The sequence below is a fragment of the Hemicordylus capensis genome, chromosome 1, assembly GCF_027244095.1.
Source record: "Hemicordylus capensis ecotype Gifberg chromosome 1, rHemCap1.1.pri, whole genome shotgun sequence".
NCBI lineage: Eukaryota > Metazoa > Chordata > Lepidosauria > Squamata > Cordylidae > Hemicordylus > Hemicordylus capensis.
Genome location: NC_069657.1, coordinates 188,759,696 through 188,882,020, shown reverse-complemented (window position 1 = coordinate 188,882,020; position 122,325 = coordinate 188,759,696). Strand labels below are relative to the sequence as shown.

General features: G+C 42.7%; 1 protein-coding gene across 6 annotated transcripts; it reads right to left on the bottom strand.

Moving 5' to 3' along the window:
- Nucleotides 1–6,506: 6,506 nt before the first annotated feature.
- On the bottom strand, nucleotides 6,507–103,514 carry PSMD14 (proteasome 26S subunit, non-ATPase 14). Of its 6 annotated transcripts, none has more exons than XM_053280248.1 (12): nucleotides 103,403–103,514; nucleotides 96,396–96,481; nucleotides 93,539–93,591; nucleotides 70,704–70,775; nucleotides 70,173–70,292; nucleotides 68,355–68,425; nucleotides 67,257–67,407; nucleotides 29,710–29,817; nucleotides 25,484–25,558; nucleotides 22,903–23,028; nucleotides 19,090–19,152; nucleotides 6,507–8,099 (listed from the first exon to the last, which is right to left on the bottom strand). In XM_053280248.1, the coding sequence occupies exons 3-12, from the start codon at nucleotides 93,584–93,586 to the stop codon at nucleotides 8,001–8,003; spliced, it is 933 nt and encodes a 310-aa protein (XP_053136223.1). In that variant the 5' UTR covers nucleotides 93,587–93,591; nucleotides 96,396–96,481; nucleotides 103,403–103,514; the 3' UTR covers nucleotides 6,507–8,000. The 6 variants fall into 6 exon arrangements, with proteins under 6 accessions (XP_053136223.1, XP_053136193.1, XP_053136239.1 ...); XM_053280218.1 differs by lacking the exon at nucleotides 103,403–103,514 and adding an exon at nucleotides 103,219–103,368; XM_053280264.1 differs by lacking the exon at nucleotides 103,403–103,514 and adding an exon at nucleotides 103,206–103,364.
- Nucleotides 103,515–122,325: the final 18,811 nt, after the last annotated feature.

Sequence of the window (122,325 nt, the reverse complement as noted above, 5' to 3'; positions counted from 1 at the left end):
AAGAATAATATTGGGGGGACAGAGAGAGAGAAAAGATGGGGAAAGAAAGAGATTGCGTTTGCCAGGCGTGCTCATTACTGTGTGACCTTTGGGGGAATGGAGGAGGCCTTCAAGAGACTCTGCTCTTTCTCTCTCTTTCTCGTTGGCAAGAAATCAAGGAGGAGAATACTTGGGCTCCCAGATGAGCAGGCCTCCTTCTAGCAGCCTCGGGATTTATAAGGCTGTCCCGCCTCTGGGTCGCATCCCCTTGCCTGCTGCACGCGCCTGGCTCTAAAATGTGTTTCGATGCGCGTCTTCAGCTCGGGAAAATGAGATTCCGCCGCCTCTAGGGCGAAGCAGTGGGGGAGGCAACAATACCCCAAGTTAAACACGGATTTACCACGAGGCGTATGCCAGCTGCACGTACAACACTGGAGCCTTTCCGAATCGGTCTATTCCCACCCTATGCGACTGCACTCCTTTCAGTAGAAACAAACATTTCTACTCTCCTGCATTTCTCATCCGCACCCCCCAAAACAAACCCACACAGCCTCTAGCATCACCTCCAACTGAGAGGTGGAGGAAGGAAAAACAGTTTCTTTCTCCATCCGTGTACGCCCAAGGTATTACTTCCTTTCAGTTCTGAAATAATCATAAGCTGAAGTGCCTTAATGTAGTTGCCTTGATGTTTACGGCTTCTTTGGTAAATAAATATTTCATCTGCGCGCCTGAATGCGGGGAAGATTTTCTATCAGAAAGAAGCAATGTAGGAGACATCCATCTAGCGAAAGCCAGACCTGCTCCCCCCCACCCCGGCTGCCTCTGTTATGTTTGTGTTCCTTCAGTGTTTTCAATAATTTCTCCCTCACGCGGAGATCTCCTCTGTGACAATACGAAAGTTATCACAAACAATTACCTGGGAATTAACATGCCGCTAGCATTAGAGAAAATACGTAGTGGATCTGCGTGTTTGTTTTTGTGTAGATATACATTTCAAATATGGATTAAAAAAAGCAAACAAACCCAGGCGTAATTACATGGTCTGAGGGCCCATTGGTTTCAATGGAAGAGCTTGACTTTGCCTTTCAATCAATGGGCCGTGTCGCGCGATCCTACACACGTTTACTTGGCTGGTGAATGTGCTTGGGGGCTTACAGCTTTAAAATTGCTTTATCTTCGCTGGATCGTGTCCGCAGATTTTAATTAAATAGGGGAAATTAAAAAGCCTTTTTTAAAAAAGGGTGGGGGGAGAGAAGAAGAAGAATCACAGGGCTCTGTATTTCACCAAGACAAAGTAGAGCAGACGACGCGAGCGAATCACGTCCGTTAAACAAGGAGCGCAGGAACAACTTCCTTTAGCATCCCAACATTTTGACTCCGCTTATGTTGGGGACACGAGGAGAGGCGCTGATTGGGTCGTGGCTGCACCAATCACAGGACGGCCACCTGGGCAGTATGAAAAGGGCTCCAACTCTGGGCTCTTTTGCTAAGTGGTCGGCCGCTTTCTTCCATCACTGTCTTTAAAGCTAAAATCAACGGCAGGAGAAGACTGGAATTATGTCTTTCCCCAGAAATATATTTTTCCCTTCGATTTTTATTTTAACGTATACATCCCGAGAAAGCCTATTATAAACAGGAAAGTTTGCATGCCACAATGTGAACCTGGATGGATTCGAACCGCATTATTATTTATTATACTGTCCCTATTCCTTAGAACAGAAGAATAGTATGACGGTTCTTCCAATTAAAGAAGCTCATTTCATCCCTGCCAGTAGTTTGTATAACTGCAGAGACAGTTAAACACTAAAACAAATTTTTTCTAGAAACCTCGATGTTAACAAACTCAGATATGTTATCACTGTCCACCTTCCCTATCTAATCTTATTCTAAATAAATTTAATTCCACATTACCACCACTAGTCTCCTTATATGCCACAATCATGATGAGAGAGCCAGAGCCACTTTAAACTGAAGAGGGGAATGAGGGCATTAAAAGCACAGCACCCTTGGGGCTAAAGTCCACCCAGTGGAAAGGAAAGCTTCCAAAAGACAGAGGGCTGCCTAGCAAATAATTCCAAGTCCAGGAGACTGTGCATTAAATGTCTTGACTGCACTCAGCATAGCCTTGGCCTCTTCTGCCCTTCACATGCACTGCATAGGGCAGTACCAAGAGAAGGAAATGGACACAAATGCGACAATGTTCCAAATTTGGTGTGTGCAGGAGTGGGGTGGGGTGCGGGGAGCCCTTCAGTCTTCCAAGATGTTATATTGTGACTTTAAATATCCCAACTTGCAACCAAGAAGATTCTGGTCAAAGTCCACACCCTGTTAAACTCCAGATCTAGTCATTTTGAATGACTTGGTTCCATATTCACATATGCAGCACACAGCTTAGAGTTATCATACTTCTACATCTGCTGAAGGTGTATGAGGCAGCCACTTGGCTGAAACTTAGCAGGTCTGAGCATGGATCATTGCCTGCCTGGGTATCATACTTAGGCCTTTTGGAGATGCATAGGATATCACTATAAATGAAACAAATACAATTCCGAATCTGGACTGATGGTGTGTTGTGGAAAAGGGTCACAGAAAATGGGGTTGTCAGCATTAAATAATTTCAGTGACTTGAAATATATCTATATGTTAAGTAATGGTTCTGTTTTCACAGGCAACCCTGGAACTGTAATTCCATTTGTGGAGGTATATATCAGGCTCTGCTCTTAATTATTTTTATTTGAGCCAGCATCCCTGCAGGTGTATGCAATCAAGTATTCCTAGATCACAACACACAGGCCAATGTCCAGCACATCTCAATGGGCCGTGCCCATCCACCAGCAGCTGAGGTCATAGCAAAATGCCAATGGTTTTGAACAGAAGTGCGAATGCTTCAAGTATTTTCGCCCAGAGACATATATGGTATGACTAATTGTTTGATTAAGTGCTGTCAAGTCAGTGTCGACTCTTAGCAACCACATAGATAGATCCTCTCCAGGATGATCTGTCTCCAACTGGGCCTTTAAGGTCTTTCAGTGGTGCATTCATTGCTGTCATAATCGAGTCCATCCACCTTGCTGCTGGTCGTCCTCTTCTTCTCTTGCCTTCAACTTTCCCCAGCATTATGGACTTCTCAAGGGAGCTGGGTCTTTGCATCATGTGTCCAAAGTATACAAATATAATAAACAAATAAACAAATACATAAAGTAGCATGCCTGCGCTCTGGAGGCACTAATTAGATCAGAAACATGTCACTTGACTTCAGTGACGTATTTTTGATTGAACTAGCCCTTCTGGAAGGTGAGCACCACATGCTACATGAAATTATTTGTCCTCTTGCACAAAAGCACAAGGCCACTAGTGCTTCACTACACACCCACAACAGCACCCACTACACACCCATAACAGCCCAGGAGAGAATAGTTTGCAGGGGGTCCTATGTTGAATAACTTTGTTGAACCCCACCAGGGCTGTTTCTAGCTTGTCTGATTATTCTGGAACTAAAAGAATCTTTGTGACTGTGCTGCAGTGCAGCGCCCCTGTAAGTGTGGGCTCTGGGCTGCCCCTCTAGCCTCCCCTTCAGTCAGTCCTGAATGTTGCACTTCAATTGGGAAAATGCAGCATCAAATTTTTGCTAATCTATGAGGCTTACTGGGCAATGTCAGGCCACTCATTCTCTCTGAGTCTACCCTGCCCCACAGGGTTGTTAGCAGGATAAAAGTAGGGGAGACAGGCAGAACCATGTATGATGCCTTGAGCTCCTTAGAAGTGCGAGACAGCTGTTGAAATAAATCAGACCCAGGAACAGTGCTTTCCTCTTTCCCCCACTTTTAGCCAGTCCCATCTCCAGTTTTCCTACAGATCGTTTCCAGCCATTAACTTTAGGGGCATAAAAGGTTTCTGCCACCCAGAAATAGAAAGCCTATTCCTGTTGGACATGGACAAACACAAAAAAAGGGGGTATATTTACCCTAGAGACTTCACTGTTAAAGTCAGTTACTGTTACTCTCTTCACAGGGAACTCTGGGTGTTGTAGTTTTCTGTGAGTCATATAGGAATCTCTAATGGGGAATTCTGGTGCAGTGGGGAAGCAGCTTGCCTAGAGTGCTGTTAGTTCAAATCCCCGCTGGTGTGCTTCCCAGACAGTGCCTAGTAAATATAATTGTAGTCACCTATATTGGGCAGCAGTGATATAGAAAGGTGCTGAAGGCTTCATCTCATACTGGTAAACCACTCCTGTAGTCTACCAAGAAAACCACATGGAATGTGATCGCTAGGAGTCAACACCAACTCAGCTGCACAATCCTCTCAACAATTATTCCCCGGATTTGTTGAGAGAAAGCAGTCACAGTTAAAAGTGGAACAAAACACTTCCTCAACGTGTTTTCAATGCAGATATGTCCTTATTAGAGGACAGGCCTAATGTGACGTGTGAGATACATTCTAACAGTAACCGTGGGTGCAAAATGGAAGCAATCTAAAGGGAAAGAAATTTGGATAAGTGGCTGACCACTCTGGCTCTGGCACTGCAGGAGGACCACAAAGCAAGGGTAATTCCTAAGGCACCAGAACGCCTGCTTCTGGGAAAGCATAGGTGGACATGTCCTTCATAACAGAGTATTTTTCTGACCTAAAGAAAATGCTCCATTTCATAAGACACGCTTGAAAGGATCTTGTGCAAACCATTTCCAGTGGACATTTACGCTTTAACAAGCAGACTAGTGCATTTTGAGTGTAAATTAGACAATCCCACTTAATCCACAGTGGAACTAAACTGCATCATTAAATGTGCTACAACCTTTTGTAGGATTTAGCCACACCCACTTTCCACTGGATTGTGCCCAAATTCCACAAATGATTAAAATATTGAACTGAACAAAAGAGATGATGCCTATAAATATATATGAAAATAATGCGCATATCAGCACTCTTAGAGAAAGCCATGTTTGGCACAGCCAAATTTAAGCACATTTAAGACTGAAATCCTTTTCACACTCAGTAGGACTTGCATCCGAGTAGACATGGAGAGGACTGTACTAGTCTCCTTTTTCCTCCAATAAATTGTAGCTGGGGCTGATGGGAGTTGTAGTTCAGCAATATTTGGAGGCTCCCAGTTTGGGAACCATTGGAGTAGACAATACTAGGGCAGATGAGTCAATGCTCTTTGAGGCAATTTCAAATGCAATCTCTCATCTCTCCTTTTCCTTTTTTCCAGGCTTGGTGCAGTTGACCAGCATAGGATACTCCACCAAAGCATTAGCAGCAACCGAGCAACACCAAAGCGTAAAAGAAAACTAACTGGCAGCTTGCAAGGTACACTTAAAGAAACAATTTTTAAGAGCTTACTTTTCTGCTTTAAGTCAAATCCATAATCATATCTATATTACTCAACATACACATGAACTGTGACAGAACCAGAAGAGTGTGGTTAAGCAGAACACATTCTGCCAAGGGTGGGAGGGTGGGATACAATAGAGGCCAGGCCTAAGGAGCTTTCATGCGAACACAGCCAACTGGTAACATTATTAAACAAATGTTTCATTAGCATCTGCTTCCTAATTAATGTATCTCATAATGTATTGGTCTTATTGTGTACTTGGTTATAGCTTATTGTGTGTTTGAAATATTTACTCATTACACTATTAGAGCTGATCATATAGGTGCTGAAGCCACAGTCTGTATTTGTTGTAAGGGTGTGTGAGCTGACCCTTTCGAATCTGGATTGGATTCAAACTGACCCAGCCTGATTCAGCCGGCTGAGCTGGCTCATGGGATATTCTTATAAATATCTAAGAATAAAGCAAGTAAAGGGGGTTTCCCTAGACTAAGAAGTGGGGGATGGCAAAAGGGGAATATTTACCTTTAATGTGATGACAGCAGAGGTGACCACCTCCCAAATGACAGGTGCATGTGCAAAGACCTGAATTTGGCCACAGCCAGCCTGGCCTGTCATTTGGGAGGCGTGTGCGGGGGTTGGAGGAGCCTGTTTCCACCTCCAATGTTGTTGTTGTTGCCAGAATGCTGTATGGCACTGTATAAACTACTGCATTCTTCCTAATGGAAGAATAACATAAAGTTGTCATTTCTAACTATGTGCAGGAAACAGTTGACAGCACTCATATGGTTAAAAGTAGGTTCTGGGATTTGTTTGGTTGTCAGTACACTTTATCCAAAGCAAAACTGGAAAATGATTTTCTGGAAGTTGGAAGTGGAGACTTGACAGCAACATTAACTACTAGAACCAGGAATATTTGTCAAGGGCATATTGCATGGGACATTAAATGGAAGTTGTGCACACAATGAATATTGCTAGCACTGACAATGCACCCTCTAGACTATTTGCCTAGTCTAAAAAGAGCAAAAAAAAACTTTGGAAGCGGGCCCAGGGAGGCACTGGAATGAAAACTGAGGTTCTTGAGATACTGCTTGCACTGTGTTGTAATGGAATAGCTTGGCAACTATGCTTGGAAGCTTGATCCAGTTCAAGACTAGCTTATCAGTTGTTCCACAAACCACAAGCTTTTTAACACAAATCAGTTGCTCAACACCACAACTTTTAATGGTTTGTAATGCTTCTTTCTTCAGACATAAATGTGTTGCAAGTAATTGCATTGTTTAGAACACTGGTTCCCAACCTGTAGTCCATGAGGGTACTGCAGGTGGTCCATGGAGGGGGAAGGTAGTATAACAATAGGGTGTTATCTTTCCCCCCCACTGGTAGGCCTATCGCAGGCACATGTACTGTGATGAGTGCAATATGCTTGAGAGAGAACATACTGAATTATTAGAAAGTCGCCTTTTTAATACCCCTTGAGATATGTTCGACTCCTGTCAGCCATAGGTTATGTTAAAAATGTTTAAAATAGCTTGCTTATGTGGTGGTCCACAAAAGCTTCTGATGAAAATGTAGTGGTCCACATAAAGGAAAAGGTTGGGAACCGTTGGTCTAGAATTATTATCCATAATTGCATTCCCATATCAAAATAACTTCAATTATCACTTTCAACTATCCATATTTTTGACTGTTGCATAGAAGAGACTGTTCATCAGAAGGTAATACGAAGCCCCAATGGATTCCAGTATTCTCCAAGTTGGATCAAGAGAACTGTGAGCGGTGTCCCACTTGTAGGAAGGCCTTTCTGTCCCCTTATGCAAGTGGAACAAGTGGAAGTGCCTTTTCTCTCCTGGAGGGCACCTCTGGACCTAACCCACTGCACTCAACTCATCTTGAATGTATTCATGTAGTCATTTTTGTTATGGTGAGGAGTCCTAATCTATGGCTAAAGAACAGATATACAGGCACCAGGGATCAAGCCTACTTGGAAACCCATCCCTCTGTCTTGAAAAGTCCCAGTCCCAGAGAGATAGAAACAAATCTAGTGTCAATATGTGCTTTGCACATACTCAAAAGGCATTCTAGCATTACTTCCAATGTTTCAAGGTTGGGCTCAGCTGTTAAAGGTTCTGGGGCTCAGCCATGACCCACACCAAATGATACTGTTGGTATTCAAGAATGCCAAGTTTGCTTCCCATAACCTGAACAGATCTCTGCAAAAATCACATCCATGCCACAGGTCACCAACTTCATTTGTGAAGCTGTGAAGTTCAATTTCATTGTGAAGTTCTTTGCTCATTGGTGTCTGATCAGTATTGTCAATCACACATACATACCTTCCCAATCTATGAACAAAACCACAGAGCACCAATCAGGTTACAGATTTTTTTTTTAAATTTCATAGCAATAGTCAATATATATGTACTGCCAATTTCCTCAAAATATTAAAATGTAAATGAACATCCTCCCCCACCCCCCGCACTCAGGTATTGAATTGGCCTGGGATCTGTACAGACCCCGACATAAAAAAAAGGTACCCCAAGTAATTGCTCAACAGAGATGAAAAGGTATAAGAGTGCTGCTCTCAAATTTCAAATGATGCTAGATGCCTCTGACATCCAAATATATCTTAGTCTTAAAACTTGAAACAATGGATGATGATAAACAGGAAACAGCATCTGTGAGCAAGTCATTATTTAAATACAACAGTATCCAACATAGCTGCTAAACACTGGACAATATTGCAAGTCATCAGCACATCCACGTGTTCTTCTAAATGACGTTTGGGATCCTAAAATACAAGTAGAAAGTGTTATTTATAGGAATTATTGGAATGTCACATTTGCAAACAGTTCTGCTTGATGACCAAACCGATGCCACTGGCAAGCAATTAAGTCTCAAGATCCATTTATGCCAGAGAAAAGTTGTAGTTTCTAATAAAGTTCTAAGTGAAATTATTAATGGTTGATGGAGGCTGTGCAGCATTTATACAAAATGAATAATGTTCAAGTTACTAACATACATGTCGTGCTCTGAGCAAAATGAAGGATCTAACCATGAAAAACACTGATCACAAACCCCACAAGTTGGGTGGGGAATTCTTGTGGCCATGTGTGAGGGGGTATAGAGGGCCTCTCACAGGCCCTCCACTTGCAATGGAGTCCCCATTTGCTTCAGTGGCAAGGGCAGTTACGCATGCGCAAAGAAATCCAAGTGAATGGGGAAACTTGCATTGAGCTCTGCTAGCACACTGGAATGTATCCAGGATTCTGGATCAGGATGAATGTGTAAAACCCTCCTAAAGCCTGAACAATCACTGTCCACAGCTGTTCATTCACACATCTTAAAAATATAATATTGTGCCATTTGCACAGCGCAGGGCAAAATTAAAGGGCACCAATTCAAGGATTCCCAAACACATTGGCTGACATCCAGATGAACGGTGCACTAGCACAAAGTTGCACGCACACAAAACGGTTGTGTCACTGCATGAAATTGTGGGGATGCCCAAAGTTGCAGTTGTACAATAACAATAGTGGAACTGGATGTGGGATTACAATAGTGGAACTATCTCTGTGCCTTCTTGTGCAGGTGCACCATTGCACTAGGAATGCTAACTTGTGATTTAGTGTGTCTGGCTAGTGCAACATATTGGCTCAAGTGCAGCATTATTCTGGAGCTCAGTCAGTTATTCATCCACCCCACACAGTGCCTTAGAACATTAGCATTAAATTACAGATGATGGGCCGGGGTGGGGGAAGTTACGCCAAGCACCAGTCAGCATAATAGTACCATGCCTCGATTGCAATTTTAGACTGTGCCACCCATGCGGATCCTGCTAGCCCCTAGTCTGCAGTTTGGACTATTATTATTATTATTTATTATTATTATTAATAATAATAATAATAATAATAATAATTTGATTTCTATACTGCCCTTCCAAAAATGGCTCAGGGCGGTTTACACAGAGAAATAATAAAGAAATAAGATGGCTCCCTGTCCCCAAACAGCTCACAATCTAAAAGAAACATAGACAGACACCAGCAACAGTCACTGGAGGTACTGTGCTGGGGTGGATAGGAATCAGGAAGAGGATTGTCACAGACCAAGCAGCTTGTAAGCTGGTGTTGTGGTAGCAAGCATGACTTGTCCCCTTAGCTAAGCAGGGTCTGCCCTGGTTGCATATGAATGGGAGACCACATGTGAGCACTGTAAGATATTCCCCGCAGGAGATGGAGCCGCTCCGGGAAGAGCATCTAGGTTCCAAGTTCCCTCCATGGCATCTCCAAGATACAGCTGAGAGAGACTCCTGCCTGCAACCTTGGAAAAGCTACTGCCAGTCTGTGTAGACAATACTGAGCTAGATAGACCAATGATCTGATTCAGTATATGGCCAGCGCCTATGTTCCTAAGTCAGGGTTGCACAACTTAAGCCCTTCAGCTGTTGTTGGGTTACAACTCCCGTCCTCCTCAGCCACAGTGGGGATAATGGGAGCTGTAGTCCAACAACCATTCAAGGGCTGAACTTGTGCAGCCCTGTTCTAAGTGTGTGCTGCATGGGAGGGGAGCCCAATCTCTCAACATACTCATGACTAGAATCAGTCCTGATACAAAGCGGAATGATTTAGCTGAGCACTTTCCTTCCCAACCAAGGCAAAGCAGCTTGTAGGCTCTTAAAGCTAGGCCAAATTACACATAAGGTAAGAAGGTACACATAAGGTGCCCAGGCCAGGGGAGAGCATAAGATCGGCCCCTATAGAGACCAGCTCTGGCCTGTGAGGGCTCTTGGGTCAGCCCCTCCCCCACCTTTCCAGGAGTACGGAAAGACCAGTGTGCCCTGAGAGGAAGGCAAGCAAGGAGGAGTCCAGGCCAGGGAGCTCTTGTCCTCAGCTCCGGAAAAGACCGACAGCCTGAGACAACTTTTAAAAAAATCTTCTGTAATTGGCTTCTTTTAATATTGTAAACCGCATTGGGTGCCTTTCTCAAGGCAGAAAGGCAGTATGAAAATGTAGTAAATAAATAAATAATAAATAATAAGGAGTGATTCTTTCCCCCACAAACACCACCATAGTCTCAAAGGCTGCCACTGAGTTCCCACTAGGGAAGAATGGATCACTTAAGATTCCTGTGGATTGTCCACTAAGAATCACATTTGCAAGATGCTTTCCCACACAGAGGGAAAGAGATGCTCACTCTCCCCTACATTTCCTGTTCCCCAACTGAATGTCAGGATTTTCTGTTCATTCTCATTCTCTCTCTCTGCAAACAAACTCTTGGGAGCAAGAATCACACAATTGTGTGTCATGTATTATGGCCCTTATATAACAATCAGCAATGAAAAACCTACTTTAATAATAATCTCATTGTAACACTCCCTTTTTCTTATTCATTTACCAAGTTCATTAATGAAATCTGGGCTCCATTGAAATCAATGGGAGCTTTGCCATTTGCTTCCAATGGAACTGGGACTTCATCCCATGTTATTTTAAGATATCCTCACTCAAAACAAAAGCGCTTTCCAATTAAATAAATGAAAACAAAATTATGAAATACAGATAGGAAACACAGTGAAGCAGAAAACCCCCCTGAAATGATGCTAACTGGCTGTTTTTAGAAAATGAGTAACTTGCAAGCAAAAGTAGTGAATCCATATGTGCTTATGAATTACATTTATCTTGGTCCAGCTTTGGACTATTTGATGTGGCTCAATTGAAGAGTTGCACAGTTTAGGATGATTTTCTCTCTCTCTTTCAAATTTAGGTTTGTGCTCTAATATGAAACGGGTAAATTAAAAACAACAACAAAAAAACCACCACAACACTTATGAGCCATAAACACACATTAGGCTTCTTCTTCTCTGTAACCTCTCATCTCACATAATCCAAACAAGCTTACTTTTTCTTCCCAGTCCCTACCTTCTTGTCTTAGATAGGGATGTACAGAACGTTTTGACGTGAAATGGGCTATTTCGAATGTTTTGAGCTTGAAACAAAACACCCTTTACATGAAGGACTTGTTTTGAGCTCGAAACCGTTTCAATCAAAACGTTTCAAGCACCATTTTGGAGGTCTGTTTTCTCCTTGCTGGTTGGTTTTCTGGCACTGGCTTGCGATTGGCTTGTGCTCTCCTTGCTTTTTGGTTGGCTTATCATACAAATCAAGTATTATCATGGGCAACTGTGCCCCCATTGGTGGGGGGGGGAGAGAGAAAGCAAGCTTTATTGGGGGGAGGTTGGTTGGCGGGGAGTGCACAACAATGTGGTAAGTCTAAGGCAAAGGAAACAGGTTTACTGCAGTCTCCTAACTCATCCCTCCTTCCCTACAGTCCTACCTAGTACCTAACCCCTTCCGCAAACTAGGCCCTATTTAAAGAACTCTAACCTAACTGGGCAGGGGGCTTACCTTCTGGCATCTTGTGCTGGAATCTGACCAGGTATTGCTCTGAGGCACTCATGCTGAGCAGACACTGGGACTCAACAGCTTGGGGTAGGGCAGGTAGGCACCATAAAGGCCCAAAAAAAATCAAAAGAGAAAAGGCGGGGGTGGGCACCAGGAAACAAAGAGCCTGGCAGGCTGGGCACCAGGCAGAAGTCACAGCACACACCAGCCTACAAAAGCAAAAATGAACTCCAATCCAGGCACACAGCAGCAGCAAAGGTGCAGTTTGCGGCTACAAATGCGTGTGTATGTGTGTGTCAGCACAGCACCCCAGTTATTAAAGCCACTGGGGGCTGCATACAAGAAGAAGAAATAATCCACAGTAGAACTCTGTTCAAGCCACTGGGGATGCCAGTGCAATTTTTTTTTTTAAAGGGATGGGGTGGGGAAGCAGATGGTTGTCACTGCAAAAAGGAAGGGGGAGGGGGAGAGACAGATAAGCTAGAAGGCGCACTCTGTCTCTCTCTCCACTGGGCCCACCACACTTCAAGAGAAACAGACTATAAGGGCTCTCTCTATCTCCCAGTTCCTTTTAAATACATTTTGAAACTCCCTCATTTGGCTTCCCTCTTCTTTATTTGGGCTGTGTTTGTGTTAATTTTTCTAGCTTCTATGTGTGCACTACAGTTCTATAGACAGCACTGTGTGTATTACATACAGCATAAATAGACCACCCCAACCCACACCCTCTTTTTAAAATTCCCATCCTAAAGGTGCTTATTTTCTCTCCCCGCCCCCATCAGAGTTAGGGCTTGAATTAAAAACAAAATAAAAAACCAAGATGTCCAGGACGGTGCAAGGCAGAGGCAGGAGCAGAGTGGCAGTCAGAGGGAGGGGTGATGCTGGTCATGGTGATGGTGGGTGACGGCAAGGGGGCCCTACTCCCTGACCCGTCCCTATCGCTGTGGTTGTGCGCAGGCTCACCTTTCCACATAAGGGTGGTCCTGTAGTGCAGCTTCCAGTGGTGGCTGTGCTAGAATTATGGGGGAGGTCTTGCCCCATCAAGGAAGAACCTCTTTCTGTGTCAGCTGCTAGCCCAGCTAGAGAAGTCTCACCATCCTCCCCAATCCCCCTGGGCAGTGTGACTCCCAGTCTGAGACAGAGGAGCAGTAGGAAGTCATTCCGCTTCTTGGACCTTCTCAACCTTCTGAGGATGGTGGTGCTGGTGGCGGCCTCCAGAAGTAACCAGCAGCCACAGTACCACCACCACCACCACCACCACCACCACCACCACCACCACCACCACCACCACATAAATGGGGCCAGACTGGCTCTGATGGCAGCATGGTGTGGGACCACTTTGAGCTCTGCCCTGGTGACTCAACCCATTCTAGGGCACAGGTCAGTGGGGGAAGGGGGGAGAACTATGCATCTTCCAATGTCAGGGATGCTGAAGCACCTGCAACGGCATCACCCAAGGGCTCCTGCTGGCAGCAAAAGACCTGGTGTGCTCTCAATTAACAGCAAGGCACCTGCTCCTGCTCTCAAGCAGTGGAAGTTGCCAGCATGGTGGGTGCAGTCAGTAGGCAAGCAGTCTGATCGCCCAAAGCCTCATCTGATCACCCAGGCCACTGCCGATAGCTTTGGATGACCAGCCATTCCCGGTGGTGGAGAATGCCAGCTTCTGCCAGCTGCTCCTACTGCTTGCTCCCAACTATAAAATCCCATCATGCACCACCTTCAGCAGGCGGGTGGTGCCCCCGCTGTACTGGGCATGCATGGGAGGCCATGTTGGGGCTGCTGCATGCAGCTGTGCCCAACACTAGTGAGCACTTCGCTGCTGATCTGTGGACCAGTGGAGGTGGGCTGCATACTTCTTTCCTGTCCCACACTGGTGGGGCAGGAGAGTGAGGGAACATCTGCTGTTGGTGGCGTGGACAGCCCTTCATGTGCAGCAAAGCACAGGTGGGCTCTGCTGCATGTGGAACTGCTGGACACTAAACACATGGAAGATGAGCTGTAGGTGGCCATGGATAGCCAGGTGAAGGGATGGCTGTCTGCACAGCAAAACCTTCCTTGAAGGTTCATGGTGACTGGCAATGGCAGCCGAGCGGCTTCAGTTTGTGTCCATCCTTTGTATGGCACACACTCTAAATCTGGACATGCAAGATACGATTGGCCTTTCTGAGGCTAGGGTCAGGCAAAACATCTCCACTAAAGGCGCTGATTGCCAGTCTGCTGCTGCCATGGCTGCTCTTGTGGACGGGTGCCACAGGATAGCAGCTTACTTCCACCGAAGGAAAAAGGGTAGGCGGATGCTCAAGGAGAGGCAGCTTAAGCTTGGCTTCCCTAACACCTGATCCTGCATGATGACCTCTGACCAGGAGGAATGCCACCTCTCCTTTGTTTTGGCTCCTGCAGGAGCAAGAGTTGGCCATCCATGGCCTAGCAAGGAGGTGTGGGTTGGAAGTGTGCAAGCTATCCACCCAGGACTGGGCACTCATTTCTGAGGTTGTCTTGGCACTCGAACCCTGTTGCCATAAACAGCTTGTGTGCTGAGCCAGCAATGCTGAGCCAGAATTTGCTCGCTGTTGTTCTCCTTGAGAAGACGATGGGTCAGTTCCAGTCTATACTGTACACTGAGAAAGCAATTGCCTTGGCAGGCTGACTGAGGGCTGGAGTGGTGGATTGGCTCAGGACACCCTTGGGTGTTTTGTCCTGCCTATGTGACCCAAGGGTGAAGAGCAAAGGTGTCACCCCTAACCCTAGCCTAGGTGAGCTAGGTGAAGAGGTTAGGTAAGTCCAGGAGAGGAGGCTGCGGGGGGGGGGGGACCAGGAGGAGTGTGCTGGAGCACCTACTATGAGTGTGCAGTCTACCTCTAGAAGCAGCATCACCACTACCACTTCCCAGTCCAGCAGCGTGGTGTCCCTGCCAGGGCCAAGGGAGCTAGCAGTTATGCTTCAGCATTCCACTTGGTGGTTCACAGGTGCTTCCTTGGCACCTTGTTAGAGGTACAGGAAGATACTACAAAGCCCTGCAGCAGAGCTGAGCAATGTGTCCTGCAGCACCTGCAGGTGCTAGTGGGAGGCCAGAAGATGGAGCTGATTCAGTGTTGGGAAATGCACTGCCAAGTATGGCCAGACTTGGCAAAGATTGACAGACAGTTCCTCTCAGACCCGCCAAGCAGTGTCTAGAGCAAGAGGGTGTTCTCCATGGCTGGGGACGTGGTAATACCCCATTGCTTACTCTTGGAGGCTGACTTGGTGGAGCGGCAGGTCTTTCTGAAGGCCAACCTCCCCTGGCTGGGCTATCTAGAGCTCACCATGGAGGGTGAGTGACTCATGGTCATACCTTGCCCCCCTCCCCAGCCAGCCCCCAAACCAGACTCCAACTGTCTGCCTGTTAGTGCTGCTGACTCACACAGCAAATGCAAGCATGCCACCACCATGATCCGTGATGAGATGGACTGGTACCCTAACCCATGTGTCAGGTTGTCAGTTGGGGCCCAGCAACAATCTGAGGCCACGGTGTTATCCAGACACAGGCAGGCACCAGTGTCATGGGATATACGCTGGAGAAAAAGAGTAGAAAGAAGAGTTCTTCTTATGGTAAGAGTCTAGAAGATTTGTTTCTCTTCATTGGTCCATCTAGCTCAGTATTGTCTACAGTACTCAGAGTCAGAATTCTCCCAGGTTACAGGCAGGAGTCTCTCCCTCAGCTCTGCATCTGTAGATGCCATGGAGGGAACCTGGAATCTTCTGCACACACCCAAGCAAGCAGATGCTCTTCCCAGAGCGGTCCCATCCATCAGGGGGAATATCTTAAGCGTGCTGCTAGTGCTCACATTTCTTCTAGAGATGTGCAAAACATTCCGCTGTCGGAACATTCTGACACCAAATGCAGTATTTCGAGTGCTCCAAGCTTGGAACAGAATGACCTTCAAATGAAGGGCCTGTTCCAAGCTCGGAATGGAACAGCCCGTTTCAAGTCACAATTTTCCTAGGGTCATTTTGGAATCCAAAATGGCACTCGGAACAGGAATGTTCTGTCAGATCTAGCATTTTGTTCAGAGCTCGGAACCGAACACTAAATCAGTTTCTGGTACATCCCTAATTTCTTCCTACTCCTTCCATCCTATTCAGAGTCTTCGGACAGCTGATTTCAGAGCTGAGTTGCCCAGGACATGACTTCTTTGTCCTCCTGTCTGTGGCAGGCAGGATGCAATGAAGGAAGATCTGATTGTGAGTCTCAGTATAATATGCTGTGCTATTGCTTCTATAACTATCCGATTTTGCTGGATCTCAGATGGATAAAGACAGAACTTTGGTGCCTACCTTCCTTGAGTTGTAGTTTGTTTTGTTTGTGAGATAGTGCTGTGGCGAGAAATGGACAGTGGCAGCTGTGTGTGTAAATGCAAGTAATATTTATTGGTGATTGATGTGATGAGCTCCATGTCTGGCCTTGAAACTAACTTGTGCTTTATTCACTGCTTGTCTGCTCTGGTACAGTCAGTCAAAATGTGGCTGAATTTGCTCTAATTGAGCTTATGGCTACACTTGCTGCTGCTGTTGCAGTTGTTGCAATGATAGGAACCTAAGGAGTCATAATTGTGTGTGAGAGCAACTTGTGCCAATGATGTTACTGAAGAGCAGACACTGTGGCTGGCAGTGGATTCTGGGTTAGTGATTCATTTTGGCCATTTTTGGACAGTGTTTGAAATGTGTGTTCTGTGTAGGGAGGGGCAGATTCCCTTTTACTATATGCTTCTGCAGTGTTTTTCAAGGCAGGGATCCAAAATGTATTGCAAAATGTGTGTGCAGTGCACTCAGTGCAGCTTGTTCCAGCCATAGGGACTCTAAACAGCTCATTGTTCCCCATGGGTAGCTCCTAGGGACACCAAAGTGGGTTGGGTGGTAGGGCATGATGGGTGCTACCTATCGCCCAACCCACAGAAGAAAAAGGCAAGCGAGCAATTTTAAACAAATTTTTAACCTTTCCCCAAAACTGCCATAGGATCCTATGGAAGTTTGGGGGAAAGTTTAAACATTTGTTTAAAATCACCAGCTTGCCTTTTTCTTCTGTGGGTTGGGCGATAGGTAGCACCCATCATGCCCTACTACCCAACCCACTTTGGTGTCCCTAGGAGCTACCCATGGGGAACAATTGGGTGTTTAGAGTTTCCCCATTGCTCCTTATAGATGAAGCACTCAAAATTTCAATGAAATGTTTCAGCCACCTGTGTTTTATTTTGAGCTCGAAACAAAAATGCAAAATTTGTTTTGTGCACATCTCTAGTCTTAGGTGTCATGAAACACCCAGGGGAAGTTCAAATACAGTCCAAACAGCTCAACTAAATGGAAGATAGTAAGGGGACCTTTGCCAGTTCTTCTTCATTTGTTCTCATGATACACAGGGTCCTACCTTGCATGTCTGGCATTTTAATGGGAGGGTGGATTTCCCCTTAATATGACACCAGACAGTTAAAGCTGACACTGAAGATCAAAAGCAATTCTGCAACTTCTCTTCTATACTCATACTCTTAGCAGCTTCCCAATTTATATTGTCCTTAGCTGTTTCTTAATTGATATAATAAGAGTCAATTTTAAGTCCTCCTTGTCAATTTTAATAATCCAGCAGGGCAATTTGTTAAGGGAGAAACTAAGATATATTCAAAGTATCTTATATTTGAGCTTTCGACTTTATCAGCAGACAGGCATTCCAATCCAAAAAGGAAATAAAATTATTGACAATAAAACTCATCTCCAAGTAACCATGTCTGAAATCTGAGGGAGTCATGGAACTACGTATTTATGTAGTACTCTGAACAAACTAAAGAGAACAGTCCCCAGAAAGTAGGCCAGTATTATTAACCCCAAGTGGTAGCTTTAGGAGCAGGAGGCTGATGCTGAGGTACTGTTGCTTGTCTAAAGTCACTTAGTGAATTCACAAAAGAGGTGAGATTTGAGCTGGGCTGTGTGTGGTGGGGAATGCTATTCTATTTGTTGCTTTTTTGAAGGAGGAATGAAAATGATGGTCAAAAAAGTGGTCAAAAAAGGAAGGCCCATGGAGTGCACAGGGTTTCCTCACTTCATGAGGGTAGGGGCTAGAGTTGTATAATGCTCTAGATGCTTCCGAAAGCTACACTACTTAGGTATGGATATGTCTCCCATGTGTTTGACTGCAGAGAGAGCACACAAAAAAGAAACTTATTTTCCAGGTTACAACTTGATAACCCTACTTTCAAATAAATGCATTTGAAATCGCCAAGGAAGCCTTTGCTGTTGCTGAAGCATAGCTACTTACTAGGACCACCATTCAGTGAACTACTTTAGGAATGTCTATGCTTACACGTACCCAGGGACACTGAAATGTGGTGTGTCATGTCATTTGGTTTAAATGCATGTTGGGAGATATTCTTAAAGTTCAAAGCACCACCGAGTAGGGATGTGCATGGAACTGGTTCGAACAGTGTCTGGTTTCGCCAGCAGGTGTGCGAACAGCTTCATGGGCGGGGGGAGGATGCACCCCCCCCCCAGCTGGCGCTCGGTTCCGGCAGCATACCTCCCTGCCACCCCCTTTGCTACCTTTACCGGAAGTATCCAGAACTAGTGATGTGCCTGTGTGTGGGGGATGTGCATCGTCCCCCGCCCTTAAAGTTGTGCACACATACCCCGCTGTTGAACTGGCACCCACCAGTTCCATGCACATCCCTACCACTGAATGGCCAAAGAGTCACTCTCTTTGGTTTTCTGTATTATAGCTTAGGACCAAGAATGCCCAGTGGTTTTTTGTTTGTTTTAAACATTTCTCCTTTGAACGAGAAGCTACCTCCTATTACATCACAAGCTCATTCTCAATCTCCCTTCAGTTTCAAAGGAGAGTTTGAAAGTGGCATGGGGGATTGTTTAAGGAACAAGGGTCAAACTCATTTGGGAACATGCAGCTAGTCACATGTTCTTTGGATTAAGAGCTATGTCCTTATTACTGTTGTAATGATCCCAAAATTGTTGCCACATGACCAAAGGAAAATCAGGTTGTTTAAGGGCTTGGTATATTGATAACTAGTTTCACTGTTGTTGCGGACAGAATTATAGAAATGTATTCTGGTTCTGCTAGCTTCTCAGCCTAAGAACAAAAATAATAGAAAAAACTTAATGTGTTTAAAGGCTGAGATGCTGGATAGTTTATTTAGGTGCAAAAATGTGCCATATAAAACAGGGGCAGGTGCCAAAGGACAATTTTAAGTGTACCGATTAGACTACCTTAAGTCAAAATAATCTGTTTCAGTGGAAATAAATGCACTATTTGTAAAGAAGGTAGAAAAAGAAAAATCATCAGCATGTGACTAAACAAAAATATACAAAGCATGTTATTTCACGTCAGTATAATTCATTACACCTCACCTGCTTGCCAACATTTTTTATTGCCAGCTGTTCAGGTGTCATCTTATCTTCTTCTTCCACAGCCTGTGAAGGAAATGCAGAAAAGGTTAGAATTTGTGACCAGATTAATTTAAAAGCCCCCCAACTTTAAATATCCTTTTGTAATGTTGAAGCTGAAGCTATAACATCATTTAAACTATTTATCCAATCACAAAGGAAGCCAACTTAAACAAGGTACAATGGCATCAAGCAACAGTAAAGGTTCAACTACATTACTCATTTGTTGCATAGAATGCAGTCCTATTTCCTTGAGTTGATGCTTTTGTTTGTGGGGAATACTGGATTTTCCAGCACAATGCATGCAACCTTTTCTTACTAGGAAAGCCATGGTAGTGTTCCTATGGCTATTGCAAGTGCTCTGTGGAATGTGGGTTTTACTTATATAGTGTTATTAATGTACAAGGCACTTTAGAGAATGACTTAAAAGCCCTGAGGAGCCTATAATCAAACTTCAGTTGAGGAGGATAGCAATGAGAGAGCAATGCACAACAAGATACATCTAAGTGTCATTGGCTCCTACTGAATAGTGCTTCTGACGCCAGGGATGAGTGCCCAAGTCTTTCCCCACTCTTTATTTTATTGTTAAATTTATATACTGCCTTTCATTAAAGCAATCCCAAGGTGGTTTACAGCAAAAAATTTAAGCACAAGATGGTAAAAAAGACACAATTAAAATATTACGTGAAAAAAATATTAAACAAATCTGACTAAAAATTTAAAACAAAAGCATAAAAGCAATACAGACTATAAAGAGCAGCAGCAGAGAATCAAATAAATGCCTGAGCAAAAAGCCAGGATTTTACACTTTTTCTAAAAGCTGTGATGGAGACAGAGGAGTGAATAGCCACCGGGAGAGCATTCCAGAGTCTGGGGGCAGCAACAGAGAAGGCCCTGTCCCGCGTGCACGACAGCCAAGCCTCCCTCATTGTCAGCACCCGGAGCAGAGCCCCCTCTGATGACCTCATCAAGCGGGCAGCAACCCTTGGAAGCAGGCAGTCCCTCAGGTATCCCGGGCCCAAACCATTAAGGGCATCAAAGGTCAAAACCAGCACTTTGAATTGGACCCGGAAACAAACTGGTAGCCAGTGCAGCTCTTTCAAAATTGGTGTGAAGTGCTCCCACCGGGCAGCTCCAGATAAAACCCTAGCTGCCGCATTTTGCACTAGCTGCAGTTTCCGGATATTCTTCAAGGGCAGCCCCACATAGAGCGCGTTACAGTAATCCAGCCGTGACGTGACTAAGGTATGGGTAACTGTGGCCAGATCTGCTTTCTTTAGAAAGGGTCGGCTGGCGCACTAGCTGAAGCCGTGCAAAGGTACCTCTGGCCACTGCCTTCACCTGAGCTTCCAAAAGCAGAGCCAGGTCCAGTAATACCCCCAAGCAGCGTACTTGCTCCTTCAAGGAGAGTGCAACCCCATCCAGAACTGATAAAATCTCCTCATCCCGATTGGCTCTCCTACTGACCAACATTACCTCCGTCTTGTCCAGATTCAATTTCAGTTTATTAGCCCACATCCAACCCATCACGGCCTCCAGCCCCCGATTCAGGACATCCACTGCCTCCCTAGGATCAGGTGACAAGGAGAGATAGAGCTGAGTGTCATCCACATATTGCTGACAACTCAGTCCAAGTCCCCGGATGACCTCTCCTAGTGGTTTCATGTAGATGTTAAACAGCATGGGGGACAAGATCGAACCCTGCGGGACCCCACAGGCCAATGGCCACGGAGCTGAGCAGTAGTCCCCCAGTACCACCTTATGGACCCTCCCTCCAAGAAAGGACCGGAACCACTGCAACGCAGTACCTCCGATTCCCATACTCGAGAGGCGGCCCAGAAGGATACCATGGTCGATGGTATTGAAAGCCACCGAGAGGTCCAGCAGAACCAACAGGGACGCACTCCCCCTGTCTAGTTCCTGGCATAGGTCATCCACTAGAGCAACCAAGGCAGTCTCAGTCCCATATCCGGGGCGGAAGCCAGATTGAAAAGGGTCCAGATAATCTGTATCATCCAAGATCCTCTGCAGCTGGGACGCCACCACACGCTCTATCACCTTGCCCAAAAAGGGCAGGTTAGAGACCGGTCTATAGTTGTCCAGGTTGGAGGAATCAAGGGAGGGCTTTTTAAATAATGGTCATACCATCGCCTCCTTGAGGCATGATGGCATCTTGCCCTCCCTTAATGAGGCATTGATAATCACCTCCAACCATCTACCTGCCCCCTACCTGGCAGCTTTTATTAGGCATAAAGGGCAAGAGTCAAGAGCACACGATGTCACCCGCACACTGCCCAGGATCTTGTCCACATCCTCAGGCTGCACCAACTGAAAAGAATCCAACACAATAGGACCAGATGGTACTGGAGGCACGTCTGCCAGAACTGCCAAAACGCTGGAGTCCAAATCAGCATGGATGCGAGCGACTTTATCCGCAAAGTGACACGCAAACTGATCACAGCGGGTTGTAGATGGTTCCTCCCCCATTACCTGGGGGGATGTGTGCAGCAATGTCTTAGCTACACGAAACAGTTCCGCCAGTCTGCACTGAGAAGCAATGGAAGCGGAGAAAAAGCATTTCTTCGCCGCCCCCACTGCCACGGAGTAGTCCCTAAAATGGGCTCTAGCCCGTGTTCGGTTGGATTCATCACAACTCTTCCTCTAGTGTCGTTCCAGCTGTTACCCGAGTTGTTTCATCACCCTAAGCTCCGAGGAAAACTAAGGAACCAAACGGGCTCCACCAAGCCGGAGAGGGCGTTTAGGAGCAACCGTGTCAACAGCCCGGGCCATCTCTCCATTCCAGAGATCAACCAGGGCCTCGACAGGGTCACCAGCTCTGGACACTGGAAACTCCCCGAGGGCCTTCTGGAATCCAAGCGGATCCATAAGCCTCTGGGGGCGGACCATTCTAATCGGTCCACCACCCCTGCAGAGGGCAGACGGAGCAGTCAGACTAAACCCCACCAGATGATGATCTGTCCATGACAAGGGAGTTATCTCAAACTCCCCCACCTCCAGATCATTTATTCCCCAGTCGGCAAAAACCAGATCCAGAGTATGTCCTGCCATGTGGGTAGGGCCCGATACCAACTGAGACAGGCCCATGGTTGCCATGGAGGCCATGAAATCCTGAGCCGCACCCACTAGTGGGGCCTCAGCGTGGACATTGAAATCCCCCAAGACAATAAACTTGGGGGAACCCAAGGCCACCTCCGAGATCACCCCCGCCAGCTCAGGTAGGGAGACTGAAGTGCAGCGGGGTGGTCGGTACACCAACAGAATCCCCAGCATATCTAGGAGGCCCACCCTCAAGGACAAACACTCGAAATTCTGAGATTGCCTGACCGGGCACCTGGAAATGGGGAGGGTCTCTTGCTCTCTTTAAGCTTACACTACCTTCTTACTGTTATAAAGGCTGCATGTTTCTTTGCTGTGCCCTCCAGTATGAGAGCACTCATGTCGCTCTTTTTTCCTTTTTTTTAAAAAGTGGCAAGTACAAGCAAAGTTAGCCTTTCTCTCAAGCAAAGCACAACTATTTCTTAAGCACAAGACTTTACCAGTCTGAAAGATTAGTTCTTTTGAAGGATGCATGCTTCCCACCTGCAGGGCACAGCTACCTTGATTGAAGAACAGCTACCCCATCCAAATGGATTACTGTAGATTTTGTAAATCCCGATTCAGAATTTACAAAAAGTTAACATGGGTTTGGGGCACACTTTGATCCCTGGATATTTCTCATATCAGGAAAATTGCTCTGTCAACAACTTAACATGGTACCTTGTTATAGTTCTTTGCTAATTCCAGCATTTCCTTCACGACTGTTTCATTGAGCTTGCAGTGTTCACTGTAGTCCTGAAGGGTTAAGCCTTCCATCCAACTCTTCTTATGTAAATTGAGCAACATCTTAAAAAAAGGGGAAGAAAATAAAAGACAGAACAGAGGACTCAACCAATAAAAGTATTAAGGCTGCAGAGGAGTTTGCTGTGGTTAAGAGGTAGGTAGTCAAGTATGAGCAGCTGAGGCCTATACAGAAGACTATGCAATAAGATCTGAACTACTAAGGACAGTAGAAGAACAGATGAGAAATCATGCAGACATTTCATGTCAATCAGGATTTGTAGGAATAAATGCCAAGAGAAAGAAAAGTTTCCAGTGATGGCAAGTATTTAGAACACTGCTATTATGTCTGAATTATATGGGACTAACACATATGACTTTCTGTTACATAGAATGACTCTTCACCTGTCTTGAGCATTCATTCCCTTGGAGATCATCTGATGAGATAGAAATTGTTTGCTAGGTAAGATAATTGTGAAACTTGAACCCACCCTCACAGTGGGATTTGTAAAGATCTGATTGAGTGCTAAAAATGGTTTGTGATCATGTGGTTTCAGGCCTTCTGCCAGACTATCAGCTTCCAGTACATAATTGGTGTCAGAATTATAGAGGTCCCCTTCTCAGTCACGAGAATGAAGTCATGAATGTGTAGAGGAACACATCAGACAGAAAGGATGCCAGCACACTAGGTGGAGACCGCATGTTAATGGAAATAGCCTTGAATCCTAAAATCCTCCCTCTCACATGCTTGGCAATTATGCTTATCGCCTTTGCAAAAGTATTTGCAGTGCAATGAACAAAAGGTAACACTTATTTTGGTTAATTCCAAGGTTCAGTCTCTGGAACACAAAACAAAGAGGAGAAAGTAAGTGTTGCTGTAGGAACGGAGATAATGAAGGAACTATTTAAAACCAATGTTCCTTCATGTCTTGAAAGCACAGGTCTACTACACACAGCACCTGTGCTAGCACAGCAGTCACGCTTCATCAGATCTGCCCCCTGTACCTATCACAGCTCCCCCCCCCTTTTTTTTTAAAGTGGCAAAAAAATTCACTTGATTCTTGCAAGCCACAAGAATGAATTCACTCTGAGTAAGAAGGCTGGATTCTCTTTGGACTTATCTTCAGAAAAAAACATTAATGTATTTATTTATTATTTATTTTATTTATTTATCAAATTTGTATAGCACCCCAAACTGTATTGACAGTTGTGATCCAATACTGTCTTTCAATAATTTCCATATAATCCCAAAGAGAACCAGCATGGTCGGGTGTTGGAACAGAGGTAGCATTTGGCTGTCTATTAAGAACTTCCTGATGATGATGAACCAACTAGGTGGAATCCACTGTGGGTATCAAACCCTACAATGAGTTTGTGCACTGGGGAAAGATTAGCCGATTTGGCTAGTTAGAAAAGAATTTTGCTAGGGAGGTGGAAAAATTCACTTGTGGAATCTGATAATGATATTTTTACCATGTTACCTGAAATATAGATCGATTTCCAAAGAGTTGTTATGCAATGAACATGAAAGTACTTGTACCGATATTATTTGTTGTTATTTTGTTTTATATTGTTGTAAGCCTCTTTGTGAGTTCTCAGAAAGGCAAGATATACATATTTCAACATAAATATTTTGCTGCTGTGTTGTCTTGGTTGCAGGTGATTTGTGGTCATTCTCTTTATTTAGCAGGGGAGAGTAACTGGCCCTATCCACCCCAAGCACAGTACTTCCAGTGACTGTTGCTGGTGTCTATCATGTTTCTGTTTAGACTGTGAGCCCTTTGGGGACAGGGAGCCATCTTATTTATTTATTATTTCTCCATGTAAACCACTTTGGAAACTTTTGTTGAAAAGTGGTATAAAAATATTATTTGTTGTTTTTGTTTTGTTTTATATTGTTGTAAGCCACTTTGTGAGTTCTCAGAAAGGCAGGATATACATATTTCAACATAAATATTTTGCTCCTGTGTTGTCTTGGTTGCAGAGGGTCAACTGTAGTTGAGTTCTGGGATAATTTAGTTTTATTCCAATCTTGTAAATTGCTTTGAATTAAGCAATTGAACAGAGTTCAGTATACACTTTTAAAAATAAATGTAAGAAAATTAACAGGTTCATTGTAATAGCATCACAGAAACAGAAAAATCACTTTCAAAAATATGTGGCTTTAAAAACAGAATAGCCACTTTTTGTCACAATTTAAACAAAGATGTTCGTAAATTGTTTAAATAAGACTGATTTTCACCAACATATTTAACATTCACTAGTTATGCATGCTGATGCCTTCTGGAGGAGATGTCGTTTTCTACAAGAGGGTTCAGACTGAGGTTCATTTGGTGCAGCAATGCATCCGTTATATGACGTAAAAGAAAGAAGCAATAGAAAATGACAAGGAAATATCAGAAGTTATATTTCAAATCACAGCATTGCAGCATGCTTCAAGCATGTTTAAACCATTTGCAATGACTTTTTTTTAATACCCCAAACAAGTGATTGAAAATACTGTAAGAAAAAAATAACTTACCTTCTGTTCTAGTTCATTCTTCCTGTAATTAATAGTAATGGAGTAGTAATGTCTGTTCAGTCCATGAATTAAAGCCTAGGAAGAAAACATTCAAAAGGAACATAAAAAGCTGATCAAAAATCTGAACCAGAGACACAGAAGTCAGATTAAAGCATAGAAATGCTGGACTTCACTATATCCAAGTAGCCTTGACAACTATGTCCGACTTTCTCATCAGTTTATGTGGTTTAAATAATGTTTTTTCTCCCTGATGAAGCAATTATGCAAACGAACAATACTTAGTACTGCATTTCATGCAGTGTGTCTCACTCCTTATGGCACAATAGAACACCCCACTCCAACCCCCACCCCCTGGCAAGCTTTTTCTTTGAAATCCAGAGGTCAGGAGCTTCCCTTCCCTATAAGAGTGTCAAAAGCACTTCACATTATCCTTGTAATCCTTATAATAATCCTGTAAAGAAGGCCAGCATTATCGTCATGTCACATTGAGGCTATGAACTGTTGCTTGCCTAAAACCACAGTGTGCCCACAACTGTGGCCAGAGTTGAATCAAGGACCTCCAAACACAGACGGCAATTATCCATATGCATGCAGAAAACTCAACTGGAACCAATAATTTAGATTTTTTTATTTCAGCTTTTGGTGAACCATAACAGCATTCCACTACTGTGAGCAACTGCAACATGACAATACAACTGGACATTTAAAACCCATGTTTGACTTTCCCCCCAGTTGCTGCGTTTAGAGAGCGAATACTGCCAAAAGTTATTTGAACAACTTTTCTGAAAGGAGTCGGGTTTCTACATCAAAAGCTGCACAAGTGGACAACAGTCAGTTACACACTACCTTTACGCAGGCTTTACATCCTGTTGGGTTGCTGCAACCCCATTGAAACACTTATCCAAAAAGTGCAAGAAAATGCACCACGGCAGGTGGGTAAATATGCAGTTGGTTAGAGTTTCAATTTTTTTTTTTTTTAGTATGCCAGTACAGGATATGATTAATTCTCATCATAACTGATTTGTCAAACTTGTCACCCAGAATTTTAATTTTTGAGCAATTATGCAAAATAGATTTTTCGAGGGAAAGCAGACTAGACTGAGTTATGTTCCTATTACAATACTAATTTGAATGCACCTCATACGTCTCAACACAAAATGAAAGTTAAATAAATGTGCTTAACTACTTCTGGCCAGGATCCAAAGAAATATCACTTAGGCACAAGAGAAAACCACACCTTCAACTGGGGCTTTGCTTGTTTCCAACAACTGAGTTTTTTCTTGTCATGCTGCAGGAGTTTTCAGTTGCTGAGGAAAAGATAAGTCACTTCTGAAGTCAAACAGCAGCATGTCTCTTTGGCAATAGGAGCTTCAGCCACAAAATCCCATGCTACAATAGCTGTTATTTCTCAATGTGTGCATATTTCTTTGAATTCTGACCTCTGTTTTCTAGCAAATGGAACATAATAATCTGTGCTAAATGAAATAAAATGTTGGAATATGTAGTAGGACGATGTTGGCTTGGAATCAGTCCTGCAGAAATAGGCTATGCTTTTTAATGGCTGATTTGAGATGAAGAGATTACTTAATCTTGCTTCTCAAAGCAAAAACAAAACAATGAAGCAGTATGACACTGTTGGGGTTTGCATGAGAGGTCATTACATGCTGCCTTAAAAAGCCAAGTAATATATTCTCTAGAAACATACAAGCACAGGCTTGCCTGTACCCAATCAAAAACATTAGTAGGTTTCTTGCAATACTCATTATACTTTGCAGTTTGCACAGACTCAAATAAAGAACATACTCCAATTTATTAAACAAATTATTTTGCCTGCATGAGTTATTCTGTTAAACTACTCTTAGACAGAGAATCTGTGAATAATCAATCACACTACCAATATGTTTTGAAGTCGAAGGGGTTTAACTATGACCAGACCAAGTCTCCAAGGCAAGAGCAGAAGCTGGAGTCTCCGATTCCAGTGTGGCAGTGGTACTATGCTGTTTTCAGATGAGAATGCAGTGTTTACAGCATATGTTGCTATTAATGCTCCTGTAATTAATCTTCAGAGGAATAATTAGGCTTCTTGGTTGCAACTATCCGGGCCTTTTAAAATTCATTTTAAAAGAAAAATAATATGTTTTTGGCAGTATTATCATTAGTGCATGAAAATGATAACGACAAAGCATTAATCATTCATGAGGGAATGCTTGTTTAAGAAACAAGATGCTTTCTGCATGGAGGTTTGTTTCCACCCAGCCCTAATAATGGAAAACTGGAATCCAAATGCCAGATTAAATCTTTTACAAGATCAAATTTTAACGTGGCCTGCCTGCAACATTAAAGACATTCCATTCATGTCCAAGACATTGCATTCAGCAAATTTAGTATGTTGTTTGAAAAGGCTTCTTTTAATTCCTCCTCTCCCCACAATTTATAGCAGCAATTATGTCTTGTATGTATATACAAGTTTAAAAGACAGAGACTGACATTTTCTAAGGGCCTGTGCAAATGTAACAGACTGATCTCCTACCCACAGTTAAGAGATCAGGTGCAGGCAGCAGGATAGTATGGTCCCTCTGCAGGCCCTCTTGAGTATATTCCCCTGATCTTGGCTGAACCATAGAGTGGGGATATATTAGTATTGATCTTAACTTAAGTTAACATCAGCTAGGCACCTCCTTAACTAGAGTTCAAATCCTGGTTGATGGGGGAACCTGGTGAGTGTTAACTCTGATTAAGATTAGTACTGAAATATCCCTTAACTGCATTTAAGGCAGGAGGGAGAAATTTACTTCACAGAAGAGACATATGGAGAGGATGTCTACTCCTGTGGCTGGCTGATAATTCCTAACTACTGTTAAGAGTTAGGAATGTTAAATCTACACTGACCCTAAGTAGGACACATTTTGTTCATTTAGATAGAAATCCTGAAGAAAGCAGATTCTGTCAGTTCCATTGTATTCATTTATTTTATTCCCCATCCTTCAGGACCAATTCCTCCCAAGGGGCTGATAACAATATTCTACATTTTAAATATATATATAAAGCAACTGTGAAAACAGCAGTCAAATTGGCAGTTTCATTGTCTCAAATATAAGTCAGCAGTTTCTTCTTAAAAACACAAAAACAACAGGGATCTGTTAACTATCCTGTATCAATGGAATTTACTTCCATATGAACATAACTGGTGAACTCCTAAGGTTCCAATTCACCTTTGAAAACTTTTTATTTAGAAAACATTAAAGATCAATATTGTGTGTGTGCACATGTACATGTACATGTGCTGACGGGTGCGCGCATGCGCGCGCACACACTCCCCTGTTAAATAAATAAATAAGACTTCTTTCCAAGTAAATGTGATTAGGACTGAATATTGTAGTAAACTGCAATCCTAAGCATATTTACTTGCAAGTGAATTCCACCAACAAAAAACTATATTTATGGGTTATTTTGGCCCCAGGATTCTATTCAGCAGAAGATTATGTCCAGCCCTTCAGATCCTTTAACCACAAGTAGAAGTTAAGCAGTAAACTGTGAGATAATCTGGATCTCCCAATTTATCCTTTATCTTCTGTCCAGGGTCAGGTGGGAGTGGAAGGAAGCAGAGTCCAGGGACTGCTTTCAATCTTACCTCAAGTAAAATCTCAAAACGTAAGGAAACAGCTGAACAGTACATTTTCTCTGGTGTTTGACTACAGTCCTAAAGGCAGGGGAATATAATCCTCAAACTACACACTTGTGGAGCAGATGCACTGAAATCAAAAGTTGACTTTAGAAGTAATTCAATGATTCAACTTAATCACCTTTATGATCTCAGTACACATTAAGACTAACAAAAACAATGATTTCTCAAAACTAGAAATAAGTGATATTTAACATACATATTTAACACAGCATGTAGTAGTTAACAAAGGCAAAGTAATAGTAAAAAATAAGTAAACCCAGTATGAACATCTTCATTTCTTATGAACCCTCTAACAACTTTGGCAGTAGTCACTGTATATCTGTAGTAAGGCTAAATGTTTTTAAAAACCTAATGGTTTAACAAGTTAGACTGAACTGATTTAGATTAAATTTTGAATACATACTGAAAAATAGTGTATGTATGTACTTACTGTATGTATGTAGTTGAGACTACTGTATATATATCATTGAATGGTCATTGATCTTATTTTAAGCTACACATATCTCAAAATGAACACACTAATACCAAACACTGAATTTACCTGAATAGATGGCTTGTTTAAGTGACCCAGATTTGAAGTTGTTTGTCTTGGTTCATGTCCCAAGACCATCATATTAGCATTGATCAATCTGAAGGCATCGATAACAACCTGTAAAAACAAGACACCAAAGTCAATTCTTCATAGAAAATGCAAGCAATTGCACCAAGTAACAGTGGACAAGTCACGATCAACTCACATCTGTTTTTTGGCCTTTTTCCAGAAAATTATTTAATTATAATATTAATAAAAAAACCCTCCTGCTGCCTCTGCCATCAGTACACCAAGTCAGTATTGTATTGTTAGGCAACACCAATTACTACATGTTTCAAGGAGTTGAGAGAAAATAAATTAAGTTTTATATACTCTTACTTTGGTGGCTATCTATACATATATACAAACACTTAAGCTATGCAACTTTAAAGACATGTATATATTTGTCACCTACATCTTACCTAGTCAAGTTGAATGACAGAGAGACTAAAACTGAAAGTGAGCACAAGCTAAGGGACTATGTTTAAAGCCCAGTCCTGTCACATCAATTATACCACTGGAATACTTGATATGACAACAAAATTATAGTCAGCAAGGAACTTGCCCCATGTATTCCCTTCTAGTCAGATGCTTTTACTCCCTTCAAGTAGGAAAAAGGCTATAAACTGTCGGATGGATTATGACGACCTTGTCAGTGTCATGGCCAGGAGTAAAACAACCCCACTCACTACCAAAAGGAAGAAGAATAAGAAGTGGGAGCGGGGTGGAAAGGGAGGAAATCAAGGTCATGTATGACAGTACAGTAAGCAACTTTCAGAATTTTTTATTTTACTTATTTGTGTTTGTTCCTATGGAGCTCACAATATATCCTCTATTAGTTTTGCCCAAGGGACCTTCAGAAAGTGTTCTATGTTTGCAAAACAGATTACCTGACAAAATCTGAATAGAGAAACAAATGCTAAAGATCACAATACTATGTATAAAATTGTATCTATTTTATTTATTTTTAAATTTATATCCCACTGTTCCTCCAATGAACTCAGGATGGGATACATGGTTATGTTTATCCTCACAACTACACTGTGAGGTACGTTAGGCTGAGAGCTAAGCGACTGGCCTAGAGTCACCCAGTGAGCTTCAGGGCTGAATGGTGATTTGAACTTGGGTCCAGTGGTCTTTCTAATTTTTTTCATCTCTGTGCAGAATGATTTTTGTTCTGGGCAGTAGTATCAAGGTAGTGTGTGCACACATGCATTCAGAGTGGGACCTTCCTAATTCAACCTGAGCAAGATCTAAAATTAACTGAGCAGACATCAGAAAACTTGTGAGTACGTGCACGTGTGCATGCCTTAGAGGGAACAGTGCTTGGGTCTCCCTGGTCCTAGCTCAACACTCTTAACCATTGCACCACACTGGCTCTCAGAACCAAGCCATTTCTCCCAACTTCAAAATTAATTGCTGAATCCTTCAGGCTATCCCTTGTTCTCCAAACAGAGAAAGCAAATGCACTATAGTGGGTAGGACTGGGAGATGAGAGTCCAGAAGTCTCAAGTTCACATCTCAGTTCAACTATAAACTCACCAAGTGGCCTTAGACAATCTACTATCCCTTGGCTCTCCATCTATAATATGGAGATAATGACACTGACCTACCTTAAAGTAGTGTTTAGATTACTGTGTAAATCCTTTGAACTCTTTAAAGGAGAGGAAAGACGTGCAACCACATGATTCTCAAAAGAAAGGTTCAAGGGGAAATGCATTATACCATAAGCAATACCATCAGGTCCACTGGAGAAGTACCAGGGGCAACACTCTCCACAAACACTATCTCCTTGACTTGCAGCCTCAAACATTGCACTGTTTCCTACACAGAATACACCTGAAGCCATGAAAATAGCTTCATAGGAACATAGGAAACTGCCATATACTGAGTCAGACCATTGGTCTATCTAGCTCAGTATTGTCTTCACAGACTGGCAGCGGCTTCTCCAATGCAATCATACAACTGAATTGCACTGTAGCCCTCTTCAGATGTTCGGCGCTAATGCTTATGAAGAGAACAATGCCCAATGAAGAGAAGCCCTGTTCCGGAACTATAGCACTCCCTCCAGCTGGCTGCTCACAGTTTCAGCTCAATTTGTCTGAAGGAAGAAGGGCCCTAAGAAGATGATGACACTTCTGTGAGCGGCAGCCACGGGTGATCCAGTTTGCTACACAAGGAAGCACTTGCTGTCACGGTTACTGGGCTTCCCCCTTCATACAAACGGAGCTGTAACCATGAGTAGTTGGCTAGAGGGGATGAGTGACAGCACTAGACAGGACTATAAGAATGAGCACCAAAAGTCTGAATATGGCTTGCACATACACAGACTTCACTGCAGTCAATCACGGCTTTCTAGCACACATATATGCAGTTAAATACAAGTGCGCATTTACCATACATGAGGAACTACCCACAGTTTTTATGCTCCCGTCTTTCTTTCTTTCTTTTTCTTTCTACACCGCCCTTCCAAAAATGACACAGTGCGGTTTACACGGAGAAATAACAAATAAATAAGTTGGATCTCTGTCCCCAAAGGGCTCACAATCTAAAAAGAAACACAAGATAGACACCAGCAACAGTCACTGGAGGTACTGTGCTGGAGTTGGATAGGGCCAATTACTCTCCTCCTGCTAAATAAAGAGAATCACCACGTTAAAAAGGTGCCTCTTTGCATGAAGTCATGCAAGTGACTTCAGTGCAGAAGCAGATTTGGATGAAGGCTTGTACTGTGAAGGCAGGGAAGAGCACAAGAGAGGCATCTGGGGCCCATTCCCCAGAGCCCTCATGGTTATGACATCTCTCTTTATGCCTACATGGCAGCAGGGAGGGGGTAACTAATGTACGTGTCAGCTTTATTGGCATATTTTATTCACTCATTCATTCAATTTATTATGCAGTGCAAATCATTCTTCACATGAAACACTGGTATAAAGACAACCAGTAACAAAGACAATGTATTAATTTTCCTTGGGCATGATATGCATTGTATAACTTCCTAATGTTCAGTAAATTAGAGGAATTAATATTGTAGTCTTTCACCCAAGGTTTCCTTTAAGGACTTGGAAATATATTACTGAATTTTAACAGACTCATTGATGAACAAGCATTCTCACCATTTTGAAGCTGGAGAAAAAGAGAAGATGGTGGGTCCTGCTTCCACATTTTAGCAAACCTAGCGCTCAGTTTACACTGCCCAACATAGCTACCGAAGGACTTACTAATGGTGGCTACAAGAGCAGACACACATGGGATATGAACAGACATGATGAAGCAGGTTCTAAAACAGATTCCTTTGCAGGAACAAAGCTTCAAACTCAGACCAAGTTTATGAAGGATATATTCCTCTACCTGGAGTGACAAAAATTCAAGAATTGGTAGGTGAACTGCAACCAACTCATGCTTCTCTCCTGCCTTTTAAACTGGTTAGCATTCTCTCTCTCCTCCCCAGGTCAGACTGGCTCTATCTAGCATGGGCACCTTCCATTACTCTAAAGCAACAAGGTACACGAAAATCCTGTTGCTTGCTGCTGGCAGGGAAGGGTGCTACATGCCTGTAGCACTATGAGTACATGATATAATATATAAGATACAGTACAGAGTTTTAAAAATCTAAAACAGTAGTTTATTTACATTTTTCCCCTTCAAAAAAGTTTGCTTAGAATCACTGGCAGCAAAACCCAGCTCTGTGTGCACTGAATTTAATCTTACAAGGCACCAGCTTCTTAAGGATAGAGATTGGCATTTGTAATAAGGTGGCTCAATCTCTTGAATTATCTTGCTGGGAAAACCACAAGTGTATCACAAAATTTTTGCATTGGTGGACGATTGCCTCATGGCTGTTATTTCTCAGATATTAATTCTTGTGTTGTGTACTCGAGGATCTCCACAATGAACAGCTCACCAGTACTATCAGGATTAGCTTCACAAGTTTTGATCATATGTGTAGCAGCTTGGAAACAAACTTCACCAAGAGTGGGGTGGGCAAGCCTGGCCATACAGCTGTTGTTGAACGTCAACTCCCATTCTCCCCAGCCACAATAAACTGTGGCTGGGCGTTGTGGGGTTTTTAGTTCAACAACAGCTGAAGAGTCAAGTTTGCCCACATCTGACCAAGTGTTGCATGATGGTATTTTATAATTCAACAACAACTCAAAGCCACAGCGCTACTACACCCCACCACACCCCCAGCCTTGTGCATGCAAGGGGAATCTAAAAACAATCCATGGAAGGAAGGATGTTTTCTTGAATAGATTTCCCCTGCTATCCCAGGGCAACTGCCTGACAGAGTTATAACTGAACAAGCTTCAGTATTTTTGAGACGTGTGCCAGCATTTAAGTTTCAGTTTTAAATGTAGCATTTTTAAAAATATAACACTGGTTCTAAATCAGTTCCCCAAACTCTTGAAACAGCATTTGAACCAGATGTTCTAATTTATGAACACCTGCAAATGCCCAACCACAGCAAAGAGGGAGGATAAATAAAAAGTAAGCAAAAACAAAACTAAATATTCTACACTGTAGTTCTCTAGAGGTTTAGTTGATAGGAAATGACACAAAGAATTTACTCTGAGGAGAAAGATACAATTACTTGGCAGGGTATCAGAATCACAAGGTGCTTCATCATATTTTACAGTACTAACACTTATACTCCTAGAATGGATTCTAACTGACTGCTCCACTAGAAAACATGGAACCCATCCAAGATTGCAATGGCTTTTTCTAACAAAATTGCTTGTATTCGCATTTGAGCTCCATATGTACTTTTCAAGATAGCTGACTGCAAAGGATGCTAAATAAATGGCCAAATGTAAGGTTTTGCAACTCTGCTATGATTATAACAGTCTGTTTTACAAGGTCATGTTTGGACAATCTTCTTGGTAAAATGTCTTCAGCCATCTAGTGGTCTGCTGTGGAACTACATGAGGTACAAACCAATTTGGAACCCTGAATACCCAGTGGCCTTGAAGTTTTAAATCACATCTACACTGCTGCTTCTTTGAATAAAGGCTCACAGTTCTATGCCTAAAATATCAACACCAGTGGGCTTGCTTATTCCATTGTGCTTTTGATCAGCTCTCAGATACACTAGACGAGGAAATTAAACTCACTGTTAAGCCTGTGGACTGCAAGAAACTGTAATATCTTATTAAACACATAATTGCACCTTCTTCTGAACTGAGTACTCAACTTTCTTGTAAACTACTGGACAAAAACATGACTTGAGTGATATTTTGCTTCTACTTAGCAGCAGCATTACAACCAATGAGAAAAAAAGAATAGTTTTAACTACACCAAGATTAAAGGAATTCACTGCAATCACTATAGCAACTGTCTTAAGGAAAACTAACATGCTCAACAACCTGCAACCTAAAATTAGATCTGGGACGCAATAAAAGCATAAATGGAGAAACACACCCTACATTTTGATTTCTATGCAATCTCATAATTGCTTTTTTTGCACAGCAAGAACAAACGAGTTCTCTCTTTAGAGAATCGTATCAAAATAAATAGGCTCATTAATGTCCAGTACACTAATGAGCAATGGATGAAGGAGGTGTTAATTATGCTACAATAAGATTCAAGGATAAAGCCCTGGGAAGCACTTGGATATATGTAGGAACTCTAGTCTTCTGCAGGTTTGTGTACTTTGAAGAGCATGACAGCAACATGGTCACCTTCTATTTAGCAGTGGAAACTTTACGGACACAATAGCTGGAACACAGATCTTACAAGAGTCATTTTCAAGAGAAAACAGATGGATGCTATTTCCATTTTTGCCAGTGCTCAAGTGTTTTTTTAGAGCTCTTAGTATGCTTTGACCACGATGGCTTGTAACTGCATTAAAATGCAGCCTAAAGGCTTAATGCAAAATTACTTCTTCCTGAGAAGTAAAATCAAGAGCTCCATGTAACACTGCATAACAAGGGGTGGGGGGGGGGGGAGAGAAGGTGTATAGATTAAGGTGGCTTTTTTTTTTTAATTAAACGCTTTCCCATACTGCAGTTCTTTCACCAACTGGACGATTTAATTCTGCCTGGTGCAAGTGCCTTGAGACTTTGCAGAGGTCACTTCAACAGGAGACAGCTTATAACAAAACCATTAGCGGTTTGGCTAGCTTAAGGAAACCTCTTCCTTTCCTTTTTTTGTTTATTATCACTGCATGAATCTGCAGCATATGATAGTTTATAATTTCTCAGGCTTGTTAAATTCATGTTAAAGGTCTGTTTTCTTGTTGAATAAATTTTGTTCATATAATGCTGCCTATTTCATACAGTGAGTCTTTAATAGCACCTTTGGTCTATGCGCAACTCACAGATCAAAACAGAGGACTAAAATAGGGGTTGATGATGCTATTTACATGTGTGATTCCTGCTGTCTTCTTGTTAGTAGCTTTAATATAATAGAAGACCTTGTCTGTTTTGTAATTAACACATCTTTACTGGAGAGATATTTGGAAGTGATTGCTGTGAATATACTGGTTAGTAAAATAAACACAATCACACACCACTTTCTGTTATCAGACAAATTTGTGAATTGTACACATTATACTCCAGATCAACAAACTGTGATATAACAGCCAAGTGGAAGACACATTTATATAACCTTATATTTTTCTGAAAATGTGTATTCATTCTGACCTTGCAAATATAATTAGTTTGTGGGATGCATGGATTTCATATCATGGATGCTTTAGTAATTGCAATGCCTGGAAAAAGATACTAAACATTTGGAAGCTGCCAATACAAAATAAAAACTGCATTTTTATGTACATCTGTGTTTGCTTAAAAAAAAAATCAATGTATGAAAAATAGCTCCATTCCATATTTGTTTCAACTACTGCCCTCAGAGTAATGATCCACAATGTTTGCATTTTGTCAAAAGCTAGATTCAAATGGTTTTCCAAATAACATCCTTTATACGTTTTACCCAAATCATGCAGGAATCTATTAAAAGATTAGCCTACAAATCAACTGGTTAATTCTAGACAATTAAAGGGAACATTTTTACAATAATATTTTATTAAACAAAACAGCCTGTTTTCTAAAGTGTTGCTCTGTTTTTTAGAACTCTAGAACTTTCTAGTGAGATTACAGTTCTTACAAGTGTCCATATACTTCAAGATCTGTACATTCTAGAAGTCTGCATAAATCAGATCTAACACTTCTAGGAAAAAGATATCTATTACACACACACACACACAACATAGGTATGATGTTTAAGCTGATGAAATGCAGTCAGTTAACTCATCTCTTTTACTCAGAATTGAAGCTCCTTTTGCCATAAATACATTTGCTGCAAAAAATAAATCTTCTGACCCTTACACAAACACTGCTTTTAAAAATGCATTGTGTTGCTTTGCAAGTCGGCAGCCAGCAATTGTTTATGCCATATGTTTATGAAGCAACATAGGGCATACGAAATGCTGTGCAAAGGATATAAATGTAACTATGCCAGGTGTGGAAGGAGAAGTAATGTCCCATCTAAAATCTCTCTTATCACCTGCAACTGACCTGTTATCAACTGCTTAGTTGGTTTCTAGATTCTTTAAAAATTAAATAAAACACATGACCCTCAAAGTGCAGCTGAGGTTTATGACCACTTCTCCAGTTGTGGTTGTCTAAGCGTGCATGACAGCATAAATAACGAACATCTTCGGTCCCCTGTAAGCCCACAGCATAAAAAATTCAGAGAAATCTTACTTTTTATGCTATTTCCAATGAAAAGCACTAAGAACAGAAACTGACTCATGCCAAATGCATATCACTGAATTGCTGTGATTGTGAGTTTGAAGTCTGCTACATGGAAATTATTTATAAAAATGTCAATTTTAGCTCTGGAAAAGAGATTCCTAGGAGTATGTACATTTTCTCTCTTTATCCTTGGAGAATTTGCTTGCTTTGCTCAGGTCTACCATACAACTTGAATACCCATACTGGGAGGTAAGACAGCTACAGAATAATACATTTATCTTGACAAGCGAAGGCATGCATCCATAACCCACAAGCAGCAAAACCACAAGTTTCAAAGCTATATGCCTTAATGAAGATAGATGGATTATTCTACATCTACCATGGTAAAAGGCATTTAAATTTTAATACTTTTAAACAAAAAGTCTTCTTGGAACTTTTTGGTTTAGTGAGGAGAAATAAACTGAAATAACCCTTGCAGTTTAACAAGCAAGCACTTACTATCTGATCTAAAGCACAGCATAATTGAGTGTTGTTGCATTAAAGAAAAAAAGTTTAGCAACTACTTATTAAATAAGTATTCCATCTTCTACTTTTACTGAAATACGTAACTTACCTCCACATAATACAAGATGAAATAAAAAAGCTAATCAAAATGAATTATGCAATTATATATACATTAATATTAATAGGGAAGATAAGATAGCTAGACCTTAAATACGGTTTGAATGCACTTCAGCCAGTAATGGTAAATCACAATGGCTCAAATGCATATGATCCTCTAATATGATCAAATGCATATGATCCTCTATGGTTTGAAGGATCAGGAATGAACTACAACATTGGGTACTCCCTACTCATGCACAGATTCCAACTCTGTAACTTGCAACATAATTTGCCATGATATCTAAATTGGCAGACTATGGCACTTGCTTTCCATACCAGAATTAAAAGCCTACCTCAGCAATTATTTCTGAATGTAATTTGGAGGGCAAACCCTAACCATAAGTTGCCAATTCAGACATAAAGGCCTACACTACAGTCTTATGTTGGGGCACATGTACCCCAACCTCAACCCAGAGGTACCAACCCAGAAGTATATGGAATTCAGGCCTGTGTCTGGTTCCATTTTATTAAGACAGGAATTAATGCCTGGACTCAGGGTGAACTGACACCCAGATCTGCTTGGGTAATGCCTGGTAAATGATTTGTAAAGGCAGGGGTAATCTAGCATTGTTTATCAGTGTTTGTGGAACTCACAACAGACTCAATGGGTCAGGCTTAATTACCAGTCTCACACTGCTGAAATTATCCTTTTTCCTCACTGACAGGATGCTTCTGCCTCAGTCAAATGTATTGATTAACTCGTCTCACACATGTACCCCTTTTTATGTTACTTTAAATATTCTCTTGTTATAATTACACACTAGATAGAGGTACACAAGAAATAATGTACTTGCTGTCTCACACAAATAGAACTAATTCTCTCTTACTAACTCCTGACTTTTAACACCTTTTGGGACCAGGCTAGCAAATCTAGAAGGGGCCCATTTGCAACTCAGAGATGCAGATTTGCTTTGGGCAATGTCCCCTCCTCAAGATAGCAGCTAACAGAAGATGAGATTGAGATCTCTCTGGACTGGCTGAATAATTAAAAGATGATATCCAGGAGGTAACAGCAAGTTGTCACCTTTTTGGGGACCCAGGAAAAGATGAGGAGATTTCAAATAGACTCTATGAGAGATCAAAGGAAAATACAACTATAAAGAATGAAGCTTACTGGACAGAGGACTAGCAGTCTTGTGCCTACAAGCAGTCTTTCGCCTACAAGCAAGATCTGCTCGAGAGCCATCCCAGAGTTTGCTGCTAAGCTGCGGGGCAACAAGCAGGAACTCTGTCCATGAACTGGAACTCTGTGACTTCTGCTGCGCAGTGAGAAGTCAAGACTTCCCCCAACCATGGTGCTCTGACTCTCAGCCTTGCTCTGAGCAAACTGCATGCTTGATGATCGCTCTAAAGACTCCTGTCCCCAGCTGCCTCGCTCCTTCAGCTGAAAGATCCACCGTTCTCAAGCCTCTGATCCTGGTAATATGCTGCCTCTACAAGCCTTGGATCCCTCCATCCTTTCCCCTCCTTCTCCTCCCCCCCCTTCCCTCTACTAATTCCTGATCTCCCCAAACCATGCCAGCCCTCAGCCTTCCTTACCCCTGCTTTCCCGTCTATATCTGAATTGTATTAGGCTCTAGGAAGATTTAATACACACACATATGTTCGTTAGGAACACTGGATGAATATTGGTGCTGGCTAGGGTTGAAATACTGTTAGTAATACTGATAGAAGGTTCTGCTTTCTGCTTAGTTAGATTGATGTTGTTATTCTTTTATACTCAGTAAAGCCCATTGAATCATTTAGGATTGGTCTGATCTCCTTTCTTCCTTGCGCCAAGATCCTACATGGTCACTATATAAAAGAACTTGGTCACTTGGTGACTATGAGACAGGCCTAATTTTGTATGCTAGCTAATGAGCATATTTAGTATATAATTCAGGCCTGGACCACAACACTTTCCATACCAGAATTAAAAGCCTACCTCAGCAATGATTTCTGAATGTAATTTGGAGGGCAAACCCTAACCATAAGTTGCCAATTCAGACATAAAGGCCTACACTACAGTTTGTGCTAAACAGGAAACAGAGAAAAGCAACATGCTTTGGTGGGGAGGAACTAATGTGCAAGTCCCTGACTGGTTCAAAATTCTCCAAAGCTAGTAGAATAACCTGAATTGGGCAATGGTAGTTCTGCATAATGTGCAAATGCTAGAATACCATTTTGGCCCCACTTAAATCCCTCATCAACGAGTTTGCATCTCCCACAGATACAAGCAGCAGCTACTATAGGCCTTATTCAGACATTGTTAATGGAGACTGTACTTGCGTACAATCTCTGAAAACGAGGCAGAAGTCCCACCCTCCATATCCATCACTCTCCCCTGTTGTGCGGGTCAGTCATGCTTACAGCCTTCATCTGAGGAAGCAAAGGCTATAAGCATGATTGCACGCCTTTCCATGATCAGGAGACTGGGGTGTTAATAACGTCTGAATGAGGCTTTAGTTTCCCAGCGTGGTGTAGTGGCTAGTGCGCTGGACTCGGACCGGGGAGATCTGAGTCCAAATCCCCATTCAGCCATGAAACTAGCTGGGTGACTCTGGGCCAGTTACTTCTCTCTCAGACTAACCTACTTCACAAGGTTGTTGTGAAAGACAAACTCAAGTATGTAGTACACCGCTCTGGGCTCCTTGGAGGAAGAGCGGGATATAAATGTAAAAATAATAATAATAATTTGTCTACTCAGTCATTAATCTCTCCTTTCCAAGTAAGACTTTGGACCAATCACGTGTGTGTGTGTGTAATGTAAATACTACCGAAGGGGAAGCTGGCCCATAGCCAACCTAAATGTTTGGAGGGTGCCAAAAAAGCAAGGGGTGGGGGAGCTGTTCTTTCTAAGTCCATATGGCGGGGTGGGGGGTGGGGGAAGAGCAGCAAAAACCCCTACTTGTTTCCCAAAGCATTCTGACATTAAGAGGACCCACATCTTGAGCAATCTTCCTCCTGCTTACCTACATGCACTGAAAAAGAGATATGGGGTGGGGAGGAAATATACTGAAGTTCACCAGTATCCCTAAAGCAGGGCTGCAGAACTTTGCCCCTCCAGCTGCTTTTTAAAAAATAATTTTATTTTATTTTCAACAAATACATCACATGTGTAAAAACTGTGCAGCAATGGAAAAGAGTAAAAACTCAAATATAAGCCAGAAAACAATAAAAACTCGAATACAAGCCAGAAATTAAGAGCCATTTGAGGTTATGCACAAGTCCAGTGTTAAGAAGAGATTGTCGGCTGCTGAGAAAGCAGATAGAACTTGATAGGAGACAACTGAAAACAAAATTCAAGAAAGATTATCATTCCAAAATTTGATAGGAGTGGATGGAGGATTATGAACTGACCATCCCTTGTTGACATACTCAATAAATGGAAACCATATCTCCAAAAACTTGTCTTGCTTTGTTACTCCTCCAGCTAACCTGATTTGATAGGTTAGCTTTTTGGATAATGCAATCTTCCAGACCTTATTAAACCAATTTTCAATGCATAGACCCTTTGAGGATTTCCAGTGTTTAGCTACCTCTATCTTGGCTGCTGCTAGCAGCAGAGTTATTAGATCTTTATGATGTATACCTTTGTGAATACTTTTTGTAAACTGATAAAAGTGCTAAGACTGGATCAGGCTGAAGGTAGAGTTACACTATTTCAGAGATTATATGAAAAATTTGCTGCCAATAGCCTTTTATGTATGGGCAACCCCACCATAAATGAAGAAGAGTACCTCTGTTTATACATCCCCAACAAAACAGGGAAGATGTTTTGGTGATATAGTGCATCTTGATTGGAGTAAGATGCCATCTATGTATAACTTTTAATGTTGCCTCTCTTATCTGGGCAGATGTGGTTCTAAGCAGTTGTTTCAGCCAAATTGCTTCCCATTCATTATCTTCAAGAGAGGTTCCTAAATCAGTTTCCCATGTTGCTTTTAGCCCTCCTGAGGAACCACAGGATTTGGAGATGAGGATATTGTATATAAGCGAGGCTATCCCCCTTGTTTTGTTAGTTGGTGAGACACACAAGTTTTCATAGATAGTCAAAGATCTAGGAGTCTCTCCTTTCTGTAGCAACTTGAATGCAAAGGACCGGATTTGAATTTTCTGCATCCAAGTAGCCTGGTTGCCAATCAGCATAGTATCAAGTTTAGCTTCTAATATTGGTTTTCCTTTTTCCCTCAGTCTGTAAACCCCTTTTGACTCCCACTTCTCATATTGTTATATTAGCTTGCAATATGATATTTGTTTGCATCTGCAAATGCAGGGTGACCTAAAATAGAGAAGAGTGGTGCAGTGGGTGGTGCCAAATTCTTAGCCCAGGGACACCAGATTCTCAATGTGGTGGCCAAGAAGGGGTTACTCAAACCTGATGATTTAGCTTCAGTGACCTGTTTAAAGGGGAGAGCTCAAATACTTTGAGTTTCTGAGGAGAGCTTAATAGAAACCCATGGGATCACTTGATCATTTCAAATGATATGAATGAGTTGGTTCAGTTGGAAGACATCGAAATAAAGCTTAAGTTTGGGCCCCCCGAATCCACCCTTATTAGGGTGCCTGCACAGTGACCTTTTGTTTACTCTTGCTTTCTTATAACTATTGCAAAAAGCTTCAAGTGTTCCCTGCCACTTTTTAAAGTGTTTGGGATGAATCCAAATTGGTAATGTTTGAAAAAGAAATTTGGGCAGTGCTACCATTTTTATGGCTGATATTCTTCCTAACCAGGAGAGATTCAGTTGAGTCCAACTTTTAATATCTTTTTTGATTTGTTGAAAAAGAGGGTCTATGTTTCTTTTCCTTAATTGATTTAGATCGTTTGGAATAATCACCCCTAGATATCTGAAGCTTGAATATTGTAAGCTTAAATTAGACATTTGCTGCAATTTTCTTTGTTCTTCTATACAGATGTTGATGCATATAAGTTCTGACTTCTGATAATTTATTTCTAGACTAGCTGTTTGTTTGTAAAGTGTTGTTATTTCCTTGACTGCTGGTATTGCTTTCCATGGATTAGATAAAAATAATATGTCATCTGCAAATAAGTTGATTGTGTGGTTTTTATCATGATTTGGATTCCATTAATTTGTGTGTCATTTTTAATTAAGTCAGCTAACACTTCAACTGCAATGGTCAAAAGCACTGGGGAAAGGCGGCAGCCCTGCTTCGTGCCCCAATGTAGCTTGATTGGTTTTGAATCCAGATCATTTGTGTCTATAATTGCCCCTGATTTGGCATATAATTGTTTAATGACTTAAGAATATACCCCCAAAATTGAGTTTATTCAATAGCTTAACTAAAGATGGCCATTCCAAGATGTCAAATGCTTTAAAAGTATCTAGAGACATCAGAGTAATAGGTGTTTTGCTATTGTTTCCATAATGAATTACATTGAGCATTTGTCTAACTGCATCAGCTATTTATTGGTTAGGCATGAAGCCTGTTTGGTCCTCAGAAATATACTCAGTGATGAAAAGGTTGATCCTATTAGCCAAGATAGCTGTCAAAATTTTCAGGTCCTGGCTCAATAATGCTATGGGGTGATAAGATCCCAGGGATGAGGGGTCTTTGGCTTGCTTAGGTATAACAACTATTCTAGATTGCTTCCTAGTCCCTGTGATCTCAATTCACTCCATAATGCTGTTGAACAGAGATTTCAAATGAGGGATTAGAATTTCAGCAAAAGTTCTGTAAAAAACCAACAACCCCAAAGCCATCTATCCCAGGTGCTTTGCCTCTTTTTAGCTTATCTGTTGCAGCTTTGATTTCTGCTTCTGAGATAGGCATTTTAAGAGATTATGTTCATTAGTAAGTGGTTTCATGGTTATTTTTCCTAATAAGGCTTCAATGTGGTTCAAGTTTGGATTAGTGTAAGTATATAATGCTTTAAAAAAAAAAGTGAATGCTGCATTAATATCTTTAGCATGCCAAAAGGTTTCTCTGTGCGTATTTATTATTTTGGGTATGAAATTCTGCTGGCTTTTCTCTCTCTCCAAGGCATTGGCTAAAAGTTTAGAGCTTTTATTGCCAAATTCATAAAATTGATTTAAATATACTAGGGATGTTTGTATTTCATCTACTTCTGATGCACCAGGGAGTCTCTCCCTGGTGTCCCAGGTTGAGACAATAGCCAGAGGTGCCTTCTGTCAGCTTCGGCTGATACACCAGCTGCATCAGTTTCTTGAGATGGATGACCTCAAAACAGTGGTACATCTGCTGGTAACCTTCAGACTGGATTACTGTAATGCGCTCTATGTGGGGTAGGGGTGTGCACGGAACCGCCAAACTGCGGTTCGGCACTGGGGTGGGGCGTGGCTTTAAGACCGGGGGGAGGGCTTACTTACCCCTCCCGCCGCTTTCCTGCTCTGGCGCTGTAATTTCAGAAGTAATTGGGGCGGCAGGATACCTCCCTGCCGCCCCTTCCCTCCTGTCGCTATGAAAAACTCCCGGGAGTCCTTTGCTTCACGTCTGTGGTATCCTGCCACCCCAATTACTTCTGAAATTACGGCGCCAGAGCGGGAAAGCGGCGGGAGGAGTAAGTAAACCCTCCCCCCGCTCTTAAAGCCACCCCCCCACCCGAACCGGACCGCCCAGGTCCGGACCGGTCAGGGCCCATCTCTAATGTGGGGCTGCCCTTGTACGTAGTCCAGAAACTACAGCTGGTCCAGAATGCGGCAGCCAGGCTGGTCTCTGGGTCATCTAGGAGAAACCATATTACTCCCGTATTGACGGAGTTACACTGGCTGCCGATATGTTTCCGGGCAAAATACAAGGTGTTGGTTATAACCTATAAAGCCATAAACAGCTTGGGCCCTGGGTATTTAAGAGAACGTCTTTAAAGAAAGAAAGAGAGAGAGAGAGAGAGAGAGAATGCCTTCTTAGTCATGAACCCCACCGCCCATTGAGAGAGAAGTCCGTCTGCATTTGCCACCGGCTCGTCTGGTGGCTACTCAGGGACAGACCTTCTCCGTTGCTGCCCCAAGGCTTTGGAATGCGCTCCCTAGTGAAATAGGAGCCTCCCCATCTCTGACAGCTTTTAAACATTCCTTAAAGATGCATCTGTTCACCCAGTCTTTTAATTGATATTGTTTTGATTGTTTTTAATGTTTTAGAATATGGTTTAAAAAAAATTTAATGGTAGTGTTTTTAAATTTCTTGTTTCTGTTTATATAAACAGGTTGCTCACCTGTAACTGATGATCTTGTAGAGATCTGTTGATATCCATTAGAATGGGTTCTGCGCCTGCGCGGAAGCCTCTTGGTCGGGTTTTCACAGCTCCTTTTCGGGGCCAGCGCCCCGCCCCACATGACCACATGGCTATTTAAGGCGGGAGGAAGCACAGGCATCTCGGTTCCTTGGATACCGCTGAAGCAGTCGAATAGATGGTAAGTTCTACTGGATAGATCCACGGTCCACTGCAGAGGGGAGGTAGGGAGGGTCTAATGGATATCAACGGATCTCTACCAGATCATCAGTTACAGGTGAGCAACCTGTTTATCTGGTACGGGATCCGTTGAATCCATTAGAATGGGTGTTTAGTAAGCTCCAACAGGAGGAGGGAGCAGTGGATCATTGTAACACCCTTTTAAGAACACCTCTCCCAAAGTTCGCCTTCGCTGCAGAGCACAGGTCTATAGCGTAGTGCTTCACAAACGGTTGTTCTGAAGACCAGGTAGCAGCCTTACAAATATCAGGGAAGGAGATGCCTGACAGGAAGGCCACAGAAGTGCCAAACACCCTCGTTGAATGTGCTTTGATGGATTTTGGGGCTGGTATCTTCTGTATTGAGTAGGCCAGGTGAATAATCCCTACTAGCCAATGAGATAGGCGCTGTCTGGACAGTGCTTGACCCATAGTAGAGCCTTTATATGACACCAGGAGTTTCTTCGTCTTTCTAAATGCTTTAGTCCTCAAGAGATAATATAGCAATGCCCTGCGAACATCCAATGAATGCAGAGCCTTCTCCAAAGGTGTGGAGGGGGATTTGAAGAAGGTAGGTAAAACTATGTCTTGGTTGACATGGAAATCTGAAACTATTCTAGGTACAAAGGTGATGTCCGGACGCAGGAGGACCTTGTCTGGGTAGACCGTGTGTATGGCACGTCCATACGGAGTGCACCCTGCGAGCCGTGGTGATAGCCACTAAAAAGGCTGTTTTCAAGGACACATGTTTAAGTGTTGCCGAATTCATTGGCTCAAATGGTGGTTCTGTTAGAGCGGAGAGGACCAGAGAGATGCTCCAAGGCTCTATAGGTTTGCGTACAGGAGGATAGAGGTTCGTAAGACCTCTCAAGAAGTTTTTACAGAAGGGGTGGGAGAACAGTGTTTTGCCATCGCAGCCCGGATGTCGTGAAGAGAGAGCCGCAAGGTGTACCCGTATGGATACGTTAGATAATTGGGATGTCTTAAGGCTTGTCAAGTAAAGCAAAACCTCCCGTATGGAGGCCTGCCTGGGATGGAACCTGTGAGTCTCTGCGTAAACAGCAAATCGTTTCCACTTGCTGGCATAGTTTGGTCTCGTAGACCACTTACGTTCGTTCAGTAGGATCTTTTTTAACAGTTGATCCGCCACGCCGTCAGTTGCAGAATGAGAACCTCGGGATGTAACACTCTGCCTCCCTCTTGAATTAATAGATCTGGGCAGTTTGGAAGTCTCTGGTACATGTGTGAAGTCAGTTTGAGTGGATGTGGAAACTACGCTTGGTGTGGCCACCACGGTGTGATCAGGATGCATTTTGCTGGAACGCTCAAGAGTTGAGCAACTACTCTGCTCACCAGTGGCAAGGGGGGGGGGGAGAACATGTACGCATGGTGGCGTGACCAGTCCAGTTGGAACGCATCACCCAGTGAATGTGGATCATGCCCTGCCCTGGAGCAGAACAGTTTGCACTTCGTATTCTGAGCTGTAGCGAACAAGTCTATCTGAGGATGACCCCAGAGGTCGAAGATTTTCTGGAGATAAAGGTAGTTCAGTTCCCATTTGTGGCGGTCCATAGAGAACGAGCGGCTGAGATCGTCTGTTAGGACATTTTCTGATGCCTTGGATGTGCATTGCCACCCGCGTTATACTGTTCTTGATGCACCAATGCCAGATCTGAATGCTCAGTGCACAGAGTGATCTGGAGACAGTGCCCCCTTGCCTGTTCAGGTAAGCAATGGCAGTGATGTTGTCCAACTGCAACTGAACCACTCGGCCTCGTAGCATAGGAAGGAAGGCCTTCATGGTTTGAAAGACCGCTAACAATTCCAGAAAGTTTATGTGCAGTAGACATTGATTGCGGGTCCAGAGACCCTGAGTCATGGCAGCATTGCAATGTCCTCCCCACCCTAGAAGGGAGGCATCCGTTGTTACCCAAACCGATGGGGGTTGAGGTTGAAACGACACTCCTCTGAGCAGGTTGGAGGTCTGCGTCCACCAAGAAAGTGATTGAAGGATTGGTGCCAGCACCAGTAGGAGTTTGTGGGGCTGTCCCATCGTAGATTGAAGGCGGACAGGAACCACAGTTGTAGTTTTCTCATTTTCAAACGTATGTTCCGCAGAGTTGACCTTCTGGGAGAAAAGCTCTCCCCTTCGAGGCATTGAGCACAGCTCCTATGAACGATATGGTCGGTACCGGAGTCAGGGTGGACTTTTTCCAATTCACCTGTATTCCTAGGTCTTGGAGAAGGCGTAACATGTACTGTATTTGCGAAAGTAACTCCTCTTTGTCTGTTGAGGACAGCAGCCAGTCGTCTAGGTACGGGTCATCTAGGACCTCCGAAAAGTATACAGTGTACTGTGCTTGATTGGCCAGCAAACCCGCCTGACCTGACCCCATAAAGAATCTATGGGGCATTGCCAAGAGAAGGATGAGAGACATGAGACCAAACAATGCAGAAGAGCTGAAGGCCGCTAATGAAGCATCCTGGTCTTCCATAACACCTCATCAGTGCCACAGGCTGATAGCATCCATGCCACGCTGCATTGAGGCAGTAATTGCTGCAAAAGGGGCCCAAACCAAGTACTGAATACATATGCATGCTTATACTTTTCAGAGGTCCAATATTGTTCTATTCTACAATCCTTGTCTTCTTGGTTCCATGTAATATTCTAATTTTCTGGGATTGTGGATTTGGGGTTTTCATGAGCTGTATGCCATGATCATCACAATTATAACAAATTAAGGCTTGACTTATCTCGCTTTGCATGTAATACGTCTGTCTCATATATCAGTTTCACCTTTTAAATTGCATTACTGAAATTAATGGACTTTTGCATGATATTCTAATTTTCCGAGTTTCACCTGTAGGGGCATGGTCAGAGACAGAGATAACAAAAAATTGTAGGACGTGGCTCTGCTTCTCTTAAGAGTTAGTGAAGCCAAAATAGGGCCATGGTCAGAGACAGAGATAATACCTATTTCAATGTACTGGAATTTAGGTAATATTTCAGCTGAAGAAAGTAAAAGATCTATTCTAGCATATATTTTGTGTCTATTAGAGTAAACAGAGTAGTTTCCTGTGTTGTACTCCCTCCAAATATCATATGTATTCTTCTTAAGCGTCTCCTTTAAAGAGGCACATATTTTGTTCGAGAGGTTGGAGCATCTACTTTTATCTAGTGTAGGGTCTAGAGAATGGTTTAAATCCCCTCCAAGAATCACTGACCCATGTTTAAAGCCTTCTAATTTGACTAAGAAGTCCATGAGAAATGGTTGCTGTTTGTTAGGGCAATAGAAACACCCCAAAGTTAGCGGATAATTCCCTAGATTGCCAGGACATATCTGCCCCGTGGGTTGCTGAGTACATCCTGCATCATTGAAAGGACTTTTTTTTGCTACTATCACAGCAACCCCATATGACTTAGATGAGCCAGCTGAAGAAGATTGTTCTCCAAATCCAGCATATTTTAGGACTCCGCAACCAGATACTCTCTGGTGCATTTCTTGTAGAAAGATCAGATCAGGATGTTCTTTTTTCAACACTGCTTTAACCCAGGCTCTTTTAACTGTGCACCCTAACCCATTCACATTGTCAGAAACTATTTTAAGTTTATCCAGAGTCCCATATAGGTATTATAGCAGAACTACCATTGTTAGAAATTGGACTAACTTTAGATACTCTACATATACTTGGATTACAATACAGTTTCTGGGATATAACAGATAACACAAATTACTTGGAACTGAACAAAACCACCCACAGGAGTAAATCTCTCAAAATGAGCTTCACACAATCAAACCGAACAGCTCTACTTGGCCTGGGGCAGGTTTGGAAACAGGGCAAAGCCATGTACCTTAGGAGATAAAGTGTCATTACTTGGATCATCACAAGGCCAAGGTGAAATGGGCTATGCATGGCTTCTGTTAAACTGGTGTGTGTGTGGGGGGGGGGGGGACACACACAGTCATGAATAAAGGTTAGTCTTCATCCCCTAGAAGTAGATAACTTGGTGGAAAGTATTTTAGGAAGTTGTCTCTATATGGGTCTGGTTTCTGCTTCTTTTTTACATGCTTGTGTTGCCATTCCAGGGATGGTAAATATGTTTTGTTTCTCTTTCTTTAACACCTGTCAATTGCAGGATCACAATGTCTAGAGCTTCAAATATTTCAATCACTTGATCTCTTCTTGCTGCCACAGAGGTTCTTCCATTGTGCATTATGAGCTTAAATGGGAAGCCCCATCTATTAGTTAATTCCAGCTTTTCTGAGCTGCTCTATAAATGGCTTGAGCAATTTGCACCTATGGAGAGTCTCTGGACACGTCTTGAAATACTTGGATTTTATTGCCTTTGCATTCCAGCAGATGCAAGGTGCTTAATGCTCTAAGAATTTTTTCTTTGTGAGCGTATCTTGTGAAACAGATTATGACGTCCTTTGGCTGTGAAGGGTTTTTAGAGCCTGGGGCACGATAAGCTCTTTCAAGTCACTCAGGGAGACCTCCAGAGAGGGGGAAACTTCATTTAGCCATATGACTAAGACTTTTTTCCATATATTCCCCATCAGCATATTCCTCCAGGCCCCTAATATAGATATTCATCCAGTGACTCCTGTCCTGTAGGTTTTCCAGTTTAATCTGGCATTCTCTGGTTATGGCAGTGAGTCCCTTCAATCTTTTCCTGGTGCTTCAAGCTTAAGTTCATTGCTGAGTAAGCTGTTTCCACTATATGCAACAGCTTCTCTGACATTTCACTGAGTTTAGTTTCAATGGGCTGGAGCGCACCAGCCCAATCTTCTGATAAATCAAATCTTAATTGCCTAATCAGCGTAGTTAGCTCACTCTCTGAAGAACTGCTCTCAGCCATTTCGATAATTTTGGAGTTCTTTCCAGGGCAGGGGTGTAGCAAGGTAGGAGTGGGCCCAGAGACAAGATTTTAAAATGGGCCCCTCCTGATACCGTGTTTCCCCGAAAATAAGACAGCGTCTTATATTAATTTTAGCCCCAAAAAATGTACTAGGGCAATTAGCGGTACATCAGAAATTACTGCTAGGTCTTACTTTCGGGGTAGGTCTTACTTTCGGGGAAACAGGGAATACACACACAAACACACTTCACAATATATTGTGCACTCACACTCACATCCCCATTATGAATACGCTGAATATCTAGTTCACATTGAATCTAGTTTTTTTACTCTCTGCTCCTGCCGATCTCCAAGAGACTCAACATAATTCATAGGGGGTGCAACATGTATGGGTGGGGAGTCATGTGATGTGCCTCTGGGGGGCCGCTCGAAACTGTGGGGCCCCAAGATGACTGCTTCCCCTTGCCTAATGGTAGTTATGCCCCTGTTCCAGGGCCCCGGGTCATATTGCAACCATCTCCCCATTCTGAGGCTTCTAAAAAGCTCAGTGGACTTTGCATAGAAAAGTATGATTTAAGACTCCGTTCCCACTTCAGTGAGTGACCCAAACTCATTCCCACATATTTTGTAAACCTTTTGGAGACTATTTTGTCATGTTTACCGCTAGTTTTTAGATGACAGGCCCTGATGAGACCCAGAGCTTGCAGCTTAGGGAGACATCTTGCTTGGCAGCAAGCCACACCAGCCCTCCAGCTGTTTTTGAACTTCAACTCCGATGATCCCCCAGCCACCATGGCCAATAGTCAGGGATTATGGAAGTCACAGGCCTACATATGCAGGAGGGCTGGGTTTATTTTATTTATATATTGTTAGCTTTTTATACCACCTTTCATTAAAACAATCTCAAGGCAGTTCACAAAACATTTAACACAATATAAAACTATAAAATAGTTACACAATTAAAATATTAAACTGGAATATAAACATACAAAAAAGGTTTAAAAAACCATATACAATGGGACCATAAAATACAGAGCAGCAGCAACAAATACAAAACTCATAAAAACCTGGGTAAAAAGTCAAGATTTCACTTGCTTTCTAAAAATTGTGATGGAGACTGAGGAGTGTATGCCCACCGGGAGAGCATCCCAAAGTCTGGGGGCAATAACTGAGAAGGCCCTGTCCCATGTGCACGACAGCCGAGTCTCTCTCATGGTCGGTAGAAACCCTTGGGAACAGGCCGTCACTCAGATAATCCAGGGCTCAAACTGTCAAGGGCTTTAAAGGTCGAGACAAGCACCTTGAACAGGACCTGGAAACTTGTGTTGTCTCTAATTTTGTACATCTGTGTGCGGAATAAGTTTTGTTCTGGGTGGCAGTATCAGGGCAGTGTGTGTGTGTGTGTGTGTGTGTGTGTGCGCGCACAAGCATTCAGAGTAGGGCCTTCCTGATTCAACCTGAGCAGGATCTAAAATTAACTGAGTGGACATAAAAAAAACTTGTGAGCGTGCATACATGTGCATGCCTTAGAGGGAACACTGCCAGAAACAAATGGGCAGTCAATGTAGCTCTTTCAAAATGGGTGTAATATGATCCCAGCTGGCAGCTACAGAATCCTAGCTGCCACATTTTGCACTAGCTGCCTGAATATTCTTCAAGGACAGCCCCACATAGAGCGTGTTATAGTGATCCAGTCGTGACATGACTAAGTCATGAGTAACTGTGACCAGATCTGCCTTCTCTAGAAAGGGATCCAGCTGGTATACTAGCTGAAGCTATGCAAAGGCACCTCTAGCCACCACCTCCACCTGAGCTTCCAAAAGCTGAGCAGGGCCCAGCAATACCCCCAAACTGTGCACCTGCTTTTTCAAGGGGAGTGCAAACTTATCCAGAACCTGTTGAATCCCCTCATCCCAATTGGCTCTCCTTCTGACCAACAACACTTCTATCCTGCCTGGATTCAATCTCAGTTTATTAGCCCAAATCCAACCCATTACTGCCTCCAGCCCCTGACTCAGTGCAACCCTAGGATCAAGCAATAAGGAGAGATATAGTGGAGTGTCATCTTCATATTGCTGACAACTCAGTCCAAGTCCCCAGATGACTTCTCTCAGCAGTTTTGTGTAGATGCATAGGGGCAGCATAGGGGACAAAACCAAACCCTGTGGGACCCCACAGGCCAATGGTCAAAGAGCTGCGCAGTAGTCCCCCAGCAGCAGCTTCTGGACCCTTCCCCTGAGAAAAGACTGAAGTCACTCCAAGGCAGTACTTCCAATCCCTACACTCAAGAGGTGATCCAGAAAGATACCATGGTTGGTGATATTGAATGCCACTGAGAAGTCCAGCAGAACCGCCCTGAGCCATTTTGGAAGGGCAGTATATAAATCAATCAAACAAACAGGAACACACTCCCTGATCAAGCTCCTAGTGTAGATCATCCACTAGAATGACCAAGGCAGTTCCAGTCCTATTTACAGGACAGAACCCCGACTGAAAGGGGTCTAGGTAATCCTTATCATCCAAGACCCTCTGCAGCTGTAACGCCACCACAGGCTCTATCACTTTGCCCCTTAAAGGGAAGGTTAGAAAAAGGTCTATAGTTGTCCATGTTGGAGGATTCAAGGAGGCTTTTTAAAATAATGGTCTTACCATCACCTCCTTCAGGAATTGTGGTATCTTGCCCTCCCTTAATGAAGCATTGATTATAACCTCCAACCATCTGCCTGTACCCTCCTTGGCAGATTTTATTAGCCATGAAGGGCAAGGGTGAAGAGTGCACAATGTTGCCTGCACACTGCCCAGAATCTTGTCCACAACCCCAGGCTGCACAAACTGAAAAGAATCCAACACAAGAGGACCAGATGGTACCTGAGGAACATCCACTTGAACTGCCAAAACCCTGGAGACCTAATCAGCACGGATGCAAGTGACTTTATATGCAAAGTGACATGCAAACTGATCACAATTGGCTGTAGATATTCCTACCCCATCACCTGTGGGGGGATGTGTGGAGCAATGCCTTTGCTACATAGAACAGCTCCACTGCTCTGCGCTGAGCAGATGCAATGGAGGCGGGGGAAACATATTTCTTCACTGCCCCCACTGCCACCGTGTAGCCCCTAAAATGGGGTCTAGTCTGTGTTTGGCCAGATTCATAATGACTCTTCCTCCAGCATTGTTCCAGCTGTCATCCAAGTTGTTTCATTGCCCTAAGCTAAAAACAAAACAAAACGTAAGGAGCAGAATGGGCTCAGCTAAGCTGGAGAGGGCATTTAGGAGCAACCATGTCCACAGCCCGGGTTGTCTCCGTATCCCAGAGATTCACCAGGGCCTTGATAGGGTTGCCAGCTCGGGACACTGGAAACTCCCCACGGGCTGTCTGGAAACCGAGCGGATCCAAAAACCTCTGGGGATGGACCATTCTAATTGGTCCACCATGCCTGCAGAGCGTAGATGGAACAAACTAAACCCCATCAGATGATGATCTATCCATGACAAGGGAGTTATTTATTCCCTGGTCAGTAAAAACCAGTTCCAGGGTATGTCCTACCACATGGGTAGCACCCAATACCAACTAAGATAGGCCCAAGGTTGCCATTGAGGCCATGAAATCCTGAGCCGCTCCTACAAGGAGGGCCTCAGCGTGGATGTTCAAGTCCCCCAAAACAATATGTTTTGGGGAATCCACAGCCACCTCTGAGACCACCCCTGCCAGGTCATGAAGGGAGACTGAAGTGCAGTGGGGTGGTTGGAACAGAACTCCCAGCCTACCTCAAGGACAAAGACTCAAAACTGTGAGATTGCCTAATTGGGCACTTGGAAAGGGGAAAGGTCTCAAGATAAATGGCTGCAATGCCCCCTCCCCAACCCTCAAGGGAGGGCTGCTGAAGGACAGAGCTGAGAGACCAATCCCACTCAGATTATCTACTCTGCCACACATGCCAGGTCGGCATACTCATCCGCAATGAAATCATGGATGAGAGATGTTTTAGCATTTACTGACCTGGCATTCAACAGCAGCACCCTAATCCTAGAGGAAGTGTTTCCAGAACTCCCTGGGGCTGCAGGGTTGGAAGAAGAGCTGGGAAAAGGAACAGAACTCAATTACCTGGATCGTTTCCCCCTGTAATGACCTGCCCAACTCCCACCACATCTTCCTCTGCCCAGCACCTGTGAAATCACTGCCCCCAGACCATCCCCACTCTTCTGATCTCTCAGACACACCTCCCCTAGCCAAACATCTCCAACGCCTATGTTTCAGTAACCCCAGGCCCACAACCTCCTCAGTCATGTGCACAAGAGCTCTGTGTTGCACTTGCTAACTCTTTGTTGAAAGGAAGGGATGTTCCATTTGTTCTTTCTATTTCTGAAGCCCCAGTCTGCTCACCTCAGGGCTGAGAGCTGGAAGGAGTTGTGCAGCCCTGGTCTAAAAGAAAAGCTTACTAGAGAGAGAGTAAGGTTTCAGTTTCAGATTGTCAACAAAGCCGAAGCTGCCTTTTGAAAAATCCAGAGATCTATGCTAAAGTAATCTTCTTGCATTACAGAAGATCTGAATGTCAGTCACATAGTCTGTAGTAATGTAGGGGCAAGAGAATCAGAGTTTTCTTGATCTCACTGGCATCTCTTTTAACCATTTCCTTCTATTCTTAGTACTTGCTCAGTCAGCTAGACTAAAGACAAGGAAGAATAAATGCTTAGGAAAGGGCACTGTCTAGATGAATAGGTTGCATATAAATCCTGCTAAGCTGTGAAGCAATATAAATAATGAAAAGCGCTGTGGCTGAAACAACCCAACTAAAGCAAATAACCGCTTTGAGCAGTTGTGTTGAAAACTGGTATAACATGTGGCTCGCCTACAGAGTTACAATATAAATAATGAAAAGCGCTGTGGCTGAAACAACCCAACTAAAGCAAATAACCGCTTTGAGCAGTTGTGTTGAAAACTGGTATAACATGTGGCTCGCCTACAGAATTACGCTCCATGGAATGCAGACTCCTCACAACTGCCATCTCCTCCCTGGGCAGCCATCTGAGCTTCCTGAAAAGCCCTTGCCAAGGGACCCTCGGCAATGCCATGGGGTTGCAGAGGAAGGGAGAGAGAGCTGGGCAAACACCTGCTCAGGTAGTGGAGCTCCACTCTATTTTTGGGGTCTCCTCCCTCCTGCTACAGCCACTTGTGCCAGTTCATGATGTAGCCAAAGGTCCCTTGACACACAGGAAGGGTTCTTCAGTAAGCTCAAGGGTTGCATGGGGAGGAGACAAAAGTTGCACAGATTCTGCATTCTGGTGGCATTGCTCTGCATGTGAGTCAATAATCATACATCACTGCTGCAGTCCAGAATACAGCAGACATGGCAGTAAACATATACATATCCCACAAGTATTCCTAAATGTCTTTGAATGAAATGGGAACCTTTGAGCAAGCACAGTGAAACATGAAGGGAAAGCATGACTTGGCAACATTAGAGAAAGCAATGTGGGTTAGAAACATGGGAAGCTGCCTTATCCCGAGTGAGACCATTGGTCCATCTAGCTCATTACTGTCTACACAGACTGCTAGCATCTTCTGTAAAGGTAGGAGTCTTTCCCACCCCTACCTGGAGATGCCAGGGATCGAACCTAGGACCTTCTGCATGCAAAGCAGACATTCTGCCACTGAACTGCAGCCCCATCCCATGGGTTAAGGAAGAGACAGGCCTGTGGGGTTTGAGAAGAGAAAGAAAGAGAAACATTTCTTGTAGGGGTGAGAGGCAATGGTGAGAGTGCACCAAAAAGACCAAGCACCACTGATGGTGAAGAAAGGGCGGGAGGAATCTGCTACAAGGTGCACTAAAGGCAACGAGGAAAAGGAAGGAACACTGGACTAGTTGGGGAGTGTCACAGTGAAGGGTAGCAACTAGTGATGCTTTCAAGCAAAGCTGCCTGCAGCACCCCAGCTCTGTGTGTCAACTGTGGCACAGGCTCTATCTATGGAAAGGCTACTTATCTAAACTCACAGAAGCTTCTTGTCAAACACACACACCCTGGGGTAGTTTGCTGCCCTGGGATAAACAGTCACAACACAGAGTTCTGCTATGTGTAGTAATACTTCCTAAAGTTAGTTATAAGGAGTCACTATAAAAGTGTTGTGCCTAAATATGTAAATGTGACCAGTTTAAGTCAGAGCCTTTGGAATGGGAAGGTTACAGTGTAAAAGCATAGGAACGACCATCAGTGGTCCCTGACTTTCTGATGACCACTCCCAGCCACCAAAAGCCAACCCAAACAAAAAGTCTTCGCTGCTTCTGCGTAATGCTCAGACACTGGATTATGGCAAGCTTCCAAGGGAAGAGATTAAGGAACAGACAACAGGAACGCGATCTGCACACCCTTGTGACTGGAACCTGACACACAGGAATATAGGAAGCTGCCTTATACTAAGTCAGACCATTGGTCCATCTAGCTCAGTACTGTCTTTGCAGACTGGCAGCAGCTTCTCCAAGGCTGCAGGCAAGAGTCTCTCCCAGCCCTATCTGGAGATGCCAGAGAGGGAACTTGGAACCTTCTGCATGTAAGCATACAGCTAGCCTTCCCAGAGCAGCCCCATCCCCTAAGGGGAATATCTTACAGAGTTCACACATGTAGTCTCCCATTCAAATGCAAACCAGGGTGGACCCTGCTGAGCAAAGGAGGCAATTCATGCTTGCTACCTCAAAACCAAGTCACCTTAAGTGGGACAGTGGGGAAATGCCTGACTAACAAGCAGAAGGCTGCCAGTTCAAATCCCTACTGGTACGTTTCTCAGACTATGGGAAACACCTATATCAGGCAGCAATGATATAGGAAGATGCTGAAAGGCATCATCTCATACTGCGTGGGAGGAGGCAATGGAAAAGCCCTCCTGTATTCTACCAGAGACAACCACAGGGCACTGTGGGCGAAATCGACTTGACGACACACTTTACCTTTTACCACAAGACCAGCTCTCCTCCAGATGGCAATCTCTTCCAGAAGGCTTTTACTTCCATTGGTGATTTACTTCCAATGGTGATCTCAGGAAGTAAAAAAGGTATACTGGGAAGCTCGTTGCCTAAATTGCCAAACAACAGATTTGCAACAAAATCTGCACTTTGAGTTTTATCCAGAAGACATCAGGAAGCTAGTGCAGATTTTTGGGACAACATTAGTGTAAAGTGCACCCGGCAACCTCTCCCAGCAGGATGTATGCTGCCACATCTGTACTAAGTGAAGACAGTCTTTAAAGAATAGTCTTTAAGGAATAGCTCCACAGGGCATTAAAATATTATTAAGCAGCGTAACCACAATGTGAGGAATGCGTAAATTATGGTCAACAATTTCTATTTGACACAAAGGAATGCAGTCTTTTTCCTAGGCAAGCCTGGTAGCAGGTGTGCCTGGCGTAGCTGCAGACCCAAAAATCAGTCTACAACTGTACACAGATTACATCTGTGGTGCGAGTCCAAGCCTCCCCACAGGTTACAGGACATGCTAACTCCAGATATTTCTGAATTTCAGAATTCCACTTCAGATGGCTCACTCATATTCAGTCTTCAACTATGGTCAGCATGTCAGGACTTGGTTGGGGGTGGGGGGCAGAGGGGAGTATAATTTCACATTAGAATAGTAGTGACATCTAACAGGGTTTATCTATAGGTTGCCACCAACTGGCCTTTTCTATTTTAAAATAAAATAGAGAGGACAGATCCCTGCAGGTTATTAAAAATAATGCCCCTAACACAACCATGAACAGCTGTTGCTTGTCACCCTCTGGGACCTCCATACTAAGTATGGGTTGAATCAGGTTGCTGTATTACAGCTTAATTACCAGTACTCATGATCAAGGACATCAAATTTCTCAAAGAGCTAGCAAGATCAATATGGTGCAGTTAGAGGCCCACATGTTGAATGGCACTACAAGGGTGGAAGAAGTGACTGGAGAACAGCTGCACTGAAGGTATCTTTTGCAGCCCAGCATGGAAGGCGTGGGAAGTGATTTTTGCTTCTCTCATATCTCCCCAAAAGCCCTTTTTTGCTTCCAGGAATATGTCCCCGAGGGCTGTGCTACCCTCAGAGGCACACTCCTGGAAGCAAAAAGAGCTTTAGTAAGGGGGGAACAGAAGTGAAAAAATCATTTCCTTGTTCCCCCACACTGGACTGTGGAAGAAGCTTTCAACACAGCTGTTCCGTTTCTTTGGGGAGTGTGCTACCTTTTCTTATGCCCTTGTAATGCTATGGAAGATGTGGGCCACAATCTTGAAGTGAAGATTCCTGAGCAAAAACACAAGAGTCAATTTTGTTCTATATAAGTCTTAGTTTACATGAAACAGCTGCCCAGCGGAGGCTACTTTAAATCATATTTGCATATTGGTGGCCCACAAGGCAAGCCATTCATGGGCAATGGCTCATGACATGGAGTGCTCCACGCTGCAATAAAACATTCCTGTTGCAGAAATCAGGAGAAAGCTGCATAGCAGCTCTTCCATGTCACAACTGTATGAGACTCTAAACTTATTGAGTTTGTATAATCAATGTGGTTGATGGTAGTGGAGCACCCTCCACAGCACTGCAATCTATATATCTATATATCTATATATCTATATATCTATATATCTATATATCTATATATCTATATATCTATTTCTCTACTATGTATATATTTCTCTAAGGTGTACCTGTTGCTAATCCCTTGTGTGGCAGCTCTCGCGAGAATTCGTGAAAGAGCTGCCGGCAGAGGGAGAGGAAAACGGTGCCACCACCGGCAGAGGTGAGAAACAAAGGGCAGTTGGGAGGGGCGGGGGAAGAAAACGGTGGCAGGCAGGTGGGGGAACTAGAGGCACAGATACTCTGCGCCTGGCCCAGCTAGTGTCAAACATAATTCTTGAGGTGGTGGTGTATCCATCACAAGGATCAACTTCAAGTAGTGTCCATGTGGCAGCAGTTTTGTGTAACATGAACTTATATGTTAAGCAGATAGTATAGTAGTAGTAGTACATAATTACTCTTCAGTAGCCTGGCAATTCCAATGCAAGAAATGAAGTTTGCATTAACAAAATACTTTTTGGCATATACTCAACATGTGAAGAAAAACAAAAGATGTCTTTCTAAATTTTGATACGGTATTAGTATACAAGTTTAGATGCGGTACTAACTGAAGGGTCAGTTCTCTCCTCAATATTTTTGTTCATGAAACTAGTTCCAAAAGCCCAAGGGGTTTTTACACTTGTGTGTCTCTCTAACATCTCAACTCCAATGCTACACAGCAAACTGCTTTTGAAATTTTTGAAGCTGCTTGCTATATGACAAGGGAGGCAGCTGTTCCAGAAAGGGGGAAGTCATATTCCGCTGAACTTACAAAAGCCCTTCAAACGAGTCTAAGCATTACTTTGGATCCAGGGCTTTTTAGAATACTTCCATTCTGCCAGGCACTTGGGGACTGCTAGGTGTGTGCACTAAGCAGTCTGACACCATTTAAGATGTTGTCGAAATCTTGCCCCCATAAGTAACACACTTCTAAAAAACAACTCTCCCTGCCATGAAACAATGACTATGACAGGGGGAAGTAACACTGGCTATGATGGGGAAAGGAGTGGGCGAAGGAAATAAAAATGCAAAAAATTAAAAAGAGAGACTAAGAAAATACAGAAAAGTTAATCAAATAATACAAGCCAAAGACAGATAAGCAGGTTGCTCACCAGAACTTGTTCTGGTAGAGATCCGTCGATATCCATAAGAATGGATATTGCCTGTGCAGGACTCATGCAGTAGCATGCTGTAGCTCGTCAAGACGACTAAGCCCCGCCTACACACCTTCAGCGTGCTATTTAAAGGTGGGCTGAACGCCATGTTCTTCAGTTCTTGGACAACCGCTGTGGAGGATGATCATCTGGAATCAAGTGAGTTTATCAGAGAATAGCTTGCACACTCAACTCACACATAGCGTAGCACTACTGCAGAGGAGTGGTCCGGGAGGGTCTTATGGATAATGACGGATCTCTACCAGATCAAAATTTACATTTGAGCAGCCTGTTTATCTGTTTCGAGATCCGTTGAGATCCGTAAGAATGGGTGTTTAGCTAGCTCCCCCTGGAGCAGGGTGCAGTAGTAGCTATTGCAACAACCTCTTTAAAAACACTTCTCCCAAAGCTCGCTTCAGCAGCAGAGCGCACATCTATGGCGTAATGCTTGATGAAAGGTAACTCGGACCAAGTTGCTGCTTTGCAAATGTCTGAAGGTTACCCCCAACAGGTGTGCAGCTGAAGGAGCGTAGGCATGGGTAGAGTGGGCCTTGATTGCTTCTGGTGGTTGAACATTCTGTGTCTTGTGTGCTAGCAGGATGAGTTCCACTAGCAATCTAGACATTCTATGTCTAGAAATACAGGAGCCTTTTACAGAGCCCTTGTATGCAACAAATAGGTACTTGGTGGACCTGAAGTGCTTAGTGCGATCCAAGTAGTACAACAGTGCCCTACACACATCTAAGGAGTACATCACCCATTCTAACGGAGTTGATGAGTCTTTGAAGAACATAGAGAGAACAATGTCCTGGCTGAGGTGGAAGTTGGACACTACTTTAGGAAGCAAGTCTGGGTCCATTCACATTAGTACTTTATCAGGACAGAACCTAGTGCACGGCAAGTCTATCCACAAGGCTAATTCAATTACAAGTTTAGCTGTGGTTAGTGCTAGCAGAAAAGCAGTTTTCAAAGTCACCAGTTTGCTAGAGGCAGAACTTATAGGTTCAAACAGGGTCTCTGTCAGTGTTGAAACAACTAAGGATATGCTCCATGGCTTAACAGGTTTAAAAGGCCTTTTAGGAGAGCCTTACTCTTTGGATGTGAGAAGAGTCTTCCTGTCAGAGCCTGGATGTCTGGAGAAAAGTGCAGCTAAATGCACTTTGAGATATACATTGGCTAAAACTTGAGATTTTAGTTCTGTTAGATAGAGAAGCACATCTCTTATTGTGGCTTGATCAGGTTGAAAACCCTGTTTCTTGGCATAAAATTTAAAACAAAGCCCTTTGCTCCTGTAATTGTGTCTGGTAGAAGATTTTCTCTGGTTAAGGAAGATCTTATTCAGGAGACAATTCTCCATGCTGTTAGGTGGAGCGTGAGAACATCTGGATGTAGTACATTGCCTTTGTCCAGAGTTAAGAGATCCACTATTTGCGGTAGTCTTTGGTAGTGGTTCCTTGAAAGTTTGAGTACCTGTGGAAACCATGGTTGGCTTGGGCACCATGGAGTCAGCAGGATACAGGATGTAGGAGCGGCCAGAAGATGGGCAACTACTCAGCTGGTCAATGGACATGGAAGAAACATAAGGGGTCTCCTTCTGCCAGTTCAGTTGGAAAGCATCCCCCTGTGATCGTGGGTCGTGTCCTGCCCAGGAGCAGAAGCAATTGCATTTTGTGTTTATGAAGTAGCAAACAGATCTATGGTTGGTTGCATTCAGCTTAAAAAAACGAGGTGTGATGCAATCCGTTTTGATGTTCCACCCATGATGCTGCTGCTGCTGCTGCTGTTGTTGTTGTTGGAAAATCCGACTCAAGTCGTCTGCCAAGATGTTGTCTAGTCCCTTTATGTGTATGGCTAAAGAATAGACTTGATGTCGCATGCACGAATGCCACAGTTGTAGGCTGAGTGCACAGAGACTCCGAGATACAGTCCCACCGTAGCAGGTGGGTGTAGGCCAGGGCTGTAGTATTGTCCAACTGCACTTGCATCACTTTTCCTTGTAGAAGAGGGAGGGAGGCTTTTATTGCTTTTAGGACAGCCAAAATTTCCAGAAAATTGATATGTAATTGTTTTTGTTGAACGGTCTACTTGCCCTGTATCTGATGAGTTCCACAGTGGGCTCCCAGCCCAGTAGAAAGGCATCTGTTAGCCAGATAGAAAGAGACATCATTTGAAGAGGAACTCCTTCCAGCAGATTCCTGTTCATTGACCACCAGGTAAGTGAGTGTAGGATTTGATCTAGGATCAGTAGACGTAGGCCCTGTCAATCCACATTCGGGCGGAAGATCAACAGAAACCACAGCTGCAACTTGTACATCTTTAACCAGGCATATTGCACCACTGTGTTGCACGATGCCTTCAGACCTAAGAGGGCCTTCAGACCTAAGAGTTGGGCCAGTTGAGATGGATGTTGCTGGATATGGAGGACCAAGTCCCTGATGCACTGGAAGTGTCCATGAGGAAGGTATACGTTTCTGGTTCTTGTGTCTAGAACTGCTCCATTGTAGCTGATTGCATGAACTGGTTCTAGTTTGGACTTTTTCCAATTGACCTAGATCCCCAAGTCTTGGAGGAGAGATAGCACATATTTCATTTCTGAATGTAACTCTTCTTTGTCTTTGGAAGTAGAAGCCAGTCGTCCAGGTAAGGACACACCGATATACCCTGTGTCCGAACGTAAGCTATCACTGCCACCATACATTTAATAAATAATCTGGGGGCGGTGGCAAGACCGAAGGGTAAGACTGTGTACTGGTACACTTGACTTCCTATTGCAAATCTGAGATATTTTCTGTGTTGTTCCCTGATGCCAATGTGGAAATGTGTGTCCTTGAGATACAGCGTCATCAGCCAGTTCTCTTGATATAGAAGAGGTAGGATTTCTTGTAACGCTATCATGCAGAATTATCTCACATGGATGAACTTGTTCAAGTGGTGCAGATCCATAATAGGCCATATGCTGCGATCTCTCTTTGGGTTCAAGAAATACCAGGAGTAGAAATCCTCCTGTCTTGCACCCACTGTAACAGGGCAATAGCTCCTTTGGCTAGGAGTTCATTCACTTCTTCCAATAATGCTTGAGAGGGTTGCGTGAACCTTATCCCTGTAAGTTTTGGGGTTGTTCTGAACTCTATTGTGTAGCCCGCATATACAATTTTCAGGACCCAGCGGTCCGATGTTATGTGGTGCCATGCAGGGGCATGGTGCGCCAACTTGATGTTGGTTGTTGGCAGGAGGATAGAGTTTGTGAGAGAGATGTTGTTGCTCACTTGCCAAGGTGTTGTGGCCCCCGATGGCAGAAAAAGAGAGGAGTCTAGCAGGGACAATGGGTGGTTCTGACCCTCAAAAGGTGCTTCTGAGGTTCAGGTTGTTTAGTGCGCTGAGACTGATTTTGCTTTCCCTTGCCAGGGAAAGGACGTTTGGAGGCCTCATACTGACTTCTAAAATTATGGCGTTCTTGTTAAGGTTTGAATGTGGATTTTTGTCTTGAATACTGGCGGTATCTGGAGCCATAGGAGAAGGCAGGTGTTGAGATGGTAAAAGTCTTAGCTGCAATTTTTGATTTTTTCATCTTCTTCATGGTGGAATCAGTATTTTCACTGAATAAGCCTTTCCCATCGAAAGGTAACCCTTCGGTTCTCTCTTTCATATCTCCATGCAGATTTGTCGAAGCCACACGTGTCTGCGTAGGGAGATTTCTGCCATCAAAGTGCAGGACTCCGACTCAGCCAAGTGTTTGGTTGTACTTAACTGTTGTCTGGTAAGTGCAGCTGACTTATTCAGAATTTCCTGGAATTTTTTCTTTTACATTCCTCAGGGGAGACGACATCCATAGAGTTCTGTAACTCCTCCCATAGGATTTTATCCTGCCCGTTGGGATCATATTACAATCATTCTGAAAAAGCTGCACTGGCTACCAATTTGTTTCTGGGTCCAATTCAAGGTGCTGGTTTTGACCTTTTAAGCCCTCAATGGTTTGAGCCCTGGATATCTGAAGGGCCACCTGCTCCCAAAGGTTTCTGCCTGCTTAACGAGTCACCAGAGGGGGCTCTGCACCACGTGCAGACAGCAAGAGAAGCTCGAATGTCGAGCACTTGGGACAGGGCCTTTTCAGTCATTGCCCCCAGGCTTAGGCATGGATTTTAATTGTGAATTGTCTTAATTATATTGTAAACCACTTTGGGATTATTATTTTTTAATTAAATTTTTATTAATTTTAACAATAATCTTAACATTAACATTAACAACAAACAGATATGGACTTCCCGCTCACACCTCCTCGTGAATCATCAGTTATAAAGTTAACCCTAGCTATAATAATAATTCAAAGCATAAATTTAAACCTTACAAGCACGATTTTAATCTACCCAACCTGCACTTATTACTAAATTTCAAACCCTGTTGTAAAATCAATAGTAGGAACACTTTGGGATTATTTTAATGAAAAGCAGCAGAGAAATAAAATAAATAAATAAATAAAATTATGGGGCAGCAGAGGAGTGGCAAGCAGCCCTGTATGGTATTTTATGTTCATGTTATTTTGTCACCATGTTACATCATAGGTAGGTGCAGTTACTCTCTGGCAGACAGTGCTTACTTCAGGCAAATTATATCCATTAGTCACTGTTTAGGGGTAAACACAGCAGTTACTATGGAGGAGATTAAAAAAGAAGCTCTCTTTCTATCGATCTCTTCCACACATTCAAGCGAATCAGCAGAGAAAAGAAAAGCATTCAAAAGTACTGATCTGAAGCCAGAGTCCATTTTAATGTGGTGAAATCAATGAGAGTTCATTTCTCCCCATATTCACCTCCCATAGTGGATTCTGACCTGTTCAACTAGTTCAGTGGGAAACTCAGACACAACCAGAATGATATAATCTGGTTCAATCTTGTTTAAGAAGATCTACTAGTTAATTGCAAAATAATTTGCTCAACTGACCAAAGGGAGCAAACAGGGAAGAGAGCTGAGACAAGCACTAATCTTTCATGGTAGAGATTTCATACATGCCGCTATTCTAGTGCTTCTGGTATACCAGGGGAACTCCCTAAGAAGTCTGGAGCAAGAGTACCCGTGAGCCAATTCCCCAGTTTGCCAAGCAATCCAATCTTCTGGGCAGAGTGCAGAGCCTCTGCCCCACCATCTGTTTCTCTTTGGGAATCCCTTAAGCTGAAGCATTAGGTCACATCACCTTTCTTGCCCAGTACAGTTCATGGATCAGCAGGTAACAAGCTCTCATCTCTGTACTGTGCTTCATAAAATGTTTATACAACTAAGCACCAAGAATGCAAGATTACTGTAAAACAGGAATTAAACTATTAGGAGACAAACAACACTGGTGTATTGTGTGTCCTTCAGTTTAAAAGGCTGAACAGCAGGTGCAGTGGTTACAGACACTAGATGAGAGGCAGGAAGGCTTTCCATGGAGAAAAGACCAACTCTCATCCTACTTCAACTTCAAGCCCTTCTCCCCACCTCCAAAGCTCTGCTCCTTCCTTTTTTCACCCCAGTGCAGGTGCAAGAGGGGGTAAGAAACAGGGCTTAACCAGAAATGGGACACACTAACACAGGCCCTTGACGATGAGAATGGATAATAAGAAACAGCTGGGAATACCATTGAGAGGCTTCATGGTGCCCAAATCACATCTCGTTGCAGCTGGGATAGCTTCCCTTATGAGACGAGGGGATTTATTTTTATTAATATTAAGAAAAGCTACTTCCTCCTCTCCCACACATTCCAAAAGGTACTAATGAAACCTGTGACAAATAGTACTAAGTAGCTCCTACAGAACAATTTTTGGAAATGACTAAAATAAGAATACACACATGAAGTCATAGATTTTGTGAAACAGTACCAAAAATCATGGTAAAATACTTCAGGAAATCCCAAAGGCAAACAAAAACCTAGTAACGCCTTCAGAGATGTTGAATAGCAGCTCAAAAAGCACCTTCTGATGCAGAGATTATTTCTGTGCTGATTATGCCTAGTAGCTTTTTCTACTCAGACGCTTAGTGCCTGGGTTAGAGTCTTCATTTTTGTGTGTTTTTACTTTTTTAAAATGAACACATACAGAAGCATTCTTTGCTTCTAAAGATGAAATTAAGAGTCCATTTGGGCTTATATTCTTGCTATCACTCTCATGTTAAGTTACAATTTCATTATATTGTAAACATAGCAGTATGGTTGGTTACCTGCTTTAATATCACAGAGCTGTTAACACAAAAACTTAAATACTTAAAATATTTATAAAATGGCATAAATGCCATACATATTAATTTAATGACTATTCTACAATACGAGAGCATGCTCAAACACAACACCTCAGCAGTATTTTAAAGCAGCAACCACCTAGCCAATTTCTGTATGTTCTGTAGTTTTTCTAATCCACTCTCCCTGTGGCTGAGCAAAATCGAATTGCCTCTCACATTTGCAGACAGCTCTGTGAAGGTGATAATAGAGCTGCTCCCTGCTGTCATGAGGCAGGAAATAGGAAAATGGCATATGGGGCTAGAAAGAAATAAAAAAAAGAACCAAACAAGAACAAAAGAGATTTCAACAAAGGACAAACTATAACCCAATATGCTTTGCAAGTTAATCTCTTTTCATAATGATTTCACATAATCATTCATCTGCAAACTTACCCTAAAATGTGAATGGCTGCAGAGTCTATGGGGAAAGTTTTTTTAAATTCTGAAACATTTAGAACACACAAAATTTCACGTTCCAGCTCTATAAAATAGATGCGTTATTTTTACCCATGGACGGACTAAATCCAGCCCAATTTGCTAGGATTTCATTTTAATGAACTCACTCAGTTTTATCTAAAGCACAGAAGACTTTGGTTACCAGTCTTGGAACCTGAATATGGTTTGCTCTGGTAAGCTGTACAGAATTCACAAAAGAAGATTACAGAAAAAAATGTTATGCATAAGCAACAAAAAGCTCTTCGAAAGCAAAAGGACGATATACAATGTGTCTGTATCTTAACCCCTCTTTGTGATATTTAGTTCACTGTCTGAACTTTACATTTCATATTTTGAAGTGACAATGCAATTTTTAAATGTGTTTCATATGAGAATCCAGAATGACTCCATAGGTTTTTAATTAAAAACCCATGAAAAAGGATAAGGTTTTCCTCCTTAATAGAAACCAACACATACCTTTCCTTTTACACTCTGAATGGGATCGACTACTACAGCAACAGCTCTTTCTGACAGGGCTTCAAAACTCTGTTGAGTATTGATATCCACACCAGACAACCAACAGCCAAAGCCAGGGTGACTGTGATACCAGCCAACAACCATCTCAGGTCTGAAAAAAAGAAGATATTCAGAGTTTCCCAACACCACTTACAATGTAAAATATGAAGTTTAACAATGAAAAAATAAGCTATTCAGTAGGCCAAGAAAACAGAAAGGGGAGAAAATGCACCATTAGAAACATTTAAATTGCTGCTCACCAGATTATGGTGAAAACATGAAAATGTGACAAAGGACTGCTATCATTAAGGAATACATATTAGCACTGGTAGGTCAGGATCTCAGTTTTTCACCCTGTTACCACACCTTCCAATCCAGTTTTTACCCTTTCAGCACTTCACTAAATATGTACTCTAACTCAATAGTGCCAAAAGTTGCTTTTTAATGGCAAAATGTCCATTTCAGACATGGACAACAGGAACAAACGGTGGGAAAAGATTAAATATCAATTAAACCAGCAGTAGAATAAGGAACTCGGTAGGAAAGCAATTTCCACTGTTCTACTCAGCTATTGAGTCTTTTGTTCACATTAATTTCGAATTTTTCCTACACTATAAGAATTTGAGTAAGCAGATGACAACTGTTGAAACAGAGAAAGTGAAGAAACAAAAGTTGCTCAAACGTTTTTATCAGGCAACCTTTTTATCAGGTAACCTTTTGGGTGGTGTACAGGGGCACCCTGGCTAAAAATACAGATTTTGTGTGGTAATAGTGTCTTTTGTACTATCTTAATACAGAAGTATAAACTGTCAGTTGAAGATTGCCTTAGGATAGGCAACAGTTCCAGCCACAAATGGAGTCTGAAGGCCCTTAGTTGGACGCAGTCTACTGCATCTTCTGCCAATATATCAAGCCCATGATTAGATTGTGTGACTAAATAACAGGTCACATAAGGCTGAACCAACTATTTCTGCTGCAAGACAAATAAACAACCCAGTAGGAAAGCAGGACTTGACTATATTACTACATTACAAAAATGGCCCTTAAGAAGTTCCTTACCTTCCTGTCTGCTTTAGCATATCCAACATTTTGGCTTGAAATACAGGATCAACAGCCTCCACACTGACTCCCTGGATTTGGAAGAAGAAAAAGAATAGCATTTTCAAAATAAATGATCTAGCATACAGTCACATATCAAGAGACTTTTATTTATTTATCAAATTTGTACACCACCATGAACCTTAGTCTGTGGGTGGTTTACAGTGACATAAAACAGCTTAACACACGGGGGTGGGGGGGTGGCTTTAACACAATTTAAAACCAGAGTCAGATTAAGAAGCTGGGGTGTTTTTCTTGTCAAAGATATTTTAACCTTGTTTATATAGACCTTCTGTTTGAAACCACTGCCACTATTCATTAAGTAAAGTAAAGTGTGCTGCCAAGTCTATGTCAACTCCTGGCAACCACAGAGTCTGGTGGTTGTCTTCGATAGAATACAGGAGGGGTTTACCATTGCCTCCTCCCACGCAGTATGAGATGATGCCTTTCAGTATCTTCCTATATCGCTGCTGCCTGATATAAGAGTTTCCCATAGTCTGGGAAACATACCAGCAGGGATTCGAACTGGCAACCTCTGGCTTGCTAGTCAAGTCATTTCCCCACTGTGCCATTAGGTGGCTCACTACTCAATAGTCAATACTTATTTTCCTTGTAAAAAAGGAGTACTATTGAGTACCACTGACCATTGCTTACTACCAAGTCAAGTTCAGTTTTGCTGCTGGAGGTAAAACACTCTCTAAGTTCTGGAGCAGGGCTACACAAATTTGGCCCTCCAGCTGTTTGACTCCAACTCCCATCATCCCCAGCCACAGTGGCCAATAGGGATGATGGGAGCTGCAGTCCAACATCTGCAGGAGGGCCAAAGTTGTGCAGCCTGGGAGGGTGTACAGCCACAAGAAACAGTCCAGTAAAGCAAATGCTAATTTACAAATAAATCCATTATAACAGTAAACAACTCAATTATGAAATCTGTTTGCTTCAAGACCTTAAGGTTTTGTAGTATTCACTAACATAAGGAGAGTCAATGTGTAGTTCATGGTCCCCCGCTTCCCGCATCCAACCCTACACTAATCCACACATTGTGACCCATGCAGCTCCCACTTATAATATCAGCAAAGGTTTTTTCCTTCTTCCCAGAAGTACTGACATTTGCCAAATGAATGAAATAAAGACTAACTCCAACCTCTTTTGCAACTATAGAAGGGCTACATGGCATCCAATAGGCAAAGTGGGATGAGACTGCCATAAAATTTGGGCACATACCCATTTAGCTTGTAAACTAGTGAAAGGTAATCTATACCTACTTGGGTCCTATCTCTATTAGTCATGCATTCAGAAATTATATACTGAAACCTCACCTAAACAGAATAAATTACTCTCACACACATTTGTGTTGATGGTAGAAATTGAATACTATCAAGTTAAAAAGCTACCTCTGACAGAAGTGTCTAAAACACAGGTTGTGCCCCACTCACGAGATTCTAAGAAACAGGTTCAGCTGTGCCATTTAAAAAATCCTGATAGTTTTGATCCAAGTTTTTTTTAGTGCTGTAAACAGATCTTGGTATTTTCATAAATATGGACATTTAATACAAATAAAACTACAACATTGTGTAATCTATACCACTAGGGAGCCCAACTGTGTAAGATATTAAATACATCAACTGAGATTGTTAAAAGGCAGCACAGATCATAGACTTAGACCTAGATATAAGCATTCAAGCTTTTCTGCAACTATTAAATGTGTGGGGGAGGAAAAATCTTGATGTACAGTTATATAGTGTGGCAAAACACATTTACTCACTGAAGAGTACTCACCGTTCCTGACTGTGGCATAGCAAATACATCAATCACTCTGACAGTATAGTCATCAACAAATTCTCCAAGCATCAGCCCCATAACTTCCATAGGAACACCAGCACGACCATGTTTCAACATCTGGAAAGAAGATAAAGGTTCAAGTGATATGTTGATCAAGAGTATGCTATAGAAGGGATAATGGTTTGATGCTCTAGTGTTTATATATTCCCAAGTGGCATTTTCTAGGGTCAACCAGAATCAACTTTCCCATATCTTTAAAACCACTGTGATATCCTAGGACACCTTGATGTATGCCAAGTGTAACAAAGGAGGATTCAAGGTTTTTAATACAAAAACAACAGGGTGGTCAGACTGGTTCATGTCTGAGATGGGGATGGGGGTAGGTGCTACAAAAAAACAACCTCCCAAAGAACTAAAAAAAGAACAAACTCATAATGATGTTCCAAGTCTAAAGAAGTTTCTCATTTTACCAATATTTTGGGCAGAAGAAACCCCCTGTACTACACTATGACCCAACAAAACACATACCTTCAAAAGCGCAAGGGAAGAGATGTAAACTTGTTCAGCTGTGTCAACTGCAGGAGCATCAGTAGGAGGACCCTAGGCAAAAAGGTAACATGAGACTATCTTTCTGAGCTCAGTTATTTTATAGATGAAACAGGCATTTTTAAAGGAAAAAATAGCACTTATGTATTTTGTCCTACCAGTTGCAGCATTTGATAACCAATGCCAATCCCATACCTGGTATCTGCGCATCCATGGGGGCTTTTCAGCTTCCTCTTCTGGTCCCAGCCCCTAGCCCATCCCTACATGCTCTGAAAAAGACCTGCTTGATGGTCAGCAGCAGCACTTTTGAGGTACAATGGCTACTGTTAGAAGGAAAAGAGTTAGCCATCACCCCCGAGTGTGCAGAAGTGTAGCGGTTCAGAGTGTGTGCTATGAATCACAAGTCCCAAATCTTGCCTCTGCCATGACTCACTATGTGGCCTAATCAAGCCATTCTCACTCAGCTTCAGCTCTAAATCTGCAATATAGTGACAACATTCAGTTACCTTACCGGGTTGTTGTCTGGATGACAAACACAATAATAAGTGAAGCACACCTTGAAGTGCTATATGAAGTATAGGTACTATTATTAGTGCACATCCAAGGGGCATCTTTGGATCCTAACAAGACCTGCTATTGAGTATTTCTTCTATGTAAACTACCTTTTCAGTCTGATTGAGGGCAAAAGAATTTGACTGCTGCATCCTCTATCTAATCAAAGTCAATTTTAAAACACTACAAATACTGTCCTGGGAGAAATCCTATTACAAATGATATAGGCTCAGATCCCAAAGTTCTATTAGTGAGTTAAGTCTTGCTGGAATACTAGCTAACCTACCTCAGCTTCAATACTACATATACCTCCAATTCACCAATTAACTACATGTTTCTTACAATGGTGTGAATATAAATGCTGCTGGGCTAGCATGATTAACTGGCACCAACACAAACAATTTCCCTTTGCTTTGTCAGTTTTCAGTTGAAGAGGACTTGAAGAAAAAGGCTACGGGAGCACTTTGCAGATCCACTGGTGCAGTGAGAGAAAAATGGACCTCCAATCCCTAGGCGGAAAAGCTGTGAACAAAATACTCTGCTCTTTGCTTCATGAGTAGCTAATAAAAAATTAGCACAATTGTCCCAGGTGTGAATGACGACCGAGGCCAGTACTGTGTACTGTTCAAGTGCAGAATGCCAACTATATTACGACTTTCCTGGGAATGGTGACAAAATGGTACAAAAGCCTTTTTCTAAAAAAAGTTACTTTTAAGTGTATAGCTCCAGAGGAAATACCAGTGCATATGGATCAAAGATGAAGCACACAATGAGCATTCTTATTTTAAATAGTTGTATCCTGCTTTTATTTTAATTAAATTCAAAGCATCTATCAACATTAAAACCAAAATGCATGTATTTCCAACACGAAAATGAATTAGCATTTCTGGTAAACTATATCAAATTGTAAGTGTTGCATTAACAGCCTTGTTTTTTTTTTATATCAGGAAAGTTTTTGTATGCCTTCTAATAATAGTGAAGTGTATCTACAGTCCTCCCTTGGGAAAAGAACCGGGGCCATCATGAAGAAGCCCCTGCTCCTAGCCCCTGTCAGAGGACATAACTGTAGGTGCTGGAATTTAGAGCAGAAGACAAGCAACTTTGTGTGGGGAGAGGTTTCTTGGCAGCATTATTTTCAATCTGTGGGGAAATGTGGGGTAATGTAACTCAGTGAAAGCCATTATCTTGTGTATGGAGATTCTGGAGAAGAAACCCCAGCAAAGTGAGATTTCACAGAACACCCTGTTAAAGGAGTGAAATCTAAAATAATATAACCAGTGGACAGTAGCGCTGATGCTTGTGCAAGTTACCTTTTGATATAATCTACTGTTAACAACCTAAACAAACCACTATCTATGGCTCCCTAGCATTGTCCTAAAAAGGGTTTGATGTGTCTAATGAGTAGTACATTGGGAATCTCGGGATACAGATCAACTGTATCCATTATTTCCATAGCCTTCTGAAATGGTTCAAGATTTCCACCAATTATTCTGACTGAGGAACTGATTCAACCACCACTTACATTCCTGTAGAACTATTGAAGTCAATGGCACACATTCCCAGAGTGATTTCAGGTACCATTTTTTAAAAGTCTGTTTTAATGCCTGGTTACTCATAACCCCATTATAGCAGGTAACCTTGAAATTGCTCAAATTGTATTCTTGCCTAAAGAGGAATGACACTTTCTGCCCTCTAGGCCTTTACACATTGTCCTCACTGGTATTCACAATGTCTCTTAATTTATCAGTAGGTTGCTAATATGCGAACAGACTACTACTTCTTCCAGTTTATTAAAAATGCTAAGAATGTCCCTGAGGTACTTCATACAGCAGAGATCACTATATTCAACCAGTTGACATCCTGACTCAATAAGCCCTACTCCCAAATATTCTAATTAACAGTAAGTTACTATATATCAAATGCTTTTCTCAAATTTGCCTAGTGCAATGACTTTTGCTGCAAGCATGGTTACTGCAACCATGCAGATAAATTTTTACCTTTATTTTAGAAATATATTCTATTGTATGTGTATATATGATCGCAATTCCAAGTCCATGTAAGCAAAACCCCTTAATTACCTAAAAATAAATGGTGTCATAACTACAACAAAAGTTCTTTTTTTGTTTGTTTTGGCAATCTAAACAGATCCCTTCTGAACAAGCATTTAAAATCCAATTTTAAAATCAGCTGAACTTAAACATAAAATTCTCTCATAATACCTAGTCTAAAACAATGGTCTCAAGCGGAAGAGTGAATCACTGGAGCAATACAACAAATTCCCTTCAGACATGAAAATTACCAGAAAGTCACTCAAAGAAGCCAATCTTCTAAATGATACCCAAGAATGGTGTACAGTAAACGTACACTTACAAGCTGCAAGACATGTTGGCGTTCTTGTGACCAATTCCTTTGCACTCCTCCATGCATATCTCTAAGTCTGTGAATATGTACCACAGTGCATTTGTTACTGTGAGAAAAGGCCCTGTGCTCTCCCCACATTTTTTCCCAACCTAGCAATGTTAATGGTATATTAAGTCTGAACACAAATTATTAGGTTATATATCAAACCTAATCTTAATCTCCCAGGCATTTTCTACCCCAACCAATAATCTACAAAAGGTGACAAAAAGTAAATTATACTTGCCCCTTTTAAACCAGATGCATCAAATTTCCTCTCTTTCCAGAGAATTCCCTGAAGAATGGCTGTGATAACACTACTACCACCACCAGACTGAAACCTAAGCAAGCCCTTAATTTTCTCCTTTATAACCAAAACATACCATTAATTTTTTTAAAAAATTTTTTTGACGTTCTTTTGTATCCAGTACATAGAAGCGGGGGGGGGGAATCAATCCTGGTTATACTTTTAAGAGAAGAAACAGATGCTTCTTCCTGACTAAACTGTCTGCCAAGTGTTAGTCAGTGAACTGACCTGCCTGCAGGGCAATCATATCAACCGTAAGCCGTATCAATCATTTCATTTAAGCCATCACTTATTAGTGCCTGCAAGATTTAAGGTAGACTTGCACTATTAAAAGGCAATTCTTTTATCAACATTTAGTAAGGTAAAATGTTTCCAAAACTCTGAAGAAGAAAAAACCAAAGATCAAATAATCAGCTCATAAACCAAATGCGGTTGAAACGAGCTGCTACTCTCCCTTCAGGAGCATTCAGATATGATCCAGTTATAAAAGCTGTGACTTTTACTTGGGCAGCCCTTGTTGACTAAGTGTTAAAAAAAAGGCATTTGCCATTATAACGGCATAAAAACTAACGCCTCAAAGTGTTATCTACTCATGCCTTTTAGCAAATTTGTTAACACTTTTAGGTATATTACTCCACCTTTCTCTTAGTGTGAACTGGTATCAATTATTTAGCCAGTTTTATTATGTTATTAGAATACCTGCTGATTAATCACGAATCAAAGTGTCAGTTTCGAGTACTGCCCTTCACTTGCTCTGTGCATTTCTTCTTTAAATGTAAATGCTGCAAGAGTAAACAACTTACAAAAAATGAAACCACTGACCCAGAGATAAATATTTGAGCGAGTCTGAATACTTCTCTTCCTTCCTCCCATCTCCAATGACAGTAACTCAAAAAGGTGTTTTTAATAAAATTCAAAATGTGAAAAAATGGTTATTTTTTCCCCACACACACCAACGTCAACATCATTTATTTGAGTGTAAATGAGATCTCTGCAACCCTACTAAATACTTATGCAAGAGGGTTAGATCTGATACCAACTCCAACCTTTTTCTCAATTAAAACCCATTTAAAATATAAACACCACAAAACAGGCGTAAGCAAATGTACAACTATCCAACACTGTCATGTTTATTCTTACCCAGCAAAGTAAAAAGGAACCTTTTAATACTTAATTTTGTGAGTATTAAACAACTACTGTGAAAAACAAGATGCATGTAAACTATTTCTACTGCCTTTGCTTCAATGACTAGCTGAGACAACCTGTTATAGGAGGTGTTAATTGGCAATAGGAGTGCAAGTCAGAAGCATGTTCCCCATCGTCCTAACCCAGTAAGGCTAGGTCATTAAAGTGGAAATGAATTCTTTCATGCTGACTTAACTCTTGGAGTGCAGATTTTCAGCTGTTACACCTAGAGACAATTGAGAGAATTTTAAAGTGTGTGTTACTTTATATGGTAGAAAAACCATTTGCCTCCAAACCCACCCACCCTCATGCTGTATTTGTAAAGTCTATTTTATTATCTGCTGTATATTAGAAATAATTTTTAAAAAGATGTTTAAAGGGTTAACACACGCTTCTCTACTGCATACTTTCAGCTAATGCAATATACATATATTTTAGGAGATATGACACTCTGTATACTTGCAAGAGAAGAGAATGAGACAACTGGTTTTCTTAAATAATAGTAAATATGGCAGTACCCAATTTAAATGTGTGCTTAGTTCCACAGACAGCTTTACTTACTATTAAAAATCATTTGGATGTGCTTATAGCTACACTTTCTCTACAGCAAGGCAGGCAGAATTTTGGTGCTGTTCAGGGATAATACATCTAAACACTACCATTTTTGGAACTTGATATTGTACAATAAGGTTATTTCCTAAAACTGAACTGATTGTTAAACATACTTGTAGCCACCACTCATATATGGAACTAAGAAGATATGCTAAGGCACCCTTTCACAGCAGGTACTTTATACTTTGTACAGTCTCAGAAATTTTTTTTTGGAAAAACAAAACTAGTTTATTTTTGTAGTGAGCCATCCCTATCTTGCTAGGAAACTTTCTTTTTTGTTTCCCTACCAATCCAGTGACATCTACACTGACACACAAGGGGTAGCCAACACACCATACTGAAATGCAGCAGACAGGAAGTCATGCCTTCTATACCAAAGGAGTCTTGAGAAGGGACAATGCTCCAAGGGCTTTAGAGCATCAAAAATGCATTAAGCACTAAGCAAAACACTAAAAATGCAGAGTAGTCCCACAGTTTAGGCTCAGTGGGAAGAATGGAAAGAAGAAGTTAAATGCATTCCTATTTTTTTCCCAGGGACAACAGAACACATCTGTAGAAGAGAATTCACTAAGACAACATTCATGAGATGTGCTGAGAAGTTTTGTGGCAGACTAAAAACATCTGGTCAATAATCACTACTGAAAGACTTTAGAAAGAGAAAACAAAGAGTGTATAGCATCAGGATGGCTTATTTCACCAATACCACTGGGTTTTTTTTAGTCTCCAGTATTTTAAAGGCAATTGTGTTACACTGAACTAGAATAGAATGTCAATACAGGGGACTGTTACAATGCTTAAGTTTATTGAACAGCTAAGGCAGAGATCTTGAAATACGGGTCAACATACTGAGGGAAATGACACAGAGTAGTCCCACTAAAACTGAAGCTGGGCAATGCCTAATTTCAATAGGACTACTTTGAGTAATTTTCCTCAGTATGTCAGCTACAGACTGCCTGTGTGCATGTTCTGGACAATCAGCTTTTAGCACTTGACAAGGCTAAAAATATAATAATAATATAATACTCCAGGAGAAATACTGGTGAGAGAATTAGGGCAAGTGCAACTACATAGGGGAAAAGAAGAGATAGGAGAAGGAATGTAAATAGCTTGATACAGGGGCCTCCTGTGAGCATTAAGTCACTATAAACTCACTAAATGTGCTTGGAAGAAGAAAGCTGCCAGCAGTTTTCTTCACTTTAAAATAGCTGCTAGGAGCCATACGCTCCTGACTCCATTGGTTTAAACAAAGATTTAAAAAACACACACCACACACCTTGTACTGTATACTTCATTGTTTAGATCATTAAACTTTATAGAGGCTTTTATAGTCTTCACTTTGGGAGACACTGCCAATGCTCACCACGTCCCACGTCCCCCACAACATTTACAGAGAGATCAGGTACAGACAAGTTAAATTAAAATGACAAGTGTCATGAGCGGCAGCCACCCAGGCCACAACCCACTCTATTCCAAGCAGAATGGGAACTATCCATGAAGAAGGGTGCAGACATAAGAACAACCCTGCTGGGTCAGGTCCAAGCACCTGTTTCGCACAGTGGCCCACCAGATGTCTCCAAGAAGCCCACAGGGAAGAGGTGAGGGTACACCTTCTCTCCTGCTGTTGCTCCCCTGCAACTGGTATTCAGAGGCATCTCTCCGCTGAGGTTGGAGGTGGCCTATAGCCACGAAACTAGTAGTCATTGATAGACCTGTCCTCCATGAAGTTGTCCAAGCCCCATTTAATGCCAGTGGCCCTCACACCACATCCTGTGGCAGAGAATTCCATAGATGAATTATAAGCAGTGTGAAAAAGTACTTCCTTATATTGGTCCTAAATTTCCTGGCCTTCAGTTTCAAGGGATGATCCCTGGTTCTAGCATTGTAAGAGAGGAAGAAAAATGTATCTCTGTCAACTCTCTCTATTCCATGCATCATTTTATACACCTCTATCATGTCTCCCTGTAGTCGCCTCTTTTCCAGACTAAAAAGCCCCAGATGCTGTAGCCATGCCTCATAAGCAAGGTGATCCAGGCCCGATCACCTTGGTTAACCTCTTCTGAACCTCTTCCAGGTCTACAGTGTCTTTCTTAAGTCATATGGTGACCAGAACTGTATGCATTACTCCAAATGTGGCTGCACCATAGATTTGTATAAGGACATTATAATATTAGCAGTTTTATTTTCAGCCTCCTTCCTAATGATCTCTAACATGGAATTAGCCTTTTTCATAGCTGCTGCACACTGAGGGGAAACTTTCAACGAGCTGTCTACCACGACCTCTCTCCTGGTCAGTCACTGACAGCTCAGATTCCATCAGTGCATATGCAAAGCTGATTTGCCCCAATATGCATCACATTACACTTATATTGAACCACATTTGCCATTTTGTCTCCCACTCAACCAGTTTGGAGAGATCCTTTTGGAGCGCCTCACAATCTCTTTTGGATTTCACTACCCTAGATAGTTTGGTGTCATCTGCAAATTTGGCCACTTCACTGTTTACCCTAACTTCTAGATCATTTATGAACTAGTACTGGTTTCAATACAGAACCCTGGGAGACCCCACTTCTTACTTTCCTCCATTTAGAGAACTGTCCATTTATTCCTACCATCCATTTCCTGTCCTTCAACCAGTTACTGATCCACACATGAACCTGTCCCCTTATCCCATGACTGCTAAGTTTACTCAAGAGTATTTGATGGGGGACTTTGTCAAAAGCTTTTTCAAAGTCTAAGTATACTATGTCAACTGGATCACCTTGATCCACACGCCAGTTGACACTCTCAAAGAATTCCAAAGGGTTAGTGAGGTAAGACTTGCCCTTGTAGAAGCCATGCTGGCTCTCCAACAAGGCCTGTTTTCTAGAAGTTTAACTATTTTGTCATCAAGTATGCTTTCCATCAATTCACCAGGCAAAAAAGTTAAGCTTACCAGCCTGTAGTTCCCTGGATCTCATTTTGCAAGTCGGAGTTACATTAGCTAATTTCCAATCCTCTGGTATAGAGCCTGACTGTAGGGACAAGTTACATGTTTTTGCTAGATCAGTAATTTCACATTTAAGTTTCTTCAGAATTCTTGGGTAGATGCCATCTGGCCCTGGCAATTTGTTATTTTTTAGTTTTTCAGGACAGTTTAGAACAGGCCTGCTCGACTATGCCCCTCCCCCGCCAGCTGTTTTTACAACTCCCATACCACAGTGGCCAATAGCCAGGGATTATGGGAATTGTAAGCCAACATCTGCAGGAGGGCCAATACCACAGTGGCCAATAGCCAGGGATTATGGGAATTGTAAGCCAACATCTGCAGGAGGGCCAAGGCTGAGCAGGCCTGATTTAGCATATCCTCCCTCACCTCAAATTGGCCCAGTTCTTCAGCCTCCAAGCCTGAGCAGCTCAGTTTTGGAGTGGGTATATGGCCATTATCCTCCGCCATGAAAACAGATGCAAAGAACTCATTCAGTTTCTCTGCAATCTCCTTATCCTCAATAATCCCCTTTACACCCTCATCATCTAAGGATCCAACTGCCTCCCCGGCAAGTTTTCTGCTTCTGATATATTTAAATAAGTTTGTTATTCCTCTCAACACTTCTAGTTATATGCTCTTCAAACTTTTTTTTTTGCATCCCCTATTGTCTCCTTGCATTTCTTTTGCCAGAATTTATGATCCTTTCTGTTCTCTTCATTTGAGCAGGACTTCCATTTTCTGAAGGAAGTCTCCTTCCCTTTTATAGCTTCCTTGACCCAACCTGATAGCCATATGGGCCATAACCCAAAATTTGGCTTTAAAAAAGCCAGTCTGGCAACCTGAGCTTGGTGATATCTTTCCTCCTCCTTGGTATGCATTCCAACTGAGCTTCTATTACTGTGGTTTTAAATAAGTTCCATGGTTTCTGGAGTGATTTGACCCTCCTGAATTTTCCTTTCAGCGACCCTCCTGAATTTTCCTTTCAGCTAAATCCTTTTTGCCAGTTCCCTCATTTTTGAGAAGTTTCTTCTGAAGTCCAATGTATCTGTATTGGACTTCCTTTGCAATGCTTCACAAACATATAAGCTGAATTGGATCACACTATGGTCATTGTTCCCCAATAGTTCTACAACTCATTTCGCATCAGGACCTGGGCACTACTCAGGATTAAGTCCAAAGTCAACTTCTCTCTGGTTGGTTCCACGACCAACTATTCTAAGGCAGACATTTAGCATGTCTAGCAATTTGCCCTGTCAATACCTGCACGTGAATTTGCCCAGCCTATGTGGGGGTAATTGAAATAACTCATTATTACAGCTCTGTCTCTTTGATGCCTCTCTGATCTGCTTCTCTGACTCCAGGTCACACTCAGTGTTTTGATCCGGAGGGCGATAGCACATCCCTAGTAACACATTTCCTTTCAGTCCTCAGATTGTCACCCATAATGATTCTGTGGAGGATTCTGGTCCTCCTGGATTTTCTAGCTTATTGGAATCTATCCCTTCTTTAATATATAGTGTTACTCCAACCCCAACTCTCCCCTCCCTGACCTTTCTGTAGAATTTGTATCCAGTAATAACAGTGTCCCACTGGTTCTCACCATTCCACCAGGTTTCTGTTATGCCCACTATATGTTTTCATTAGTGAAAACATTAGTGATAACATTTAGCTATCTCTTACCGTCATTTGACTTTTTTGACCAGCTGTCATGTGCTTCCATCTGCTCTACACCTGGTTCTACTCTGTCCCCTTTTGGTATATCTGAAAAGTTTGTACCCTTGCACCTTTGGGGATTTTTCTGGTCAAATGAGATAGCATCCAGTTCCTGTTGGCAATCCCTCAGGCATCATTTTAAAAGCTGCTCTGTGATCTTTTTGATTTTAAGCACCAGCAGTCTGGTTCCATCTTGGTTCAAGTTAAGCCCATGCCTTTTGTACAGCTTTGCTTGTCCCAAAATATATCCCAGGCCTAACAAATCTAAACCCCTCCTCCCGGCACCAACGTCTCATCCACGCATTGAGACCCCTCAACTCCGCCTTCTCGCTGGCCCTGCACATTGAACCAACTTCAGAGAATGCTACCCTGTGGGTCCTGGACTTCAATATGCTACCTAGCAGCCTAAATGTGGCTTCTAGGACCTCCTGACTACATTTCCCAACATTGTTGGTGCCAATGTACACCATAACAGCTGACTCCTCCCTGGCACTGTCAGGTGGATCAGGATGCGGGTGTATTGCAGGGCGTCTTGATTTAGCCCAGGGTATAGCAGGTTAGGAGTTAAAGCACTTTCCATTTTACCTACATCCTATGCAATCCTCTGTAAAGCTTGGGGAACAAAGCAGTTAAACAGCATTCTTTCCTGACCCTTCCCAAAGGGTCAACACTATAATGTTCTCCCTAAAGGCAATGTTTTCAGAGTCTCCATTCAATGGTGGAAAGGGAAGTACCTAAAGGTGTTTCTTCCTCCATCCGAGTAGGAAGGGATGGTGCTCTCTTCTCAGATCTACTGCTGATCGCTGACATAGGGGTTAGGGATGGAGAGCTCCCAGTAAGACCACAATTGCTGGTGAAAGCCCTTCTGCCCCTCTTCCATACAGTTTACTTTTTATACAAGGCCTTTTTGCAGGGGGGAAGGTCTGTATTTTTCTTCTCAACACGTGATTTTTCATCAGTGCTTTGCAGAAGTCAGTCCCATTGGCTTGGGAGGACATCTCACCAAATTAAATAAACACAAAATGGCAGCCTTATGAGTCAAATCCACATGGGTGAGGGCTACAGGATCCTTATGAGACATGTTAGTCACACTAGGACGCAAGCTCTTGAAGAGGAAGGAAGGCCAAATGCAACTTGCCTTGAACCATAAGTATAACCAAACTTGCATTTACTACTTTTAAAACATTAACCTGTCACTGTAAAACCACTGAAAGGAAACTAGATAGTGTTTAACCTCTACATACGCTAGATCAGCATGTTCAACGGGATTTTTAGATCAGTGGCAGGTCTCTTAAGTGCTACAGGTTTCATCAATGAGTTCTAAAAATAAAGGAAAGAGCTTCTACAGCATCAAGCAGTGCAGTACTTGAAACCTCTTTCAAAGTGACAGTTTTCAAGTGCCACATACAATGCCCTAATCTGGAAGTGTCCCAGCTAACCCATCTGATCAACAATTTCACAGATGGAAGCACTTGATGGCTAATTGGCAAGCCTATTATTCAAACAAAATAGCTATTTGCAATTCTTGCTTCTTTATTTCCAGTTGAAGTGCTAACACGTCTAAGAGACAGGTCACCCTTCCCCCCTACCCCCTTTTAAAGAAGTGGTCCACCCTTCCATCTATTCCCACAAGACACCATTTAAAAGCATCTTGCCAAAATTGTAATAAGTGAATATGGTGAGATGCTGTGTGCTCTATTCAAGGACAGACTTGGTTGGCGTTTCAGTTACTCTTTTTGAGGGCTGTATACAGTGTTACTCTGGGTTATTTACCCACCCACCCTCATCATCATGTCACCAGCTGTCAATGCTATTGTGCACTAGAAATGACATTTAGAATTCAGAAAAGGAATTGCAGCAAGAGCAAATGTTGCATTTATATCAATAAATTACATTAATAATTTCAATGTCTTCAGTCAGTACAAACTAACTGTACAGCTTCTGCCTGTAATCTAACAGGAAAGTCCTATGTATCTGATTTGTATGTGAAGGACTCCTAACAAATATGTTTGTACAAATGTTTGGCTTTGAATAATTTGCACAGCTCCATGGCACTGCAGGGAAGTGACCATTCCCACTGCTCACGCAGTGCTGTGCTTTCCCCAGCACTGGTGGGCCCTGAAAGAGAAATGGAGCTCTGCCAGCCCCAGCGATGTCTGGTTAAAAGTGCTAGGAAGTAGAGCTCTCTGGAGAAAGCCCAAGAAGGGGCCCCATTTCCTTGTGCTCCCTGCATATACTCCCAGAAGTCACTGGGGCTGGCAGCTCCATTTCTCTTTAAGGGGCCCCAGCACAGAACCGCACAGAGGTGAGCCATGGGAATAGATGTTTCTACACAGTACTAGAGACCGGAGGGGATTATTTGGTTTCCGATATTTGGAGCCAAATATTTACAAAGGCCTATTTGCTAGGTACCCTTCATGTATAAGCAAAACTTTCTAGTTAGACTACAGGCAGTTATTGTACAGAGATGAGCAGTGGGAACAGTCACCTCCACACAATGACAGGGAGGCTCTGCGGATTATTCAGAGCAAAATATTTGCACAAGCTTAGTAGTAAATGCTACTATGCAAGAGCAAGCATGATTCAGTACAGAGAGCATTCGATATATTTAAGAGAACTGGGTTCTGATTCTACTCAGCAAATGAGCAGTTGTGAACAAGCCAGTGTCTCTCAGCCCCAATTCTATCATTTGTAAAAATGGGAACAATAGTGATCTCCCACCCAAACATGATATTATAAGAAAATGAAAGACCATGGGCAGAAAACTGTGCACCTACGACATCTTCAAAGTAGCAAGCCATGTGAAGAGAAGTCCGGCATTTCTTTACACCACTCCCCCAATCAATTTAGTAATCAACTAGCAAATTTGTAGTTGTTTGAAACATTAACATGGTTTTGGCTGCTGGGTGGCTGATCGTCTTTGCTAATAATTAAGAGTGATTAGATTATATTTCCTCAAAAGGATTGGATATGGATGACTGGAAAAACTTTCTTTAATGGTCAGTCTACTTGCTGGTTGAGTTCTGCAAACTGTTTTGCCAATGCAGTGGGGGACAAAAGCAGAAAGAAAGGCAGTTGTAGTTTCAAATTAATCAGAGACTGACAATGGTTCTTTGTATATTAATAATGGGTAGAGCTACTCATTGGACCCCAATTGATCATGGAATCTGCCTGTTTGACAACTTGAGGGTGTAGAAGAGGACGATGACAAAAGTAATCAAGGGACTTCCATACAAGAAAAAGGCTAGAGTGTTTGGGGCTTTCTAAGTTTAGAAAAAGAGTGACTGGGATGCAAAAACATGATTGAGGTATATAAAATTATGCATGGTATGGAGACACTTTTTCTGCCTCTCACAAAATAGAACCAAAGTCATGCTATGCAGGAGATTTAGAACAGATGGAATGAAATGCTTCTTCACACAGAGCATAATCAATCTATGGAATTCACTGCCACAAGGTGTGGCGAAGGTCACTAGAGTAGATGGCTTTAAAGGGGGACATGGAGGACACGTCCATCAGTGGTTACTAGTAGTTATGGCTATATAGGCTACCTCCAGGTTCAGAGACAGGATACCTCTGAATACCAGTTGCAGGGGAGCAACAGCAGAAGAGTGGCATGTCCACCTCCTGCTGGTGGGTTTCCCAAAGGCGTTCAGTTGACCACTGTGGGAAATAGGAGACAGGACTGGGTAGACTATTGGTCACCTTTGCAGATGACTGCCATATCAAAGGGTCTACTCTTGAAGGGCCAACTGACCGGTCTTTGGCTCCTGTGTGTGCCCTTGTATGAGTGGAAGAGAACAGAATACATGGTTTCATCTGCATTAAAGAAATAGTACATCACTCTTCTCTCCTCCCAATATGCTTCCTTCCTTCTCTCTAACTTAGGCTGGGAACCCCAGCACTGCAGCTTTCCTTTGGTATCTCAGAATTTTTATTTCAGACACCGGCTACATTACTAAGTGCACCATTGCCCACTCATCCCATAGCATACTTGTGCTAGTACAAGATTGTGCTTTCGATCTGTTCTCTCCCCTGCCCACTGTAATGACGTAAAAGAGAAAACAAGAGAGTGCCCACTAGAACCTGGAGACTCAACATAAAATCCGCCTTTAGTTCAGAAGGAGGCCATAAGGATCTGCTGGTTCAGGCTAGTGTGGGTGTGCCGAACCGGCCCGCAATCAAACTGGTCCGAGTGGCTGTAAAGGAGAATCTAGTGAGGATTCCCCTTTGCTTCTGAAGTTTAAAAAAAAAAAAAGGTTTTGTAAAAGGGTGCAGGGGAGCGGCGAGTGAGAGGCGTCTTTAAAAGTAAATTAGAAGGCGCTTACGAGCAGGCCTGCAGTGCTCCTACCCATCCTTGCAGCAACAGCAATATCTGGCCACTGGGCATGAGTGGAGGCCATTTGCATGGTCAGCATGTTGATGACTATGCTGCAAATAGCCTCCGCTACTTCAAGGATGGGGTGTGTGTGTGTGTGCGCGCGCGCACACGCACCTTCTGTTTGACTTTTAAAGGCGCCTCTAATCACTCCTCCACTGCTCTTTACAAAACCCTTTTTTACTTCAGAAGCAAAGGGAACTCCTAACTGGATTCCTCTTTACAGCTGCTCAGATGGCAAACTGGTTCAAGTGGGTTTGGTTAGACCGAACTAGACCAGACAGTCTGGCCAATCAAATCAGTTCATGGACCATGGTCAAGTCCAAATTCAGACCAAACTGCGAAAACTGAATTGGTTCAGCATACACCTCTATAGGCTAGTTAATTCTTCTTATTCTATTTTGCTTACTGCATGGTTTTGTAACTTCTCTCCCCCCGCTTCCTTTTCAAAACTTATTGGGGTACGCTGCTGTCAAGTGGAGGCAGCTCTGAGGCTAACAGTACTATCCCTGTCAGGAGGGCTATTAGAAAAATGCAGATTGAGTGTATGTGTAACAGTACATTCTATTTATTTATATTTGTTTTATTTGTCAAAGTGAAAGTGCACATACAATCCAACAGTTTTCCCCCTCAAAAACCCAACCAAAAAGAATACACCACCATATCATCTACTACTACAGTACTATTAATATGGATATTTATATACCGCTCTTCAACCAACATTCTCAAAGTGGTTTACATACAAAAATACATAAATAAGATGGTCCCCTGTCTCCAAAGGGCTCAAAATCTAAAAAGAAACTTAAGGCAGATACCAGCAACAGCCGTTGGAGGGATGCTGTGCAGAGGCTGGACAGGACCAGTTGCTAATATAGCATTTTTCTGAAGGTTTAAGTGATGTATCTGGATAGCTCAGTGCTACATCGTGTAGTTTAGCCTGTATGTTTCAACAAGAAACCAAGCCAGAGAAGTGCTTTGTAGAAGGGTTGACTAGCCAACTTTAAATTTATGTGATGGAAATGTATGCAAATATGTTATATCTAATAAAATAATCATTGGAACTGGTTTCTTTTTTCCTGTCGTGCTATATAGCCTATCTTAACTATCTTAACATCTCCTGAAAACATGAATACTGCTCCCCACACTGGTTGCAGCCCTTTAAATTTATTCAGTTCTACCCCGCTTTTCCTGTAGAGGTAACCCTTTAAAACCAAGAAACTTAGTGGCAACCAGTAGCCCCTTTTCTCCACTAGACAGAAAATGTAGATTTAACAGCCATAGCACAGCACTGCTCTTTACCCTGATATAAAAGCACCACAGGAATATTTGGGCTGCCTCAAGAATATTTAATAAGCAGGGCTGATTCAAATGAGTTCAAAAGCATTTCTCCAATCATGAATACTGAAGCACTTGCAACAGGGCGGAATCCTAACTTGCAACTTGTTTGCATGTACCAATGAGAATTTACATTTGTGTTCTTGAAGAGCAAGCTATATCAAACTGCCTGTAGAACTCGGGGAAGTTTCAAAAGGGTTTTATAAAGTAGGTTAAATACCAGGCGAGAGTGTTTTTTGAACAGCCTGGGCTTGGGTTCTCATGCCTGTACAGGGCTCTAGATAAGACTGCTTTTTAAAATCCATCGTTTACTATCTTCTGGAAAAGAACTACTTGAGTCATTCCATGGCAACTCATGTTAAAAGTGAACAAGTGTAAGAAAACTTTATCACATTCCAAGTTTTATATTCTCTGTACTGCCCTGGGGCTTTGGAATATGCTCCTTGCCAAAATAACAGCATCTCCATCTCTGACTGCTTTTAGGAAGACCCTCAAGACACACCTGTTTTCTCAGGCTTTTAGCTGAAATTAATTGTAAACTACTTAATTGTTTTCATCCCATGTATTGTTTTAATTTTTTATTTTGTGCAATTGTTTTGTTTTTACTCTATTTTATATTTTTAAAATTGTGTACACCTTCTAGAGACACATATCAGGAGGGACATAAATAAATGATAAACAAATAAAGTTGTTTACTCAATTGTGCTAAGAAAATCTAGCATACATCTTTTAAAAGAACCATGGGTTGTATCCCAAGTTGTCCTTGCTCTCTAGGAAGGAAATCTTAGGGATTCAAGCCACTGTAAAATTCAGCATATTTATGACAATATGTGCTTTTCAAAATGGATAGCTTAAGTGGGAAGGACAGAAGCTCTACTACCTCACATACAAGGTGAGAACTCCACTCCTAATAAATGATGATGATGATGATGATGATGATGATTTATTTCTTGTTTACACAGTCAGACAGGTGTTATTGACTCGTTTGTTTTATCCAGACATCGTGTCCTTCCCAAGGACCTGGGATGGCTGAATTTTATTGTCAATGTTGTTGCTGCTGTTATAGATATCGTTGCAGAATATATTATTATTATTATTATATCACTTTTCACACAAAAAGGTTCTGAGTTCAGTTTACACAGCAAAAGGAGTAAGGTGGTCCCTGTTCCAAAAGTGATCACAGTCTGAAAAGAAACACAAAGGAGATGCCAGCAACAGCCACTTGGATGCTAAAACAACAGGGATCATTGTTCTCCTGTTAAATATAAGAACACCAGCACTTTACAAGGTACATTTTTGCCCAGTTAGCAGGGGTCTCATAACTAACAGTCTAATATATTCACATAATATTTTCTTGTTTCAGGAATGGACCATTTATTTTAAAAATGCTTTGTGACCAATATTTATTCAAAGTTCTGAGCGGGGGGGAGAGCAGAGAACAGGAGATGCTAACTCATGCTAGATCACCTTATTAGTAGACAGAACAGCTGTCTTTTTATGTAACCAAATTATTTGGGTGCTGTGCCCACACAACTATGAAGGCACTGAAAACTGTTAACCAGCTGGCCTCAATAGCCAATTCCCCCCCCCCAAACTAGCCAGCAAAGAAGTCAAAGCCCACCATGATATAACATTATATACATTTTTAAAGCAGGTGTCAGTTTCAAACTAAATTGAATTATCAGGTTTTATCTAGGTTAATTAGCACATGCTTTAAAAACAAACGTTTAATGTGATTTAATGACTTTTTGACTGTTTTTCCCTTTCTAATAAGGGCTGATATTTTTCTCCCTATGTTGTTTAATACAAAATTTATATGTCTTTAATACATTTTATTAAAACTATCACACTACATTTACATTTTTTGGAACAAAACTCAAGATGTACGGAAAGTATGGATTTCCCGTTAAGGTGCCTATCAATTTCTCTGCAAGAAATTTGTATTTCTTGAAAAATGAATAGCGGACATTCAAACTAACTTGTGTGCACTGAATGTTCCACCACATGCATATTGGGGAAGGGCAATGTTTGCTGGTTGGTCTTTCTTCTGCAGCCTTCAGTTCCTCCCAAAAATATGTCTCTGAAGGTTATAGAACCCCAAGGGACATTTTTGGGAAACACAGAGGGCTGCAGGGGGCGTGGTGGTGGTGGTAAAAGTGGCCCCATACCTGATATACATATGAAACATTAATCAGTGCATACAATATTAAGCTGGAAACTGGCCAAGTTTTTCAAAGAAATAGGACTCCATGGCACAAGCTTTCATCCTCTTGTGACCTAGCTTGGGAAAGCTGCATTTGGGGAATAGTCTCTAAAGGCTCTATCCAGAGGGTTTGGAAAGGATTTACTCTGGGCTTTACTTTTCAGTCAGGATTCATGATTGAGCCAGACTTCTGGCATGCAAGATGTTTCATGTAGGACTCTAACACGGTCCAAAGAGGATAATGCTGTAAAACACACGGAGTATTTGCTTAACAAAGGCTTTTCTGCCAGCTGTAATGCAATCGTTGCATTTCTAACAGATTTAACTACAGTGTTCTCATGAAGAACGTTACCATTTTTAAAAATGCTTGCTCTCTTCTAATAAAGTTTTATTTTGAGCAGCCTCTCTCTCTCCTTGATTTGTGAGCTTTCCCAGTCACTGAGCAAAAGCTTAATTTGGCACGCCCCCTCTCTCCCGTTTGTTTTAGTCTGGAATCCCAAATGCAATACGACCTAAATGCTCTTCAGAGCGCTTGCACAACTTCTTGTATCTTCAGAAAATGTGCTATTGATTCAAACAAATTTGTCAACTGTAAAATCAGCACAAGTCTCATCATCAGCACATGCATTCCACTCTCCAGAGCTGGGCACAGCAGTCACTATATCAAGAATTTTGGGCGAATCCCACTGTTATACTAGTTTTAGGACACTCAAAGAGTTCCAAATTATAATTTCCTAGGTATGACCATCGATATTCACACATTCAGTCAGCATGATCATGTCCATTGGCTCTGCTGCTCCTCAACCTCCACATGTTCTTTGAAAGGAGAAGACCATGTTCTCACCTTCTGCTGAATGCACAGAGACCAGGGGATGGGGCCAGACAACACATGGAGATCGAGAGACAGGGCAGTGACCCCAATCTTACTTCCTGCCACTTGTTAACTGAATCTGTAGTTGCCACATAAAAAGGGCTATAGTCACCTGTAAAAAACAATCTACCCAATTTGACTGGTATTGTATCCATTCATTATATTAAACAATTATTATTATTATTACTTATTTATTTACAGAGTCAGACAGGTGTTATTGACTGGCTTGTTTTATCCAGACATCGAGTCCTTCCCAAGGACCTGGGATGGCTGAAATTTATTGTCAATGTTGTTGCTGTTATAGATATCGTATTATTACTACTACTACTACTACTACATCATTTATGATTATTACATTTATGTCCCTTTCTTCCTCCAAGGAGCCCAGAGCAGTGTACTACATACTTAAGTTTCTCCTCACAACAACCCTGTGAAGTAGGTTAGGCTGAGAGAGAAGTGACTGGCCCAAAGTCACCCATCAAGTCTCATGGCTGAATGGGGATTTGAACTCGGGTCTCCCCAGTCCTAGTCCAGTACTCTAAACACTACACCACACTGGCTCTCCAATTAGTCAACACCACCACATTTTCAGAAATGGAGAATTTTCCATCCCACATCACTGATCATAACATACATATGCCCATGTGACTACACCAGTTCACAAATCCAGTGGCTCCAAATGATCCTAGCCCTGTTGCAAGCCTGCTGGCATATATTCTAACAACCAGGGAAATGAACCTGACCAGTGTTCAGGAAAAATAGGTGGAAATCTGAAGGTCCACCTGCTCCTGAATATTTCTGCCTACCCACCATCATTATTGGATGGGGCTCTGCTCACGTTTCAACATTAGAGAGAGGCTCAACTGTCATGCATGTGGAACAAGATTTTCTCTGTTATTGCCCCCAACATTTGGAATGCTCTTCCAGTAGATGTTCGTTCTCCAGGTTTCTTTGACACTTTAAGAAATAGAGGCCTTGCTATTTATCCAGGCCTTTGACTCTTACAGGGTACTGATTGCTCTATTTTTGCTGCTTTTGTTGCTGTCTTTTTATTGTTGCATTGTTGGATGTTTTAATCTGATTTGTATAAATTCTATTGTATTTTAATTTGGGGGATAAAATTCATGAAAGACAGCATAAAAATCTAATAAATTGCTAGGAAAGCTTTCAAAACTATGGCAATTTTAATATGATTGACCAATTCTGTTATATTTTCCCAATACATCTTTTATTCAGCCTGTAGTCTATTAGAAAGACCGCCAAGCTCATCATCAACCTCATACACCATATGTAGTCTCCCATCATATATCATAAACATTCTATGCCACACACAACAGATTGGGATCAAAAGCTCTAGTACAGTGGGGTTCAGTTTCCTGTCTTGAAACCATCCTCATCTTATAACTTTTCTCTACTCCCATGACTTTCTGGGAAGTGCAGATGTGCACAAACTGCAGTTCAAGCACTTTTTGGGTAGGAGGTCTGGAAACTTTAAGAAAAAGGAGAGCAAGTCTTTACCTGCGCTCCTTTTTCTTAAAGTTCCCAGTCTGCCTGCCCCCAAAATGATCAAAATGCGGTTCATGCAGATACCTACTGGGAAGTTCAGAAAGAACTCAAACACAGGACACCCACCTCTCAAGCTTTACATGAAGCTGTCATACATGATTTAGCTGAAGTGTGTGCTAATTTCACTGTCTCTCCTCCAAAAGAACTGACTGCTAGATTCTTTCCTGATTTGGCAAAGCTGCTGCTTATTCGTCATATAAAGGAAAGGAAAGATCGTGCTGTCGAGTTGGTATGGACTCCTGACGACCACAGAGCCATGTGGTTTTTATGGTAGAATACAGGAGGAGTTTACCATTGCCTCCTCCCGTGCAATATGAGATGATGCCTTTCAGCACTTTCCTATATTGCTGCTGCCCGATATAGGTGTTTCCCAAAGTCTGGGAAACATACCAGCAGGGATTCGAACTAACAACCTCCTGCTCCCTAGGCAAGTCATTTCTGCACTGCAGCTGTATTATTCAAAACATAATACAGCAATGTATTAAACCACCACAAACTGGATATCAGTAATGTCATTTAAATGCGTCTTTTCCCTTGATTTGGCAACTCAGAAGGACTACTGAAATAGTTTCAAAACCTCTAGTCTTCTCAGAAAAGACCCCAAACTCATGAAGAATGCAGTAAAATATTTTCAATTCCACACTTGTGTTCCTTCAAAAAGATTCAAAGCTTTCACCAATTATATGAATCATGATTAAGACTACTGCTGTGAACTGGCTTTTGCTGAGACAGTAAACATAGGACAGAAATCAGAGTAACCAGATTGGCATTTCCAATTTTTAAAAGTCAGAGCCTATGCAGAGTTAGGCTCACCCAAGTCCACTGAAATCAGTGGCTCAGGTGCACCCAACTTTGCTTCGGATTAGGCAGAAAGTGCTAAGAGCAAATACTGACTACAGTGCTAAATTCTAAAGAGAAATGTCATTGTACTCTAAAATTGCATTAGCTCAGATGTCTGCATAAATAATGAAGCACACCCAAAAGCATCTCTGTATAAGAATTCTCTTAGAGAGAAAATCAAGACCTATCTTCCTAAACCACCTTTAATAGATAGGGGCATGCTTGCAGCTAAGATTTTGGAGACTGGGGGTGAACAGTATGAAGGCAAGGACAATAGTATTCTGAAATAAAATTGGACATCTGGGTCCTTGGCCACTCAAAGTAGTGCAGCACAGCTAAGATCTAACATCTCTACTTGACAAAACGGTTTAAATTAACCCATTCGGAAAACAGATCCCCAAAGTGAGCAGCAGTAGTAGAAACATCCAAGGGGATCTTCACCTAGAACTAAGGACTTATAGCTAAACTGGGACAAGTTTAGCCTTAAGACCAAATTCATTATTTATAAAGCTACTAAAAAAAGTTTTTTTCTCTGGGCAAGGTAGTAGGAAAAACTATATAATGTGGCAACAAAACAAAGATGGTAGGTAGTAGGCATTGGAGCTTTTATTTTACATTTGGATAAGTCATTAAAATGTCAGTATTTCTGTATATTTCAAGAACAAGAGGCTGAAATGCTACAAATATGTGAATATTTCATCCATCATGGCAGATAGCTTTCTATACATTCTTAAATTCTTACTGCATAGCAAGCACGGGGCGGGGGGGGGGGGCGTGTATATGTATATATCATGAAGTCTCATCACATACACACACAACATTAGATGAATGAGATTTCAGACCATCATTGACTAACCCAGGAAGATTTGTAAAAGATTATTTTCTACTACATGCCAGATCAAAATTTGTTAATTTTCCTGTCTTGAACATATGACCCTACGTGAGCAATTAAAATGATCTTATATCTTCATATGTAGTGCACATACTAATTATGTTTGGAAAGCTCAATTAAAGCTAATGCAATCACTTACATTGCTGTATCTGATGAAGTAGGGTTTCGCTTATGAAAGCTCATGCCACAATAAAAGCAGTTTGTAAAGTGCCACAAGATACTGGTCGACATCCAGATTAATGATACATGTATGTAAGAATGTGTTGCATGCACAAGGGAGGGGGGTAATTTTCACAACCCTCCCTTCCCTCTGTAACCCTTTGTGCTTTGCCAAACCACAACCCTACAGATTCTGCAACCCCAAGACACGTATTTTCAGGAGGCAAAGAGGGACAAAAGTTAGCAAAGACTACATTAAAACTTAGCAAAAACTGCACATGAAACTTGCTTGCATGCATGTGCCATTAAGGATGTCAGCCACTACTTTTTGCTGCAACAAAAAACCAACATGGATACTGTTCCAGAATCACACACAATGGCTGGCATCCAGACTAACACTGCTCTGGTACTAAGGGTCAGGGGCGATTTCTGTCAATCGCCCCTTCTTTCTGAAGTTCACTGTGGCTCCCAAAAATGCAGTCCTTAGGGACATATTTTAGGGAAGCACAATGGACTTTAGAGGGAAGAGGAGGCTGGTGAAAATCACCACCCTTCCCTCAATGTGCTAACGCAGCATTAGTCTGGATGTCAGCCAGCATTCAGTCAAAACTTTTTCATATTATTTATTTATTTATTTATTTAGTATTAGAGAGAGCGCTCGTGCGCAAGCGCACAAGAGAGCACGCTAGCTAGTAGTAGTCTTCTCTCCAATTTTATGCTTACTGTACTTCAAAATTTGCTTGATTATATTGCTAAAATATTTGTTGGTAATTAGAAGATGAACACACACACCTGTAATTAACTTTTTAATTTAAATATATCTGTAGAGGCTGAATACTAACCTGTCCCAGACCAGGCATGCCTCCTCCAAGTCGCAGAAGTCTATCCATATTTTCTAGAAAAAAAACACAAGCAAAAAGAAAGTATACCTAAGCACTGGTGTGTTTACTAAATTGTTCACCATATAATTCACCTTCAGTCACTCAGTATGTCAAAAATATTGGTAGCAATTACAACACAACATCAGACTTCCTGTTAATTAACACCACATATTAATTCAAGAAGCTGTCTTCCATGCTAATTAACAACCTTATCTTAACTGCACTGTTTTGGGTGTTCCTCAGTCTTGAAAAAGACAAGCATTTCTGCTTTTACTCTCTCTCAAAAACATAAAAAAGAGAAGTCTGCAATAATTTACTTCCCCCTGCCCCACTTACCTGAAACACACACCTGTATGGCAAAGTAAAGACAACTCACCAACATATTAAATTTTACCTCAATTTGTCCAGAGTACATCAATATAAAAATAATTCAAAAGTGAAGGTTTAACATCCTCATTAGTAAGTTCTGTGCTAATTAACTTACAGCCTGTCAGTTAGCATCAAAACTGCATGTGAAAGACACTGAACAGATTATAGATTTCTGAATTAGCATCAAAAGCCTTTTTAATGAACTCATTACAGCAAAAAAATTGTAAAGTAAACATTAAATGCCTTTAGTTAAAATACTAAGGGCTATACACCTGTTCCATGTATTTTAGATTTATTAAATATGGAGTGTCATATAAAGAGAATGAGCCAAACACACCATGGCATTCAATACACTGCTTCACTAGTAATATTTTCAGATGTTATGTGCCACATTCTCAAAATCCTGAGCATCTTAAACACTACTACACTTCAGATAGTCTGAACTGCTGGTGAATTCCAGGATCTAGCTCCAGAACCGCTTTTCAATGTCAAGACTGAACAAGGACAGAATGTTGTTCTCTCATCTCTGAATAAGGATAGAACATCCACATACTTTGGATTACTGGTAATGGCTTCCATGACAGAAGGAAATTGACTTCAGGGAGGTTCAAGTCACAGCAAGGCAGGGGACTGAACTGCAAACACCTTTCTACATAGCTTTGCAATTGTGATAGGACTTTAGGGACGACAAGTCTTTATATACATATCGAAATAGCTTTTTCATCCTGTATAGACATACAGGAGTCTATACATTTGCTAAGAAATGAATGGATATTTTGCCTGATGTATTAAGATTACTTTGATTTATTTAACTAACATATTTTTATGCCACCCAAAACTTACGTCCCTGGGAGGTTTACAACACGGTTTAGCCTGGTTTCTATTAATTTCTGACAGAGCACACCATGAAAGTGAACCCAGTTTGGGGCTCTTTATGCATGCACAAGTTCCAACCAAGCACCCACCCATTTGAAGTATACATCAGTGACAAAGCAGCAATACAGAGCATTTTCATGTGAACAGAGCTTCCCCCTACACTGACAAAGCACTACACTGATTATACTGCATGGATATCCCACATTAGAGTGCATATGAAACTTTGGAGTGAGCCAATTAATTTCTAGATGCAATTATTTTCAGTAACCTCAGCCACTGCAAAAGCTAAAGCTTTCCTAAACTTTCAAGCATCTACATTATAATTTATATGTCACCTTTCTACAGTGGACTATACTCAAAGCAGCTCATGATGTACAGATAGCACAACCAAACAGAACAATAAAGTCTAAAATAGCAAGAAACCTACAGAAGAGGCAATTATTCATTTAAAAGTCAAAGGATGTACATCCGCAGTGGTAGCATTCTTGCTTCTAAAGTATGGGTGCTCACATGCAGAGGGGCCATTTTCACCTATCTCCCATTCCCTTGGAAGCACTCTAAGCAACATGTAATTATGGTTCCCAAGATAGTGTGACCCTCAGGGATGGAAATGCTGACCCTCAGGGGCATAATTGCATGTTGGTCAGAGCGTTTCAAAGAGAAGGAGAGACTGGCAAAAATCCACACACACACACCCATGAGACCAAGTTAAGCAGGAAGGGAGAAAGGGGGCATGAAGACTGTATCCGACATATATATAATAGGTAATTAGTACTGTCAGCTATGACCACATCTTGAGGTATGGGAGGCTCTAACAGGGCTGCTCAACTTCAGCCCTCTTGCAGATGTTGGCCTACAAATCCCATAAACCCTGGCTATTGGCCACTGTGGCTATGGGAGTTGTAGTACAAAAACGGCTGGGGGGGCGGGTAAGTTGAGCAGGCCTGCTCTATACGCAGAAGATGTTTATGACTAAGAGACAGCAACTGAACTGCCAGTTTGTTCCTTCTGTCATCCAAACCACAGCTCATTGCCAAAGTAAATGCTTTGCATAAGAAGATCCCTGGTTCAATCCATATCCTTTCCAGTTAAAAGGGATCTCAAAGAGCAGAACTGGAAAAGACTTCTGCCACAGGGGTCATATTTTAAGAGCCACTGCCAGTAAGTAGAGACAATAATTGCTAGATGGATCACACCCAGTCCATCATATTGAGAGCCATTTTCAGTCAATATAGATAATACTGTTGGGCTAGATGAATCAAGCCCAGTCCATCCAGTGTTCTCTCTAATTTTTTTCATCTGTGTGCAGAATGAGTTTTGTTCTGGGCGGCAGTATCACGGCAGTGTGTGCACACATGCATTCAGAGCGGGATCCAAAATGAACTGAGTGGACATCAGAAAATGTGTGAGTGCGCGCACATGAGCACGCCTTAGAGGGAACAGGGACTCCATCATATTGATATAAGATAGCTTATATCCATTTCCATGACCTATCCAGACATCCTGAATAGCAGAATTAGGTTTTTAGACAATTTAAACATATTGCCAATAATGTTTTTCACCTTGTACTTACAGTTTTCAGGGTTTTTTTTAAACCAACTATCTTCAAAATCGTAGCTAGATCTTTAAGTTCTGATGTAGATGAAGTTCAACTGCTACCTAAATAAAAAGAACAGCAGAGAGAATACAAGAAGTCTTTATAGCTTTATAGCTCATAGCTTTAAAATATTGCAAGCTGCCACCACCCCACAATGTGGACACAATTTCAGTACTGTAAAATGTATTGTAAAACACACACACACACACACACACACACACAAAATAACTACCAACTTTCATATCAAAGCTGCTTATTATTTCAAGGAAACAAAACTGTTAGTACTCCTGTTGAGGAAAAGCCATTTCTGGATCAGATATGACGGCCCCATTCGACAATTAACTGGTTTTGCAATTATTATATTATTATAATTTTGTAATATTGAAGACTGAAAAGTACAACAATTTTTCAAACTTTGATCTTAAAATATAGTCCTGATAAATTCTAATTTGTTTTATTCCTTGGTACCAATCTATATATTTAATTTTCTTAAACATACCCGTCGCTAATCCCATGCATGGCAGCTCTTGTGAGAGTTTGCAAGTAGCTGCTGGATACGATAGCGATGGCGATAGGGGAGAAAACAGTGATGCCAGGTGATGGGCAGAGGAGGTGGCTGCAGGCCAAGCCGGCCGCCGGAAATTGGCAGGCAGGTGGAAGGAAGTGGCGGGCCGGTTTCTAGCTGGCCTGCCAGCCAGAAAGTGCCAGGGGGAGGGGGCAGGCTGGCAGGCCAGAAAGCTGAGCGGGCCAGTGGCGGTGGGGAAGGAAACGGCAGCGGTGGTGGGTGGGCCAGCTGGAAGCGCAGATGCTCTGTGCCCAGCTAATATCAGCTTGATACAGAAAAATCTATAACAGAGAGGGCTGTGTGTGTATTAAGGCTGCACAAATCAGTAAAAGAGGATCTACGACAGCAGAAATCCTGGCCCCCACCACTAGGAGACATAGAAACATGGGACAAGGCACTCCAGGTAGTGTGGTGGGGGAAAGCCCTTTAGTTGCCCACCCAACACTAACATGGAGGTGGCTGGGTGGCACAGGGAATTTTGGGAGCTTCCAGGGGCCAGGTGATGCAATGCAGCTTGGGAACTCTGCGTAGCTGCTGGGAAGACATGTGGACTTCTGGTTATGGTAGTTCTGCTCAGAGCTTCTTCCCACGGAAGATGCTCTGAACGGAACTACCATACCCAGAAGCCCTTGTGTCCTCCCAGCAGCCAGACAGGATATGAAAACGATGGATATTTATATACTGCTTTTCAACAAAAGGTCCCAAAGTGATTTACATATATATATAAATAAATTTATTATTTCCCAGGCTGCCCTACGTCACTCTCTGCCCGGCGTCTGCATGGAAGCTCCTGAAACTTGCTGCACCACCCGGCCAGCTCCATGCCAGTTATTGGGTGGGCAGTTAAAGGGCTGCTGTGGCAGCCAGAGTGGTCTCTGGGTCATCTCGGAGAGACCATATCACTCCTATCTTAAAAGATCTACACTGGTTGCCAATAAGTTTCCAGGCAAAATACAAGGTTTTGGTTATAACCTATAAAGCCCTAAACAGCTTGGGCCCTGTTTATTTAAGAGAACGCAGTCTTCACTATGAACCACACTGCCCACTGAGATCATCTAGAGAGGTTCCTCTGTAGTTGCCACCGGCTTGTCTGGTAGCTACTCAGGGACAGGCCTTTTCCATTGCTGCCCCGAGGCTTTGGAACGTGCTTCCTGCTGAAATAAGAGCCTCCCCATCTCCTACAACTTTAAAAAAGGTAGTCAAGATGCATTTGTTCACCAAGGCTTTTAATTAGATACTAGCAGCATCTGCGCTGCTAGTCTCTCCTCGCCACTTTCCCCCCTCCCTTCCGCCCCAATCTATTCCCAGTCATTTTCGCCCACTGGCCGCCTCCTTTGCCAGGGCCCGCTGCCTCCTCCACTGCTCTCCCCCCTTCCAGCCCCCATGCCCGCCACAACAGCCCCAGTTGCTGCGACAGCCACCACCTGGCCATTTTCAGGAGCCTACCGCCACCCTCCCAGCCGGGCTCCTCTTGGTGGCATGGCTCAGCCGCCCGCTGCCTCTTCTCCGCTCGCTGCCCCTCACTAGCCACCCCCAGCCACCGGAGCGGCACCCCCTCGGCCTCCTCCAACACCCAAATGATGTTTCCCTCAGTCCCAAACTCTCACAGCGTGTCGCGAGAATTCCACTGCCAAATCCTGGGCATGCATGGCCCCAAGAGGATTAAATATATAGATTGTTTTAATTGTGTTTTTAATAGTTTTAATGTTTTCAATTTTAAATTGTCGCAACGTTCTAAACTTGCATTTTGGGTGGTATACATATGTGTTAAATAAGTAAATAAATAAATAAATACCACTGCACTACCTGGGGAGGATTTCTGACATCAGAAGTCATTTTATCAAATTTGTACAGTCCTAATACACATATATAATTTTAAAACAATAAATAAAGCGGGAAAAATTAATCTTGGACTTATGGCAGGACCTGACCAATTTTCTTTGGATCCAGGTACCAGCTGAAAAACATAGGAGCCAGGCAATGCAAACTTGACAAAATTACTAGATTTAATAACAGACATCGTGGAACGGGCGAGGAAATGGGCTTCTCATCCCTTTACAGGTAACATATTTAGAACAGAAACAGGACTGGCTGAGACAAATAAATATTGTATTAAATAAACTCTGCCTCTGAATATACTAGTCTAGGCGTCATGGCTCCCTGGCACTTGGGATTTGTCAAGCCCTGACTTATGAACACACAAAGCTACCTTATATCAAGTCAGACTATTGGTTCATCTAGCTCAGTACTGCCCACTGATTGGCAACGGCTCCCAAGAGTTTCAAATAGGGACCTGGAGATACTAAGGACTGAACCTGGGACCTTCTACATCCAAATGCTCTACCACTGAGCTCTTAACATATGCCAGGAGTCCAGCTTAATCAAGTAACCAAGTTCTCATCTCAGGCTGCCACAGAATAAGCGACAAAAAACTTTTTGGTTCCTCTTGGCAAACTAAGTTAAAATTGTTTATTTAAATAACGCAGATTGAGGAACATTTTGTATCCTTACTAACATGTCATTAGCTGAATTTGGGCAAAACCTATAGAAGTTCCCATGTAAATGATTCAGGAGTAGGGACAGAAGATGAAAGGCTAGAAAAAGTTATTAGGCTTTATACCTTCCACTCAGTTTCAATGCTATGCACAACTACTACACCCAGAAGCACAGAAACACTCCTAAATCCACTCTGAGAACTCAATTTTAAGCAAGATTCTCAAATTGGATTGAAGAACATCCAGGTTCATTGTACCTTTGGCTGGTAACAGTCATATCCAACACTGAATCCAGGTTAGCAGGGAAGAAAGATTCACAGGAGAAAGGAAATATGCTGTAGATTCTGCAGCCAAATCCTTAAATACAAACCAATTGCCAAGTCTGTACCAGCCCTAAGAGACTGTTTGATACCAGCTTTTATTAGCTGTTTACAGTGGTTAAACATTTTATGAAAGCTGAAAAGCATTTTTCACATGTTCATATGGACATGTTTTTGCAGATGGATGCTACTTAGGTGCCAAAAAATAATAATAATAATAATAATAGTTACTGAACAAGTACACCAGGAGTTCTCCACAAATGCAATAGGGTCTCACAATTATCATAAGCTTCCCATATGCAAATATTTATGAATAATGCAGTATTGTTTTAATTGCTATTCCAATGCAAAATGCTACTCAGATTTTTTACATTTGGGTGGAACATAGTAAACAGAGTAATGTAAACATACAACTATTGGTTTTGTAAAATATTCTATTAATAGCTTGTTATACATTATATAGCAGGCTATGGATTCCTGCAGAATCATCCTTTAATTAAGCACCTGCTATATAAGCATTTTTCTCTACATGAACTTGAGTGCTAGCTAAGGTAAGATACTAAACCCTCTCACTGCTGGGGCATTTCTAGCATAAAACTGCCCCAAATTACAGCTGTTCTGTACCAGTCTTGAGCCATATGAACACACTAGCTCCTTGATAAATACACACCAAGCAACTGTTTTAAATATGTGGATTTTTTTTTACCAAAAGCAAACTTTGCACATAATAATTTGTAGAGATGTGCAAATGCCAGGCGTTTGCCCTTTAATTTAAAAGTCTCCAATGCGGTTCTTGCTTTGTACACCGCCTTGAGTCTGTGGATTGGGCGGTATAGTAAATCTTTTAATAAAATAAATAAATAAATCGTGATTTGATCACTAATTCAAAGCACAGCCTGGGCACCTTTAAGAAGGGAGAGAGCAGGCCAATACCTGCTCCTCCGCCATTAGCTTCCTGCTGCGGCAACACACCTGCCCCCACCCCAGCTGCCCTCATGTGCTGGAAGCATGTCTTTTATTTTTACAGAGAATAGGTTAAAGCACAAGTTACAGCTCTAAGCATATCTATTGCATAATTTGGAGAATTTGTTTGTGCGAAATAAAGTCATACTTTCCAATTATCTGGGTAAAGGTAAAGTGTTCCATCGAGTTTGTGTCAACTCCTGGCGACCACAGAGCCCTGTGGTTGTCTTTGGTAGAATACGGGGGGAGGGGGGGGGCGCCATATCCCATGCAGTATGAGATGATGCCTTTCAGCATCTTCCTATATCGCTGCTGCCCGATATAGATGTTTCCCATAGTCTGGGAAACATACCAGCAGGGATTTGAACCAGCAACCTCTGGCTTACTAGTCAAGTCATTTTCTTGCTGCTCCATGAGGTGGCTAATTTAAAAAAATTACAACATATATTTCATTTCTTGAACTTTGTTGTAAGTGTAACCTATGGAAAACAACTTTGCTTGGTCAATGATGTGCCTCAGTTATAACAAAGAATATTTTCCAAAATAGTCCACTGTGGTCAACATGTTATAATGAAGTCAAAGAATGCTATACTGAAAGAGAAATAGACAGCAATGCAGAAAGGGGAGTGGAGAGAGGAATATGCTAAGCCATTAGGCTGGGCAAGTTATATATCTAAACAAGAGATAACACTCACACCTCCAAGGTGTAAAGGATAGCCTAAAGCAGGAATAGGCAATCGTTGACCATTGTTTTTGGCAGGGAATGATGGTAGTTCAACAATAGCTGGAGTGCCAGAGGTTAACTACCCCTGGACTAAGGCAACAAAAAACAAAATGTGATAACTTGCACACAAAAGAGAGACAGACACCCACACCATTGCCAGCCCACCTAAGAAGGGAGAATAATCTGGAACAGAGGGGGTTTTTTGGCAAGGGGGGGGAGAACCAACCCTAAATATATCTATGAAACATTTGTTTGCAGTTCCAATTTTTTTTTTAAAGCTAAGTAGCCCTGTTTGAAGTTGAACTATGATATGATTAATCCAACCTAAGAGACACATTATGGCACAACAAACATTCTAGCTACAGTAGTGAAGTATCACAGATGGGGCTATAGTTTTTATGTATTGTTATTTTTATTGTTAAATTTGTATACCACGTTTCATTAAAACAATCTCAAGGCAGTTAAGTGGAAGCACATCTGGTCTGAATCCAGAAGGCCCCAGGTTCAATTCTGCACATCTCCAAGTAGGGCTGGGAAAGGCTTCTGCCTGAAACCTTAGAGACCTGCTGCCAATCGGTGTGGACAGTACTGAGCTAGATGGACCAATGGTCTGATTTGATATAAAGGCACTTCCTATATTCCAGGTGTTAGGACCTGAGGAAAGGCTTGCTAGGTTTTCTCTATGGTTACCATTATCACCAACAGCAGCTGCTGGCCAAGTTTGTCAACTGTACACTCAGATGACCCATTAACAAGTTTTAGACAAGACCTAAGAGACTAGGAGTTAAGTCATCAAGGTACAATGCAGAGCAGAACTGTGTATACCATTATGGCTCTCATCTGTTTTGTTACAAGAATTTTCTTGTGCACTAAAACGTGGTACTAAATGAGCCATAACAGCAGCAGCCATAACAAAGTTAACAGAAGCTGGAAACAACAGGATAGGTAAGAGGGAGATGACCCCTCTGCACGGGATAGCTATTCCCTTGCTTTTGAAGAAATGGGGGGGGGGAGAGGGAGAGGGGGACAAGGCATACATTCGGTGTAGTAAGATGTGGTACGCAACAAATGGGCATACCTATAGCAAAAAATAATTAGTTTCGGCCGGGGTGTGTGTGTTTCGACCGGGGTGTGTGTTCAAACGTTACAGAAATGTGTGCCTGGTTCAAGGGGCACTTCGATGCCGGGAGGCTGAACCTCATCTCACCGGGGCTGCCTCGACCCCCACCCCTGCCCCGCCGCGCTTTTCAGGATGTCTGGGGAGGAGGGGGACTAGTAAACAAGTAAGGAGCACGTCGAGGGCGCGGGCAGAACAGAAAACGTGGACCAAGTCCCTGACAGCGCACCCCTTCTCGGGGCTTCTTCGGAAGTCAGCCCCACCGAGCCCCAAGTTGCTTCCGCGGGTTTAGGATTAATCACCGCAGCGTTCATTTGGTTCGGGGAGCTGGACAGTTCTTCTTAAAGATTTCTACGCCGCTGGGAAGCTTTTACGAACAGCGACGACGCTTTTCAAGCCCCTCGGACTTTCCTCCTCAGCCAGCCCCAGCGGGGAGCCCCCACCAGCCTCTCACGCCAACCGAACATCCGGGCACGGCATGCGCAGGAGGACCCCAATCCTGCTCACCTCGGGCTGCTCCCCTCCCTCACCCCCAGTATACGTCATACACACGCGCGCGCGCGCACACACACACACACATATATATATACACATATACACACACTCAAAGCATACTTGTCTTGGTTACGGCCGCTGCAATCCCACGCCTGCCTCTCTTTTCCTTTCCGCCCCTTCCGACGGCTGCTCGGTACTATCTTCTACTCTGCCGGGCCGCAATGAATCAGCCTATTCATTAGGAACTTGGGACACCAGCCCAGGCCATACCCAAACACTTCCGGGATCAAGGAGCCTCACCGACCTTGGCTTCCGCTTCCGTTCTCCCAATAGCGTGCCAGCACTCAGAGCCATAGCAACGCAATGTTCCTCCCACGTCCTCTCGCTCTCTATCCCTGGATCAGCGGCGCCGTCGTCCCACCCCTTCCCTTAGGCTCCTCCTCCACGTTTTCGTAGCCGCGCGCGCTTGTGGCTGGGCTCGTCTCCATCATCTTGGGCTGTAGTGGTTCTTGGAGTCGGCGCGAGAAGTGTGAAGGTTCTGCTGTTGTGCGTCGTACTCCCTAAAGATTCAGGACTGTGTCTCGCGGTAACTATCGTCCACTGTGGATGTCTCAACTCGCACAGAAAAACAAGAGTTCTTCCCCGGCAACTGTACAGTATATAAAATACAGCCACCTGGGTGGAAATCCTGTTCAGGTCATGCAGAGAGTGGACCAGGTATGGGTTTGCTGCAGTAAAACTACAGTGCTGCATAAGAAAAGCCCTGCTGGAATAGACGAAAAGGCCATCCTGCCCCACGCATGGTGCATGTGGGAAGCCCGAAAGTGGGGGGAAGAGGTGTAACAATGGTACCACCAGCCATTGAATTGCCACTAAAAGGGAGAAGGAGCCCTCTGCATCATGCATATTGCAGTCCTTGTACATTTAATATGTCTTGGGAGGGCAAGTGAGATCTGAATGGAGGTCCTGTGCTGGTCTATGACGGTAATAAAGATTGATTGATTTGAATGGAGGTCACAGCCCATATTCTAATTTTTTTTCATCTATGTGTGGAATGAGTTTTGTTCTGGGCAGTAGTATCAATCAAGGTAGTGTGTACACACATGCATTCAGAATGAGACCTTCCTGATTCAGCCTGAGCGGGATCCAAAATTAACTGAGCAGACATTTAAAAAACACATGCCTTAGAGGGAACACTGGTCACAGCCAATTGTTGTTTCCGAGGACATATATAGCCAACATAGATGTATGCAGAGGTGCACCTAGGTAATTTTGGAGCCTGGACTTAGTGGGTCATTGGGGCCACCCTTGCAAAATAAGCATCCCTCCCCCCACAGCTAGCCCCATGGTTTCACACAGCTTCCCACTGGTGTAGGCAGGCAGGAACTGTGTCCCTTGTTCAAACACACACCTGGATCACAAACCATGTATAGTGCATTTGTAAGGGGGAAAGTTGAAACCACAAACTTTCAACTGTGAACCCCTTGCTTCACAGTTCTCATTCAGACCTGGACTGCAAACCAAGTTGAACATAGTGCATTTGTTTTCTTTAAAAATGTTTATCAGATATTAACAGTTTACTTGCACAAGGTGTGAAGTACTCTATGGACAGAGATAACTTTTTTTGGCAACTTTACTGCAATAGGGGAAAACTGATTAAAAACCACTGAATTGACCAATCTGCTTCAAATTAAATACACAGAGCTCTCCCACCCTGCCCTACATCTGTGCTCAATCTCAAAGCCCCTATGCCAAGGCAAAAGGGGGTGCTTTACCCTTTTTTTTTGTAAAGGCAAGGGGTTAGAATGATAGTCCAAGAAGGGGCTTCAGTTCCAGAAGTTTTTGTAATTTTCTGCCATGAAACAACCGTTACAGGACATTATTATTATTATTGTTGTTGTTGTTGTTGATTTAAATAAAATATTAAAAATCAGTAGATTGTCTAATCCACTTCACATTACATATACAGAGCCCTTGCACTCTGCCTTACATCTGTGCCTGATATCAAAGCCCTGTGGCAAGCCATTCCATAAATATACAAAGTGTGTGTGTGTGTGTGGGGGGGATAACCACGAAAATCACATACTTTCCATCAGGTCTGAGTAGGAATGTCCCCAAACCATTTCGACAGTCCTTTTCTGGACTGCCGAACCGGTTCGGAGGTCCAGCAGTTCAGATGGTTTGGCAATGGGGGGTTACCTTTAAGGGACTGGGAGGGTGCTCTTAGGGCCCCCCCACACACATACATTTCCAACGTCAGCGCTGTGTCCAAAACTGCTGTGGGGGTGGCAGCATACCTTCTCACTACCCCGGTCAGCATCAGCCTGGAAGTGCATGTGCACATGCTTGACATAAGACAGACAAGAAAGTACGCTGCTGCCCCATGCAGCAATTTTGGGCACAGCACTGGTGGGGGAAACATGGGGTTGGGGGGTTGAGCACCCTCCCAGTCCCTTAAAGGTACCCCCTCCCCCCGCCACCAAACCATCACTTGGACGGTTCATGCACATCCCTACTGAGGAAGAGGCAGGCACAGCTCAGGCTCAGCAGCACACCAGTAGGTGGGGGCAGGGCAAGGCAGGCAGAGGGTCTGCACAGTGCTCTGTTAGGCGGTGCTGGCATGCCACTCTGCCTCCTTTCTTCTTGGCTGCCTCTTCCTGCGGGAATGGAGTTGGAAGCTCAGTTCTCTGCAGCTATTTGCTCCCTATTTGCGTGGAAGGGGAATCTCAGTGGGACCCTTTGGAGAGGGTGTTGCCCTCCTTTCCTGCTCAGGTGAATGGGAAAGACCCGTGCATGTGCAACACTCACCCTCCCCATGTGTCCCTCCCTCATGAGAGGCAACGGCCTTGATCTGGACCTTCCATGAGACAGCCATGTCTCTCAGGCAGCTGAGTCCCACTCCATACGGAAGAGAGATCAGGCAGGCTGGCAGGGGCCCTGCAGCAGGTCTTGCCAAGTCCATGGCCACCTGCGCACACGGCCATCTGCCAGCTGTGGCAGTGCAGCATAGGCTCGCTCTTCCACCATGGGGGGACATCTAGGCTCCCAAGGGAACATTTGAGGGGCACCCCCCCGAGGACCAGACCTCAGACCAGAGATCTAGTCGAAAGAGCACCCCTGAATGCATTGATCACATGTAATAATTGGCACATGAGTTTCATGCTTTTTCCTACACAGAAGTGCTGTCCTTGTAGGAAAGGTTTTAGATGTGGAGCAGTTTTCTATCTCCTTCCACAAAGACAAATTGAGTGTCTGCTGCATGCACACAGCCATTTATGATCAATGCACAGGGCACTTTCCAGCCTAGCAGCTCAACAGCAGCAAAAAGCCTCTGTTCAGGAGCATTTGAAACATAAACAGCAGGGGGAGCAGTCTTGCAGGAACTAACAACCCGAAAAAACAGTAACTTCTTTATGCCGGATATACAATGTCATAGCACTATATCGCAGTGATTAAATTCAAAACAAGGCATTGGAAATGTGAATGGCACCCTGCTGTCTGTGTAGGGACTGCGGTGTCACAATGCAAGAAGTGTGGAAGCACATTTCTGAGATACGACATGACCCTGTTGCAGGGTCTAATCTGGAAAGCGCCCTGGTGTTCTTATAACAAAAATATTAGGGCTCAGGTTTTTGTGACATTACTCAAGACAAAACAGACATGTCTATCAGCCATACATGAGGGGTTAGACACAAACGATGCTGTGTCATATGTTCTTCTTTACAACATTCTTCAAGCCCTTGTCCAGTAGCCTCAGGATGGCATGTAAGAGGAATCTGGGTAATCCTGAGCCCATGGAAATTGGCAAGTGTGGTTGCCAGATTGGCTTTTTTAAAGCCAAGTTTTGGGTTACGGCCCATTTGACCCACGAGTATACTCCTCAGGTTCTCCATCACTTTGATCCATTTCAATAACTGTTCATTATTTTGTTAGAAATTATATCTTGTTTTCTTGAAGTTCAGTGGGCCGAGTGACTGGTCTGGGAGAACCTGCTACTAGTATTGTTGAAAATAAGTTGCTGTAGAACTAGTCTGATAAACCATTGGGGATCTGATGTAAGCCACTCTGAAACCTTTAAAAGAGTATTAATAATATAAGTGTTAGCAAAACAAATGTTTCCTTCCTCCACACAGCATGCCATATGAGCAAACTAGGAATCAAAATAGTGACTTAGCCCTTTTGCCATCACATCAGTGTACTTAATCTAGAATAACCTGATAATTTAGAATAACTCACATTTAATTTCTCATGTCATATTGAAAATGTGTGTAGGGGCGGGGGGGAATCCCAGTCTTTTATAACTTTTTATTTGACACCAAAATAAACTCAGAGTTTATCAAAATTAAATAATCTTGAATATGTGGCTTCAGTATATGCTATCCATAATAAGGTTATGTCTATGTTTTTGTCATTCACAACAATATAGTCTATTTTGTGTCCACAGTTTATGTATGAGATTGCCTGGGAACTGAGCCAATGTTTCTCTGTACTGAAGAGACATTTTGTAACTCACGCAACGCCATTACAAGATTCCTGTGTTTCCCAGAGATAATTATCTTGATATAATGGACTCTTGCAGGTCTTATGAACACAAAGCTCACCCATCCAGCAAGGAATTCCCTATTGATTTTAGTGGATGAAGTCATTCTAAACACATCAATGGATCTGCATGCCAAGCTGCTGCTTCCACTGTCATGAATGGGGAAGAATGAATGTGCAGGAGACGCTGGATTGGAGAGGATGTTTTGTTTGTTTATGCTCCAAATTGTCTTCAGTTCTTAATCTATCTGCTCTTGCCATCTTTCACTCACATCGTCAAGAGCACATTGTCCCTTCTCATGAAATTAAAAAGTCTGCAAGGAAATACCCCACCTGCCTCCTCCTTTATACAATATTCTACTGCATATAACCTGGTCTAGCATATACTTCAAGACCAGTAGATAGTTTGAGTTCATAATCCTCTATAATAAAAGGTTTGGGTGTGCGCCCGTGTCTCTGCGCCCGTGTCTTTCTCGGCCGTTCTGGGCATGCACAGAGCGCATGCCCAGAACGGCCAAGAAAGATACAGCCGCAGGCACCAGGCGGCCATGTTGCCTCTCCGAGCGAAAGGAGGAGAAGCGGGGACCGGGGAGGGCAGAGGCGGCAGCGGCGGGACCGGCCCTGCCGCTGGAACATACGAGGCAGCAGCGGCGGGGAGAAAAGACAGCAGCAGGCATCAGGCGGCCATGTTGGCCGGATGGCCAGCCCGGCCGCGGGAAGGCCGGAAGCGGAGGCCGCGGGACCGGACGGACTGCGGGGAGGGCAGAGGCGGTGGGGGCTGCTGGTGGAGCAGGCAGGCAGGCAGGGCTGCCTCCTCCTCGCACAGGCAGGCTCCCCGTTCCTTCTTCAGTCACCTCTTTTGCCAACAGGAAGCAGAGTCGCTGATTATCACCCCGGTTAGGGAGGAGAAGGGGAGAGATTTCCTTCTCAAACCGTCCCTGATTTAAGAAGCCCACTGCGGAGGTCAGGACAGATCACCCAGACCAGCAGTAGACGGAGGAGCAGCAGCCGCTGCCGCCGCCTCCTCCTCCACCCCCTCCTCGGGATTTGTCTTTCAGTTTCATTGTCAGGTGGCGGCGGCGGCGGCGGCAGCGGCAGCAGCGACGACAGCAGTAACTCTGCCCGTGAGCGTCCGCTTGGCAGGTCTCCTCTGGAAAGGAAGGGCGGCCGCCCAGGGTTGCCTGCGTGTCACTCCCAAGCCGGTCTCCAGACAAAGCTTTGTTCGCCTTAATAGTCCAGCTATTCGCGAAACGGCAGCAGCAGGTCCAGCCTACTAGCGCCCGTTATTTTAACGGGCTTTAAAATACTAGTGGTTAATAATATAGGATGTCCAAATAAATATACTAACTACATTATCATTCCAACAGTAGAGATGGGAAGTCCTCCCAGAAGCAACTTATATACCGCTTTTCAACAAAAGTTTCCAAAGCAGTTTACATAGAGAAATAAAAATAAATACAGATGGATCCTAGCCCCCAAAGGGCTCACAATCTAAAAAGAAACATAAGATAGACACTAGCAACAGCCACTGGAGGGATGCTGTGTTGGGGCTCAGGGGCGTAACTATAATAGAGCAAGGGTAGACAGTTGTCTGGGGGCCCACTGCCTTGGGCCCCTGCCAGAGACAAGTCACATGACTGTCTCCCCCAGCCGCGCACCCACCCGGGCTTCCTTCAGTTGTATTCATCCTCCAAAATTGATGTGAGTGTTAAGACCTGGAGCAACCAGAACAGCATGTCTTTCTCTAGTACCATTAAATGACTTGCATGGTCCACAATTTACAAAACCTTTAAAAAAATAATTTAGAATGATGTTCTATTTTGGCACATAGGAGGGATAGATAGATACAAGGGAGTAGCAAGGTTGGAGTGGGCCCAGAGACGAGATTTTAAAATGCCCCCCCCTTCAAAGTCCAGGGCTTCCGCACACCCCAGGCTCCCAAGGATTTAAGTCTGATATTTCAAAATAAGTATGCTGCCTGGAAATACATTTCACTGAATACACACACACACTTCACAATATATAGTGATAGACATTGAGTACTATATATTTGTGCTACTTTTAATGCCTAGAACACACTAGAAACACTAATTATTAAAATGGCCCCCTCGCTGCAGATAAGCAGAGGAGACTTTCAACCATGGAGTGTGAGCCTATGTATGTCTTCTCAGAATTCTGAACAAATTCAGTAAAGTTTGATTCCAGGAGGTTTTTCACAGGAGGCTTTTAAAGCCCTTTAACACACATCTCCTCTGGAATGGAGGTGCTGCATTCACATGTTCAAATGCTGGGCTGGGCAGGGGGTCTGCTGCAGAGAACTCTAGGGGCCACTCTGCCTGCCTGCCTCCTTCCTTGCTTGCTTCGGGCCTGCAGGCCTACTCCAGTTCAGGCTTCACTGAGGCCTACACGGAGGCCTCCCTGGAAGCCCCGCCCACCCACCGATCAGCTGATCGGCGGGGAGAAGGAGCTCCTAGCAGCTTGTCTGCTGCTTCCATTGCGGGCCAGGAGAACAAGCGGAGAGAGGGCAAACAGGGCAAGTGGCTGAGAGGCCTTGGGGCTGGGCAGGGGGCAATGGGGAGTCATGTGAGGTGTCTCTGGGGGGCCCCTCCAGGCACTGAGGCCCCCAGACAGCTGTCTCCCCTTGCCTAATGGTAGTTCCGCCCATGGATGGATGGATGGATGGATGGATGGATGGATGGATAGATAGATAGATAGATAGATAGATAGATAGATATCAATTTTACTATGCTTTTTGTTACCACTATTCAGCCTCATTTAAGATGTCTTTACTTCATGAGCTGAGCTTTGGGCGGGGGGGCATTTTCAAATCTTGTCTCTGGGCCCACTCCAACCTTGCTATGCCCCTGGGGGCTGGATAGGGCCAATTGCTCTCCCCTAACTCAATAAAGAGATACACTGCTTTAAAAAGATGCCTCTTTGCTCAGTCCCTTCAGTTAACTTAAAGGAAACCAATTCATTTTTACATTGTCTGGGAAGTTAATCTAGACTCAACATTAGTTTCAGATTGGGCCACTAGGCCCTCATATGAGGTGATGACATCATCTCAGCACACCAGGGATTGTTGAAACCTTCATGCAGTGAATTGTGTCCTCATCCTCCCAGGCACCCTTCCTCATATTCTGTAATTAACACTGTGAGGTGTTCTCATGAGCAGATGGAAAGAACAGGAAGTGTTGAAGATGCCCCCCCCAGTGGGGACGCCCCCCCCTTTTACCCCAACATTCAACCCAGAGGTACCAACCCAGAAGTATATGGAATTCAGGCCTGTGTCTGATTTCATTTTATATTAAGAGTTCAATTAAATGCCTGAACTTGAAGGTGAATTGACACCCAGATCTGCCTGGGTAATGCTTGGTAAATGATTTGTAAAGGCAGGGGTAATCTAGCATTGTTTATCAGTGTTTGTGGAACTCACAACAGACTCAATGGGTCAGGCTTAATTATCAGTCTCACACTGCTGAAATTATCCTTTTTCCTCACTGACAGGATGCTTCTGCCTCAGTCAAATGTATTGATTAACTCGTCTCACACATGTACCCCTTTTTATGTTACTTTAAATATTCTCTTGTTACAATTACACACTAGATAGAGGTACACAAGAAATAATGTACTTGCTGTCTCACACAAATAGAACTAATTCTCTCTTACTAACTCCTGACTTTTAACACCTTTTGGGACCAGGCTAGCAAATCTGGGACAAGAGAAGGGGCCCATTTGCAACTCAGAGATGCAGATTTGCTTTGGGCAATGTCCCCTCCTCAAGATAGCAGCTAACAGAAGATGAGATTGAGATCTCTCTGAACTGGCTGAATAATTAAAAGATGATATCCAGAAGGTAACAGCAAGTTGTCACCTTTTTGGGGACCCAGGAAAAGATGAGGAGATTTCAAATAGACTCTATGAGAGATCAAAGGAAAATACAACTATAAAGAATGAAGCTTACTGGACAGAGGACTAGCAGTCTTGTGCCTACATGCAATCTTCTGCCTACAAGCAAGACTTGCTCATGAGTAATCCAAGAGTTTGCTGCCCAAGCCGCATGGCTTGAGGCAGGAACTCTGTCCATGGACAGGAACTGTCTGTGACTTCCACTGCACAGTGAGAGGTCAAGACTTCCCCAGCCATGGTGCTCTGACTCTCAGCCTTGCTCTGAGCAAACTGCATGCTTGATCTAAAAGCTCCCGTCCCCAGCCAAAAGCCTCTCTCCTTCAGCTGAAAGATCCACCGCTCTCAAGCCTCTGATCCTGGTAATATGCCACCCCACAAGCCTTGGATCCCTCCATCCTTTCCCCTCCTTCTCCTCCCCCCCTTTCCCTCTACTAATTCCTGATCTCCCCAAACCATGCCAGCCCTCAGCTTTCCTTACCCGCCCCCCCCCCCGTTTTTCCATCTATATCTGAATTATATTAGGCTTTAGGAAGATTTAACACACACACACACATTAGTTAGGAACACTGGGTGAATATTGGTGCTGGCTAGGGTTGAAATACTGTTAGTAATATTGATAGGATGTTCTGCTTTCTGCTCAGCTAGATAGATGTTGTTAATTTTTTATACTCAATAAAGCCCATTGAATCATTTAGGATTGGTTTGATCTCCTTTCTTCCTTGCACCCAGATCCTACATGGTCACTATACAAAAGAACTTGGTCACTTGGTGACACTATGAGACAGGCCTAATTTTGTATGCTAGCTAATGAGCATATTTAGTATATAAATCAGGCCTGGACCACAACAGAAGCAACCAACCAGAAAAGCAAAAAGAGAAACAAAGTCTCACAGTGCTGTGATGCATTTATTAAAGCCCACCATGCTTCAGTCTTGGAAGTCTGGAAGAGTAGTCTGGTAGAGTGGAGATGGGAAGGTAAAGAGTATGAGTTCTATTATTAACCAGAGATACTGGGAACTACACATCAGTGGGAGCCCCTAAAGTTGTATGGTCTGCACTCATGAGAGTGCAGTCCAACAGAGACCCAAAGTTCATGGAGCCTCTGGTCATCCCCAGTGGACTGGCCCTCTCATGAGAGCGCTAATCCCTGGCTGGCAAGCCAAGACAGGGGCAGGAGTGTTTTGGGGCTTCCTGGACTGCCTGACCCAGGTCTACGAGTCCAAGAGCATCCTTTGTCACAGTGGACCAAACCCCAGGTTCCTCTGCCTGCCCTCATATACATACTCCCACCTTGGAAGTCATCATGATCCTTTCCCAGAATAACAGAAAACTAGTGCCCCTCTCCATCACCTGGTACCAGTACTTCTGCTTGTGTGAGACTATGTGGCTGCAGGGCTCTTGAAAGGGCAGCGGTGCAAGTGATGTGAGGAAAGGGTTAAAATGCCTTTTCCCTGCCAAGGGTGGACAATCGATGCTGAAAAGGCATGATCGGATTGCACCGGGCACTCCCCCTCAAAGATCGTGGCAAATGGTTGTCGCTCTACTGACATCCTGATACCTTGCTCTCATTCTGGTGACAGGAGCGGTACAGAGCTTGCTGGGATGCACCCTCGGCAGACCAGGACAAGGGAGGGGTCCCTCTGCCCAGAAAGCAGAGGTTGTGAAACCGTGGCTGGACAACAGACTGTAGGATGATTCCAGGGTTAACAGATTAACCACAGGTTCATCTACTCAGTGTTTCACACTATGTCCGAAGGCACCCGATGTGAGAAGAGTTCCGTTTATGGTGCACAGGCCACTATGGGAGGTACTTATACACTAGTTTTTTCTCTAGTATTGATGTTACTCACAGAGTTATTCTTGATAATCTAGGTGGTGCTCTTCCTAAAACATTGTAGTCCCACGTTTCCACTTTTGTCATCCTGTACTTGTTGTTGTTGGAGGTTGTTAATTTTTACCCCCAGTAGGTAAAACAGCAGAGCAATAAGGAATGAGTGCACACTCCAGTTACAGAGTAGGTAGCAGAGAATGGTTTAGTTGTTGCAGCAATTTAGAGAAAACACTTGGAGATCCTTGTAGAACTAAATACTAAGTATTTATTGGTTATGTACACTTAGATAGGAAAGACCTAAACCTAATGTAAGGAACTACAAAATGAATAGGTAAGGAGGGAGAGATATGTTTCCATCTTGATTTGGAGATGTGGGTTTTGATGTGGTTGTTGTTGGTGTTATGTAATCCCTTCTTTCTGCATTGCCTGTCCCTCCACCTGCCGCACTGCCATTTCCTTCCTTGTCCCTCTGTCTCCTCACTATGAAGTTCTTGGACAAAACTGTTGTCAATTTCACATCAATAGCAGGTTTTGTTGTTATTATAAGCATACATTAAAAGGAAGAACTCATACAACAGAAACTTTTCAAAATGACTGACATGTATTCATTGAATACTGAGACTGAACAAAACCTAGAGAAAAGTAATTGCTCAAGGCTTTACTTTGGGCAGCCAAATAGTGGTTTTTGTTTGTTTGTTTTTCTTTTCTCGTGCACACTGCCTTGTACTTCATTGTAAAAAAAAAGTAGTTGTTTTTGCTTTATTATTCAGATATATAGATGATTTTTAAAAAATCACTATAACAAAGGGGCTTCTCTGATTTGCTGCAGAGGGGGGAGAACATCTTATTAATTTCACCAGTGCTTTGTCAGTTTCTTTTTATTTATTAATTATTATTATTATTATTAATGCATTCAACTGCTACTATGCACAATTATGTTGTAAATAAAAGAAACCCACACACCTTGAACCACTAGCAAGGGCAGCAGCAGGAGATTAACGAAGTGTCACTGAGGCTGGAAAGGGTTGCCTTCCCTTAGGAATGGAGGAAGCAGGAGCTTCTGAGAGGCTCTGCTGTTGGGATTTTGCCATAGACATCACTTCAGTTCTGTGTATGAGACATGCTTCTCTATGTGAATGTATCTATGTACCGACTTGGAGCAGGCGTCACTGTTTGTTTGTCTGCTCCTTACTTGTTGCCTTGAATTCAAACTGAGAGGTTCCTTCTCTCTCTGCATAAAGAGACTGTTGATTGTTTTCTTAGCCTACATTTAGTTTGTAAAATCTTTTAGTTAGTAAAATAAATATAAAACACTTGTTTCTGAGTTAAAATAGGTTTCCTGTTCAATTACTCATAGAGGCTAAGTAATTACTCTGCAACATCTGCTCCATGTGCAGACACCTTTAGAGGTGTGGCTGTTGTGAGGTGGGACAGAAGAGTCTTTTTGGTTATTGCCTCCAGATTATGAAATGTCCTCCTGCTGGAGATTTGTACTGCTCCTTCTTTTCTCTTTTTCTGTAGGCAGCTGAAGACTCTTTAACCGGGTCTTTAGAATGTAATGGAAAAAGTTGATTGGCAGACATCTATAATTCCACTTGCCAGATCACCAGTGGCCACTGTTGCTCCCAGCCCTCTGGCAAGCAGGACACACAGGACCATACAGATCTCCTCCCCAGAGATCTCATTTCCACTGCCATTTTTGAGAAACGGCAAGAATGGTAAGAAATAGCAGGAATCCTTTCTGAGCAGAAGGAGAGGGACCTCGCTGTTTCTTACCATTTCCCTATTGCAGTGCAAATGACAGAAGACCCGGTTCTCTCCCAAGACCTTTTCCTGTGTGCCAGGAAAGGATCTGAGTGAAGAGAGGTGGGCTGGTGTTGATCACAAATAATGGCTGGCTAGTGAACTAAGCCTCAATTTGTGGATTCCTGTTCATTGGTGGTTATCCCTCCTCTCTCTCTACCCCGATGATGATTTCTTGAGCTGATTGATATCCTGTTCTGTCATTTTTTTCAATCTCTGTTGTGATTTTTTAACAACAACTAATATTTATATACCTCTTTTCAACAATAGTTTCCAAAGCAGTTTACACAGAGAAATAATAAATAAATAAGATGGATCCCTGTCACCAAAGGTTTCACAATCTAAAAAGAAACATAATATAGATACCAGCAACAGTCACTGGAGGTACTGTGCTGAGGGTGGATATGGCCCAGCTTTTATTGTAGTATTATAATGATTTGTTTATGGGTTTATTATTTTATTCAGCCATTTAATTTATTTATTTATTTATTTCTGTGTAAACCACTTTGGGAACCTTTGTTGAAAAGCTGTATATAAATATTCATTGTATTTTTAAAAAATGATATTTGAATTGATTCTGTAAGCCCCCTTGGGGTTTACAGTCAAAAGGCAGTATATCAATGCCACAAATAAACGAACAAATATTTCAACAGAAGGAAGAATTTAGATACTGTCCATAAATCCTTTTAAAAATGTAATCTGCCCCTGCATTGGTGCATACACATTCCTAGAAGGAGGAAGGAGGACGGGGAAGGGGTGGGCATTTGATATTTCAGCAGTCATGTTGTTCTTTGCATGGGGATTACATTATGCACAATTACCATAGACAAGATATTATATAGCACTAGACACACACAGACACAGACACAGATGACAGACAACAGATGACAGACACATAGATACACACACACACACAAACACACTCTTCCTTGTTATCATCTGGAAGGACCCTGTGTTTTTGACACAACATCCTGGCAACCAGGGGGATGTCTTCACTGTGCAGTAGGGATGTGCACGGAACAGGCAGGGGGTGGCTCGAGGGGTGCAGTGTCTCGCTTTAAGGGCAGGGGAGGGTACACTTACCCTTCCCACCTGCTTTCCCCCCACCGGCGCTCAGTTTTGGTAAAAGTCTCCAGGGCGGCAGTGTACCACCCTGCCACACCTTCCTCCTCTTCAGTTGGAAGTGGCCGGAAGTATCAGGCACCCAAAACTGAGCGCTGGTGGGGCGGGGGGAGTGGGGGGGAAGGGTAAGTGCTCCCTCCCCTGCCCTTAAAGTGAGACACACACACCCCGCCTTCGAACCTCAAACCCACCCAGTGTTTGAACCTGTTTGGAGGCCCATAAAAGGGCCTCTGAACAGGTTCGTGCACATCCCTACTCTGCAGCAGGCCTTAGTGGCAGCAGCAGAAGTATCCAAGGCTCTGTCTGGATGCATTTTGAACTGGACTGGATGGTTTGGGATTGAATCTGAAATATATCCATGAGTAGGCAACTATCAAAATACAACTAACATGTCTGAGATTTGCAGAGTTTATTATCTTTTATTAGGCAGTGCCAGAAAAGTTTAAGGAAATATAGAATCAAGGCTAATGTAGTGTGCTCAACCATTAAGCCTTGAAGCAACCGCTAGTAAGATCCAGATTATACGACAAAAAGTGTGAAACTAAAGCCCGCCCAGTGTGTGAAAATGGGGAAGGCAACTGCAAGCAGAAAGGGATTGTTTATAAAATCATTGTGGAGAATGAGGTGAAAATTACATAGGGAAAACAGGAAGACATCTGGTCACCAGATTCAAAGAACACCTAGCAGATTCTAAATACATAAACAGGGAAAAACCTGGTCGATACATATGAAAAATAAACATATTGGAATAACAATGCCTATCAAAGTAAGCATTTTAGAATCCAAACAGTGTTCACTTAAAAGAAAGATAAGGGAAGCATTATATTTAGATAAACTATGGCCTGAGGTCAATGGCAAAGAAGAAATGAAGGAAATCTTAAAGTACATAGGCCATTAAATGGTGCAAGTAACATTTTTGTTTCATACTCTCTCTCTCCCAGGACTTTCTCTCTCTTAGAGGTCATTCACACAATTGAAAACTGTGTTCTACCCAGGTTTGGGATCTGTGTGTACTCCCAATTTTTGATTGTGTGGAAGCAAGGTTAGAGGAAAACCTGGGTAGAAGTGATTGTGTGGAAGCAAGGTTAGAGGATAACCTGGGTAGCTTTTCCTCCTACCTTGCTTCCACACAATCACTTCTACCCAGGTTTTCCTCTAACCTTTCTTCCACACAATCAAAAATTGGGAGTACACACAGATCCCAAACCCAGGTAGAACAGTTTTCGATTGTGTGAATGACCTCTTAGTGTTAGCAATAAACAGGCATAGCTGTGAGTCATCAATCTTCCCCTCCTCTCTCCTCCCCTTTCTGTTACATATTAACCAGGTGCTTAATTAGATTGGGGAAAGACATGGATATAAGAGGGTGGATTTTAAACAGTGGGACATAAAACACTGATGCTCGCGTGTATACATTGAAACATCTGTTCTTTGTTGCAGTTCCCTTTTTATGTTTTAATTTACGCAATAAATAGGTCTTGAGTGAAGTTTTTTATTCCATCTTTACTTTAACCAGTTGTGCAAATCAATTATCCACAGAACTGTGTCATAATTAAACACGTGGTCACAAATATGTACCTTTTCATAAATAACCATCTAACATACCTATTCTTGTCTTGAATCTGTTTTTTTAAACCCTCTACATATTGTTCTTTCCATATTTATTGTATTGTTTTTATTTCACAATGTTGTCTCATAAATGTTATGTAATCAACAGGTATCTGCCTCCCCCATAATCCTCTGCATATTTGGTGCTTAGCCCAAAATGTAGAACTTGTTTATATGATCCTTTGTCCCAAGTTATCAACACCTTAAGTAGCTTCCATCTCTAATTTGTTTACATGTTCACAGATTTAATCAGAGGACATAGTGAGCTGAAAGTGAGGGGGAAACCTCAGATAATTAGGCCTTCTCAACTCATCTTCATTTAATTTCAGTGTTAAGTCCATGTAAATAATAACATGCTTATAATTGCAGCTGGTGCTGAGAAAGTGAACTTCAGAATTCAGTGTAATCTGCAGTTAGCAAAATTGCTTCATTTGCCATGTAAATTGATTTTTGATTCAGGATAACAAATCTGAAACAATAGCCTCTGGTATTTCAGATTGTATAAACAAGGCCCACTGACAGTCTTATATCAGGGCGGGGGAGGAAGGAGGGTTCACACAAAGTGATGATGCTGAATACATGATGAATACTCTTAGAAATTATAACAACTGTAGGTAGCTATGTTGGTTAATAAGAAAACATCCAAAGCCACAACCTAGTAGTATTCCCTGTAAGAGGGATTCCGATGTTGTCAAAGGTCATTGCAGCTTGGGATTCTGGGAGTTGTAGTCAACAACATCTGGGAATCCCACACTGCAACCTAGTAGTATTATGACCAACCATTGAATAACAGCTGTAAGATGTAGTCAGGAGCATCAATTCAGACGCATGTTGATTAACCTCTCTAGATGCTACACATCATTATTGTTTCTTCTTCATCCATGAGCCCTGGGTGTAACCTGATAAGTAACTAATGTCCAGTGATCAACAGGATCAGAACATTTGCTGAACGTCTCTGCAGATGGTTTTCTAATGCAGACCTTTGAAGACGATTATCCAAAGCAGACCTTTTAGGGTCATTTCATCAGGCATGATGAAGAATTCTAAAGAACTCAAAGCCTAGATTCTCATAAATAATTTTGGTTGGTCCTAATAAAGGTATTGCTGGATTGTGGCCTTAGAGATTATGGCAAGAAAGATGTATTCACTATGGGGATGGCATTTTTAGTGGCACCCCCACACCATTTTTAATGGTGTGTATTAAAAAGGCTAAAGGAGCACAGCCCTGTTTTCTATGTGTGCGTGAACCACAGGAATTGGGCCCAATCCTGGCAGCTACACGGCAGCAAACCCGATTAAGTAGCCTCCCTCCTAAATGCGGTAAAAGGAGTGAGCACTCCCTGGACTTCATTTTTGTGGTTGTATGTTAGCCGTGGCTGCTTGCAGCCACAGCTGGCACACTTGGCGGGGGGAGCCCAATAATGCGCTGTGCACTTGCTCTGGGGGGTGGAGCTGCAGGGGGAAGGGCGATCCGAAGAGCAGGATGATGTCTTGGCACCCCTACCCCCGGAGCTGCAGAGGGAGCCACTGCTTGTCTGGGCGGGTGATCCACCTGCCCAGAGAAGGAGAGAAGATCATCTGCAGGGAAGGTAGGTTCAACCCACCTTCCCTGCAGACCGCCCTGGAGCTCTTCTCACTGATCATGAGGAGCTCCTCAGTCTAAGCCTTAGTAATGTTTATTTGTTTGTTTATATATATTTATATACCACCCTTCCTCCTAGGATCCCAGTGCAGTTAACAATATAAGATAAATACAGTTCAATAAAAACATGCCAAATGTAGCTAAAAAATTTAAAAGGGCAAGAGACAGCTCATTGGTCAAAAGCCTGAATAAAAAGGGCAGGCTTCACTTCCCTCCTAAAGGAGTGTTTTAATTCTCTGGCAAGGATTATTTCTCAGTTGCCTCCACTAATGTCATAGGTAGATAAATTACCTTGAATTTCAAACAAGCGGAGAGCATTCAAGAAATGATGTAACCCAACAATGAGGCAGTTTTTTAAAATTGTTAAAGGAGTGAAATATTGGAAACCCTTTTAGACAACACAAATTAAATAAATGTAGTTTATTACAGTGAAGCAGCAAAAAACAGAGCACAAAAATGGCAAAATAAAAATGTAGACAGATGCCTTTCTTCACTGCTTGGCTAAGATGTAATTACCAACTAGAGTTCCAATTTATAAGTTCTAAAAGTCCTTTGTTCAGACCAAAAGTCCAAGATGGCATTGACCATATGGCCTTCACCCCATCTTCAACTTGGAACAGCTCCAGCCAAGTTATGAGTGCAATTTGATAAGTAACTAGTACCTAGTGAGACTAATCATCAGGAAACTACACTCTGCAGAATGTCTCTTGACTCCATCTTAAGGTGATTATCCAATGCAGACCTTTTAGGGTCATTTCACCAGGCCTGATGAATAGTTCTCAAGAATTCAAAGAAAAGAAGCAAATTATATCATCTCTTTTTAAACATAAACCATCCAACATTGGGGAAAAGATCATGCCTCCATCCTTCCAGGACCCTGGGCAGATTAGAGCTGAAGCGGATGACATTAAGCACCAATGTCACCACATTATGCACATGCTTCTGCTAGATAAGAAAGCTCATTGGAATTCATATTGTGAGAATCCGAAGAAATTACAATTTATCATTTATGTTTCTCCAGATAGTCTCAGCAGTTTCTCCAGAGTATTTACAGTATGGGCATGTAAACAGAAGAGTCAGCTGTTCCTTAAGTGGAATGTTAAAAAGGGAAAACAAGGTTTTGTTGTTTAGGTGGCAGATAAGTCATACACATAAAACGAAACAGCTTTGCTGGCTGCTCCCAGAATAGGAGTTTGGCCCACTTAAAAGGCAGTAGTCATGTTGGCAGACCAGGCTCATCATAGAGGGCTATCTCCATTGTAGTTCACTATTGTGAACTTCCCAGTGGTAACTTGCAGGTCATTGTTGGTCACTGTTGGAAGTATGGTGATGAATGGATCCTTGGTCTGATCCAGATGGGCATCTCTTAGGATACTGAATCAATTACAGTTGTGTGAAATTACTCCTAGACCACAGCTGGAATTGCACATGATGAAACAATTACGATGTTCCCAATCCTAACATTTATCTTATAACCATAATGGAAGCAAGCAAGGAGGCTTTGCAGCGGAGAATCATCAGGCAGGGAGTGCTTAACCTTCTCACTGATTCTTCCCTGAGAATATTTTTTACTGTTTTTTCCACAGCTAAGTTTCAAGATCAGAAGAAGCCTAGCTGGAAGGAAAAACAGTTGGAGAGGCATTTGCTGGGGAGAAAGGCAAGCTCAAGAAAGGTTTTACATCCCCTTCCTAACAGTCCATTCTTCCATACAAATTCCCACTTCACCCCTGCATTCATGATAACTCACAGCCACATGTTTGCAAAGCACACATTTACCAGTAGAACATGTAGTTATTCCCTACAGTCCTACCTGCAAGGTTTTAGACAAAGTGATCTAAAGGCACAGCCAGATTCCAGTTCTTCCTGTCTTGGCAGTCCAGATTAACATGATGCTTCAGCGGGCTCAGTCTGCAGTCTCCAGGAGTTGACTCGACAGCACAACCTACGGCACAACCTACAGCAGTCAACTGGATGACACAACCTTTCCTTTCTCTCTCTCCAGTGGACAAAGTCCTCACCTGGAGATGGCCTGTGAGTGGGAGTGTTTTAACAGAATGAGAGTATGCCTTCTCATTGATTCTCCACTGTTAATGTCTCTCTGGCTTTTTTGGTGGTGGGGCGTAGCAAGGTTGGAGAGGGCCCAGAGACAAGATTTTAAAATGCCCCCCCCCCCCCTCAAAGTCCAGGGCCTCCGCACACCCCAGGCCCTCAAGGATTTAAGTCTGATATTTCAAAAGAAGTATGATGCCTAGAAATATATTTCACTGAATACACACACTTCACAATGTATAGTGATATACATTGAGTACTATATATTTGTGCTACTTTTAATGCCTAGAACACACTAGAAACACTCATTATTAAAATAGGACCCTTGCGGCAGATTAGCAAAGGAGACTTTCAACCATGGAGTGTGAGCCTATGTATGTCTTCTCAGAATTCTGAACAGATTCAGTAAAGTTTGATTCCAGGAGGTTTTTCACAGGAGGCTTTTAAAGCCCTTTAAGACACCTCTCCTCTGGAATGGAGGTGCTGCATTCACATGTTGGCCAGATTTACCCTGAAGTCCCTGTGAGTTATTGGGGAGCAGTTCACACACAAGAAAAATAAAATAAAAGCACCACACATGCTTCACAGTTCTCACTCAGACCTTCTGGGTTGCAAAACAACTTGAACATAAGTGCATTTATAAATGAATGAATGAATAAATAAAATGAATATAATATTGTTTGTTCCAGAAGTTTTTGTAATTTTATGCCATGAAATAAGCCAC

Coding starts and splice junctions, on each gene's coding strand:
- PSMD14 (XM_053280248.1), bottom strand. CDS start 93,586: ATGGATAGACTTCTGCGACTTGGAGGAGGCATGCCTGGTCTGGGACAG. Junction 29,818..67,256: donor TTCAGAGTGTAAAAGGAAAG/GTATGTGTTGGT, acceptor TTGTTTTTACAG/GTTGTTATCGATGCCTTCAG. Junction 19,153..22,902: donor TAGCAAAGAACTATAACAAG/GTACCATGTTAA, acceptor TTTCCTTCACAG/GCTGTGGAAGAAGAAGATAA.